General features: G+C 40.9%; 1 protein-coding gene across 1 annotated transcript; it reads right to left on the bottom strand.

Moving 5' to 3' along the window:
- Positions 1–769: 769 nt before the first annotated feature.
- lrrc7 (leucine rich repeat containing 7) lies at positions 770–94,740 on the bottom strand. The gene is made up of 33 exons (XM_085386603.1): positions 94,383–94,740; positions 59,148–59,350; positions 53,029–53,146; positions 52,797–52,875; positions 51,890–51,979; positions 51,408–51,464; positions 50,412–50,475; positions 50,051–50,125; positions 49,789–49,933; positions 47,868–47,940; positions 47,588–47,605; positions 44,415–44,544; positions 41,286–41,401; positions 40,950–41,019; positions 39,138–39,237; positions 38,863–38,987; positions 35,802–36,047; positions 35,402–35,524; positions 34,523–34,634; positions 22,909–23,122; positions 21,248–21,754; positions 20,310–20,534; positions 19,964–20,219; positions 19,506–19,856; positions 19,002–19,244; positions 17,104–17,316; positions 15,723–15,890; positions 13,937–14,056; positions 13,592–13,802; positions 13,154–13,404; positions 10,699–10,791; positions 6,933–7,007; positions 770–4,226 (listed from the first exon to the last, which is right to left on the bottom strand). Exons 1-33 carry the CDS (start codon positions 94,405–94,407, stop codon positions 4,116–4,118), a joined length of 5,007 nt encoding a protein of 1,668 aa, XP_085242729.1. The 5' UTR covers positions 94,408–94,740; the 3' UTR covers positions 770–4,115.
- Between the last annotated feature and the right edge of the window lie 27,156 nt (positions 94,741–121,896).

The raw sequence follows: 121,896 nt of genomic DNA, 5'->3' as shown, positions 1-121,896 counted from the left end.
CGCGATGCGCCAAGCTTTTTCTTCAACGTGGGTTTTGAGCCCCAGAAGAGACACACTGTGAGGCACCTGTCAGAACTCGGCTGACCCTCTGCGATCTACAGCTCAGATAAGTGTCAAGAATAGATGAGATGGATGGATCAAGAGGGATGAAGAGGAGTCAGGCTGTTAGCCTAATGGACAGAGAGACAAAGGAGCATCTGCAGAGATGATGAGAGGCCCTGCTGAGTTTAATCCACAGAGGTAACTGTAATCTCCCACAGACCTGCTGAGGCGATCCTCATCACTGTCTTTTCCTTCACATAATTTATCCATCGGTTCCTTTTCTTTTCCCATTTCACTTTTTCCCATATTCACCTTTCACCAGCTTCTCTGTTCTGTTCAGCTTCTTTCACTGCAGCATTACTTTCATTCCTTATTCTGGCCCCTGCATTTCCCGCATCTGCATTTGAACTCATTTTTTTCCTCACTCCTTTCTCCTGCCTCCCCTTTTCCTTACGCATAAATATGGAAAGAAAAGTGTTGTTTTATTCCTCCACCCTCCTAAAAACAGCTCAGTGCACCAGGAGAAGCCCATATTACCAATAGTGACATTTTTATTATTTGTACAATAGAGACTTTAGTACATTATTCAAAACACTTCTTATATACTGAAAAAATGGTACGTCCCAAAGCCCAAAATGGCTCCAGTATAATCGCTGCACAGCATTTTTTCAATTTTATACATATATTATTTTTTGTAAAAACTGTATCTTAAATAGTATGTACAGATAGCGTCTGCAAAATGCATTCTAAACACATGATATATATTATATATACTTCGGCAATTACATTTCTCCGCATTAATACTCAAACTTAAAACTGGAAGGATTTCAACTTGCATGTGCAAATAAATAAAGAAATAAATAGTTTCTGTTAAATCGTCACTAAAATTTGTCCAACTTATAAACTCGACAGCGTTTCTCTCTTCGGAGGTCAAAGTACTTTTTGTCACACAACAGAAGAAGCAGCATTCAAGTTGGGTAGGTGTAGGTACTGCAGAAAGCATGAGTACATTCACAATCAATATGAGTCATTTTTAAATTGGATTTCATTCACAGCTATGTACAGTGACACCGCCCTCATTTGTTCAGCTCTTTTAGCAGTTTAAACACATAGAAAATGACTGAATTTTTTTTAAATAGTCATATACATATATATAATATATATTTGTATAACACAAATTCACAATTACAGTAGAAATACATTTTATACAGTTTTGGATAGTACATGTGTAGGTCTCCAAGTCATACTGTGCGTACTTCCATCCATAACTTTGTTATAAGTGTCATTATAAAATATCACAATTTTTGAGCAAAGCTAAGGTATATCAATATATTTAGAAAGAATTACCTGAAACATGTAGTAAAAAATAATTATATTATCAAACCTTTTACTCTGTTCTCATCACAATATCTTTGATATTTCAAACTCTGAATAGGGTCGGGGTAGGTACCTGTGGTTAAATCTCCTAACCACATGATTAAACTGTGCCGTGTTGTGTCTCCTATTGACAAAGTGATGGAAATCGTATTTGGAGAGTTGGCACAAAAAGGGTACCTGTCAAGTGAAATCAAAAGGACAGTGAAGGATGGTTCGCTCCGGATGAAACATCAGATGTTATGCAGAACAGAACAAAACTCACTGCCATGAAATGCCTTCAAGACCCATGGTGCATTTACATAAAGACAAAAAGAGACTCTGTATTTTAGTCAGTATATCTTCTCAAGCGTGACTATAAAAGTCAGACTACAGAGCAAAGGCTTTCAATCTCTGTTTTGGTGTTTTGTTTTTTTCCCTCTTTTTGCTTTTTTACATAGAGTCTATTGCTACGGTGGCCCTGAGAGGTCAAATGCACTGCAATTTTAGGAAACTTTGGCAAATGGAATAAGGCTGCAAAAGCTAAAAATCAAACAAAAAAACAAAAAAACCCTCACAAAACACAACGGAAGTGTTTTGGGGACACAATAGCATGACGGAACAGCTGCCGACGTGAGAAGCTAACAGTGATCGGCTAATAGCAAACATATATTTATGTTATTATGCGATTTAAACACACAGTACCTTGCATTTGTTTTCCCCTCACAAGAATCCTCCACTTCGTTTAAGCGTGTGTCGGTGCAACCCTTCGCATGTTTTGGTTCTGTCACATTATTATCTCCCCTAATACACTTCCATTGTGTTCTTCCAAGATTTTTTCTTTCGTGACCTTTTGTAGCATATTTCTGTTTGCAGATGTTTTCTTAAATTGCAGTACTGTTGACCCATCAGGTCCACCGTAACTTTCATTTTCCCTGCTCTTTTAAATAGTTTGAGCATTTACCAGCAAATTCAGCAAGCCTTCCGTGTATGCCGAGTATCAATCAGCACCACCTTTTACAATTCATGTGTAACCGAAAGCACATGTGACACAAATCAGATGTTTCCCCGATTGTCAAAAAAAGAGACGATATCTGATTTATCCTCCTAAAATGAAACCTTGCAGATGCTTGTAGGGGCATTAGTGTCTCACACTGCTTTCCACAGGAAGGCCGAAGGTCAGGAGACTTCAGCAGAGGAGATGCTGAAGCCGGGTCAACGACTATAGAACAGCTTACCGGCTCATTGAAGCCACGTTTTTGATTTTAGTGTGTGCTGGGCCACAAAGAGGTAAAGCTCTGATATTGTTGTAAATACAGCCGAGGAGGCTGCATATGGCACAGATCAACAAGCAGCACTTAGTGCTTTAATACGTCTAGAGTCTTCTAGAGAGTAGAGACAGCCATTTTCTGTTGGCTTCTGGACATCTGTCAGTGTCCAGTGATGTAAAAGCATGCTGTGACTTTATAAACACATCAAAAGGGATGTGACATCACTGCACAACATAAGAAAGGACTTTAAAAAGATGGCACCGTTAATATTAATGGACCAGTTTTATAATGGAAATGATATTCTAAAATGAGGGATGCATTATGCAACATTGCAGAGAATAGATATGTGTAATTTTATGTGTGTATTTGCCTGTTAGTTTATGTGCATGGCAGTGTGTGTAAACATTAGCATGACTTGCTCAATAGATGGCACTGCAGGACAAGTAAGGCTCTGCTGAAAAGCTCAATGGGCCGAGCCTCAGAAATATTGCTTTAGCTCCTTTCAGCACAGCTGTGCAAGCAACAGCTTTTTTTAAGAGAAAAGAAAAAAAAAAACAAGTAGCAGTGATGAACTATGAAAAGTGTTTTCTATACAGATAAAACGGTGATATACTCTTTAGAAAACCATTTGAAGAAACGACCCCTGTATTTCCACAGGAGGGAATTGAGAATATAGTTTATCAACAATAATCATAAGAATCATAAACTTTTAAGAGCTGTCTGCTCAGGCCCCAAGGAGAGTTCTAACAAGCTGAATCTCTATGTATGTACACAAGGCAGAGTCTTAAGTTTCAATTTCTGTACAGTGGAGGCAATAACCTGCAGAACAGAACAAAAAATATATCGGAGGAGTATGAAAATCAAAGACGGTGATAGAAAAAGGACTGAAAAGTGGGGAAAAAGACGGAAGATGCGAAAGAAACAATAAAGCTGTGAAGAACAAGGAAAGCGAACCATGTGCTACACCAAACAAAATACTTTAAATTCACAATGGACGGCAGTGGAGAAAAGAAAGAAAAATATCCCAAAATCTAACTAACCGACAAAAACTACTCAGACTGACCGCTCAGATGGCAGCTTAAATCACAAACCAACCACAAAATCCAAACTGCAGCAGCCCTGTAGGAACTTTAAAGTGTATAGTCCTCTTGCGGTCCGTCCAGCCGTCGATCAGATCAGATCGCTGACCGCCGGTAGACAGAAGAGCCGATATGTTTCCTATGGTACATTTGGCACTGGTATTTGCCTTTGGTCCAGCAATAGGCAAATAAATGTCTGACTGTTCCCTTAAAAATGTTTTAAAAAAACAACAAAAAAAGGGGGGGGAAATGTGGCTCAATTTTCAGTTCCATAAACCTCCAGAGGAGGGCAGGTGGGATGGCGTGGGATGGTGATGAGCAGAGCAGAGAAGCGTTGCTGTATTTGTTTTGTTTGTTTTTAAAAACTATTTTAGCGCGTGCTGCTGTCTCTCAGAACCATCAAGTCCACCGTCCGCGGGAAACTCTTCAGCAGAGAGACGGCTGTCTCGTGCTCCATGTGTAAAAAACTATGTCCATTAGCCTGCAAGGCAAACACGCAGCACAGTCAACAGCATGTGTGTGGGTGCACGTGTGTATAGAGGTATATGTGCTGCGGCTCGTTTAAGTTTCCCATACACATGTCTATGTGTGAGTGTTTTGTGGAAGGATGGAGGGTCACTGCCATCATTATCTCAGTAACACATCACTGTTGGGAAAAAGAGAGAGAAGAGGAGGAGCTACACAGTCATGCTGTAGAGAGAGAGAAAGAGAGAGAGAGAGAAGGGGTAAAGACAAAAAAGGGCTTTCACATGAATTCATCCAGCTACACTGTAAGTCTGTGGAAAGAAGATGAAGGGGGAGGAGAGAGGGAAACATGAAAGGAATGGCACATGGGGGGTGAGGGAGGCTGAGCTATTACCGTAAAGCACTGACGTCTTATTTTGACCTCAATCCATCTCAATAAAATGCGTGTAGCGTGGTGCGAGAGTGCGATTTCTACTGTTGCTGTTTACTGTTTATTGATTCAATTGGACTGCTTTACATGGGAGGCGGATGTTCAATTATTATTTGGCTGATGGGGAAAACATTGCTGCGAGGCACATCAATCCAAATAACTTGTACTTGCGTACTTACATCGTTTTACTCATATTTACTTCAAATGAAACCATGTTAGATTGTGTTCATGGGTAAAAATACATTTTAAAAAAATAACCTAGCTGCAGTGTTCAGCTACTTTCAAATCTAAGGCCTCGGCTGAAGCTATTTTATATTAAGAACAGCTTTCTAATAATGTGAAGACGTAACCCATGGATTTCTACTGATCATTGAAATTGTTTATTCAAGTGGTCGCTAGTCCTAAAACATGGACGTTTATTGACTTAATTAGAAATCATCACAAGCCACTTATATTGTACCTGATATTCAGGCTTTTTCTGACATCCTGCTTCTGGAGTTCAGTAAATAACTGTGGTCAAACAGTGAGTTTTCACTGCTTCACTGGGCGTTATGTAAGGATTAAAATTAAAATTATACGGGAGGAAACTATAAGGACGGGCATTCTCTGGGTCGTCTGGGTTGCAGACCACATAATGTAAAGCAGAATTCATCCAGCGAACATGCAGGAAGCTGACCTTTACAATGTGTAGTAGAGCACAAAGATTATTTATCATCAGATCCTGACCCATCCGCGTGTTAATGAAGTCGCTGTTTATCGCATTCGCAAATGTGTGCATTACTTCTTTTTCTGTGTGAGGCTGAAGATACTCAATTGAATTAAATTTTATTTATATAGCAACAAACCACAACAACGGTTGCCTCAAGGTGCTTTTTACTGCAAGGTTGCACTGAGACATTAATCTAACACACTTCAGATCTGTTTGAGCTCCAGTAGCTGTATTTTGACAGCCCTTTAAATTTGGTTGGTAATGGATGTAAAACCACAGATCAGTAAAAAAAAGAAAAAATAGTTCATTGCAGTCAAACTGCTGGAAGAGCAGACACCCAACACACTTTAATTGTATATCAACCTCTCTGTAGAAATGGGACTAACAAAAGAAACAGTGTTCACTGGAAAAACTAACTTCACAGCCTTTAAAAAGTGTGCATACCCCTCATACTGGGATTCTCCCTACACATTAAGTTTGGCTCATTTCAATTCTGCTCTGTTTCATTAAAACACCAGTTTCAGTGAGGACCAGAAATATTAAACATTCACGGTGAGGACTCAGTGAAGAGCTGCAGGACAAAGTCAAAGCTTTAAACCGTGCGCCTACGCAAATTACACACTTGTTCTGATAACCTCTCCTCTTCCCATTAAACAAATTAACACTTCTAACAGCAACTATCACAGCCACACAGGGTCCAAAATTGACATGCTTCCTTTTGGTGCTAAATTCAGTGCAATTTGCAGAAAACTAAGCTGTACGTCTTAGTAGATCACATTTGTGTGATTCAATACCCTCCTCCCAACATTCTGTGCTCTGATGGCATTTCACAAGTGAACAAAACTAACACTGCACCTTTGTAGGAAATACCAACCAATAGCTATTTAAAGCAAAAAGAGGGTTTTTTTTTCCATTTGTAAAAATCTCCTGTGCCATTTTATTTATTTCCCACGCTTGAAAAACTACAATGGCGAACCTGTATATCTGCAATTACCCTACCTTTATCCTGTGTATAAGATGTCCAGTTCAACTGTTTTACATTTTATGGGATTTAAATGCTCTTTGTAATTTGCTTTAGGATGATCTCCAGTGACAGGTTCAGGTGCCTGTCAGTTTTGTTTATCCGAGTAGATTAGAAGTCAGTTCAGCTGTTTTTATGAGATTACATGTGCTCCATTTGTAACTTTTACTGCAATTTCAGCTTTTCCCATTGTCATTACAGCAATGAATAACAAATGACACATTGCTAAAAGCTACTTAAATCTGACTGTGATCTTTGACTCAAAGGCGCACGGGTGTATGTGGGGGGTGGTGCTTGATATTTTGAGGTGGCACGCACGCACACACACACATACAGGTAGAATATTTAGCAGGAAAGCCTTACACACACACACACACACACACACACACACACACACACACACACACACACACTCTACAGTTAACATAAAGATTCAGTAGGATGACTACACCCTTGCTTTTCACCTCACAGTTTAATAAGAAAAAAGGGTGGGGCTGGGAATGGAAGGGACAAGATGTGGATGTTTGTGATGTCTATGTGATGGCGAGTGAGCGGGTGTTACCTGCAGTATCTTGTCTCCGGGCTGCAGGGCGGAGGCGGCAGGCCCGTCATGCTGTACCCTAGTAACAAAGATACCCTATAAGTCAAAATGATACACCGTTAGGACAACACAGGGACACGATGGTTTAGAATCTTTGCCTTCTCATTCTCAACTCAATATCCAACCCTCCCAATAAATAAATAAATAAATAAATAAATCACTTTTAAATATATGGCCAGTTCATCAAAGCATTCTCTTTGTTCACAATTTGGAGAGGCATGCAAATACTGCATACATATTTTGACACTGAAACTGTTATGTTGTAAGGTGCTTGTGTTTCCTTCAGATTAGCGGCTCTCTTAAAATTTACAAACACTGGGTGATAAAGCCCTCCCGAAGAGACAAAAAAAATTTAGCAGCTCTTTTTAACAATATAGACTTGGCATATATATAAATATATAAATATATACAGTAAATATTTAAAGATTATGGGAAGAAGAGTAGACGTGGGATGGGTTTCTCACTATGGGAAGGAAGTAGGTCGCGGGCAGGGCAGAAGAAAAATTCATCCCCCATATTTTCCCTCAATAACCCAAGGCAGAGATTGTAAAAACACCAACATCTTTTCACCGAGAGCTGAAAGATGTTTTTGGACACAGAAAGTGTAGGACAATGCACCTGTATCGACTCAACACGGTTCAACAGGTTGTGTTGAACACACGGATATATTTGCCATAGAGAGGTGACAAATAGGACGTGTAGTAGTGAGAGTGCAGCAGCACCTACATACTACAGTCTGTGAGAGAGAATGCAAGAACAAACACATATATTGCATGTTAAACAATTCCACAGGGGAAGGGTTAGTTCAGTGACTCCACGTGAAAACAGTGACATTTAGTATACAGTGAGCCTCATGCATGCATATACAGATAAAATAATTTCTTCACCAGGATACAAACTGGTTTCATTTTGCCTGCAAAATGCTGTGTACGACGCCGTTATTTGTGTCCATTCTTTACGGCGTCGGCACCTCGAACGGGTACGACAGCGTGGCCTTTCTGATCTAATATGAAGCTCACTGTACTTTACAAAAAAGTTTAGTAGGGGCTAAAACTGTGTAGCATTAGTCACACCAATTAAACATTTACACACAACAGAGCAGTTGCACACAGAGCTGCAGCATCTTGCAAAATCCTTCCATCTCCAAAAAAAACTTCTACACAATCGGGAACAATATTAGTAATGTTTCACACGGGGATTTTAGACTTTTCCTTTAAACATGTAACATGTGTTTGTATCTCAGCAGCTCAGTGCGCAACAACAGTACATCTAACAACAGAAGGGACAGAAAATTGGATTTTCAAATGTTCCTGACCCAGATTTAACAAAAAGAAAACATAATAAAATCCGTGTTCTGATCCTTAAAACCTTCAGTCTTCTGTTCTTAAACCGACCCTGAGAAGCTCAAAGATCAAAGCCCAGATCCCAATCCGGTCGATACATGAACTAATTCCCTGTCTCTGCTTGCCGAGTCCTAATTAGGCAGACGTAAAACTGGCCCAGTGGCTTAGAGGGCCTCAGTGAGTCCTGTAAGTCCAACATCGAGGCTATTATCATCATTGCTTCTTTTTAGACACCTGTTGATGACTTCTGATAGATTTTTGAAAGAGGAAAAAATTTATCATCAGGTACATGAGAGCGGTACTTAAAGAGGTATATTTTGTAAACTTTCAATTATTTGGAGATCTAGCCTGGAGATTATTCTGTTTCTCTGCAAAAAACAGAGACAGATAAAGCTACATTTTTAAAGAAGGTATTTTTTTCTGTTAGGTAAAGAGTTAAAAGCAAATATAGATTTAATTATTTTGTATAGTTGTGTTATATTTGGTGGTTTTGATACCAATTTCCTACTGTACCATCTGTGATTCACCTGGACATGTGGGCATGTCCCAGACCCATCAAAGCATGAGTGCAAATAACAAGCTGTCCACCAGGGGGAGCCACAGCCCTGTGGAATAGCCACAGCTGTAGTAGGCTCTGGGGATCCAAAACCACAGATGTATAATTTAGTAGTCAAGCTGTTTTCAAACATACAGCCCTTGTTAACTCTTTCACCTTGAGTTCATCTGAAAGCTAACACTGGCTTTAACCAAAATTAGCTGCAAACACATCAGACGACAAACAGATACACTCTCACGAATAGGCCAGAAAAGAGATTCAAAGAATAATCAAAGGCATCTGCTTCTAGTTTGAGTTGAATTTGGTGACAAATTGACGCCCGAGGTGACTACCGCTGATAAAACTCCAAAGCACCCGTTAATGGCTTCCGCTTGATGCCTCTCACGTGTGAATGAAACAACAGCGAGAACAAGGATTCAGAGGAGGATGCTTGTAACAGTTGCGGTTGTATCCCGGCACTGTAACTTTGACAGCAGACAAATATCCTCCATCTGCTCCCTCCATGTGACCCTGTGGGTTAGTTAGATAAAGCAGACATACAGTCTATATAACATGACACAGGGGACATCTAAATCAATATTTCACTTTAGAACATTTCCTTTGAACCATACATGCTGACGACTCAGTGGGAATCACTGCGAATATCCAGCAGATGAGCAGTGACTGACTGACACGTCCACTTTCGCCATTCGCCGGACGCCACAGTATGTATGGTAAAAGCAAGCGTTCGGTTCTAAAGTGAAACGTCACCAAGTGTTCCACAATGCCCACTGCTCCACACTAACTGGATAGATAACGTAACCTTATCTCGTATTCCTCTGACAAAATGTTCATCTGCATTGACTCCATTTTCTGCCCGTGTAACGCGGCATTAATAATGTACAAACTGCAGCTAGTGCAAGACCTATGGATACAAGCAGAGGAGGGAGGATTAAAATAACTGCACGAGTCAGCAACTGTTTCACCAGTTGTCTGCTTCAAAAACTAAAATGATGAACTGACAGTTTCCACATAATCAGTCTACTCCCGACTCGGAAGAAACTTCCCCGTTTGTTGCAAGGGTGCAATGGAAAGCACTCTTTCTGTGTGCTTTCTATTTATAGGGCAGTCGTCTCCTCTGTTGCTCAGAATAACAGTCAGTCAAAATCTGTCATATAACCCTGTCCTTAGATCAAAGTGGTGAACATCTGAAATCACCCACGGTGTCCCAGAACTGAGCAGCTTTCCCAAAATAGCAGTCAGAGCACCACGAGCAGCATCGCTCCTTTAGACTGACTGCAGCAGTGTGTTTCTAGGACAGACTGCCATGTGCAGCAGGCCTTGGGGAGCTGCAACCCCAACAGGCTCTCTGTCCTGGCATACACTGACAGACACTGTCAGACTCAGAAGTAGGAATGATAAGAGAGTTTGGCTTATCTTATATTTGCATGCATGTGGACATAGCTGTTTAAAGTTTGCTGACCAACCAAACAAGGAGCTTTGCCCTGGATGCTGTGCAGGTATTTAGATCACATCAAAACAACCCTAAAATTAAAGTATGTCAGACTCAAGTATCATAATCACTAGTGAGTCTAACAATGCTCAGATTTAGTTTTGGAAACACCCCCAATCACACCTTAGTGTTTCTTTACCAAATTAATAGCACAGCCCTACATGTAACATTATGCACTCAAACACACCCACAGCTAACCACGTTAAGCGGTTGCCCCACAGACAGACAAACAGACAGAGAAAGAAAACACTGCAGTAACAAGCAGCAGTTTCCATGGCAACTCTGAGGTAAAACCGGGGAGGCTGCGATTGGCTGGCAGGCCGGGTCAGGTCGTACCATGTCGGAGGGTTTGAAGGGGTTCCCCTGGCCACTGATGCCACCAGAGATACTGAAACCGAGACCAGGGTTCTTCTCTATTCTCACGCACAGCTACAGAGAGAGGAGGGAGAGATACAGGAAGAAAAGAAAAGAAAAGACAAGACAACAACTGAAAGTGAAATACAAAGTTGTGAAAAATCACCGCACAGACAGACAGTGACCAGACAACATGTGGAAGTGCGCTCGTGTGTGACGGGCAATATGTTTTGGCACCTATGCTGTATTGGAGGTCTTTTATGGAGCAACAGCTGAGGCACTGAGATCTTTGCTTTTTGTTTAGATCTTCAGGTTCCCACCTCAACTGGCACTCTAATCTCATGCTTTGAAATGTCTAATCTAATTTAATCCCATCTCTGTCACTTTTTAAAATGTTTCAGCCCAGGCTGTTGCAGTCAAGTGGCTAAAATTGCATTTAGAAGCATGAGATATCTCAAGATTTCCCCCTTTAGTTGACTGCTGCCTTGTATTGGTCTAATCCAAGAGCAAAGCAAGGTCTGCAGTTTACAGTTTTTACCGAATGCCTAAACACTAACTGTGATTCCTGTAGCACAATTTCTAAAACTAGTCAGACGTATAGCAAAACCACTCACTGAGTGTGCAAAACTAAAAGCACAAAAACTGCTTTGCACTCAGTTTGCAATTTTGTAACACACACTTTGCAAGACTGTAGGCACAATTCACTGCACAACACTCAATTTCCAAATTTCCAACACACTCCTAGCAAAAGTATACACATGTATGGCTATCATTAACACTAATTTGCCAACTGTCTGGCACACTTTCACATGTGAAAACTTTCTTAGATAATTCGTTCACTTTGCAATCAGCCTAAGCACTATAATACAGGTAAGCTGTGTGTGTGGAGTACAATGGTGGGAGCAGAAAGAGTGAGAAGTAGAGGAGGCCGAGGAAGAGGACGTGGAGGTGAAGAAGTAGGATGAAGAGGACGACAAGGACAAGGAGGAGCAAGAGGAAGACGAGGAGGGGGCAGAGGAAGCATGTTCACTGCAGACCACGTAACCCATATAGTCATTATGGCGATTGCAAATAATCCTATACTTGGAAATAAACACTTGTGTTTGTTTTGATGTGTTTGACTAAACACCAGTACTTGAAGTTTGGATCCCTCCATGCTTATGGATCTATGACAGAAGTATGAGCTCAAACTGACATAGCCTACCTTGTGCACAGGGAAGGCAAACGCCAGATGTGTTTTGCATTCATACCATCGGTGTGCAGTTGGCGCATTGTGTGCTTAGTAGATGATGGCTTGTGTGTACTGTTTGATACGGAAACACCATTTTTACAAAGGTGTGAAGAGTTAATCTAGCTGTGTTTGCTTTTGCAAGAGAACTAAAATGTTTGGATAATTGGGTGACAGGTTGTTTTATTTGTGTGTAGAGTTTTGCTAAATTAGCCAATAGTTACATAACATGTGCTTAAGCAATCAGAAAAAACTGTAAAAGTTAATCTTGTACGGGCGGGAAAATTGCAATTTCCCAAATGGCCAGTTGAGGCTGGCTCCAAAAGTGAGTAAATTCCCCATGGATTCCAATGTTGGCCTAGTTTATATCAGAAAAAAAAAACATGTTTACAGCCTGTCAAAAGCTACACATCTAGACTTGGTTTTTGGTTCTGGTCAGCCCATCCAAGTCTGTAAATCTGTAAATTAATATTTCAGCATCTTGTTTTTAATTGTAATTAGCACAAACTAGCAGCCACTAGTAGGTATTTGTATGATATACACATCAAATCTTTGAATAAACCTAGCTAGTCTGTGAGAGAACACTAACTAGTGTTAGCTGATAAGTTAGTGTTCCACCCTTTTGGTTTCATCCAAAGAAAGGTGGCGAAGGATGGCGCCGTAATCGTCAAGCTTCAACACAGAACTCCAAAAAACCACTGTGTGATGCCACAGGGGCAAAGTCTAGCTTTCTTTTTATTAACAGAGTGAGTGCTACTGTGAAAATGTAACTCCGGTAACTATGGTTATATCTGGTATCAATAAATTCTCCTTGCGAAACTGAGCATCTAATCTGAACCCTCCGTGTCCTCCTATTAATGAAACTGATGTAAACAAGCACTAATCACTCTATGAGAGATTAGTTTGCGGGTTAGTTACCAAACAGCGGATCATGGAGATTGAGGGGAACTATTTTTCCAGTAAAGATAGAGCTAAACAAAGCTGAAATTAGTTACTGAGAGGTAACCCTACATGCAGGAGCATATTTATTCCATCAAAGCATTCACATTTACTGCTACGGAAATATCCCTTCCCCTATACTGCATACGTAATAGTAGTATAAGTAATACTGTATATAGTAATATTAGAAGAGCCCATTTTTGAAAAGACCTCCAATATTGCTTTTGGTGTGGTTGGTGCAGGCAGACACATGAACAGACAGACAGATACCTGCTCCTGAAAACCATCCGTGCTCTTCTGGCCTTTAGTCTGCAACAGGCAGCGAGCGCTCTGAGGCCGTGGGTTGGTGTGGGTGGTCATAACGACCTGGTTGCTATGGCCCATGCCCTGGTTGACATGGTACTGAGGATTGGTAGCGGGCTGATGGGAGGTGTGAGAGGTATGGGGGTTGTACTGGGGTTGGTTTCCGGATTGGGACAGGGCCATAGGCAGACCACCGCTGGGGTAGGCCTGTCCAGGGGCTGTATGGAGAAAAACAGGCTGGTAGCATCTAACTCTAAAACAAAGCTTCTAAAATAGATATGTGTACATGCTGTTAATGTGAGGCCCATGGATTACTGCTGCTAATCAAGATTTCTACATTCTTGCTTAAAAAAGTCTCCTTGTGAACATTTATAAATAGAAATAAAATGATTTTATTGCCAATACCCTGGGACATGTTGCCTTGGTACTGTCCCGGCCCCCCAGACGGAACCACTGACAGCTGCATCCCTTGGTTGTATTGGCCTCCTTTGTTCATCATCCCATCGTAGCCCTGCTGACCCACCACACGATGAGGTGTAGTGGCCGAGGAGGAGGAAGAGGAAGTGACGATCATGGTGTTGTGTGATTGATGGGAAGGGTTATGGGAATGGGCGCTCTGTGGAAGGAGAGCGGGAATACATGTAACGTGTGATTAAGAGTAATTGCACAAATAGTTATCTTTATCACTGAGAAGATGCTCAGCATAAAAACAGAGATGAGATGCTTCACTGAGATGTGAACAGGTCTCACCTTTTTTAACAGGTTGTCAGGTGGGACGTCCCTCCTGCCTAGTGAATAGGGAGCCCACTGGTTGCTTCCTGACACCCCCTCCTGGTCATTGTCCAGCACGCCACCCTGCTGAGACGGGGTCTGAAAGAGACAAAGTGGTCATTACTGACAATGAACATTAAACTCTAGCTACCCCAGTCATGTCTTCCTATTATCTCCTGGAGTTTCAGACAGCTCATCTGAGATTCAGTTGGAAGAATGAACAGAGCTGGAACAGATTTTTCTCCTTCGAGATGAAGTCATGTTAGGCGGTGATAAAACCTGTGATATCGTGCTCAACGTGAACAGATTGTTTTTATGATTCCCCCTTTTTCCCAAACCAAAAGCCCCCCTAAAAACCCGCTTAAATGAGAGGAGTTTTTCAGAAAAAACCTTGAAAAATTGTAACACAAAATGCCAATGGAGTCTAAGTAAAATGCCCTTCAAAATAAAAGTAACACATTTCAACAGGCGTTAATTTTACTTAGACTCCATTTCCATTTTGTGTAGCACTTTTCCCCAGTTGTACTACTTTTGCAGACAAATCACCATCTTCCATATAAACTGCTGGCAAACGATGGCAACCTGCAACCTATTTCAACCAGTGACTGGCAGCAACCTCCTACAAATACTCGAGAAGTGACTGCAGAATACACAGTTTTTCTTAGTGACCAACTGGTGGTTGCTAGATTGTCACCATCTGGTCCCCAGGCCTGTGTGACTGAAGCCTAAATGAGCCGTGCCCACATCAAACCACTGAGATATTCACAGAAATAGCGACTGAAACTTTAAAAAGTTTGAAATAGCAATTTGGTCTATTGCCATTTCAGATACTGATGTTTATAGTTTATATTGGGTTTTTTTTGCTGTTGCAAAGAAACAAAGAATGTGTCTTTAAAAAAAGTACTTGTTTTCACCTTCTAAGACATCATCAGCGATGGCTCCAACCCTAACTATAGCCCCCCCCCCCCCCCTTTTTTAAATTTTTTTAAAAAGAGTCAATTCTATCTGTCTCCAAAATATAGAGTAAATATAGACTCATGAGTGCTAGGCTATCACCTAGCACTCATGAGTCAGACCTTAGAGGGTTAAAGTCATTCTGCCCTTCCTCTGGGCCTCTAAACCCGTCCAAAACCGATAATTAATGATTATCAGAAAATCAATGGGCACTACATTCAGAAGATGTCAGCTTCATAAGGCTGATGTGATATTGAAACAATATATTGGTTTATCCCTGGAAAAATAACCTGAGTAGTAATCTGTTTGTTTTCCAGAGTTTAGTGCCACTTCGTGGAGAAATGACAGCGATATTAAAAGCTGGTAACAGCTAAGCTGGCCTAAGATGATTGAAAACGCTGTAAATGAGGAATGCCTAACATGTGTCAGACAAAATTTGACAGACAGACTGTGACTGCTGCAAGAAAGGAAAAACAAGTTTCTGTTTGTTGTTATGGTAAGTGACATATTTCAAGTTTTAAATCCTTTAAAACAAGCCACCACCAGGCTGCCACACTGGGCACTGAATGATTTCAAGTCATGCTGAGAAAAAAAACAAAAAAACCCACGGGATTTTAATGGCTTTCTCCAATTCTTATTGTTGGGTTGTAGACAGGGAACATATAACAGTGACTAAAATAGATTGCATGGTCATTGTTTTGTTTAAATAATAGTTTGTATTAGCAGCGAGAATGTAAAGAGGGAGTAGCTGAAGTTGTCTTTAATCATATACTGTAAGCATCAGTAACATTGTTCTTGGAGGGATACTCACAGCGTTAGCAGACGGAGGTGGAGGTAGTGGCAGCCAGCGGCCAGCAGAGGGCTCATGCTTAGTGTTATTGTAAAGGTTAAAGTTCAAAGTGCTGCTGCGCCCCTGGCCGTGACCCCCGCCCTGACAGAGCATGCCCAGCGTGAGCGTGTTGTGCTTTAGGACACCACTCTGATTGGAGAAGACAACATCACACGACATGGGTGAATGTGGGGAGGGGGGGAGGAGGAGGAAGGGGCGGAGCCAACACAGCGGGCTGTAGCATGGCGACAACACACTGTGAGCTCCACAAACAAACAAACAACAATAACACTGATAATAACAGATACAACAACAGCAACAACAACAAGAGTGCAGAGCTGCTGAAAGCACAGAGAAATGTTAGCTAGTGATCGGTCAATACACACAGAACAGTGCGTCATACAGGCAACAACAGGTGGATCAGTTCATTCCAACATTTGTATGTAAGGCTTTTAGATTAGCTGTCGCGTAACATATCTGACAAACAATTAAACCAAACCTATAACCAAAAGACTTCATTTTTGATGATGCATCAGGCACCGTGTGATGGGTTTGGTGGATCATATTGTTTAGATTCTGCAGGTTTTTATCTTTTTTTCATAACTGCACGCTCCAGACCTCCTCCCTAGCATGTCTGATTGTCCTGTCTGCTGAGGTACTGCTTCTCAGTAATTAGTTTGACATTTTCAAAAATAGGCTCATTCGCTTTCTTGCTGGGAGTTAGATGAAAGGACTGATAGCACTCTCATGTTTGCAGGTAAGTATAAAACTGGAGGCCAAAGAAAGATAGAAATCCAGAAAACACCATTCAACAGCTCAATCCATCCTCAGTGCTCAAAATGTGAGAATTTGATTGGATTACTTTGCCTTTAGACAGTTTAAGCTGCACTTCAAGTCTGTAGCTTTTTATTTATCAATCTAAAGTATAACTGAGCTGTCACGAAAGTATTTTCCTAAATGTTACTCCTTTGCAGTGATACTATTGCACGATCCTTAACATGTGATTGTGCAAAACAAACAAAAAGGTGAAAATACAGTTTTTTTTCAGCGCCATTAAAATCCTAATATGGAGACGATCCTGCTGACTTTTATTTGTTCACAAAAAGAAAGACGATTTGAGGACACGACAAAAGATCAAAATATTTATCACAATACAGAATTTACTGCGCTGTCTGTCGTAGTGAGTTTGTGGTCGGTCAGGCTGACAGAGTGACGGTGTGAAGTGGAAACACATGAAGCCAGACATGAATCTGGTTAACCTTACAACACAGACTTGCACAAATACACACAGGGAGGGCTTCCGAATGCTTTCTATGTGTACGCGTGTTTCTCTCTTACGTGTGTGTGCACTGCACTGACATACCCTGTCCAGTCGTTTCGCCTCTATGTGCCTGAGTAGCTGTTGCCTCCAGTCGGCAGGCATCTTGGCGGTGATGTCTTCAGGTTTCTGGGGTACAACAGGTCTTACTTTGATGGTGTCATCGGGTGGCTTCTCGGGGCAGGTTGCCAGGGTGTAGTCAGGTGGCATCTTCTCTAGCAGGGCGGCCATGGTGGGACGGGCAGACACCGGACGTGCCTGAACACAAGGGAGTTAATATTTAAACATAAAAATGTACAAGGTTCATAATTAACAAGTGTTCATATTGGAACATTTTGTGGATAAAAAGCTAAATGCAAGACGGAGACCAAGTGTCAGTTTATCAAGTGGCAACAAATTAGTGTTTTTTAGGTATTAAATGACATATGTAATGCTATTTATGATGCTTACAGCTTGTTTCACTCCCACAAAGTGGTTTAAGGACTTAAATAAACAACAGACTAGTACCACTGGATGTTCCTCAGAAGGACTAGAACACTTAAACTGCTGTTTTATTCTGCCAACCACTTGCAATCACAAAAGGAAAGACAGTGTTGGTCAGTTGTTTAAATCAGTATCAACCCTACAGCATGTTACTAGTTCTGTGAGTGTGTACAGATAGGTTTTTGTGTCAATTGTTACTTTACGTGTACTAAAAAGCAGGAAGGACTCAAAACTCAATGCAAAACATTTAATGTATAATAGTCTCACTGTTTGCTTTCTTAGTTTAGCATCGATTTGCGATGGACTGGCAACCTATCCAAGGTGTGCCCTGCCCCTCATCCAATTACAGCTGGGACAGCTTCCAGTCCCAGTATGACCCATAAGAAATTATCACTAAAAACACAGTACTTCTGAGACTAATCGCTATCTGCTTTAAAGGTGTCTTTGGGTGTATGTGTGTGTACATGTGTGAGTGGATAAGTGGATCGATGGACAGACGGAATTACTTTGAAAGGTGATCCAACCGGCAGCTGTTATATTTCAGTCTGGATCAATAGGTGGTCTGATCAACTGAGTGATACTGCTGCTGTTTAGCAAAGCTGGAAATATTACTAATAGCGATCAATGTGATTGGGTCACATGGCACATGTGAACGAAGATAACACAACAGCGATGCAAACATTACACCAGCTGCCTAAAGGTGAGGCTCTTTGTGTAACAGCTGGTGTGTTTTCCAACCTTCAGTTTTGAGTGTTGGCTAATGATGGCAGGAAAAAGACAGCGGCCACAAGTGCTCTATGTAAGCCCTTACGTTCATTCCCATGCCCAGCTTCTTCTTGTTGAAAGGTGCCAGATGAAGTGATCTGCACATCTAATCAGTATGCTGCTGGACACTTCACTGTGACTAATTTGGGAAAGTCTAACTTGAGGGAAATCCAGAATAGCCTGAAGGGATTATTTATGGACGAGGGATCGCCTTCAGAGATATGACTGAGGCAAAGGACACCAGTGCTATGCCTCTTAGTTCGCTACTACAAAAACCTGAACCTGAGTACCTATAAGAAAATGGAAGTGAAACAAAGCTATAATTCTGCATCCTCAAAGAGACGACATAAAAGCAGGCATATTAAAAGCAGGGCAGATTATTCTGCTGTGTTTCTGTGTTGTAACTGAATCACTGTGGCTTTTGACTGCTGACCACACAAAACAAGATATTTGAAAATGTCAGGATGGGATTTTGAAAATGGTGATCTGCCCCTGTTATTGTTTTAAGGCATCTTTAAAGAAGGCAAGTGATACTTAAGTGAACAAAAAGAAACTGGCAGATTTGCCTGTAAGGAAAATAACTGTTAGTTAGAGCCATTATGTTATAACTGTAACATGACTCTTTCACTTTAATACTGCCTCTTTTTAAAGGGCTCAGTTAAGTAGAAACATAAACACACAGACAAACAGTGTACCTGAGATGCTCCGTAGGTCTCGGTGCTGTAACTTCTGGCAGACAGGGGACGCCGCTGAGTCAGGCTCTTGGTTGGATAACCAATCATGGGCTTCTTCTGCTCCTGGTAAGTGGGGTAGTCGTCGTCATAACGACCGTTTCTCTTGTTGTGCAGCATCTGACTCTGGTTGTCGGCCATATTACTCATCGCGGAGTGCTCCATGGGAGTGGAGTAGACAGCCCGGCCATAAAGAGGGGGATCCACCTGAGGGTCACAGATGGGAAGTGAGTGGGAGTTTAAAAAAAACAAAAGTATGAGCTTTCATCCTGGCCTCAAATAAATGCATGGGGATGGGGATGACTTTCAAGTAGAGCCTTAACAAAAACTAATTTTGGGTCTTAGGGAATAAATAGTGTTTGAAAGAAACACATTTCTATGATTTACTTTACATTTCAATAAAGTACATGAAAGGGAAAATCACATCCATTTATGGAATATGAGCATTACTTGTTTTGTTGTGCTTACCTGTTGTCTGTACTGAGACTCTTGGAGCGCCTCCTGCTGAGCTTCATGAACCCGTCTGAACAAGGCGAGCTCCGTAGAGCTCACCAGTGAGTCCGCTCTTCTTAGAAATCCTGGTCTGGAGCGCTGACTTGGGATTGGCTGCTGCTGCTGGCTGGGCGGACCATCTTGGTTGATTGGCGACTGGGGGAAAGAAAACATCTCCAAGGGTGGATATGCACGATACCGAGGGCTCACTAGCTCTTTGGGTAGTGTCTTCCCTGGTTGGTTGAGGTACTCCAAAGCCTTCGATGAGTGGTTGACATAATCTGGTGTGTTTGGGAAAGGGGGAGGGACCCGGCGATCCATGGTCACCTGATTGGTAAGAACAGAATTGTTTGTTTAACTTTGTATTGTTTGGTTTCAATCAGATTATTTTAGTTTTATTGTGTATGTCTAAAAACGTAATATATGAGCGCTACCAATGGTTCACAACTCCATCGAACCTGCGGGTTGTAGTTGTGGTCAAAGTGGTAAGCCTTTTGTGGGATGGCAGGTTTTTGGTTCTGTCTCTGGTTTTGGTCGCCAGATCCGTGTCCGGGGTATCCCATCTCCTCATCTAACATGGGGGCAGACTGTGACCGTGACATGTTGGTCTGCTCCATAGAACCGGGGAGCTCTGGACGGTCCAAACTAGTTTGCTGCTCAATGGATGAACTATAGCTGTCCATGGGAATGCTGCAGAGGAACGTGGCATCATTAGAAATCAACTTCAGTAGCTGCAATCGAGCTTGAGCTTTCTTTAAGAAGAATCAGAACAATATCTACCTGTAGACCTTGTAGGAGCCAATGTCAATCTCGTCTATGCTCTGTGACTTCTTAAACTTGGATCTCGTCTCCTTCATCATGGGGGACAGGCGATCTGAGCTTTTACTCATCACCACGGTCACCTTGTTGACCCCGCCTACACTGAGCTGATCCTTCCTGTTTTGCTCCCCCTCATTGTCGTGATATGTCCAGCTGCCGGGCAAAGGCACTGTGCTTTGCTGAAGCCTTGGGGGAAGAAATAATCAAGGATTATGAGTTGATGATAGGGATAAGTGTTTTTCAATTATGAAGCACAGAAACAAGCTGGATTAGAGGAGTGTTACAATAGTAGAAACTGAATTTTTTGACTAATGCAAATTACTTCCACACCATCGGTCAGTTTCTTGTGACGCAGCTGCACCAAAATTTGAGACTAAGGCTACAGCTCACAATTATTAGAAATTAACGCTTTTTTTTAACTTTCTTTGGCATATCAAAATGACCTTGCACTGTCCCCAGAAATACATTTTATAGTAACATAAAACTAAGAAATGAAAACTGAAATGCTTTCACAATCTCAATTTAGTGACACTTTGGTGTTTTTGCATTGCAACAAAACTAAGTTAAGTAAGATAAGATAAGATAAGATAAGATAAGATAAGATAAGATAAGATAAGATAAGATAAGATAGAACTTTATTAATCCCTCGGGTGGGTTCCTCTGGGAAATTCGATAAGTAAGCTGATTTGTTATTTTATTGATGTGGAAATAAAAACAGTCACAGCTGTAAAACTTTCAAATCAACGGCTTTAGTTATAACAGCTCTGATATGTTTATTTACTAAAAAAAAACCAAAGACTGCACTGTAAACAGGATTTGAGACCTGCAAACTCTTGGAATTATTAAGCTTTCCCAATAAAATTATGTATTTCAATTGTAAATGACCGTCAGTCACTTACCTTGGATCCATGTCCTTGCGATCAGGATTGGGGCTGGAAGTAGGTGTAAGGTCCAGCTTGGAAGGAAAAGCGGTTCTGTCCTCCAGGGGGCTCGGGGTCCTGGTCCAATTCTGCCAGGGATTCTGGGAAGGATGTCCGGAGGATTGCGAGTCATTGTCCTGGTTTGGTCGTTGGTTGCCGTGGAAGGGGAGCGTCTGGGTGTCCAATTCCAATGGGACCCCTACAATTCGGTCTTGCCTAAGGAGGGGGCGGCGGCCGTGTGTTGATGAGCTGCGAGGCTTAGAGCCCAGCGGAGGGTTTCCCTGACTGGTGGTTGATGAAGGAGGATCCAGAGAAGACTCCTCTGCATCGAAACCCGTGTTGTCGTAGTGAGGTGCGTCAACCCAGTCAAAAGGCTCACTAAGTGGACGCCGATCCCCACGTTGCTGCAGGGTTCCTGATGGAGGAGTTTCTCTCTGAGACAGCAGGGGCTTGGAGTCAATGGGCTTGGGAAATGACTGGGCAAGTCTACAAAGACAGAAAATATCAATCACTGATTATACTGTGGGAGAAAAACCAAGAAGATCAAAATTGCAAACAGGCGACATGCCACGTGGATGTGTGTTGCACATTCAATCAGAGACAATGAGCTCAGAGGACAGATCAACTTTCTCTCCCTTTCTCTCTGATGTCTGTCACACCCATTAGGCCAGAAACCATGTTTGTGTTAGTTATTGTTTACAAGAGAACACATGCCTTCAAACTCCCTCGCTACTACTTACAGACTGCAAATATCATGTTCCACAAGTAGAAATAAAATACTGCAGTTGTACCTCACTTCAGGGCATGTGGATTAACAGATTTAGTGTCAAACAATACTAAAACCAGCTACCATCCTCCAGGGCCTGCTTAAAACAAGAAGAAACATGGGAAGGACAAGGAGAAGAAAACTAGCATTATTGGACACTATGTTTTGACTGAGCTAAGGAGACACTGTGGTGTCTAACAGAAACAGAAAACATCCGTAAGGTACAGCCAGACAGTCCAATCTGCTAAACCGAAGATTATCGGTGGAGCGAATTTGAACATCTGTGTGTAATATAAACACATATATTGCACATTTCTGTTTTATTCTATGTCTTGCTGTAGATAGCTGATATATCAGTGACAGATATTTTATTGTTACTGCCATCCAGTCTGAGCAATATGATTGAGACTACACTGACAGTGTCGTAAATATGACAGGCAGACTAAGATGACATGTTTTTTTTATAGCTGTAACATTTCTGATTAGAACTCAAAACTGTCCCAAAAAGTTTTCATAACATTTTTATCCCTTTCTAACCAACATCATCAAGTGCACTGCACCTAGACTTAAAACTTCAGGAGACAGCCCAAACCTTTTTATTTGCTTTTCTAATGCACTGGGGCAAAAAAAAAAAAAAAAACTCCTCTGGATAGTAACATGACTGAAGCTCAGACCAGACAGCTTTGAAGCTGAGAGAGAAAATCCTAAAGAGAAGTCTGCAGTGTTCCAGTGAGCCTCTCTGACCTTGACAGAGCAAGCAGGAAGATGGATGTGACAGATTACAGATGGAGAGAAACTGAAGTGGGGTTACAATTGAAATGTACAAGAGATGACGGACAGCGGGAGGGAGGAGTCATGAAACGGGCGTGCGCACCTGTTGGTCCAGTGCGTCTGAGGGGCCTGGTCCTTGCTGGGAGGCGGTAGGGCGGGATTGTGGGGGTGTCCGTGCGACAGCGTGTGTGAGTGCGTATTGCCGGGCGGGTTGGAGGAGCCCGAGGAGCCCTGTGAGGGAGAGTAATCGGAGTAGGTGGCCGATGAGCCGCTGTGGTTCAGACAGTGGAGTTTATCAACCTCTTCATCTGTAGACTCTGGACAGACAGAAGCAGACACACAGCACGTCCTCTTTGTGATCAACATCATTATATTTTTGGATTTTCCATTGAACTTTTGTTCTTCATGTTATTCATTTTCAACTTTTGCTTTCTATTGCATTTTGGTACCAGAAGCTTGCTTCATGTTAGTTTTCTTTCCTTAAATTTCGATTCAGTACAGCATAATCACACTATTTTTGTATTATTGTTAGTTAACTATATTAAACTTATCTTTACTATATTGCTAATTGAAAAAAATGACCAAATGAAGCTCAAAACCAGTTTTGGCAGATATACTTTAAATTGTTTTGGGAGCACTGAGGGTGAGCACTGCGGTATACCGCCAGTACATGTTTTCTGCAACTATATCTATGTCACTCCCATGCTGCACCTTTCTCTGGCCCCTTACATGTACCACCCAATTGCTACAATTACAGATCAGGCTCCACTCCATCAGGTGACCGATTGAGCAGTATCTAATGTCCTCTGGGTCCGACCTATTCTGAGTTTTTGTCCCCCAATTTAATTACCTGGGAATTCAGCCAATGCACTTTAACCTCCTAGGACCTGGCATCCACATATGTGGACATCACATTTTGGGTTGTTTAGAGCAAAATACAAAATGTTGTTCTACAAGGGCCTGATTTCCACTTACGAGGACGTTATACTGCCACTGTTCTATCAAAATTTAAAATGAATATCCTCATATGTGGATCTCAGAAACAAAAATCAGGTAAAAAAAAAAAATCAGGTCATTCTTTGTTTTTATATTCATCAGGACCCAATCAGCCCAAATAGCAAAGAAAAACTGAAAATGCATGGCATGAAAGAGTTCTTATCTTAAGAGATTAATAAGGACTTTGATTGTTTATTCCAACAGAATCACTGCCCCAAACACCTCCCCCCTCCCACACCACCTAAAAATAAATAAAATACCAGCAAAAAGAAAAGCAAACCCTTATAAAGAAGGAAAAATATTACTATTCCAGCCAAACAGCAAAACTTTTAAATGTGGACTATTAAACATCAGGTAACTCTCTTCTATGTCTGTGTCAGTACATGAGTTGATCAAAATATTGATGTATTTTGCTTTACAGTAACCTGGTCACAGCACGATCTTGTACTGACATGTGGTATAGACACAGTTTTTTGCCTGAGAATCCTAATAACATTTCATTTTACAATAATGGACTACAGAGCACCAGAAAAACAATTTCAAAGGACTAGACGTCTTTCTGAAAATGTTCTGATGAGATTGTAAAAAGTGCTCCCTTCATTTTTATCTTCTTCTTTGTTTTACACCATTTTGTCTTTATTTATTCATTCATTCACTTGGTTATTATTAAACTCTGGCTTTTTTCCCACTGTGTGTTCTTTGTCCTGCCTCACTCAACTCACCCCAACCGGTCGTGGCAGGTAGCTGCTTCTCCCTGAGCCTGATTCTGCTGGAGGTTTCCTTTAAAAAGGAAATTTTCCTTCCCACTGTTGCCAAGTGTTAACTTATAGGGGCTTGTCTGATTGTTGGCTTTTCTCTGTATTATTGTAGGGTCTTTACCTTACAATATAAAGCAATTGAAAAGAATTCTTCAATGTAACGTGCCAACACAACGCAGAGCAGCGTCCTAAACTTTACTCCCACAGAGGTTTATTATCTTGTTGTTAGTGTCATACATCCTCACTGCCTGGATGTATGAAACAGGAACAACACTGGGTTTAGTTCCAGCACTGTAGCCAGGCTGACAAACAGTGCTCCTTTGACTTTAACTAGTAAGGACTTCATGAATTTCTTCATAAATAAAATTTTAATCATTAGGGGAAAAAACTTCATAGCCCTCATAGCCGTCCCAAGGACAAATGATTACGTTCACTAATTTTAATAACTGTGGTGATTTATTTCTCTCTCCTATCAATCTTTCTGAAATAATAATAATGCCTTCCTTTAAATCATCATCATGTCTATTACACCCAATTCCTACAAGGCTGTTAAAATAAGACTCACCATTGATTCATTCTTACATTTCAAATACCAATCATTATATTTCTATTAACTAGCTACATACCACGGGTTTTTAAGGTATTTATAATTAAACCACGACTTAAAAACCCTTTACTTGATCCAGGTGTCTAAGCTAATTATAGGCCGATTTCTAATCTTCTTTTTTTTTTTTCAGAAAAATCTTCAAAGAGCAGTTGTAAAATGGCTGGGTCATCATTTGCAGAGGAATGATCTATTCAAGAAGTTTGAGTCAGGATGTAGAGTTCACACTAAAACAGAAACAGCACTAATGATGATTATGAATGACATTCTGCCCTCTGACAGTGGACTCATTTCTGTGTTTGTCCTGTTAGACCCCAGTGTTTACTACAGAGACTAGAATACACTGTTGGTATTAAGGAAAATACACTGTACAGGGAGTGCAGAATTATTAGGCAAATGAGTATTTTGTCCACATCATCCTCTTCATGCATGTTGTCTTACTCCAAGCTGTATAGGCTCGAAAGCCTACTACCAATTAAGCATATTAGGTGATGTGCATCTCTGTAATGAAAAGGGGTGTGGTCTAATGACATCAACACCCTATATCAGGTGTGCATAATTACCGTAATTGTCGGGCTATAAGCCGCTACTTTTTGCACAAGCTTTGAACCCTGCTGCTTTTAGTTGGGTGCGGCTTTTCTATGGATTGTCCATGATTTTTGTCATATTGTAAGACGATTTGCTTTATTTGTTCCGCTGTTGTACGGCACTACGTTGCCTGGCGGAAGGATCGGGGTTCAAGAGTGGTATGTTGGTCACATGTCCGTCCGCCAGGCAACGTAGTGCCGTACGAAGTAGCGCGAAAAGCAAACTTCAAAGTAGCGCTACGCGTTCAGCGGGAGGCGTAGATGATGAGCGGCGATAAACTTGCGAAAAGCAAGTTATGCTCAACTCCACCAGTGGATTCTGACAGCGTGGAAAAGTGTGAAAACATCCACGATCACCAACGGATTTCTAAGGGCTGGACTGATGATGGAGAGGAGGACACCGCCACGGCCCTTCTGAGGGTGTTCGACTCTGACACTGACAACGAGGATTTCTTTGGTTTTGAAAGTGACAACGAAGGAAAGAAGCTGAGAGTGGATGACGAAGCCATCCTGAGCCTGTTCGTTTCCAACACTGGAGAAGAGGACTTTGGTGGTTTTAGTGGGCAGGAAGAAGAGAAAGATGGTGGTGAATGACTGACTTTTCTTCTTGTTAAAGCCGTGTCACTGCACCTGAGCCTAAAAGGTGGTCTGAATCTATTTTTCTGGTGTGCTGTAGGTTATTGTTATGTACTACATTTGTTACTCGTTTATGAAGCACAGTACATGTTATGTTGTGGCAGGGATTTGTCCACCAGGGGGCAACGGTGGTTGGGGAGCTTTCAGTCTGTGGGGGTGCATGCCCCGGTTCTCTTAATAAAGAAGCAACTGTGAGCTAAACATGGTCTCCGTGGTTCCTTGGTCTTAGGATATCACATATGGCGACGAGGGTAAAAGCCAGGTTTTGCTGTGAAGTTACACCGTGCTAAGTGACTTATGAACTGAGGTTGGCAAGTGGTACAGCGCTAGTATCTGTGGGAAGTGGAGCGTAACCCTCGGTGTGGAATAATGGCTACCACTTTGGGCTCGGTGGCACCGTTCGACAGCGAGCTGCAATCCTGGGAGGAATATTGTGAGATTTTGGATTACTTCTTTGTGGCGAATGATATTAAGGAGGAGGAGAAGAAGCGAGCGGTACTGTTGAGTTGCGTGGGCGCACAGACCTATGCCCTGATTAGGAACCTACTCAGTCCGGTCAAGCCAGGGGATCGTTCTTATGCTGAGTTGGTGGGATTGTTGAACAATCATTTTCACCCTAAGCCGAGTGAAATTGTGCAGCGGTGGAAGTTTAACACACGGAATAGAAGGCCGGAGGAAAGTGTGGGCGATTATGTAGCGGAGCTGAGGAAGCTCGCACAGGACTGTAACTTTGGAGACTCCCTGACGGTGATGCTGCGGGATCGTTTAGTATGTGGAATAAGCGACGACAGAATACAGCGCAGATTGTTAGCAGAGGATTCGCTAACATTTGAAAAGGCGCTGAAGTTTGCTCAAGCAATGGAGGCTGCTAACAGAGACATTGTGGATTTGAAGAGCATGACAGAACAGTCGCGATTCACTAAAGGATTAGGAGCCGTGAACAAGATGGAGGACGGCGGCTCGACGTCACAACAGGTTGTCAGGAAGTGCTACAGATGTGGAGGGCTAAATCATGTGGCCAAGGACTGCAGGTTTGTTTCAGAAAAATGCCACAACTGTGGAAAGGTGGGACACATAAAAAGGGTTTGCCGAATGAAAATGGAACAAAAAGGAGGCCGTGGCAGACAAGGTAAACAAGCCCATTTCTTGGAAGAGGAGAATGTGGAGAGTGAGGAAGAAGGAGCTGAAATGCACCACATAAAGGCAAGTATGTATAATGTGCATGAGGAGATTAGCATCCCAAGGGAAGAACCCATCAGACAGAAGCTAAAAGTAAATGGACAGAATGTGACATTTGAAGTAGACACAGGCTGTGGTTACACTATCATGTCGAAGGAGTCATTTAAAAAACTTTTTGAAGGCAGTAAGGCGCCCAAAGTAAGCAAGTGTGGAATCAAACTGAGAACGTATGGAGGCCACAAGGTACCCGTGTGGGGAGCAGCCCAAGTGCAGGTGGAATTCAGAGACAGTAAGAAAACACTGGATGTGGTGGTGGTTGAAGGGGCTGGAACTAGTTTGATGGGTCGGGGATGGATTAAGGCCCTCCAATTAGACTGGCAACCTGTACATAAGATAGAAGGCGGAGATGATGCCTTACAGCGGATACTGGCCAGACATGAAACAGTGTTTAAGGATGAGTTGGGAACGCTGAAGGGGTTTGCAGCAAAGATACATGTAGCCAGTGATGCCAAACCATGCTTCTATAAGCCCCGATCAGTTCCGTTTGCTATGAAAAAGAAAGTGGAGCAGGAACTGGAGAGACTGTTGGAGGAGAAAATCATCCAACCAGTGAAATTCTCAGAGTGGGCCGCACCCATTGTACCCATACTAAAGCCAGACTCCAGCGCCAGAATTTGTGGTGACTACAAACTGACTGTTAACAAGGTGTCGCCTGTAGAACAATACCCCATTCCACGAATGGAGGACATGATAGCGGGGCTGGCGGGAGGAGAAAAATACACCAAGTTAGATATGAGTCACGCATATCAACAGGTTGTACTTGATGAGGAATCTAGAAAGTATGTCACAGTGAACACACACAAGGGTTTGTTTACATACACCAGGTTGCCATTTGGTGTGAGTTCAAGTCCTGCCATTTTTCAGCGCACCATGGAGAGTGTGTTGCAAGGTCTGACTAATGTCGCAGTGTATCTGGATGACATCATCCTGACGGGAAAGAATGACAAAGAACATCTTCAAACACTGGCTGGAGTGCTGCAGCGCTTGGAGGAGGCGGGCCTGCGCTTAAAAAGGAGCAAATGTCAATTCATGGAGAAGGAAGTGACATTTTTAGGACATCGGGTGGATAAGACCGGTTTACATCCAGTGCCGGCAAAAGTGAAAGCAGTGCAGGAGGCGCCACCCCCAAAATCAGTGACAGAGCTCAAAGCTTATTTGGGGTTGTTGAACTTCTATAATAAGTTCTTGCCAAACTTGTCCACACTGTTGGCCCCACTGCACAAGCTTCTGAGAAAGGGGGAACCATGGTGTTGGGGACCAGCACAGGAGAAGGTTTTCGGCAAATCAAAGGAACTGTTGCAGTCAAGCAGTGTATTGGTACACTATGATGAGCAAAAGGATTTAATTCTTTCTTGCGATGCGTCCCCCTATGGAGTGGGAGCAGTACTAGCTCACCGCATGCCAGATGGTCAGGAAAAACCCATTGGGTTTGCATCACGTACCCTGAATGCAGCAGAAAAGAACTACTCACAGCTGGATAAAGAAGGATTGGCTGTGATATTTGGTGTACAGTATTTTCATAAGTACCTGTACGGCAGGAAGTTCATGATTATCACGGATCATAAGCCATTGATAAGTTTGTTCCATGAGTTGAAGGCCGTCCCTCAGATGGCGTCACAGAGGATCATGCGATGGGCAGTGTTATTAAGAGCCTATGAGTATGTCATTAAATACAGAGAAGGCAAAAATAACAGTAATGCTGATGGTCTGAGTCGTCTCCCTCTTCCAGAGAACCTCCCTAAAGAGGTGGCAGCTGAGGACCAAGTGTTGATGGTAGATCAGGACCAGGAGGGCGTGATGACATCTGAGCAGCTGCAAAGATGGACAACCAAAGATCCCATACTCTCCAGAGTGCGTGAGTATGCTATGAGAGGATGGCCCACTATGCAGCATCCTAATTTTCAGCCCTACAGACAGAGACAACAGGAGCTGAGTGTGCAGGATGGGTGTGTGCTGTGGGGGGCGAGGGTGGTGATACCAGAACAAGGTCGACGCCCCCTTTTGGAACAGCTACATCAGTCACACCCAGGAATGAGCCGCATGAAGGGCCTGGCCAGAAGCTACATGTGGTGGCCGCATATGGAGAATGACATTGAAGACAAGGTGAGGTCCTGCAGTACATGTCAAGAACATAGACACAGGCCACAAGAGGCACCGCTACACCCCTGGGAGTGGCCAGAAAAGCCCTGGAGAAGGATACATATCGATTATGCTGGCCCGTTTTTGGGTAAAATGTTCTTAGTAATAGTGGACGCCCACTCCAAATGGTTAGATGTGTATCCAGTTCCATCCGCTACAGCAGCTGCAACCATAGACTGCCTGAGAAATTGTTTCAGCACGCACGGCCTTCCTGAGATGGTGGTCTCAGATAATGCCCAGTGTTTTGTAAGTGCACAAACTAAAGAGTTCATGGCAAAGAACGGAATCACTCACGTCACCTCCGCTCCATATCACCCCGCCTCCAATGGGTTAGCAGAAAGAGCAGTGCAAACGTTCAAAGAACTCATGAAAAAGAGTACTGGAGACACACTGGCAACCAAGTTAAACAGGGCTCTGTTTAGTTACAGAATCACACCACAGTCCACAACAGGGAAGTCTCCCGCTGAGTTGATGATGGGCCGGAAGTTGAGGTGTACTCTTGATCTCATACACCCTGACTTGAAACAAAAAGTGACAGCAAAACAAGATAGCCAAAGACTGTATCATGATAGACATGCCAAGGAGCGCATGTTTGTTATTGGAGACACAGTATATACCAGAAACTATGGCAGAGGACCCAAATGGATACCAGGACTTATACAGGAGATGACGGGGCCTGTTTCCTACTTGGTGATGCTGGGCAATGGGACAGTGGTGAGGCGTCACGTCGATCAGCTGTTTGCCCGCCTGGAGCCGTGCCTGGCAGCAGGAATGCCTGAAGGCCACCCAGACGAGGATGAGAGACACATAGAGGTGCAAGTTACACCAGTGGTGAAGCCACATATGGAGAGTAGTGATTCGCTGGAATCACCTGCCACTGGGTTACGGCGATCGCAAAGGACCAAGAGAAAGCCGGAGCACCTGAGAGACTTTGTGCCGTGATTACGGTGAACTGTTATAGGTTAACCTAAGACTGTTGGACTAAAGGTTCACTATTCCGGAGTGAAATTTCAATAAAGGTTGGGGACGGGGTTGTTGCATTTTTTTTTTATAAAGGTGAAGTTTTTGGTTATGGGTATTTTCTGTAGTGATTAAAACTACAGAGTAGTTCCAGTTTAAGGGGGGAGGAATGTTATGTTGTGGCAGGGATTTGTCCACCAGGGGGCAACGGTGGTTGGGGAGCTTTCAGTCTGTGGGGGTGCATGCCCCGGTTCTCTTAATAAAGAAGCAACTGTGAGCTAAACATGGTCTCCGTGGTTCCTTGGTCTTAGGATATCACAGTACATGTTTCGTACTTGTAATTACCGCTACTTGTACATATACCTAAAAAGTTATGCAAATATAAGATAAGATAACCTTTATTAGTCCCACACGTGGGAAATTTGTTTTGTCACAGCAGGAAGTGGACAGTGCAAAAGTTATGAGGCAAAAATTAGAATACAATAAGAATAAATACAGTACACAACTGTACAGAATAGAATAAAATAAAATACTATATACAGTAGAATAAAATAAAATAAATATACAATAAGATAAAAATAGAATACAAATACTATATACAACTGAGTAAAAATACAACGATGACAGAAAGGATTATTGCACTTAGTATTATTGCATATGTATGGATGTGTGTGCTTGATCAGTTAAAGTCTTTATTATGGAGTCTGACAGCAGTGGGGAGGAAAGACCTGCGAAATCTCTCCGTCCCACACCGTGGGTGCCGCAGTCTCCCACTGAAGGAGCTGCTCATTGCTGTCACAGTCTGCTGCATGGGGTGGGAGATGTTGTCCATCAGGGATGACAGCTTAGCCGCCGTTCTCCTGTCACTCACCACCTCCACTGGGTCCAGAGGGCATCCTAGAACAGAGCTGGCCCTTCGGATCACCCTGTTCAGTCTCTTCCTGTCCCCAGCAGAGATGCTGCCGCCCCAGCAGACCACACCATAAAAGATAGCAGAAGCCACAACAGAGTCATAGAATTTCTTCAGGAGTGGGCCCTCCACTCCAAACGACCTGAGTCTCCGCAGCAGGTACAGCCTGCTCTGCCCTTTCCTGTAGAGGGCGTCTGAGTTATGAGTCCAGTCCAGTCTATTATTCAGATGAACACCAAGGTACCTGTAGCTGTCCACAGCCTCAATGTCCATACCTTGGATGTTCAGTGGTTGCAGTGGAGAATGCTTGTGCCTGCGGAAGTCTACCACCAGTTCCTTGGTTTTACTGGCGTTGATCTGGAGGTAGTTCAGCTGGCACCAGTTCACAAAGTCTTGGGTCAGACCTCTGTACTCCTTGTCGTCCCCATCAGTGATGAGGCCGACTATTGCAGAGTCATCAGAGAACTTCTGCAGGAAGCACTGGGTGGAATTGTGGGAGAAGTCTGCAGTGTAGATGGTGAAGAGGAACGGAGCCAGAACCGTTCCCTGTGGGGCCCCCGTATGTACCCCTAACTTGTTTTTCAAAATATTAATAAAAGTGATGCATCTCCAAACAGCCATCTCTTTCCTGACAATTCGCTTTGTGCATATTCTCTTACATATGATAAGTCACCATTGAAACACCTGCGGCTTTTAGTCAGGTGCGGCTAATGTATGTACAAAACAGGATTTTCCCCTGATTTTAGCTTGTGCGGCTAATATTCAGGTGCGCTTTGTAGTCCGGGAAATACGGTATTAGGCAACGTCCTTTCCTTTGGCAAAATGGGTCAAAAGAAGGACTTGACAGGCTCAGAAAAGTCAAAAACAGCGAGATATCTTGCAGAGGGATGCAGCAGTCTCAAAATTGCAAAGCTTCTGAAGCGTGATCATCGAACAATCAAGCGTTTCATTCAAAATAGTCAACAGGGTCACAAGAAGCGTGTGGAAAAACCAAGGCGCAAAATAACTGCCTATGAACTGAGAAAAGTCAAGCGTGCAGCTGCCAAGATGCCACTTGCCACCAGTTTGGCCATATTTCAGAGCTGCAACATCACTGGAGTGCCCAAAAGCACAAGGTGTGCAATACTCAGAGACATGGCCAAGGTAAGAAAGGCTGAAAGACGTTTTTGAATGTCAGAAATGTATATTTGTGAATGTGGAGATGTTATATTGGTTTTACTGGTAAAAATAAATAATTGAAATGGGTATATATTTGTTTTTTGTTAAGTTGCCTAATAATTATGCACAGTAATAGTCACCTGCACACACAGATATCCCCCTAAAATAGCTAAAACTAACAACAAACTAAAAGCTACTTCCAAAAACATTCAGCTTTGATATTAATGAGTTTTTTGGGTTCATTGGGAACATGGTTGTTGTTCAATAATAACATTATTCCTCAAAATACAACTTGCCTAATAATTCTGCACTCCCTGTAGTGGTTTCTAAAAGCTCTCATTCTCAAAAAGTAGCGTTATCTGGAAGACGCAAATGGAAATACAGCAAAAATGTTGAACATCATTCATTTCACACAGACGAATACATGTTAAGGATGAGAGGGAAAGAGCTAGCTTGTTTAAAAATGTGCTCTGAGGTAAGGATTAGACTCTCCTTCTGTCTTAAAATTCACAGAATTATGGGATATGCGGTCTTCTATGACCGAGACATATTTTGTATTTAAACAGAGCTAAGTAGTGCCCAATGGCCACCAACATTAAAGGAAAGCGTAAAGGCATATCCCAATAATAATGTCATTTTAATAGATATTTAATCATCTTCATTTTTGATGACTTTTGATCTCTTTAGCTGTTAGTTCTGGCATCTCAGGAACAGAAATAATAAAGTTTTCTAATATTTTTCTAATATTTGAATCAACATGCAAACGCACTTTACACTTCTCATCTGTTGCTCAGTTTCAAAGCTCACCTGTGACCTTTTAAACCCCCAAACCTATAAAACAAATCAGAACTACAACCAAATCAAAAAGTGGATCAACGACTTCTTTGAGTCGTTAACCAGAATTGTGTTCAGGGGCCTCTCGAACACTTGACTAGAAAGTGAAGGAATTGCATGCTTCCTTCGTGTTGTCATCAGATTCTTAACCCAGATCTCTGCAGTGTTCTCATTATGCATGTGGACACTATTTAGTCCACAGCACTGACGCAAGACGTGGCCTGGTTATAAAACACGGCTTTTTAAAATCTTTATTTAACTTGGCTGCTGTAACTGAAATCAAGAGCTGCTGTTGGAGAGCTGACCTGGCTGCAGACAGACGTGCACTGTGTAGATACCAACAATCTGAAAACTTCCTGAGTCAAACTTAGTCAAATCTTCACAAAACAAACCAGAAGAAGCTTTTTATTTACTTCGTAAGAGCCTCCACTAAGAACTGATACTCCACTGAGGCAGACAAGCTGTTTGAGCTTTAATCATTTTGCAATAAGCTTTCTTAAGGAGGAGTGGATCATATGATGAAGCTCCGTATTAGTGAAAGCTGTCGATTGTTGCGGAGAGCTGATAATAAACTGTTTCTTTTGGAAAATGCGATTAGACACTCAGTTATTCAGAGTGGAGACAGATTTTTGATAAGGCAGTAAAAAGTGAGCTTTGTTTCTTCTCTGATGAAACCGAAGCCATCAGGGCAAATGATGTAAAAATGGCCAAACATTCACTTTAGAGGTTCGCTATGCACACTCCTCGTCACGCTCCCTCTGCCCTCATCTTACAACATGCCCCAAAGCTCTTTATAAGACCCACATTAAATAACTGCGCAGCCTTGTTGTCGACATGTATGTACATGACTCCGACATGTTCCCTTAAAGCTGTACGTGTATGCTATAATACAGTACCTTTCTTATCCTTCCCCAGCAACACCACCTTTGGTTTGTACATTGGTGGCTCCACCAGGGTGGGCCTCATGTCAGAGATCCGGATGTCGTTCGGAGAGCCGCCCATTGAATCCTGAGGAAGAAGGGGGAAAAAAGCATCAGGCATATACAGTAGAGAAGAAAAGGCAGCTTCTGTGATTTAAAAAATGATTACGAATCTCATGTAGACAATTCGTTTTGCTTGACTGGCATCAAACATACATACATTTGTTAAATAAATACAAACTTTGGTAAGTATTTCAGCAGGTTCTGGAGTTCCTGATCCCCAGTAGGATCATGGAGCGTGCTTTTAACCCTCTGGGGTTTTGATTTCACTGATGCCTCAGATTCTCTTATGTAAGGCCACGTGGAGTCATTATTGTAAGAAACAACCAAGTTCAGTACAGTCTGCACTATTTGAATACAGTTCTGAAAAATAAGATATTATCACCTTGTTAGAGAAAGTAAAAACTGAACTGAAGCACTGATTACGATGTATATACACATATTCCGACAAAGTTTGATGGTTTAGCTCTAAATGCAAACATGACTTTTGTTTGTCTGCAAATCCTCACTGGGGTCCTCACAAAACCCTCACAACACTAAAGGTCAGAGCGTGAGTGAGAGTTAGAGTGACTTCAAAAGATATCATAACTTTCTTACATCTTGAACTTACAGACATATGAGTGATGAAATCTGTGCAGTGTCACACAGCTAGCACTGAATTTTGGATGTGTTCAGTGGTATCTTCTGGATATAAAAGCTATAAAAAGTCCACAAACCAAGTAAAAATACCTAATTAATTTTCTTTACAGTTCTTTTTGGATTGTGTGTGTTTCTGTGAGAGAGTGAGAGACAAACCTCAGAGCTCTCTGTCAAGTCCTCTTTGTCGTTCCTCTTAGGAATATCGATGCCAGAGTTGTGCATTGGTCCCTGATCCATTAGCTGAGTCTGAGAGAAGTCCTGCATCTCTCTGTCTGTCACCTGAAAAACAACTCCATTTTTTGAGTTGTGCACTGATTTGCTTCAAACGGACAAACACAAACATAAGAAAAGCTTTTGTTGTTCTCAGCTGTCTTCTGTTTTAGTGATCAGAGACTTGGATGAACTTACTTCAGGTAAGCTCTTGCCATGTGAGAGCCGTTATCAGATTATCACACACAAGCATGATGTCTGTGTCCTGCGACATTGTTGCTAATAAATACATTTGGGACTAAATGCTTGTTGACCTCCTGTATGTGTCTGTATGTGTAATCTGTACCTCTTTAGGAGGCAGGGGCCACGGTGGTTCATATGGCTCTTTGCTGAGGTGTGTATGTTCCATGTTGGTTCCTGCCGAGGTGGCGGTGCCTGTGCTCAGCTGGTGCTGGTGCCCGTGTCCGGCGTGTACGGCGTGACCGGCGTGTCCGGCATGTACGCTTTTGCCCACAAGACTTTGCACTGACTTAACCATGTTCTTCAGGTCCTCAGGGTAGGGTGTTGGATAGCGTTTTAGGTTTATCTCCACCTACATGACATTTAGGACTATATTTAATAAACAGGGCGTGAAGTAGCAAATTTAAATCTGCCAAGATCAGCATAAAGGCGTTGGTCACAAACAAGTAAACCTGATAAGGGAGCAAGAATAAGCACGACTTATTATCTGAAATCTTGCAAACATAATTCAGCATACAAGTGCACAGTTTTCTGCATGTGTTTCTGTCAGGAAACAGCATTGCAACTTAAATCAAGGAGAGGCAACTGGAGGACAATTGCTTCCAATACTGGGGGGAAATCTACAGTCTGACGAAGCAGCTGATCTCTGAATGAATCCTAGTAGCATATAAACCTGAAATCTGTAACAGCTGACCTGTCACATGTGTAAAAGAACACATAACATCATTTACCTGACCAATGTCTTGTTAAATGCATCATTTTTTATGTGCACTGTGTGATACTGCAGGGATTCATTTATGACATCTGCGTGGTGATAACGTTTTAATTTTAGGGGTAAATTGAATTCTAAGGTGCAAAGTATGCGGATGACCAGAAGCAGTTTTTCTATATCCACATGTGGTGTATAATTATGGAACTGTGTCCAAACATAACAGAGATTATTTTCTTAAGATTTAAAGGGGTGCTAATCCCAGAGTGTCTGACTCAATGTAAAGCATGAACTATATATGTGGAGTATATATAGTTTTATTTATGTATATTGTGTGTGTAGAGTTGTATATAAAATGTCTGATTATATTTTATATCGAGGAACGCTCATTGTAAATTAAATAGCATTGGGGGGATTATACAGTGGCTTGCAAAAGTATTTGGCCCCCTTGAACTTTTACACATTTTGTCACATTACAGCCACAAACATGAATCAGTTTCATTGGAATTCCACATGAAAGACCAACACGAAGTGGTGTACACGTGAGAAGTGGAACGAAAATCATACATGATTCCAAACATTTTTTACAAATAAATAACTGCAAAGTGGGGTGTGAGTAATTATTCAGACCCCTTTGGTCTGAGTGCAGTCAGTTGCCCATAGACATTGCCTGATGAGTGCTAATGACTAAATAGCGTGCACCTGTGTGTAATCTAATCTCAGTACAAATACAGCTGCTCTGTGACGGCCTCAGAGGTTGTCTAAGAGAATATTGGGAGCAACAACACCTTGAAGTCCAAAGAACACACCAGACAGGTCAAGGATAAAGTTATTGAGAAATTTAAAGCAGGCTTGGGCTACAAAAAGATTTCTCAAGCCTTGAACATCCCACGGAGCACTGTTCAAGCGATCATCCAGAAATGGAAGGAGTATGGCACAACTGTAAACCTACCAAGACAAGGCCGTCCACCTAAACTCACAGGCCGAACGAGGAGAGCACTGATCAGAAATGCAGCCAAGAGGCCCATGGTGACTCTGGACGAGCTGCAGAGATCTACAGCTCAGGTGGGGGAATCTGTCCATAGGACAACTATTAGTCGTGCACTGCACAAAGTGGTAAATGGACTGATTCTTATATAGCGCTAAAGCGCTCTATACAACATGCCACATTCACTCAATCACACCCATTCTCACAAGCACTTTACCTATACGTAGTGCTATCTAACTACGTTCACACACATTCATACTCCGATGGATGCATCGGAGAGCAACTTGGGGTTAGTATCTTGCCCAAGGATACTTGACATGCAGACTGGAGGTGCCAAGGATCAAACCACCAACCTTCCGATCAGTAGGTGACCTGCTCTACCTCCTGAGCTACAGCCACCCAAAGTTGGCCTTTATGGAAGAGTGGCATGAAGAAAGCCATTGTTAACAGAAAACCAGAAGAAGTCCCGTTTGCAGTTTGCCACAAGCCATGTGGGGGACACAGCAAACATGTGGAAAAAAACTAACACTGCACATCACTCTGAACGCACCATCCCCACTGTCAAATATGGTGGTGGCAGCATCATGCTCTGGGGGTGCTTCTCTTCAGCAGGGACAGGGAAGCTGGTCAGACTTGATGGGAAGATGGATTGAGCCAAATACAGGGCAATCTTGGAAGAAAACCTCTTGGAGTCTGCAAAAGACTTGAGACTGGGGCGGAGGTTCACCTTCCAGCAGGACAACGACCCTAAACATAAAGCCAGGGCAACAATGGAACGGTTTAAAACAAAACATATCCATGTGTTAGAATGGCCCAGTCAAAGTCCAGATCTAAATGCAATCGAGAATCTGTGGCAAGATCTGAAAACTGCTGTCCATCTAATCTGACTGAGCTGGAGCTGTTTTGCAAAGAAGAATGTGCAAGAATTTCAGTCTCTAGATGTGCAAAGCTGGTAGAGACATACCCTAAAAGACTGGCAGCTGTCATTGCAGCAAAAGGTGGTTCTACAAAGTATTGACTCAGGGGTCTGAATAATTACACACACCCCACTTTGCAGTTATTTATTTGTAAAAAATGTTTGGAATCATGTATGATTTTCGTTCCACTTCTCACGTGTACACCACTTTATGTTGGTCTTTCACGTGGAATTCCAATAAAATTGATTCATGTTTGTGGCTGTAATGTGACAAAATGTGGAAAAGTTCAAGGGGGCCAAATACTTTTGCAAGCCACTGTATGTACTTTCTTTTCTGTTTTCTATGTTTATAGTTGTTACTTTAATATTAATATTTGTATATTCAAAATAAATCAGTCACTCAATCAGTCAACTAATGCTTTACTTGTAAAATGTCATATTAATCTTAATATTAGAGGTGCTCCAATAGCAAAAACAAAGATAAACAGACACCCTACTCATCTCATACGACCCCCCCTCCCCCCACCTCCCACCCCAAAACAGATATAGCTGACCTTGACCTTCCCAGAGTTGTCTTCCTCTTCTTTCTTGTCCTCAAAATCGAAGGCCACAGTCATCCTCTGTTGTCTCTGCTCCTCCCACAGCGTAGGATTAAAGCTGTCGCTGTCCGACTGATAATCTGCACACACACCATAAATTAACAGCCGAGGGTTTAAAATTATAGTCAGGTAATCTTTACCTGCGTTACGCGCGCGCACACACACACACACACACACACACACACACACACACACACACACACACACACACACACAAAAGGAGTTCGTACCCTCATCGTGTCGCGGCTGCTGGGGAAACATGTAGTTGGTCAAAACCTTCTGTTTGGTTTCTGGGTGGGCTTCTGTCTGCAGTGGGATCAGAGCCTTGGACTGCAAACACACACACACACACACACACACACACACACACACACACACACACACACACACACACACACACACACACACACACACACACACACACAAACACACACAGAGTATTGTTGTAGGAACTTTTACTGATGACATCTATTCCATTATGTCTAATTTTAACCTGCACCTACCCCTTTTCCTAAAAACAAAGATTTCTGCCTGCTGCTCATTTAAATTGCTCACACAATCAGCTGCAGCAGAGCTCGACTTCAAACGAAACCTGCCGAGTGCTAATGCAAATCACTTGGGAAGGATTTGCGAATCAATTTTCCCAACAGGGAAAATAAATGTTTCATTGCATTCAGATTACAAATATCACAACACATCCTAATTAAAACTGCACCAAGACATTATAGTTTACATTTTCTATTTTCGGATACAATGCTAGTAAACTTTTCTGTCTTCCTCGCAAACTTTAATGCGGACCGAATTCCCATGACGTCAGAGTCACCACTTGTAATGCATCAAACAGCATGAGCGAATATGAGTTTCATTACTGAGGCAGAATATGCCGACATAAGTGGTGATATTAGATGTAAATGTGTGAACGCTCTGCCATTAAACAAATTGCATTTGAATTTTAAATTTGCTTTCCTCTTCAGCAGGTAAATAACGCTCCGAGCTTCTTGGGACTCATGATTTCGTTTAATGGCTTTGATTGAACTTAAAAATAAAAATGCAAATGTCTCAAAGAGCTGAAGAACAGTTTGGCTGCTTTTTCTGAATGACAGCTAAAACTGCATCCTCTCTGTGGACTCTGTGCTGTATATAGCGCATTCATCGCAGAGAGAATCAAATTCAGAGGGCCCATAAAATGATTCATTGCTATGTAGCATCTGTCTTATCACTGAGAAGGTTAACATGCAGCAAACTCTCACTGAAAGCACAAAATCAAGTAATTATCAGTTCATTGTAGTGTCTTTAAAAAACAAAACAAAGGAGAGAATAGTGAGAAAATGAACAGGAGCTGACATAAAATATTTAGCATGTGTATTTTTCATCATTATCACCCTGTTGTGAATAAATCTCCCTATTTTATTGATTTATCTTTGCCACACCGTTTTGATAAAAAGCCATTAGAAATGAAACGTGACACTAATTGATAATTAACAATAAAAACCTTCCAGTGACAGGCAAGTAAAAAGGACCTGTTAGTGACTCATCTCCATATTTATACTCTCGAGCTCTGCCAGAGTTACTTTGCATCATCAAAGTGAAGAGTAATCCTTATTTGAACCTCGGTGCAGGCCCTTTCAGCTCCTTTGCCCATTCTTTTTAAAACAACTCTCTTTACTGACTGGTTAAACTGAGCAGCAGCCGTGAACAGCAGGTGAGATGAGCCTCTGTGCTCTGAGATGACCATGTTGGGGACATGTACTGTCTGACATTACACAGAGCCACGAGTAGAAGAGGTGGCTCATGGGCGGTACTTGAACATATGTTGACCTTATGTTAAATATGGGAACTCAGATATGTGATAGAAACTAAGGAAAGGATAAAGAGGTTGAAAGTCTATCAGAGAAACACAATTTTATAAAACATGCCATATCATAGTTGTGGTAATTTAATTACAATGTCGATTTCGTTGTGTGTTTGTGCTGCACATTTGTTAGCACACATTTGTTAGCTACGTGCTCTCTTGGAGAGCGTGGGCAGAGAGAAAGAGATACCTGATTGTCAGAGAGCCACAGAGCTGCCAGGTCCTTCAGCTTAGTGAAGGTAAACGGTAGATTCTTTAACCTAATCGAGAGAGACACACAGAGAGGGGGGGAGAGAGGGAAGGTGAGAAAGAAAAAAAAACAGAGATGTTTCATCACCCACGCACTGTACAGACCGCAGAGCATATAACCATAGCAACACACTCAGCCATTCCCATGGAAACAGTAGACCGAACCGAAACGACCATTGAAAAAGTTTGCGCTCGTGTGTGCATTGTATCTATTCACTACTGAGTCATAAAGGAGCTTGGTCTCTGCGTGTGTGTATGTGTGTGTGCGTGGGTGTACCTGTTGTCGCTGAGGTTAAGGACTCGCAGTTTGGTCATCTGTCCGATCTCATCAGGAAGAAACTCCAGTTTATTGGACCGCAGTGACATGACGGTCACGTTCTTGCAGTTACCGATCTGAAACACACAGAGACACAGACAGTCAGATTACATTAGATAAACATCGCATAGTGAGCAAGATCCACAGCATCACAATTAACCTATATTACACTGGACATCTTCAGACTGATGAGTGTTAAATTACAGATAGTATAAGACTTTTGTGCATCTTTGTAAGGTGCGTTTGATAATGTTCAATACCTTACGTTTACAAAATGTAATAATGTTGTTTTTAAAGTGACCATAATTTTTGTTTTCCATTCAAACATGTAATATATTTAATGCATCCAGATTTATCATCTTCTCTTTCAATAATGGGCTTCAGCCAACCTAAGCTAGTAATACCTAGCATCATAATAACTTCGAAAAAGAACATCTGCAACATGGCTGACATCTGTCATCACACTTTGAACCAGATAAAACAAACAAAAAAAACACTTTCCAAAAGGTTGACTGCTAAAATAATGATTAAGAAAAACAGAATGAAATTAGGTACAAATCATTACTAAATCATAACAGAAATTGGGACAAGGACAAGAATTTAATGCTCATTTTCAACTAAATGGGAGAAAAACATTGATAAAAAGTTGGGACATGGGAACAAAAGCATGGAAAAGTGTCACTCCTGGAGTGGATCCAAATACAGGGAGTGCAGAATTATTAGGCAAGTTGTATTTTTGAGGAATAATGTTATTATTGAACAACAACCATGTTCTCAATGAACCCAAAAAACTCATTAATATCAAAGCTGAATGTTTTTGGAAGTAGTTTTTAGTTTGTTGTTAGTTTTAGCTATTTTAGGGGGATATCTGTGTGTGCAGGTGACTATTACTGTGCATAATTATTAGGCAACTTAACAAAAAACAAATATATACCCATTTCAATTATTTATTTTTACCAGTGAAACCAATATAACATCTCCACATTCACAAATATACATTTCTGACATTCAAAAACAAAACAAAAACAAATCAGCGACCAGTATAGCCACCTTTCTTTGCAAGGACACTCAAAAGCCTGCCATCCATGGATTCTGTCAGTGTTTTGATCTGTTCACCATCAACATTGCGTGCAGCAGAAACCACAGCCTCCCAGACACTGTTCAGAGAGGTGTACTGTTTTCCCTCCTTGTAAATCTCACATTTGATGATGGACCACAGGTTCTCAATGGGGTTCAGATCAGGTGAACAAGGAGGCCATGTCATTAGTTTTTCTTCTTTTATACCCTTTCTTGCCAGCCACGCTGTGGAGTACTTGGACGCGTGTGATGGAGCATTGTCCTGCATGAAAATCATGTTTTTCTTGAAGGATGCAGACTTCTTCCTGTACCACTGCTTGAAGAAGGTGTCTTCCAGAAACTGGCAGTAGGACTGGGAGTTGAGCTTGACTCCATCCTCAACCCGAAAAGGCCCCACAAGCTCATCTTTGATGATACCAGCCCAAACCAGTACTCCACCTCCACCTTGCTGGCGTCTGAGTCGGACTGGAGCTCTCTGCCCTTTACCAATCCAGCCACGGGCCCATCCATCTGGCCCATCAAGACTCACTCTCATTTCATCAGTCCATAAAACCTTAGAAAAACCAGTCTTGAGATATTTCTTGGCCCAGTCTTGACGTTTCAGCTTGTGTGTCTTGTTCAGTGATGGTCGTCTTTCAGCCTTTCTTACCTTGGCCATGTCTCTGAGTATTGCACACCTTGTGCTTTTGGGCACTCCAGTGATGTTGCAGCTCTGAAATATGGCCAAACTGGTGGCAAGTGGCATCTTGGCAGCTGCACGCTTGACTTTTCTCAGTTCATGGGCAGTTATTTTGCGCCTTGGTTTTTCCACACGCTTCTTGCGACCCTGTTGACTATTTTGAATGAAACGCTTGATTGTTCGATGATCACGCTTCAGAAGCTTTGCAATTTTGAGACTGCTGCATCCCTCTGCAAGATATCTCACTATTTTTGACTTTTCTGAGCCTGTCAAGTCCTTCTTTTGACCCATTTTGCCAAAGGAAAGGACGTTGCCTAATAATTATGCACACCTGATATAGGGTGTTGATGTCATTAGACCACACCCCTTCTCATTACAGAGATGCACATCACCTAATATGCTTAATTGGTAGTAGGCTTTCGAGCCTATACAGCTTGGAGTAAGACAACATGCATGAAGAGGATGATGTGGACAAAATACTCATTTGCCTAATAATTCTGCACTCCCTGTACAGTACAGTGAAGGCTAAGTAGTTTAACAAGACGTTTTAATAACTGACCACAAAAAGGAACAGCAATGATCTAAAAACCCCAAATGCAAGTGAAATCAATCAACAACAGGTGAAGACAATTACAGCAAAGCTGGCAATCTCAAAGGAAGGAAAAACAAATGGAAACTAGAATAAGAACAACAAAAAACAAACCTTCAAAGTAAAACAGGAAGTAACCAAAAGACAAAAGGCACTAACAGGAAGTTGAAACACAAGAAGGAAGAGACAGGAAACACTGAGGGAACTGAAACTACTATTATTAATTATGATCAAGACATGAACCAAAACACAAGGACACAAAAACCCAGGACCATGACAAAAAGTTCTTCAATGTAAAGAAACACCAAGGGGAACGTCATTAGTGGGAGCTAATTAGGTTAATTAGGAAGATGGTTAGGAGGAAAACGAGTGGCCCAGATTGGCTTTAAGAATTATGGACAGGGAGGGGTTCAACAGCTTCATAATAACATCTTGCAAAGTAAAATTACAAAGAATTTGAGGAGATGATCATCTAACGCACATAATCTCATTAAAAGATTAAGAGAAACCAGAAAATATCACTGGGTAGAAATTGCTTCACAGGCTTACAGAGACTTCAGTAAGTCACTGCCAGCGGACACAGTTTGTTGCTGAGAAGTCTGCCATGTTAAAAAAGTAACCGTGTGCACTCGTGCACATAATACATGCTGTATCAAAAAGATTCATCTGATTTCAAAAGGCTTTTTTTTTTCAAGTAATGGACATAGAAGTGCAAAGATTTCAAGATGTGTCTTCATCTCCATACCTCGCGGGGCAGCTCTGAGAGGAAGTTCTCATCGGCAGCGAAGGTTCTCAGGCTGTGCAGGTAGCCGATGGTGGGAGGCAGCGACTCCAACTCATTACAACTACAGTCCAACTCCTCCAGTAGAGACAGACTGAGTGGAAGGAACAAAGGCAGGAAGGAAGAGGCAGAGAGAGCATGACAGAGATAGAAAGGAAATCATTCTGCAGGCAACACAATCTCTTCTGTAACATTAAATTACTCAGACATGAAAGAATAAGAATTGCAGTATTCGTTATTCCTACAGCTGTCAACACATCATGTGATAAGACTGAAACAAGGAATGAATGGATGGGGGGTGGGGAGTACTGTATATGTATCCAAAGCCTGATATATATTTTTTGTTTGAGCAATAGAGTACTATTGTTGTCCAACACACACATCATTAAATGAGCCTCATCATTTAACTTGGTGACACGTCAGCCTCACACACTATCACCATAAATTAAAAGTGTATTAAAATAGTGTGTTACCTCACTTAAATGAACATTTGTACAGAAGGTATATCTCTGAGGCATTTACACACAAAATGTTTTCAAAGTTTTTTGCTTAGGTTTGTGCTGGAGTAAGCTCCACAGACATGTTTACCTAGTTTCAGACTTTTCATGGGATTTGTTGACAGCAACAAACACGACGACTGTCAGCTGCCACATCTTTAAACGTGTTATGATGAAAAGGAAAATTTGCACCAGTTAATAAGTGGCGAGTGTTGAGAGAGAGGGAAAAGATCAACACATTGAAGAATCCATCCATCAATCAATAAATGACTTAATATGAATTTGGCCTCATTTGATGGCCACCCATCTCATCCCCTTTGGGTATCTTAAAATTCTTCAACCTGGATCTCAATTTCTCCACTCCACTCAGTTATACAGCAAGATCCACAGAAGGCCCACTACAGGACACTATGACCGCCCCCTTTGACTGCCATCATTGTCCTAGCATCACGCTAACAGCAGGCTAATGCTAATGAGACAACAATTTTACATTAATGTACTGTCACTGTTAACATTGCATTAGTCTGCTATTATTATTCCCGATAGACCGGACCATCTGGGCCACCATACGGTCTGACAGGAAGGAAAAGGATAGGAGAGGAGACAAGAGGAGAAAAGAGGAAAGGACTTTCACACCCCACATTTAACTTCAAGTTTCTTTCATTTAGCGTTGCTTGTGTTCCCAATCACAAGATTATAATCCTCCTTTTCCAAGGACAAAAAAAGAAAAAAAAAACTCAGTTCCCTCTGGTTTAAATACTCAAGATGCACATTCATAGAAGCATTAGTCATGAGCAAACAAGTTAAGATACGTAGTAAATATATAAAAGGATACACTCACCAATCACTTTATTGCGTATACCTGTCCAACTGCTTGTTAACGCAAATATTGCAGTTACTATGCAAATATAATCAGTGCATTTTGGCATATAGACATAGTCAAAACGCACTGCTGCCCAAACCGAGCATCAGAATGGGGAAGAGAGGTGATTTATGGAATTTGAAAATGGCGTGGTTATTGGTGCAGGACAGAAACTTTAGAAACTGCTGATCTACAGGGGTTTTCCCAAGCAACCATCACTAGGGTTGACAAAAATCATCCAAATTCAAGGAAATATCCAGCAAGTGGCAGTTCTCTTGGTGAAAATGCCTTATTGATGTCGGTGGTCAGAGGAGAATGGCTGGGCTGCTCCGAGCTGATAGGAAGGAGTCAAATAACCACTCAGTACAACCAAGGTATGAAGGGCAGATGGGCTATAGAAGCAGAAGACAACACTGAGTTCCCCTTCTGTCCACAATTTACACGAGCTCACCATAGTTGAAGACTGGAAAAACATTGCCTGGTCTGGGGAATATTTTAATGATAATGTCAGAATAAAATTCCACTTTGTTTTGTATCAACAGTTCAGTGCTGTAGGTGTAATGATTTTTAGGATATATTCTTGACACACTTTGGTAAACATGAAGCTGTCTGTTACTAATCTCTGATGAATGTTTCCAGCAACTTGTTGAATCTTTACCAAATGTGAAGGCAGTCAAAAGGGGACTCAACTAGCAAGGTGTACCTAATAAAGTGACCAGTGAGTGTACACTGCCATGATGGCACCTTTCTTATGTCTAATGTAGCAGAGGCTTTAAACATTTTAAGACTTTAATAAGCAAAACAATAACAGTAGTAGTACCAGCAGCAGTATTCATTCTATTTATTTATGTTCTATGTGGATTCGACACATATCCAGTAAAGTCTATATGCAGTATTTATTCTACATGGAAACTGAAACATTGGGAAGGGATCACATTCATCATTAGTAAGAAACACTTTAAAAACTAAAGGTAAGAAAAGGACCTTTTAAGGGGAATTAATGGATCTACAGCACTACTTATTGAAGCTAAAACCTGGGACCTGTCCAGGAAGACAAAATGTTTCCAGTGCGCTCAGATACAAATCTTGCAAAAGTGTAATGATAATGTTAAACATGGCATCTGCACATGTTTATGCATAAAGCCACATGGAAAAAAGTATCGATTTAACGTGTAAAAACAAACAAACAAACCAAAAAACCCAACAGAATCAAATTATTCCCATCCAAACTGATGTAGTTTAATATCACTCGAATTTTGGGCCATTTTGGACTGCATTCGTCAACAATTTACCAGCTCATAACTTCTAACTAATCTCTAAATATAGAGAGAGAGATGAAAGAAAAGCACTTTAAGTGGAATTAAAAAAAAAAAAGAAAACAAAAATCTTCTGCCTAATTTAATAAATGCTCATATTTTCCCAAAACAAATAATGGAATTACTGCCACCAAATCTGGACTGTGATGGATAATAATGAGAATGTAATCACATTACTGTAATCATTTTTACATGCAATCATTTCCATCTGAACGCTGCAGATTTTTACTGGTATGCTACTTTTTCAGTGAGAGTCTTACTCAAACGTTACGTCCAAATGTCCCAACAAGAAGAAAATGCAAAGTCGTGTTTATGTTTGCATGTAATTCATGTATTAATGTGAAGATGTTTCCCACATGGACAGCATGTGGCAGCAAGCAGGAATTCTTGTATCTGTAACACAGCTGAACATTTGTCTGTCTCTGAACACACCCCCGGATCCAGGAGGCTAATGTTACTCACCCTTGCTTGGGCTTCGGACTAACGCCGCGGCAATGCAGCAAATACAACACACAGAACCCCCCCCCCCAGTCATCAGCCAGCATAACAACACAGCAGCTAACAGCAATAAACAAGGAAAACAACAACCCACCAACGATACATGTCACCTTTCGAGATCATCTAAAATGACAGCAGGTTCTGCTGAAGGAGCTTTTAAAGTTTTTTGAAGAAAAAAAAGTATACACTATAAAAGTATAGATGTGTATTTGGCTTTGATGGAGTGTGTGTGCATTTTTCTTACCTCCCAATGGTGTTAGGCAGTGAGGTTAGCTGGTTGTCATCTACCTTTAGTGTTGTCAGCTTCTTTAACATTCCTGCAAACACACACACATGCAAAATTACTCTGTTCCTAGAGCAGGGGCCTCAAACCTGTGGCTCAGGTGCTGCAGTACATTCATCTCCACTTGCTCCCTGTGGCTGTTAGAAAAAGAAGATAGATGAATATGGAAATAAACAGCAGTTTAAAAAAACGTATGAGTGTCTCTGGACTGTGGGAGGATTTCAGAGTATCTGCAGAGAACCAAGACACAACCATGACATACAAACTCCACACAGAAACACCTCAACCGTTGGTGTAAAGTGACTCTTTACACCAGGGGTAGGCGACTCCAGGCCTCGAGTGCCGGTGTCCAAATGTCAAATGATTAGTTCATTACCAGGCCTCTGGAGAACTTCGAGACATGTTGAGGAGGTCATTTAGCAATTTGGATCAGTTGTGTTGGATCAAGGACACATCTAAAACCTGCAGGACACTGGCACTCGAGGCCTGGAGTTGCCACCCCTGCTTTACGTTATCTACAGACTGTGAAAAGCTGACCAAGAATCCTGGCTACACATGAAAAACAGCCAAGCAATGCCACAATCAAAAACAACTGGGGTTTAATGTTTCCAGCGTTTCTTATCGTAACTGCAAATATCTCTGAAAACAATGACCAATTTACTGAACAGTTTCTGATGCTTAGGTTGCAGGTAAACAAGGCACTATTTAGCTCCAAATTCTCTTTCAGCAAACCTCTTGGCAATGAATGGAAAAACACCCCAGTCAGCACAGTCACACACACCTAGGAATTCAAACTACAGCACAGTGATAATGTGTGGCATTTATTAGTAGTATCAATATGCTTGCAATATTGTGTTAATATAGGGATGGCAATGTCAATATTTTATTAAATAAAATAAAAATACTCTGGGAATACTATGAACAAGAGGGCTCATCGCATGCACCACCATCATGAGATTTTCCAGATTTCCCTAAATCAGCTCTACCGAACTGAAATCAGCTGATTGTAGCTCAAACGCACAGGAAGACAAAACATGTTTGTTTGAGGCTTTTTTTCTTTCTATCCGCCTGAAGCTTAGATAAGTGAAGAACCTTTGTCACGACAGTAACAATATAATCATATTTGTATTGTAATTACTGAATGTAATAAACTACAGCAATACTGAAAAATGTAATGTGATTAACACGTTACCCCCAACAGTGGCCTTACGGTAGGGTTTGGGAGGTTTTCGTGTCGGTATGCTTGACAATCTCATTTTATGGCAAAAAAATAACTAAAGTGAGATAACTTTAGTCTTGTTGACAAAGTTTAACTCTGATGACAGTTGAAACAATATGATAAATTGAGGTATGGTTTTGCAATACTTGGCATATTGTACAATGTTACTATAGTATCAAAGTATTGATATAATATATTATGGGGTGCCTAGTGATTCCCACCTCTAACAGCCAGCTACCCTCAGTGCTGCTGGTGACTTTTCTGCCTTTTGCCTGTGGCAATAACGCTGTGTGGATAATCATCGCTGAATAAAAATATGCTAAAATATCCAATATTTTATTTAAATATGTGCTGCTGCCCTACTGGTATATACTTAAAATGAAGCTAACAAATTTCCATTTGCTTTCATTTCTTTTAAAGTCATTAGGCTACCCAGAGTCTTTGTTTATGTTTGGAAAATGACAGAATTTAGGCTAGCTGTTTCTCTCTGTTTTCAGCATTTATGCTACTTAGCTAACAATGTTAGCTTTACTTGTCAAATCTTAAATTGGCCTCCACAAAAGCACAACAGAATGACCAGTTTGGTAAAAGTATAAAGTAGGTAACATTTTCTGAATGACTCATAGTGTTTTTGTGTGCGTTTGCGTGTCCATATGTGTATACCTATAGAGTCAGGAAGGTGCTGCAGCATGTTAGAGGATAGCAGCAGGTCTTCCAAAGCCTCGCAGCCCGAAATGTCCGCGTCCAATGTCTCGATACGATTCTTAGCCAAGTCCAAGTACCGCAACTGACGAAGCTTCCCTATTGACTATTGTGCGGGGAGAAAAGAACAGAGTAAAGACGAATAAGCAGAAATCGGAAAAAAGCATAGACATGTTCAACTGTATATGCTCACATGAAGCTTTTTGTCCCAACTTCTGCTCACCCCTGGTATAGTCTGCAGAGAGTTATTATCAAGCCATAGCTCCTTCAGATTGTGGATCTGTTCCAACACCTCCGGCTGACATGCGCAAAGAAAAACCGACATTTTCACTGAACACACGCTATAAATTATACATTTAGACTTCGCATTTATATTGAGACTACTAATTATGTACAGGTGCAGCCTTTCTTTTCTGCAGTTCATACAGATAACACTTTTGGTTGTGTTACTTTATTGTTTAGTAGCTTAAACATACTGCATGCACAGCACTGTATAGTTCAACCTTTTATGTTTCTGCTTCTCTTAATTTTCCATGTCCACATTTGCTAATTTCATTTCTAAAACATGCGTTAGCTGGTCTCACCACTTCAGAAAATTCATTGCTACCCAGATCCAGCCTCTCGAGCTGTGTCAGTCTGTGGATGGACCTGAGAGGAAAGAATCCACTGATTAGTACAGGTTTGACATTTTGTACATAAATTTAAAATTGTACGCACCGAAGACCTCACAGCACACATTTACAATTTTAAATACTTCATCTGAATTTGGACACAGTGAATTCTTACGCTGTGACTTCTGACAAACTTACTCCGTTTGTTAGAAGTTTTGAGCCCATGCAAACCCCTGTACTGCGGTGACTTTAGCATGTAGCATACGTATACAGCAGAATTTACTGTTTAGCACAGGCAGAGAACATTTGGCAAGTTTTTCATAGGCACAACCCACATATTGAACTATGCTCTTTAACCCACAGATGCATTTTCCTTACAAATGTGGATCCTTTAAAGGGGAAACTAGCAGGCTTTCCAGTCATATAAGATATATTTCCAAGACGCATTTTTACAACAAAGACATAATCAACTGAACACAAATTTCATTAGCTTTTGTGATTAAGTTTAGCAATTGCATTGGTAGAGTAACTGGCATTAATATTACCACTTTTCACAAGACACTGTTACTGAAATCACTGTTAATCTGCAAGTGCTGTACAAGGTTATTGAGTCTAGAAGCAGTTTGTAGTGGAGCTGTCCTCTGTGGTGATGGTGAGGATAAAGTCAGCTACATAACATTAAACCGCAAACATTTAAAACAGTTATGAGTGACACACTGATGTTATATCAGGCTTCGTCAGTATTTGAAAACAGCTGCAGAGATAAATACAGTTTTTATCCGGGGATCTGGAAATGCAATCGCACACTCAGGAACACATGAGACTAAATGTTTCTCTCGCTCTCTCGCTCTCACACACACACACACACACACACACACACACACACACACACACACACACACACACACACACACACACACACACACACACACACACACACTCAAAAACACATATGGCAGTTTGCCTCACTTTGGCATTGTTTTCAGGTGGTTCTCCCTCAGCTCCAGGATCCGTAGTTTGGAGAGTCTGAAAAGCCAGAAGGCACATGAAACTTAATTCAATGCAATAACAATCTATCGACTGCAACAGCTAATGCTTGGGAAGTTACATCAGGTCAAATAAGAGAAACAAGCCCCGTTTAATTTGGTACAAAACAGTGCCAAACCCATTTTGACACTGAAAGCATTACATATGATCAACACCCACTGGTATTCATCCATTCAGAGAATACCTGCAACATATAGATTTTCATATGCTCTAGCAAACAGTAGCACACTATGACCTGCATAAAATGCTAAAATGTATAGTGATGAGGTAAAGATGGATAACTGGTTAACTGGAAACAAATTCATTAGCAAACTGTGAAGGCTAATGAACCTGTATGTGCACAAAAATAGAGACTCTGTTCACCAAAGTACTTAATCACAAGCTATCAGAAACAGTCAGTTTACCTCCCAAAGTTAGCAGGCAGATACTCCAGGAAGGCATCGTTTAAAAAGAGCTGGGTCAGATTCAGGAGCTGCGTAAAACCATCTGGGAGTCTGGGAAAGAAAGACAGAAAGAAATTGTGCAAAACAAGAAAGATGAAAAAGGTGTGCGTCCTTGAACGGCCTCAGTGGAACAAGACACGGACAAAGTTCCCAAAACAACCCCTGCAGAAACAGCTAGCTGCTGTTAGCCTGCGGATGACTCATCTGCTGCGTGCACACGCTCCCTCACACACACACAGTGACACACACACACACACAAAGCATGGGAAACCTGCAGGATACTGTGTGGTTGACTCTAGTTTTGCTTCGTGGCATTAACACACCAATAAGAAAACAGCAATTACAAGTGTAACACCTGATGCTCAAAGTATAATGATAAACAACACCAGCGCTCTACTGAAATACTTACATCTTCTTCTGCAGGCCAATACTGGTTCTACGGGATATGAATACAAGAGCATGGCTGTACAGGGTTTATGGATGCAGCCAATTATTATAAAATATTCAGCCTCTCTGGTGCTACATAAATATGAATATGTAAAAGCAGGGTGACCTGTAAAAGTGTGAAACGCTGCAATCAAACAAACTTGAACCACGCTTTCCTTTCTTCAACTGAAATTTGCTTCCTAAATATAACCAAGCCAAAGTGAACGTCTTAGAGATGTTTGTTCTTATGATGATGCAGTCAGCGTTTTCACCGTGGTTGTTATCCAGAGGCTGCGTGCTTGGAGTAATTAGATGCACAATGTTCAATTTTTCAACCTAGCTTGTAAACATTAAGGTTGACAGCCATCAAACCAGAGACTGAAGTAATGTGTAACAGGTTCAGCTGTGCAGTAATGTGCAGAGTGTACAGTTTGTGTCTTACTTGGTGATGGGGTTGACACTGGCTTCCACCACAGACAAGCCTTTACAGCATTTTATATTGTCTGGAAACTCCTGGATTCCTGTTTGACAGGAAGAGAGTCATACATGATGTTTAGTTTCACAAAAGTCTGGACCACCTGGTTTTGTTTCTTCTTCTTCGTTGTGAAGTTTCGGTATTGCAATTATGAGGTTTCGTCCTGTTATTTTAAACCAGGGTTGTTTAGGCTGGATACCGTTTTTACTGATGTCTAGCTCTTTCAGGTTCACCAGGCTGGCGATGGTGGTGGGCAGGTTGGACAGGTCGTTATCTGGCATGCTCAGCTTCTTCAAGGCCTGGCAGTTGAAGAGTTGCTGTGGGAACACAAAGAGGGACGATAAAGGAATTATGATCTTGGCAGGGTGTAGAACGTCACCTGGAGGCATGAGGCACTTAATGTTTTTCAAAAAGCTAGGCCACTTTAGCAGCACTTGTCTATTAATAATGCAAATGTAATGTCTTCCCACAGGACAAAACACATTATAGATTGAAAGGAAAAGACATCTAGACAAATGTGCTCCTAAACAGAAAAATTATGCTAATAAGAAAATATATACAAAAATGAAAGAATTTGGGGGTATGTAAATGCGATAAATGCTCTAGGAATTCAGAAATACCCATGTAAAAAATATAACAAAGCAAATGGTCAAAACTAAAAGGTGATTCTTGTATACCAGATTCTAAATGAGCAGCAACACAATGGTTAAGAAAAAACGTAACTAGATAGTAAAACAGCTTCACTCAATCTTCACTCCCTGCATTTTAACAAAACTTTCAATCACTCTTGCTGCCTGCTAGAATCAATAACGGCTGCATTTAACATCCAGAGATAAGGCCAGAGTTTTAGGCCAAATAGTGAAGTATATGGGCTCAGCAAGCGTATTACTCTCAATGACCAAGCTAAGCTAACCTTGACAGTTTTTCTACAGACTCACTATGGTATGAAGCCAAAAGGTGTTTCTCTTCATAAATGTATCTGATTATTATATAGCAACAATAAGGCAGCTGATAATAAGCCAGTAGAGCAATAATATTTCAAGTTTTAGCTAATATCAATTTAAAAAATAAACATTGTGCTAGCTACAGTAGCTGGGTTATAATCCTCTTGCTTGCCAATATGGCTATTTTTATATGAATGTCATCAAAGTGGGAATATTTTCATTGCTTAAATATAACAATAGTAAAGCAACTGCAATATTAGCGGTTTTGGTTGCTAATTAAAAGCTATTATATCCTCCCGAGACCTAAGGAAACAAATATCTTTCAATGTCCTGCCTATTTGGAGCTAAAAGAGGCCACCTGAACACATGAGATATCATTGGAAAGGCCACAATGTCCTCTTCTGAGCGCAACATCACTTATTAGGGTAACTCAAATACATCAAAAGATATAGACCAAAAACAAATGTCTATTAAAGAAGACATAAAAGAATGGGCTGGTTTTCAGGAAGATATGCTAACAGCTATTGTCAAGATAAAATGACAAATTTGCATACCCTGAATTAATGTAGTGTCATATACAATACAGTCTCTCTAAACTTCTTCCCAAACTTATAGAAGAATTGAACATTGAATGTTCTTAGTGTAGTACTTGCACTTTTAGTTTTATGCAACATGACCCTCATGAATATACAATAATTAGCCACACCAAAAAAACCCAATAGCATACAAAGTGGATTAAACTAATAATCTTATTATTTTGCAATGGCTTTTTGGAAACGTGGGTCCCTGGTCCCAAAAGGTTGATTCTGTTCATCTGGACAAAGCGTTTTCAATGCAAGAAATGTTTCGTCACTCATCCATGTGACTTTTTCACTCTAAGCTGATTGCAGGTTTCCCCAGTCTTATAAACAGTACATTGCACAATAACTGTGAGGTCAGATCATTAATATGTAATGTAACATAATGTAATGTAATGTGTATGTGTTAGTCCCCATAGGGAAATAGTTCCTCTGCATTTAACCCATTCACCCAGTGAAGCAGTGGGCAGCCACCAATGCAGCGCCCGGGGAACAGTGTGTAGGGACGGTACCTTGCTCAGGGGTACCTCAGGGTAGCAGTTCAGTGGAGTTGAACCCCCGACCTTCCGATCATGGGGCCACCACTCTACCTACTGAGTAGGGTTGCCAACTCCCTGAAAAATAAATAAGGGACACCTCGTGGCCAGGGCTGGGCAACCCAGTTGTCTTCACCCTTCCCAGTGTGGTAGCTCTTTTTTTGTGTGTGAAATTATTTTTTAACCATTTGACTTGAACTTGATTTAAGCAGATGCATATTCTTTGTGATATGACCATATGTGAAACAAATGATCATTTAGCCATTTATTTTTAGCTCAAAATGACAACATTAACACAGTAAAACAGGTCTCTTTCTTAAACAGAAGCCTGTCATGCTTAACTTTTGAGAATATAAGTAAATCTTTCTTTAAAATAACTCTCTCCTGCTTAACTTAAAATTATATAAATTAATAGAAAGCAATAGAACAAAAATATTCTTGTAACAGTGCACATATAGTGCATTTAGTACAATTGGCTTCAGCTGAGGTATTATTTCAGCTTTTCTAATGCTAATCAGCTGCTCCTGTTTGTAAACCCGCTTGTTCCCATGATTACGCATCTTAACTCATCATCATTATTCATCTATGTATTACTTTTATGTATTAGTCATCTATTTGTTGTAATCATCTATTCTTGCAGTTGTTTATTACACAAAATAAATTATATTATTACACTTCTGGCCACATAGCGCTGATATTCACTGCACATGCCCATATTAACCTTAACCAGAGGGTTTAAAAAAACAAACCAGTGTTTACATACCATATCTGCTTCTGCCATGCCTGGTGGACAAGAAATTGGTTAAGGGTTGCCCGAGCTTTCACGCCCCTCGTGTTCTTCATGTGCCCACCATTAGAAGCATGCCTATGGAAAAAGTGCGCCGGCACACAGTGCAGTGCGCTTTATAGTGCACTTTTCCAGCCAGGTGTTTTCCTTTTCCCATTCCTCCCTGTACTTTTGCAGCCTTTTTTTTCTTTCTCTGAGCGAACAAACATTGCTGCTCTAATGCTGGGCTCACACTGTGCGATTTTTGGCCCATTTTGAGCCGATTTTTGAGTCGTGCGACCGATTTGGTGATCGGCCCGATTTTGGCCTTCATCGTGCGTCGTGTAGTATACGTGGGGTAACGAGAAGCGATTAACACCTCACGACCAGCTCCCGATCATCAATCGCTCGTGAGGGTGTCACCACAGGCGCTCACATTGCTCACGCGCAAACACATAAACGTCGGTGAAAAAGATGGAGCAGCACGGCTGTGCAGCGTGTGATCTGGACACAAGCGATGGAGGCACAACTTGTAGAACTTTGGAAAGCTCATCCGAGCCTTTTCGATGTGGCATCACAAAATTATCACGACCATAACAACCGTGAAAATAGTTGGATTTACACTGTTGCTCAATCACAGCTGCCTTATTAATGTTTTTCATTAGCAATTTAGCAAAGTTGATGGCGGTGTGCGTGTCTGTGTGAGTGAAAGACAGACAGAGAGAGAGAGCGACAGATTTTCTGTTATAACCATCATTTTATGGAGGCACAGTGTGCTGTCCGAGACTTGCACCGCAGTGTCGGCGTTTGTTTCCCTGTTGGCCGGTATTTTCTTCGTAAGCGACCTTTCCTCGACCAATGAGATAAGCGATAATCTGACTTGTCATACTCGAATTGTCATAAGTGTGCTGTCAGCGCATTGGTCACAAAGCAGGAGAGGGGCTGGGAATTATGTTTTCAAACAAAGTGTTAATTCCATTAAAAGTTATAGACTACTTTTGATTCTCACTGTATTACGGGATAAAGTGCGTCCCTTATTAGCTCAATACGGGACGTGTACTTTTGTTTCTAAATACGGGACGATTCCGTTTTTTAAGGGACGGTTGGCAACCCTACTACTGAGCTATCCCTGCCCTTGCAGGGATGCAAATTCTCATGACCATTGATGGACAACCACTGATCAAAGACTATTGATCATTGATCAGTACTCATGGCCATTGATCAGTGAGATCAATGGCCATGAGTACCATTCACAGAGAGTTGAGGAATGGCTGCAATCACAGCATGTAAGATGGCAAAAATGTACCCTCAGGCCCCCTCCTCGATTCAGAGATAGTCTTTCCCTTTTCACGTAAATGGCCTCCTTGACGCCCCGTTCAAACCAGTGTTCCTCCCTGTCCAGGATGTGTGCATCCTCATCATTGAAAGAGTGTCCACTGGCCTGTAGTTGTAAATAATAATAATAATAATAATAATGGATACTTTATTGATCCCCATGGGGAAATTACTTGTTTTTCTCTGCATTTGACCCATTCACTCAGTGAAGCAGTGGGCAGCCCACTAAGCAGGCGCCCGGGGAGCAGTGTGTGGGGACGGTACCTTGCTCAGGGGTACCTCAGGGTAGCCGTTAAGTGGATTCGAACCGCCGACCTTCCGATCATGGGGCGACCACTTTACCTACTGAGCTATCCCTGCCCCAAATAGACTGCAGAGTCCTGACCTGACGAGTTTGGTCTTCTGTGTTGTGCCATCCGCTTTGCCAGAGGTTGTTTGGTTTCCCTGATGTATAAATCCTGGCAGTCCTCCTGGCACTTAACAGCGTACACTATGTTACTCTGTTTGTGTCAGGGGACCCAATCCTTGGGGTGGACCAATTTTTGGTTCAGCGTTTTTTGGGGTGTAAAAGCCACAGAGACACGGTGTTTAGAAAAAATGCGTCTCAACTGCTCCGATACTCCTGACACATATGGGTCACTAAGGGTTTTCGCTTAGGCAGCAGTTGTCCTTCTCTTCTGGATCAGCTGGAACTTTCTATAGGTGCCTTCCCAGCTTTGACAAAAGTCCAGCTGGGATAACCACATTTACTCAGGACCTTCTTGATGTGATGTGTTCTATGCTACTTTAAAAAGTACTAGCTAGCTGTAGTATATTGTTGCAAAACCCTCAAAACATTTGAAGAGGCAGCAGCCTCTTTCCTGCAGATCAATGTGCAAGTTTTTGGGCTGTGGGAGGTACCTAGAAAGAAACTACGGCAGCACGGGCTCCACACAGAAATAACCCTGACCACATCTAAAACCACTTCTTGCTACGTAGTGAAAGTGCTAACAACTGCACTGTTCCCAGATCCAAACTTGATTAAAGATCTGGGCTTATTCAGGATCCAAAGACTCTGCTGCCATCACTTGTAGACCAACGTCAAGTGACACATCTATGGTTTCCTTGTCCATGCCCAGACATACCAAAGCTACTTTGGAGGCATGTTGGGGGAAGAACTGACCCAATCTTAAGCAGGTGATTTTAATTCTGAAGATCATATATATTTTTGTTATTTTATTGACCAGGCAATATGTCACCTTCATTAATTCTAGGACATTCTCTTCAGTAAAAAGTACAGCACATAAGCCACAGCATATATATTCTAAAATGGACAGATCTGCTCTGAGTGGAGAGGTCACAGCAGGCCACTGTAACAGAGCCTTCTAAACACTCACACACATGTAGAAGCTGCCCAACTCACTCACATTGGAGCCAGAGACTTAATATGCATTGCTGGCACAGACATACATTGTCAAGACTGAGCAGAATGTTTTTGTGCAAGTTAAATGTGAGGTCGCACATCTCATCTCATACATCCTTATTAGACTGTCTCCATTCATGCTGGCTATATTTAGAAATCTAATTCAACATCTTTGTCATTTAAACCAGGCCAGGATATCCATAAAATGTGACGGCCCTTTAATAAGCAGCACCTGTAATTCTCCTTGAAATTTTAGAAGGGCGTTCTGCATCAGCAGTCCCCACGTGGGCTGCTTCTGTGCAGCTCCCAGTGTGAACTCATGGATATTAATGTATAAATATTGCCCAGTAAGGGTATCGCCACAAAATAGTGAGAGGGCATTTTAAGTTAGCATCAGTGTTTCACATCCGAAATCCAAATTCGAAAAAATCATAAACAAAGCAACATGACTAATGGTCAGCATTGCATACACAACTGTACAAAAAAGGTGCAGAACTAGCTCAATAAACCTGAGTGGGTGAAGTGAAAAGGCAGTTTGTGATCCCTAATTGTTACTCAGGGTACCAGTGGATGAACAGCTATTAATTGTGAATTTGATCAACTGTCAGAAAAAGCAGATTTTAGTTTAGTAGTAGAAGCTTAATAGTAGAAGAAGAAATTTTAAAAAAGGCATAAGGATTAGTAAACCCCCCAAAAGAGGTCAATAAAAGGAAGAAGAGCTATATCAGGAAAAAATTAACATATGACTCAGGGGTACCTTGGGTAATTCCTCAATCTGGTTGGCATCTAGGTAGAGCTCCTCCAGAGTTCTCTCAAAGCTGAAGATTTCCTTGGGGACCTGCTGCAGGCTGCAGTGGGAGTAGTCCAACACTGAGATCACTTCCTCTTCACCACGGAAACAACGGCACGGCACCAGCCGGCCAATCAGCTTCCGTTTAGTGGTCATTTCCAGACACTGCACTGAAATGGTGAGAAAAGGAGAGAACAGACATGATGTTAGAGGCCTTTAAGGTTCAGCAGCTCGTGATTTTAACAGGTTTGTTGTACCTGTTTCTTATTAATTATATTATTTTTAAATTGTAGATATTCTATATGTAATTTAAACTGTTTTCTCTTTGTTTTAGATTTGTAGAACTTTGGCCAACACTGTTGGATGTAAAGTGCGTTATAAATAAAGATGCTATGCTATGCTACCTGATGGAGTTCTTCTGTGTAGAACCTTGTCAGTCTGATAGCATCATTAACAGTATATGGGCAGATTAGCGTACTAAAAGACAGGCTCTGATATAAGAAACTAGTTATACAAAGTGTTTCGATAGTGAAAAAATCGTGAGTGGGGTTTTCTATAAAACGTGGGAAACAAATTCTAAAAACTACGTGATAAAAAATGTGAGTTGCATTCATTCACAGTGACAGATTTTGCATCTTTTGATGAGTAATGAAATAAATAAATGCACAAAGAAACATTTTCACAATCCACCTACTGCAAAATTATTCATGCTGTGCAGAAGGAAAAAATGTGCCTATTTGAATCTCAAAGTGCAAAAAACAATGTGTTAAACACAGTGGGATCAGATATAGGAGCTTTTCATTGTACAAATATCACCTACATGCCTTGCATAGACAGGAGGACTGTTCATCTTATGCATAGTGAGCCCTCCACAGCCTTGCAGAGGATGAGAAACCAGTGGTGACCAAATGGTTTGCTGAGTCACGTTAGTGTGTCTTGGGATTTTGTAGCAATCATGCATTATTACTGCAATATAATTTTTAATGAATTACTGACTTGTTCTATCTGTAGGCACTCTGTAGGTCCTCATAAATACAGAAGCAAGCTGTCAAAAGTAATCAAGCCTGCTCAGACTTGATCCCACCAAATGGTGGTAATTTATACAGTGTGACACATCAAAGCCCCAATTCATGACAAGAAGAATGACAAAATATGTGACAAAAAAATTTGATCACTTCCTACAACTAACAACACTTTGATCCCCACCAATAACCACCTGAGGAAAAGCGAGAACAGTATCAGCAGAAACTACTAAGCTTCAATAGCTTCAGTCAAGTCTGGGGTGACAAGAGTTCCTCTGTCCAAATTCATCATCAAGCTTAGTTAGCTAACAGTAACAAGCATGAAAAGAAACTAGCATTCCTTTGAGGCTGAAACCAAAAACGTTTGATGGACTGTGTGAAAGTCTCATAAATGGTGTGGCAAGTCCATATTGGTGTTTTTTGCTACAGAAAAAATAATGCAAGTGTACCAGATGATAACAGATGCTGCAAATACACATAGCACCCTCATCTGACCATGGAAAGAAGGGAAGATATCAACTGATAAAGAGAGAGGGGTGAGCAACCTTTACTTTCAACAGAGTAATTTCTGAAATGTTTGCCCTTCTCAACCTTCAAATCAATGCAAAGCCAGTGAAGGGCATTAGACACTAGAGGTGGGAATCACCATACATCCCACGATACGATATTATCACAATACTTAACGCACGATACGATATTATTGCAATTTTTTAAAATATTTTGCGATATTCAGATTCTGTACATAAAGGTAAACTTTATCAATATTCATTTTATCTAATAACAAAGTCTCGCAGTTTGTATTACAGTCTAGTCCAACTTAACTGAATGCAACCATCTGGTACAATTATAGCTATTCTGAACTATGCAATTTATGAAAACTATGCAGCCCATTCAGCAACTGAAGAATTTGAAAGTAAATTAAAACAAAATATAATTTTACATTACATAAAAAAGTTTTAAACTTAATTAAAATAAAACATGTCTTAAATTAAAATAAGTAAACTGTCATGTTTATTGCTGCCAAAAAAAAAGTTAAACACATTTGGACAGTGAAGGAATGTCAGGATTCTTGCTCAGAAAAAGGAGCTGATCAACATGCTCTGAAGTCAGAGCACAAAAACTTTTTTTGCAACAAAATATCGATTTCTGCTGTCCCTGTATTGATACATTATTAGCAAACAAAATATCACGATACTACACAGTATCGATTTTTCCCCCCACCTCTATTAGACACTAGCTTAGGCTTCAAATGCTGTAGTTCAATTTAATTCAGTTTAATTTATACAGTGACAAATCACAACAACAGCGCTTCATAATGTAAGGTAGACCCTACAGTAATAAATACAGAGAAAACTCCAACAATCATATGACACCCTAAGAGCAAGCACTTTGGTGACAGTGGGACGGAAAAACTCCCTTTTAACAGGAAGAAGCCTCCAGCAGAACCAGGCTCAGGGAGGGGCGGGGCCATCTGCAGTGACCGATTGGGGTGAGAGAAGGAAGACAGGATAAAGTCATGCTGTGGAAGAGAGCCAGAGAATAATAACTATGATTCAGTGCAGAGAGGTCTATTAACACATAGTGAGTTAGAAAGGTGACTAAAGAGGAAATACTCAATGCATCATGGGATTCCCCAAGCAGTCTACACCTACTGCAGCATAACTAAGAGAGTTATGCTGCATTAGTTATGCTGGGCTTAAGGGCCTAATCCTAAAGGTAGAGATAGGGTCTTCCAGACACAGGATGTGTGTGGTATGGTTCATGGTTTTTCTATAAAAATACTGGACACAAAACATTATTTTTACTTGTGAAAACATAAACAATATCAGATTTTGTTATCTATTCATAATTTGGTTAGTGGTTTACAACATTAATAATAAGATAAGATAATCTTGATGTCCAAAATTAGTGAGCTGATCCTTTTAAATCTAAACCATAGTTCAAAATCAGCATACAAAGTATTTTAATCTGCACGTACCAAATCGTTCTGTTGGCTCGAGCCTCTCTGTGTGGTGTCAAGTTTGAACGTTCTCCTCATCCTGACTCTTAATTGAGTTTGTGTAAATGTGAGTGTGGCTGACTGACAACCCTGTGAGAGACAAAAACAAAGTAGTCTACCAAAAAATATAAACGCGGTGATCTAAAATTGCTGAATGATTATTTGAGCTGTTTTCTTACACTGAATTTGAATGAACTACTGCTGTACTCAGATTTGAGTCCATGGTCAAGTACAGGAATCAGTGCCCACATCCTTTTGAAATAGACCGACTCTGAGCCAGATCAGACATGGACACTGCTAAAGGTTTGCTCTTACAGTAAAATTAAACTAATGTGGGTATTGACACTAAGTGTCCCCGTCCAACCAAACCAAAACTGCAGGTGAAGTCGTATTATAAGTGACTTTAGAGAACGATATCATTTACACTAGCACCACATTTTTGTGAAGTGAGACATATTAACTTCACGTAAACTTTGACATTTTTGCATAGATTAAGGAATGTGGATTTTCCTGCTGTGGATAGGAGAAAAAAACTGCACCAATGTAAAAGGCCATGTGTACGGTGGCCCTGTGAGTTCAAATGCACTGAAACTGCAGCAAATAGAAAAAGGCTGCAAAAACAACAGAAGAACAGAAAAAATAATGCAGTAAAAGTTCACAAAGAAGAACGAGAGAAGTGTTTTGGGGAGACAAAACAGAAAACGGCTAAAAGCAAACAAATGTTTACAATATTATATGAATTATGTGATTAAATGGTAAATGGCCTGTATTTATATAGCGCTTTTCTAGTCCCTAAGGACCCCAAAGCGCTTTACATATCCAGTCATCCACCCATTCACGCACACATTCACACACTGGTGATGGCAAGCTACAATGTAGCCACAGCCACCCTGGGGCGCACTGACAGAGGAGAGGCTGCTGGACACTGGCGCCACCGGGCCCTCTGACCACCACCAGTAGGTAACGGGTGAAGTGTCTTGCCCAAGGACACAACGACCGAGACTGTCCAAGCCGGGGTTCGAACCGGCAACCTTCCGATTACAAGGCAAACGCCCAGCTCTTGAGCCACGATCGCCCACATTACCTTGCATCTTTTTCTGAATCCTTTTCAAGTATGTCTCAGTAAATTCTTTTACATGTTTTGGTTTCTGTCACTTCCACAACTTTTCCATCTTACCTAAAAATCCATCAGCTGTGTTTTGTGAGTTTTGTTTTTTTTCCCCTTCCATTCTGTTTTTTTCAACTTTTATTCAGACCTTTATGTTTTGTTTTTGTTTTGTGTTTTAATTCAACCGTGTTGAACAGCCACTGTACATATTGGATACGTGAAGATTGTTCCAAGGCAGAGAAAAATGTGAAATTATACTTTAGGTCACAGGTGTTGAAGGACCCACATTAGTTTAAAAGCTTCACATGACTGTCAGGCAGATGTAAAACTCACATGGCAGATGGGTATCAGAGTGATCCCCCGCCAACCAGCAGTTACCCAGTTCACAGCAGGCTGAGGCTCGGCTCGCTTTGTCTCACACACACACACACACACACACACACACACACACACACACACGGTCTTTTCAAACAACAAGCCAGAGCCATATAATTAGACCGAATCCTTTGTAATTCTGCGACAACATCGCTCCATTACACAACTCCATTTAAAAAGCTTGTGGCTGAATGGCATAAGTAGGCTAACCATGGTTATTAAAGTCCTTGAGTGAGGACTCATCATTCAGCTTTATCATTGCAAACCCACTCGCTCGCTGCGCTCAACCTATTGACAAATAAAGACATTTTAACGCCAGCCCTTTCAAACGGAACAAAGAGCGAGTTTTCAGTGATTGGACTTCAATTTCCTGCTTGATCTTCAACTGCCATCGAGCACAACAGCAACTGGATGCGATGAGAAGCTGCAGAGCGGCATGAAAAGAAAGAGATGAGGAAACTAAAGAGAGAACGTGAAAATAAGAAGGTGTAGAGAGCAGTGAGAGGAACACCAGGAGGCTCAGAGATAAGACCTGCAGCTTTATCTGGCTATAAACACACACATGTCCAGCACAGTGAGACCAGATGAATTCAGACGATAGAGAGAGTAATCTTGAACATTGCGAGTACACTGTGTTATCTGTTCTAGCTTTTTGCAAGCCACTGAAATCAGATAAAAAGGTCGCAGATCCTGCAGGACTGTTTATCTAAAAGGACTGGACCATTAAAATCAATGCATCCTTATCCACAGTCATGCTCAGTGCAGGTGTAATGAGGCCAGCTGACATTTACTGTTTGCCTATTCTATGTGTAAACCCGGCAGTCAGTGCTTCTCACGATGCTGTTTGGCGGCGGCTTGTCTGTGTATTATTTTTTACCGCAGATACTCGGCCACTTCAGTAGTTACACCTGCCTTAATTATTTGTGAAATAGATTCAATAAAATGCTTGAAACATTCCTCAAAGATCTTTGTCCATGTTGATATGATAGCATGTCATATTTGCTGCAGATTTATCAGCTGCACATGCACAGTGTGAATATGCTGTTACACCACATCCAAAACGTGCTCTACTGGATTAAAATCAGGGCCATCGGAGGCCATTTGAGCCTAAACTGGGCTTTGTGACATGGCATGTTAGCTTGCCGGAAGAATCCATTAGAAGTTGGCTACACTGTGGTTGTAAAGAGATGGACATGGTCAGCAACAATACTCAGGTAGGTTGTGGTGTTTAAACAAGGCTCAGTTGGCACTAATGGGCCCAAAGTACAACGAAAAAATATCTTCCACACTATTACACCACTATCATCCTGAAATATCGATACAAGGCCAGATGGATCCATGCTTTCCTGCTTTGCAGTTTCTGAAATGTACCGAGAACTTTCCCACATTCAATGTCACTAAAATTACTTTTCTTCCCACATTCAACATTTCTGAATGCAAGCAGTTGCTGCCATGTGACTGGCTAATTTGTGTTAATTAGGTGTACCTAATAAAGTGGCTGGAGAGTGTAGTTTTAAAGCAAATAGCGTGGATGCTATTAAGAAAGTGTAAGAAGTTTTAACCTAATGTTTTCTTATATATTTTTTAAATATATAACTAACTACGTCACTTTGGAGACTTTGAAGAAATTGATGTGTTAATTACACTACTGTGACATAAACTGTATAATCAATATAATCATGATGTACACTGCATATTATGGAATATTAATGCTATATCTCTTCTAGATATGAGAACTGTAAACCATGCTAACATCAGATGTCTACCTTTTATTGAAAGTATTACAGTGCAGTACTGCGCGGCACTATTCAGTTCAATTCAATTCAGTTTTACTTATAGTGCTAAATCACAACAACTGCTTTAAGGTGCTTTATATTGTAAGGTAAAGATCCTATAACAATACAAAGAAAACAAGAAAACCCAAGCAATAATATGATCCCCTTTGAGCATGCACTTTGGCGACAGTGGGGAGGAAAACCTTCCTTTAAACAGGAAAAACACCTCTGCAGGAAGCAGGCTCAGGGAGGGGCAGCAACCTGTCAGACTGGTTGGGGTAAGGGGAGGAAAACAAGTTAAAGACATGCTGAAAAGAGCCAGAGATGAATAATAACTACTGATTAAATGCAGAGTGGTGTATAAACATATAGCGAGTGAAAAAGAAACACTGATGGGAAGCCCCAAGCAGCCCAGACCTATTGCAGTGTAACTAAGGGAGGATTCAGGGTCACCTGATCCAACCCTAACTACCAAATAAACTACCAAAAAGACTCTCTATCAAATATATTAAAGAAAACACATACAGATGTATTGCTTTGCTTTTTTTCATAGCTACACAACTACACTGATGTGATCCATATTTCCTGATTTCTAAGAAAGGGCCTGACTTGGAAACAATGTGCCCTCTGGTCATCTGCTTTATAATTAAGTTCCCCAATCAAACCACAACCATTTTGGCTGGGACTTAACATTGCTGTCCCAACAGCATTTTCTCAGAAACATTTAATGTTAACAGTATCCGGGCCTGGAGCAAACTACACCACAGGTCAATACATCCTGCTGCTCTTTACAATCTTTATTAGATTCTCTGCAATATAAAGATGCCTAAACAAAGAGGTAACACACTACATGTGTCCACGCTCAGCTTGCTAGAACATCAGCTTGCTAGTGTGGCTGTCTGAGCACAGGCGGCAGAAGTCAGCTGACACACTCCATCGTGGTTACACAGCACTAAGGATCTTCTCAGTGGCTGAGTAAGAAGGCAGGCGGACTGCTTGTTGGGCTTAAAAATACATAATTAGCAAACATGCAAAATCAGTTTCAGTGTCTACAGCATCCTCGAATCATTAAGCCAGATGGCCCAGTATTATGTTCCAAAGAAACCAGTAACACTAACCACAGGTGACGTGACCCACAAATCAGAGTTTGTTAAAACTCATTTTCCATCTATAACGTGCCTTTTTTGACTCTGGAGGTTTTTGGCTTTAGTTATCATTATTCATTGTGTGTGTGTGTGTGTGTGTGTGTGTGTGTGTGTGTGTGTGTGTGTGTGTGTGTGTGTGTGTGTGTGTGTGTGATCCATCACACATAAGCAAAAACATTTGTTTTCCTGACTGAGGTGACTTTGAGTAATTACAGAACTCACTAAAAGGAGCACAGAAAAAAAAACTTTTGTCTTGAAAACATGTGCAAAATATGAGCTCGCCGTCTGCTAAGAAATCTGTTTCTATAAGCTACTGATAGTGCAGCTGCCTGCTCTGCCCTCACGGTTATGGATGTAACAGCTTAATTTACAAAGAGAGAGTAGACTAAAAATAACAGCTTTTTGTCAACGGAGCGGAGAGGGAACGAGAGAGAGGAGCTGATGTCGCCCAGGCAAGTATTAACAACAGCAGGGTGACAAATAGCAAATATGGGTGTGGGTGTGTGTCTGTTGGAGGGGGAGGGGGGGGGGGGGGGGGTTACGTGGGCAGCAGTGAGAGACTTTTGTGGGCAGTCACCTTCATGACACAGACACCTGCACAGACTGATTATCTGAAGTTCATGAGGAAAAGAAGAGGGCGCTGTGCTGCCACTGTTCACAACAGATATCACACCAAAAGACAAATAACAAGGATGAAGACTGCTCTGTGTGACCCATATATCAATATAACAGTGCAAAGGACTTGGCCACGTGGCCATTCATGGATGCAGTGAAATATTTTAGTCATCGTTAGGTTTTGTCTTTATTTCTAACACACTGATCACCTCTGCTAGAGTGAATGTAAAGGGGGTGCCGAAGTGTGTCCAGTCCTGCCCAGACATCCAGATAGCATGCAGCACAAAAAAGAAAAAAAAAGAAATACAATTTGGATGGGAGTCAGAATGAGCCAGTACCAATAGGATGAAACAAGGAAGTGAGCGTGGTTGGCTGTGTTGGCTCTTGCTGCTGCTATGGAAACAGCATGACGGAGCAGACTGACTCTGCAGAGGCAATGCTTCGTGTGCAAGTGCAAGCCCCCCCCCCACACACACACACATTTAAATAGCTTTGGTAATCATCATAATAATTATGACATAAAACAGAAAACAAAGATGTAGTGAGAAGGTTTACAAGAACTGCTACTGTAACATACACCCGCCCACATGTGCACACGCACAGACTTAAGCACCTCCACACATGTACACTTTTACACACCAGCAGCGGGTGAAAAAGAAGAAGACTGTGATGAAGAAGTATTAACGCCACACTGCACGCTGTTAAAAATACTCGAGAGAGAGCCAAAAATCCAACTCAGGAGAAAGTAAAAATGCAGCAGTATTGGTAAAAATGTGCAGACTTCATTATGTGAAAAGGTCCTTACAGTTTATCAAGGGCTATAGTTAGTGCTGGATCAGATGACCTTGTATCCTCCCTTAGTTATGCTGCTATAAGCCTAGGCTGCTGAGGGCTTCCCATGATGCACTGAGTGTTTCTTTTCTTCATTCACCTCTTTATACTCTCTGTGTGTTTAATACTCTGCTCTGCATTTAATTATTAGTTGTTATTAATCTCTGGCTCTCTTTCACAGTGTGTCTTTTGTCCTGCCTCCCTCCCTTCACCGTCAATGCCCACACTGAAATGATCAGGTGTTTGTTAATAAAAAAAGACAATTGTTTTTCTGCTAAATATACTGTACTGACTGACCAGGATTTTCCATCAATATTTTTTTTTTTCATCCCTGACGGCACGAGCACGTTCCAAGATGACAGATGACAGAATTCACTGGCTCAGGGATCACCAGAGACCTGACCTTAGACCCACTGAGAATCTTCTGGATGTGCTGCAGAAGACTTTAGCAGTCTGACTGCCTCATCATGGTTACAAGATCTTGTTGAAAAAATATTTAAATACACTTTGTAAATATCTCGAAACAATTCCTCAGTGAGTGTGTAGTGCCTATAAAACTAAAGGCAGTCCCAGAAAATATTAGAGTGTGGGACTTTTTGTTTTTTGGCTGTGCAGTGTACATATACAGTAAGCACTGGGAACACACCAAGCAATGTAAGAAATATTTCTTCACATACCTACTTTTGACCCCCCTTTATTGTCTACTAATAAGTCAAAACAAACCATCTTTAACGTTGGTCCCAACTACTGAATTGCAGGACACTTTGCTGAAATGTCACACAAAACTCAACTGCACTGTCTGAGCTGGTAAAAATATTTCCTTTTAAAATTATATAGTTTCATAAAATGTTCAAGCAAACTCTGCTTTAGCTCGGCAGTCCCCCAGAGTTAAGTTTTTACCACAGCTAGCGAGCGATCGGCAGTTCTCCTGAATTTCCCCTCGAGCGGTCGCTTTCCTCCTCCCTCTGCTCTTCATTCAAGCTTGTGTGTTTGTGAATATCTGTGCATGTCCTCCAGCAGCTCAAGAGGGTGAATTCCCCTAGGGGTGCCATGACAGCCATCGCTTCACGTGCAGCCTCACTGTCGCCACGGTAACCGCTGCCATAGAGACCGTCTCCCAGGAGCTGGGTGTATTTTTACTCATTCTCCTGCTCTCTCTGTCTCTCTCTTCTGTGTCATAAAACAGAACATGCTGCACTCGGTGGGCGAGCGCTCCACATTCTGCGACGCTTAATGTAGACTCAGATATGTCAGACACTTTTATAGCACCTGAATAAGAGCCCGAGAACAGCTCCATGCCACCGCTTCGCGTTTCCTTTTCTGTTTCTCGCAAAAGGCGGGAGAGCTGCGCTCTGTGGATATCGCCCCAGGGTTTCTGCACTCGCTCACAACAGTCGCACGCTATCGCGGACGAGCACATGTGAAACACACACACACATACAAATCAGTGACACAAACAGTCATGCATGCTGACTCATTTACTTGTGTCAGTGACGGTGAGAGGACACGGAAGATCCTGTTTCACATCCCAGTGCTCCACATTGTCAAGCAAATCCCTGAGTGTGAGTGTGTGTGTGCATGTGGGAGGCAGTTAGTTATCTAGCGGCCAAGAACAGCTTGTTCTGCCACTTTCTGTGTTTTGTTGGGTTGTTGTTTTTTTTTTTTACATTTACTAAACATTAAATAAGCACTTTGGGCAGTTACCTGTACTACCACCACATGAAAATACTCACACACACACATGCAGATTTCAATTGTGCTTGAGTCTCTGATCATCAGAGAACATCATTTTAAGATGTTCTTTTTGAAAAGTCCTATAGAAATGTGCTGTCATCCCACATACGTACACTGGAATAGTGAAAAGTTATATAAGTCTGAGGCACAGGTTTATCATTGGAAGACTGATTTTGATAGTAGATATTAAGCTTTTTAGACAAATCCACAGTCTGGGATAACAAGGCATCTGGCTGCAAAAAAGGCTTGAAAGAGAGTCGTCATAAAAAAGTGAGTCTGAACGATGCGTCATCACTGAGTGGATTTTGCCTCCGCTTGCTTTTGTGGAACTTTGGTGCACAATCAAACCGTTCACCCTTCAGCGTGGCCGGACAACCAGCACTGAATGAGGCATTAACCAGTAGAAGGAGCAGGCTACCCGTATCAGCTGCTGCTTGACTGTCAGACTGTCCTGTGCTGCTCCACAACCTTTAACATTTCAACACACAAATAAACTTTGCAGTGATGACAAACGCCCCGATCTTCTGATATTTTCTTACATATTAAAATGTGGGGAAACTCACTCGTGATGTTGTCTGTTGCACAATGTCTTCTCATCATATCAGACCCCCCCAAACAATTTGTTTGGTTATTTACTGCATAAGTTCATGTAGGAAAAATATAATGAAAAAAATGTAAAGAGACTGATCGATAAGTACCGGATGAATATTATAAATAGCAAGCCAGCAAAGTCTGGAAGAATAATCTGATGGAAAAAAACCCCCAGAAAAAAACTGGGGTATTTTCTCTGTTGGCAATAATCACAAAACATAAGTATCACAGAAAATATATCAAATTAGAAACAATTTCTTGTCGTCTGCTACTTCAAAGGTTAAGATCTGGTTAAGCTTCGGTAGCTTGACTTAACCAGATATCCCACACAACGTTCAGGGCTGCTTTCAAAGTTAATGTTAAAGACCTTAAAAGGCATTAAAGACAGCGGATAGGCTGATCCATGATATGTATCTGAGCAATTAAAAAAAATGTGTTATCTTGTTTTGGAATAGAAAAACCGTACGACTGATATAGAAAAAATGAAGGACTTTATTGCTCTTTTTTGGCATCACAGGTCAAAGCTGTTTGTCTAAAGTTACAAAGTCATACCTGTTAGGAATAAAATGATTAAGTAAAGCTGTTTTTTGTGATTATTATATACTCATTGTCTTTGCGCTCATTAAGAGTTGGCACTCTGTGTAAATAGGGTCAAAAGGATCAATTCAGTGCGTTCATTGAGGCTGACATGTTGAGCTGCAGAGGGATTTTGCAAACATGCTTACACACCATAACTAGTTAAAGTCAGGGTGAAATTTTTCTGGTCCAAGAGAGTCTGAACAGATTGTCCCGGACTTGGATAATAAGTAGAAAACAACAGGCTAAGAATTGCTAGCTGATTTTAATGCAGCAAGGTTAGGCTAGGGAGGTGTCTTTTTCCAGGAAAGGAGCAGATGCAGACGAGGTCAGACGGGAGGCAGAAGGACCGCCATGTCATTTCCCATGATAATTCTTGTTTTTGTTGTGGTATAAAACTATATTGCCAGCTTATTATGCCATCCTTTTTGTGAAGCAGACCGCTGGTTCACATTGAGGTCCAGCGCGCTGTAACTTGTAATTTCAACTGCTGAAACGAATTCAGTGTTTTAAATGGTAGTCATTATCCTGTACTTCCTTAAAGAAAGAAAATGCAAATCTTTAACATTTTATTTGATTTTAGATGATGCATAATAGCTCACATGAGAGGCGAGAAGCAGGTGAAGGAGATGAGACAGGAGCTCTTTTAAATTAGACCCTAAGTCTCGAGTATTGCCGTTCGTTTGTGTGTTTCTTCGTTTTTTTGACATTCTGAATGTGTGACATCCTGGTTTTTATGTTAATGGCCGACATCGACATACAGGAGTGATGTAGGATTTTTAAGACAGATGCTGATATTCTGATATAATTCCCAATTTTAGTCTTTTTTCTTTAGATACAAAAACTCAAAAAGATTTCCCTAAAATGTGTTACATTTGTTTATTTATTTGTTTACGTTTGTCCTTCCAAACAGGTGCATTGCCAACAATGAAACTGAGAGTGCCCTCTTGTGGACGAATTATGCAACATCAACACACCGCCATCTCTTCTTTACAGTTTTAAGATTTATTTACTGGCTATTATAAATTTGAAAAAATATCAGTCTGCTAATACACTGATCAGTGGCTAAAAGGTCAGAATTACCTCTGGTTACCTCTGGAAGTTTTATAATGCTCATAAGAATTAAAGTCTCACTTAATTTAGTGAGACGTTAATTAATTAATTTAATTATGAATTCATCTTTCATAAGCGTAGACAAAACAGTGGTAATATTTATTGAAGATCACTAATAACAGGGTTTACTGAATAGTTAGTAGCTTTTTTTGGAGATCACATTTAATTTAATTGTCTATTTTAGTTAGGCGCAGTGTGAAGGTTTTGTAAATTTCTGAAGTTGTGTGGGTTAGTTTTATTCCCGCCTCATATTTCCCTACCTTTAGGTTGATTTAAGTGAAAAAACAGATACAAATAAAATATTTTACCTCACTTTTCCCCCAAACCATCCCCAGTTCTCACCGTTTCATTCCATCCCGTCGCTCCCATCCCTAAAAAGCCTTGCTGTCAGGGAAACATTTATCTGTGCTCTAACAAATGGTTTGCATTTTTCTGAAGAGGACAAAGCCTCGAGGAATCACAACACGGTCTTGATGAATCACAGTCTGGGCGTTTTCACACTCTCAGCCAGTCCAATCTGCCTGCCACTGTGGATCCAGGTGGCACGTCTGTAAAACCCAACGACCCTTGCATCACTCACACTAAAAATAACAATCAGCTGACACAACAAAGCCGAGAACAGCTGACAATTCACCTGCACCCGAAATGTGACAATCAATTATGCTCAGATGCATGAATGAACAAATATACAAACGCGCCAAATGAGTCAAAGCGTTGTTACCGAAACCACAGAGTGACCTGAAAAAGATGTTTATGACTCTCACTGTGTACACAGAAAAACTTTAGGACGTGACTGCCTTCAGTGACAAGTACCCACAAATGACAGACTGAAAGTTAGACAGACAAACAGTGGGATTTATAAATAGTTTGCAATAAAGACAGATAAACAAGCAGCCAGACAGAAAAGGGCTGCGTGACAGGTAGTCAGGGAGAATCATGCTGTCAGATATGAACGTATCCGAGCTACTGCAGGGATTCTATCATGTACACTGTTTTCATATGGCGGCTAATAGATCTTTTTATTAATTAGCTGCTCAACAGGAATGCTTGGCAATTTTAAAAAGTCAGCCAAGAATAGCACATGACTCTGTTAGTTTGGGGCAATATATGCGATGCATCCTGGCCTGCAGCAAACCCTGGTGGCAACTATTGACATTTTATCGACAGCATCGGCGTCGAAGAGAAGTGTGCTCGTGTTTCCACAGCCTTTTCTCTCATAAATTTGCTTCTGCAAGATTCCAAATAAATAAATACATAAATAAAATAAAGGGAAGTCTTTAATTTTTTAAATCATGACTTCTCAAGAAGACTAAAGAAGTTTATTATCATTCCTTATGGTGTTACCCAGCCTGAAAGGAAATACTGTTCCTCACCAGCCTCTACAGTGCAATAAGCAATACAGTTTAAAAAGAATAAGTTTAAAAAAGAGCAGCAAAAAAAGGCATAAATAGCATAAAATTCTAATGACCCTTTTTCAAATGAAACCTTTAATTTATCAAGATCTGATGTGTCATTTAAGGTATCCTTCATTTTTGAGCTATATAAAAAAAGCGCTCAAATTGGTAGGCTTAAGCACATGAAATACCTCGTAACGAGTTTCATTATCATCTGTGGCTCACAAGGTAGAGACGGTTGCCAAGTAATCAAAGGGTCAGTGGGTTGATACTAAGCTCCCCGGTCCATATGCCAAAGTGTGGCCGTGGGCAACTGAAAGTAGGGCTGAGCGATCAAACTATTAAAATCATTATTGTGAAACACATTTCTTCAATAGAAATATGGCTTCTGTGAACTTTATATTTCTATTAAGAGTTCATTGACAGAAAACATGAAAGGCCAAATGATAATGACAATAGCACTACTAACTATGATATTTTTATTGATATTGACTGATATAAAAAAATTACTTTTTTTTATCACCAAAGCCTAGAAAGAGCTTAAAGGGGATGTGAGTGGTTTGTCAAAGGTAAATGTGGTTTGTTGTAAAACAGGCTTTGAGCACTAATTTACTGAAGGAAAATGATATTTAAGTACCAGTTTAGTTCTCATTAATATGGATAATATCTGGTCATAAAAGTCATGAACCCGTTTACTGGGCATTCTAGAAAAACTGAGAAAAACTATGAACACTACTTCAAAAGCTGTCAGTCTTTTATAGCTCAAAACTGACAGGAAACTACAGCAAGATTTAAACTGACGTTGGTGTACAGTAATAGACAATCTGAAGAATAACTTTATCCATAGTCCTGTCCACAATTCTCATCCACAACAGTTACCACCATGGCTGCAAGGCTTTGCAGAGGGAAGACCGGATGTTGCCAATGCTAGCTCAATAAAATGAAATACATTGGGAATACTATGAACAAGAGAGCTCATCTTATGCACCAAAATCCTGAAATAGTGTTAGCTGAGCAAGCTTACATTACATTTATTCAACTGAAAAACCATCCAACATTGGACACACTTGGTATCAAAAAGCTAACTCAGAGCACGCTAATGGATCAGTCAAATGATAAAAAGTAGGACATCTGTGCTGGCTGCCTGTTAATTGCCTTGACTTGCCTTGAAGCGACTGTTGTTGTGATTTGGCGCTATATAAATGAAATTGAATTGAATTGAATTGAACTTCTGCCATTCTGCACCAGATTGCAATGTGCTGTGACTGATTGATTGCAATCGCCTTCCGAACAACTTGTGATTGGAAGGCGATTGCACAGATCCCCTGAAAGGAGGCAACCTTTCTGCAAACAGTTGCAGTCTGACTTAACTGCAATCACTCTCACAGAAGGTGCTATTTTATTAATGAGTGCAGACAGATTGTTGCCAGCACTCTGCCATCAGTATGAATGAGTCTGTCAATGAGCACAATCCGAGGAAACTGGTTGCTAGCTGGTTGCTTTCTGATAATTTTCCTATAGAAAAGGCTTCAGAGCCCAAAAGTAACAGATATGAGATTTTCACCGATTTACTTAATAGATGACAATCCACAACATTTCTCTGAGACAGGGAAATTCCATCATTTTTCACTATTCAACATAATAAAGATGATCAGCTTACTAGTTGTAGGTGCTTATTAGTTACAAGAAAATGGACTTCTCGTCTAAAGATCCAAAGTCAGACTTGAAAACAGCTTGTTGGAAAGTGCAAAGTGATATCCTGATCAACAGAGAGACAGCTGGCTGTTCTCAAACATTACCAGACCAACTTATTTGGTTTTTCATTTCAAGGCTTCGCTCGTCCAACTGTTCTTCAGTAGCCTATATGTGAAGCTCACAGAGGAAAGGCTTCACATGAGCCTCTCCTCTCCTTCTGTCATCTCTCACTGTCTCTCCCTCTTTTCCAGGCCACTCTTTTCTTTTTTTTCCATCTCTTTTCTTCCAGAGTTATGCTCAGTGGCCCAGTTCTTTCTGCCTGAGATGCCCCAGCGCATCTCCTCGCTCTATCTTCCTTTTTTCCCCCTTTCATTCTCTCGGTGTCTCAGCGCTTTTCCTCAATCTGTCTCCAGGTTTAACTTTTTCTCTTTCTCCTCCTCCATCGCTTCCTCTATCAAGAGACAAGCAGGGGAGCCATCTTAAAACCCAGGCACAGCACTTTTTGTTTCTTCTATACAGGAGCAGCTCGATCTAAAACCATTTTTGAATTCCAGAAGGCAATTTAATGGGAAGGCAAACTTATCATCCTGTGTTTGAGCAGTAAAAAACCTCCTCCTGTCTTCATTAGGAAAAGAGGAAAGCATCTGTGCTATTTTTCAAAATTAAAGTTTGTCTTTCCACATAAACCCAATGCAGAACTTCACCTCAGCACAAGCCAATTTCTGCTGAATATGATCACATTTTCCCAAAGATTTTGGATTTGTTTTGTATTTCACAATGACCTGTTTAGCATGTAAAAGCTACACTCCTAACACATTAAAAGCACTGAGGTTACTTTGACTGTGTACAGTCTTAAATAAAGACTTTGCAGCTCATTATGGCTGACCTACATATGTTCTGTTAACAGGACAAGTAAAAAAACCGATTAAAACCTCTAAATAAAAGCACAAATATTTTTATTTTAAACTATAAACTTAGAAGACTACCCATTTAGTCTTTTTTTTACTGACCGGCCAGGAACAGAATCACCTGTTCTCGGCCCGGACCACTGAGCGATCGACTTTCCACACGTGTGATTGTAAGGCAGTCCATTTTAGCATGTGCAACTTGAGCAGAGTGGGAAATAGTCGTGCACACACTTCAATCCACACACACTGTTAGCATGGAACCTGTTCATTCTGAGTGAAGACACAAAGTTCACCAAGGTTAACCGTGGGGGCACCAACACGAAAACGTTTGTGACAATAATCCAGAGCTCAGAGCCAACCACAAGCCAGCAGCCTCAGTATGAGCAAAGGACCAAAGTGTCCCGTTATTTTAAGTTATAAACACAGTGGAAAATGATGCAAGTACCTGACAGTTGCTTTAATATACATCTGATGCCTTTACTCATGTTTAGTAAATTCATATATGTCAGGTAAGGGTGACTTAGTTATGGTTACCACTTTCCAGCAGCACTTTATTTTCAGCTGTTTCAGTGAGAGTAAATCCTGTGACTTAGTGCAGTTTGGGAGAAGAATTGTAAAGTTTAATCATTTCTTTCAGTGTCTTTAATTGAAGAAGTAATGATTTTTGTTTGTATGTGCTGTCAGTTATAGTTCTGGGAAAGAAAAATAGAATTGGCAGGTTAGACTTACAACCCCCCCCCCCCCCCCCCCTCAGAAATCAGCCAATAAAGCTGAAATCTCTTGTAAGAGATGCTTCTTTTACCACTAATTAACTTCAACACACAAAGCCCTGATGACCCATTAGCCATTGGGTTTTGGGCGTCAGAGGGTTTAACAAGTCAAAGCTGGTCAGCACTAGATCACAAATGGAGCCTGCATCTCTCTTTGTTACTTCAGCGCACATGTGATGGTCACTAGTTTGACCTTCTGCTTTTTTCTAACTGTGATAAATGGTTAAAGCACAAACTGACAAAAATAGCTGCTCTCACTCAACTCGTTTCAAATGTTCCTCGATCTTACATCATGTGGAAAAAAAGGATATGAAACATACACCACATACTTCTGGAGCGTGTGTGTATCTTTAGGATTGATAAGAAAAGTTAAACAAAATTATGAACTGTTGATTTACTGTATACATTTTGGACTTCTGGGCTGAAAACATGGACTCAGACTGCCAGTAAGAGTCTGTGTGTGTGTGTCTCCATGTTATTTAGTTATTTATTAGAGGTCACCTTGCCATGCTGGTGTCCCAGCAACTCGTCCAATGCTCAGAGCCAGAAAGACAGAGACACACACACACACACACACACACACACACACACACACACACACACACACACACACACACACACACACACACACACACACACACACACACAGGCATACGGATGTCTATGATAACAGCGCCATGTCTTCAAAACTGTTGACCTAGAAGCTCGGAGCTATTCATAGATCATAGAACAGAGTGACACTTGTTACTCAAAGTTTCAGGGTAATTTGATTCTGCAGACTAAATAGGAACGCAAAATGCACCAGTTCAAGTAGAGTACAATCTGATCCAGTGATTTATTACGGGGGTTTACTTTTTTACATTTTGGAGTACATAGTTTGACTTTTTCAGACCTCTAAAATATTCAGACAATCTGAGAAGGTCTATAAAACGGCAACTTTGCAAACGTGTGCAAACGGGAACACAGGGCTGGCATGTCATCGTGTAAAAGGCGGTTGCGGCATGTTACGACAACCAGCTGAACGCGTACACGTGTAGAGACTCAGAGAAAGCATCACCCACTTTAAACTCATATCTATAACCACTTGGGAAATAGAAGTCTAATATTCACTCTTCTTTTTGTTTGCCCTCTGGTCTCCACCAATGCCTAACAGAGTTATCTGACTGTTAAGCAGGTCACACGCACCACTTTATCGACCTGCTCAGTAGCACGCCGTGGGTTTATCAGAATCATTTTCTTTCTAATGCAGCTGCCTGAAGAGAATGGTAATGATGCTGAAAAGTAGTTGAGAGTGAACCAGAACAATAGAGTCACTGGCCCTAAAAATAAAGCAGTGAGCTGAGAGATGCTCAATAAAAAATTCCAGCTATTCAACAGTGTTATTTTTCCTCGATTACATTGCTGAGCCCCATTGTGTGACGTGGTTTCCACTTTTGGCTCCCTGCTATGTGATGAATACAGATCCAACAGTCCCGACTGCAAGAGAACAGTTCACCTTCACCTGAAAAAGTCTCCATGAACACACTGTGAGACCTGCTGCTATCTGGAATAACCTCTCCATCTTTCTGTCATCCCTCCCTCTTTCTCGCTCTCTCTCACTCTGGCCGGGAGTCAATCTCTCTTTTTTACTGCCAGCTGATAGCTGTGCATGACTGTCTGGATCTCTATTCATGCGTTCACTCCATCTATCACCTGCTGCTGCCTCTGTCACTCCTCTATCCTCCCCTCATCTTGTTTTCCTCTCCTCTCTAGATGAAAAAGAAAGATTAGACGCCACGGCTTTTTTATCTGCGCGTTGGTATCTTCCAGCTTACATGCTCTTTCAGCAGTGAGATCTGCTTTACTATTTTCCTCAAGGTCACACTAATGCTGATGCACACTGTGACCTGCAGGGTTCAAACCTATGAGCGTCTCTTTCCCCCGAACCCTGCCCGCATTTGCAGGGTTTGCTCATCCTGCATGACAGCTTCCATTTGCATAAACACCCTTTAGTAAGTTTTATCCCTAAAGCTTTCCTTAACAGTCCATGGAAATTGCACATTGAGCTGTTGCTATGGTAACTGGGGACTCAATTGCCCAAAATTACCATAAAACACTAATTACAAAAACCATGGCTAAGAGCACCATTTTGACAAGCTTTATGCAACACTGCTGAGCTAGTCCCTCAGGTGGGGAAAATAAACTGGGAAAGGAAGTTATTTCAGTATGTTTGACATGTTCTAATTCTTTGAACACGCTGCATCTGAGTGTAGGTGTGAAGTATGTCAGGTAAAAAGCTGTTGAGTGCTTCTAAGACTGTGGAAAATATAGAAACACCCACCATAACGCCACCCAACTAGAGTAATCAAACTCTGCTGGGCACTGGAAACAATCCAGACTTAGGGCACTGGCACATTGACTCTGTGACTACATCCGTCTTATATTCAGTTTGTGTATCTGACAAATCTTTGCCACCACTTGATTCATTTCAACCAATCTCTCTTCTACGGGTGTAAAAGATTTATGCAATTCAATTTTATGCATACCTTAGTTTATGTAGTCAATATCAGCATGCTTTGGAGACATTCACAACTACTGAAATTGGAAAACATCCCATTGAATTTGTTTCACAAACTATTTACACGTTTAATCTGCCAAAAATACATCAAGGAAAACATTTCAGTGCTGCTTAAACTTCCTCGGAGACGGCTAAAACAACATAAACAGCATAAAATGAAAAATCCAAACCTCTTTTATAATAACTCTGGTTCTGAATTTGCTGGTAAAGACACACAGACAGAAAGTGAAACAAAACACGGCCAAAATGTACCAATCAAAAAAGCACATCGATATATTCTGGAGCATTGTATTGTTGCATTTGATGAATGGAAACAGTGACACGTTTCCTGGAGTGATCACCACAAACGCGCAGGTTCACATAACTGCATTCTTCAACTGTGTGCGACCGGTGAATGTTTAATTTAAATAAAGCATTATAAAGTAGAAGTATAGAAATTACCAAACAGCTTTTCTAGTATATTTTATGCTGCCAGCTCCCTCAACATTTGCCAGTTATTAACATCTGCCCAGCCTGGAGGTCACTGCAAACTCTCGGTACCTCAGCAGAGCTGGCAATATCATCAAGGACCACTCTCACCCCAGCAACCAACTGTTTGAACTATTACCGTCAGGCCGACGGTACAGGTCACATAAAACCAGGACAAACAGATTCAGGGATAGCTTCTTTCCCAGAGCTATCACCGTAGTAAATAAGCACAAAAACAATTGAACCTATTCCATACCGTCACTGTCATTATATTATGCTGCTATTCATACTGTCATTATATTAATGCTGCTATCCTGTATATATTGTACATACTATTGTTTGAGTACTTACGATTGTTTTTTTTGTACTTTTTATATTTTACATTTATATTTATTATTGAAACTTGCACCAAGGGAGTGGCACTCCAATTTCGTTGTACTCTGTACAATGACAATAAAGGCTATTCTATTCTATTCTATTCTATTCTATTCTATTCTATTCTATTATTGTACATAACAGTTAGCTTATGTCAAGGTAATATGGGATGTTGGCATACGCCCCCTTAAAAAAGTTCATATAAGGTTTAAATTACACACTACAAATACACTCAACAACACATCTGTTCAACTGCACGTTTCTGCAAATATCTAATCACTCGATCACAAGACGACCTGCTGTTCAAACTGAGCATCAGAATAGGGAAGAAAGGTGATTTCAGTGCCTTTGAACGTTGCAGGGTTGTTCGTGGAGCAGACTGGCTGGTCTGAGTATTTCAGAAATTGTTTATTTGCTGGGAATTTTCCCACACAAGGATCTCTAAGATTTGTTGGGAATGATGTGAAAAAGTGAAAATATCCAGTGGGTAAAAACGCCTTGTTGACGATACAAGTCTGAGAGAAAAGGGCAGCCTGACAGGAAGTCAGCAGCATATCTGAACACAAAACAAAAAAGTGGGCCAGAACGATCCAGAACAGCACTCTGGCACCTTCACTCAATGATTCATTAAATCTGATAGGCAGGTTAATGCATGTTACTACTGAATGAGTTCATTTTTCATGTGCTGCAGCCTGGTATTGCCTCCAGAGACAGCATGCTTAGAAATAAGGAAAAATAATGCGACTTCCCAAAGTCTGCTTCCAGCTCCAAACACATCTCTTTTTCCTTCTCATTTCCTTCTCGCTAAACAGATTAATGTTTTTTAAGCACCAGACAATTTTCAAATGCAGCTTTTCAAACAACTCACAAATATCATCAAACACACAAACTTTTTTCTGCGCAGTTTGTCCCTGTATTACATAGTAACAAAAACCCTCAATGCGAAACACTGAGAGGTGGTGAAAGCTGTAAGACAAAGAGGGCAGGAGCAGAAGAAATTTGACAAATTTTGATTTTATATGTAATGTCCTGATTCATTTTAGTTTTCAAATGTGCTGCTGGATTTAGTTTTTTGTGAAACATCTAGCAAAACAAACTGAAGTGCACTACTTTTGTGTCTCTTAAACATAGCATGAATGTACCAGGCAGTTTAGTGCAGGCTACACTGCACAGTTTGTAGTATTGAGATAAAGTTTGCAGTGATGAACTAAGCTGGACTGGTTACATCTAGGTCGCATCAAGGGTAGCAGACACCAATTTATATTTGAGGTGCTGATTCGATTACCTCTCTAAATTCTACTGTTTATACCCTTAGAAATCATACATACAGCTGGTCAAACATCTGCTTATATTATGTTCACTTGGGTAAATCCACAAAGAGAAGTGATATCACAGTAGTAATAGTATTGATGCTCACAAAATAAATTATTCTGTGACTTATTTCTAAGGATTCATGCTCAAGGATCAAGGATTCAGTGCACGGATCTTCTCATGACTACTTCCAGCAGGGTAACATGCCATGTCACAAACCTAAAATCCTCTCAAAAGTTTACGCTTACGATATTCAAAAGGACATGCAGCTAACCATGTCCATGTCAATATGAACTAAAAATCTCTGAGGAAAGTTTCAGGCACCTTCTTGAATCTACACCTCAAAGAATTAAGGCAGTCCTCAAGGAAAAAGAGAGTCTAACCCAGTAATAACAACCTGTACCTAATAAAGTGTCTGACTGAGGGTATGTGGTGCTTTAGCACAGCCTGTTGCACAGCAGAATAAATGCAGACACCTTCTCTGTCTGGACAGAAAGAGACAAGAGGAGAACAGTGAGAGCGGGAAGCAAGCTCTGTGAGAACACGCTGATGTTAAGCCCACGAGTCACGACACAAAGTTGCTGCAGAAAACGCTTTAACGCGGTGCCGCTGCTGTGGCGATGTGGGCATCACAAGGCAAATTCAGGCCAGACAGTCAAGGTCGAGGCGCTTCACTCCCACGTCCGCGAGCCCATCAAACCTCACCGTCACGATTCGCAGAGCTCCGAAAGCACATTCGCACAAATAATACATCACTGTTGTAGAGCAGCGTTTCATAAATAAACTAAGGAGGAGTGAAGCGACACTTTTTGTTGCTGCAGTATTTTTTTATTTTTTTTTACTTTAACTCAAAGCATTCACACTTAAGTTGTTAGTGGATAATAAAAGGAATGATACATCACTGCCAGAAACACACTCTGTATTTGCTCGTCACTCCTCACACTCATATATCTAATGCATCAGGATCCGAAGGCCGGCCGATTAAAGGAAGTAACACGTCCACATATTTCTGCGCAAACATATAAAGTAATTGTAAGCACTTTTTATTCATGAAAAAGTTTAATTTCAAGTCATCATTTTTATGTTGCTTTGTAAATCTTGGCAGACACTGCGCAGATTTGGCTCAAATTTTACTCCTGAATTGATTACGTCTGCTGCTGGGTCGGTTGTTGTTTCCTGTGCAGTTTGGGGGGCAGTCAGCTGGATAGTTGGCATGTGGGAAATTTTGACTTTCCTGCAGTTTGAGCTGTTTTAATATCTTATTTCCCATATGGTGCTCCTTATGGATGCTTTTGTGCTATTTTCAAAGCCTGTCCTGTCACCATATGAGAGGCAGCAAGATTTCCCGTCACCATCTAAAATCTTTGCTCTGAATGTAATTAGAACGAAGAGTATGAAGTAATAAAGAGCTTAAATCCTGCTGAAATTGTTATAAAGCAAACCTATAGACCCCACAAGAAGTCTGGGACTTCCTGTGAGCCACATGTCCTAATGTAATCTGTGCTTTACAGAGATAAAGAGACAGTCAACATGAGGAGAGAGAGGATGAAGGAAGAAATCTATGTAGTGAACGCCGCAAGATTAGTTTTTACCCATCAGCTCAAAGGCTGATGGGTATTGTTGTCATACTGCCGGGTGGGCAGGTGGCGCGGACACAGATCGAGAAGACCTAGGAGTTGAATCTCAGTAACCTTGACATCAAGGTCAAATTTAGAGGTCAAGTTTTCTGTTTGGAGCACGACTGCCAAAAACGTTCACCAGCCACACTGCAACTGGTCGGGGAACACGCATTTCTCTGTTTGCGATGGGTGGTTGCCAGATGGTGGCTAGGAGATCTCTACGCTTGTGTGACTGGGGCCTTGATAATAAGGACCGCATCGGCATCTTAACTAACCTTGGCAATGTTTGCTTTTTAAAGGGCTGCAGCTGACCCTCAGTGTCACACGACAGCACGTTTACCTGGTAAATGTTTGCGCGGACACTTGTAAGTCACATAAGAAGGGGCAGGAAAGCTAATGCTAGCTGTTGCTCAGTGTGAGTGGCTCTTGTGTTGTGCAGCACATGATGACCAGCTTAGTGTGCCTCCTTGCTCTGCCCATGACACAGCCAAAGTAAGGTTTGATGAGAGTGACCACAAGTCATTTGTAGTTGTCATGCCAGAAACTCCAAAATGGCAACATTTGCCACCCTTGACTCCTTTGCTTTTTTCTCGAAGAACACAGGTCGAGTTGTTCACACAGCAGATCTGTACACTGTTTCAGACAAAACTCAATTCTAATTGAACAATCAGTCCTTTGATCAACCGCTCAAGATCAATCGAGAATAAATGCCATCACTGCAGTTGTTTTAATAGTGAAAATGGTCAATGTGAAAGATTTTCTGAACAGGAAATCAAATGGTGACATGACGTGAAAATTCACAGTCAGCAGTTCCCTCTCTCTCTATCACACACATACACTGATACACACACATGTGATTTATATAATCGCATGGATGGCTAAATTGCTGGTAAAGTGCAGTCTCCCCTCAGTCACGTGGAGTGGAGCAGTCTATTAACATTCTCCACATATCAGTGCTTACAGTGACTCTGAGGACATTGTTCAAATGTAAAGAATAATTGCTGTCAAACAAAACAACTGTACCACACTTCATCTGGGAGATGAGCTCATTAACGGGCAAAACTGTTAAATAATGAGTTTTTAAAATACAGCTTGCTAAGAGAAAATAAGGCAATGATTTCTGCAATAATGATACTGCAGTAATTAATGTCAGGCATGCTTGTGTGTAATTTTAAAAAAAGAGGTGTTTTGCTCGTAATGTTTTCATGCAAAGCTAGAGAGAAATCTGGTCAGTGTGTTTACATAACTGTGATTTCAAAGTCCTTTCTGCTAGTGTATAAAGTGCATATCTAATCAATTGCAATGCAAACTGGAAAACTTGTACTTTTAATTCAGTACATTTATATTCCAAGTTTCTGAAGAGTTTGCGATTCAGAGTTATGATGCAAAATATAATCAAGAAACAATTATCTGAGCTCCTGCTGAGTTTCTAAGTTTGCTCACTTGCAAAGAAACAAAGAATCTCTCACTTTTATGATAGCTTCATTTTAATAGATAGAGACAGAAAACCCAGAATAAAAACACATAACATAAAAGTTATGAATTGATTTGCATATCATTGAGTGAAATAAGTATTTGATCCTCTAAAAGTCAGCTGCCATTCTTGCTCTCACAGATTGGCCTTGTGCCCATGGAGCACATAGATTACAATCAGTCAGTCAACCAATCAATCACTCAATCAATCAATCAGTTTCCATCCTCTGGGCAACCATGGGCAAGACCAGAGAGCTGTCATCAAGGACAAGACTGTAGACGTGCACCAGGCTGGAATGGGCTACACAACCATCAGCAAGACGCTTGGGGGGAAGATTTTTCGGAAATGAAAGAAATAATAAACGACCATCTAAGATCACACCTCATGGGTACAATCATGAGAAAGGTGGTAGATCAGCCCAAAACTACATGGGATGAGGCTGTTAATGATCTGAAGGCCGTTGGGACCACAGTCACCAAGATCATTGATAGCACACTACGTTGTAATGGGCAGCAACAGCACCAATCTTGCAGCACCAGCAATGTACCTCTACCTAAGGAGGCACATTTTAAGACCTGTCTACTGCAGAAATAACCAACATTGTATTTTATTATCCTTCTGAGCTTGTGACTGTAAAGCATTTTAGAACTCATCAATGAATATAAGGTAGAAAAACCTTCCTCCACAGTCTTAAAGGAAGTGGCATCAAGCTATGGCACCACTTCGGCATCTGATCCTTGTACGTATGATTTGTAATGTAAATCTGGCCAGAGAACTGTACCATCAATTACAGTGAAACCAACATAATAAAAGTTGCTCTTGAACACATTTTATATATTAAACTTCAGGGATTCCTTTTATTCTTTGATTGCCAACAAAGAACTCTTGAGTACTGATGGCATTGCCGAATCCTTATTTCTGAGCGCTCCTCTCCAAAAACTCTTCTATTCCTCCAGTTCCTCTATTACCTTATATGCGAACGAACATTGAGTCGATCCAACATACACTGCTCTGCTATTCATAAATGCACCTAACCTGTAGCTCAAAATAGTCTCCAGAGAGCAGCATTTGCCAAAGACTGGTGTGAAATGGAACTGGTACTTGATCTAAAATGAAAAAGAAAAACGTCAGTTGCCTCCTAAACATATAAACATGGAGAGGTGATGGTTACAGAGAAACAGCTGTCCTATGGAAATGATAAAATGCCTAAGTGTGCCAAACCCAAGCGAACACCGAGACACGCCATCTCACAGTCTCTTCCTGTCTGATAGCCATGACAGCTGAGCTGAGACAGACAGAGCGGGACAGTAGACAGATGCTGTCGACTTAGGGAGATTACTCCATCGCCCGTCCATCCTCCTTCCTGCCCATTTGTCTGTCTGCACTCTGTTCTGCTGCTTTCCAAAACTTTCTCCAGAGACTTTTTCACAAATTGTTTTCCAATTACGCCGGAGTAATGCAGACAGTTAAAGATGCTACTACCTCTAATTACAAAATAATTGCAGTTATGGATTTTCCACCGTACCCATGTCAGATTCTGTTCTGCTTTTATTTTCATCTTGGCTGCGCTTATTTTTGCTAAACAGAAACAGCCATCACTAAAAGATTGTAAATGTTGCGAGTCTGAAACAGATGAAAGGATTTTAAAGACTATGATAGAGGCCTTAGGGTTGCTCTTGGTCTGTTTCGTACTTAAATTCAAACAAAGTGGCATTCTAAAAGTCGCCCTGGCAGAGCTCTTGCCCCATTAAGAGGAGACTGGGTTGCCTATGGCAACACGTGGACAAACCAGCACAAGGTCAAAAAGACCTGCCTCATCCCTCAATCTCTTGGGAGGTACCCACACAATACACTGTCCCCTCCAGCAATTACTACATCACTTGAGACTTGGCACATGTTTTGGAAGAGTTAAAAATGTCATCCTTACCATAAGTAGTACTCACTTTTCATATAATCTAAAATAGATTAGCTGACAGCTAAGATGCAAAGTGCTTTCTATGCACTCTATTAAAACCAGGACCAAACCGACAAACCAATACTCGCTCATTCACCCAACCTGCTTCCATCATCTTCAACTATTCCTCCCTAATTTAGTCTCTTGTACTCGGGTGGATGACCTACCAGCTGTTTTCGAATAAATTTGGACTTTTTAACAAAACAAGAAAAAGTTTGTGATTTTATATTTTTCAGTGACCTAATTTGTCAGATCCAGTACTGAGAGACAGCGGACTGGGAGTTAGAATAAGCCAGCTACTATTAATGTAAGGTAATGATGTATGACCAGAGAGAGATACTGGAGGTCAAAAAAGGAAGCGACTCAAAGGATCCCAAATAGAAATCTACGAGACAATTCTGAAATGCAAAAGAAGGCAGCTGTCCTGCTGCTGCCCCCGAAGAGGCAATTAAACAGGAAACATCGTAGCCATTAATTCAGTCAGGCTGACATTTCCTGTATTCATAAGGTGAAATAGTATGGCGTTTCTGAAGTGCCCTCATGGGAGGAGCAGAACTGGTACTGGACCGAACAAAGCCACGATGTTAGAAATTGTGTGCATTCATAGCAGAAGGATTTGAACCATTCCTCTTCTTTTTCTGGCACTTTTTTAAAAGCACTTTTTAAATCACATTTGACTGGTGATTTTACACCAGTTTTGTATCCGTGTGACTGTGGAAATGAATGTTGATGCTCTCATCTGAGCTAAACATCCAATTTAGAAAAAATAAAATCCAGTTTATCAGCCATGCTACTGCTGTTTTATCAGCAAAGGAAGTTCACGAGCTCTGCAGATCTTTGTAAAAGAGATCATCTCCTGCTTTCTAACGTGGAAAGCATGAGAGGCTCTGCAAAATGTTTGGGTTGCAATTCTGTGCTGGTGCTTAATGAGCGTTAACTTTAACATATTTTCCAGTGACCAAACACTATATACTATACAGACCACTTGTGTTTAGTTAAGACCAAGAAAATTAGTCCAAAGCTGACTACAGATTCTCAGCTTTAAGTACCGCAGCTGCCAATAAGGATTTTAACATTTTCCATTACAGGTTACTGATGGATTTTTCCTCAGTTTAAAATTGTATTTTTCACACCAAGTTGTAGATTCACATAAAATCTTGTCATCTCTCTAGCTTCTAAAGGTGTGGAAATTTGAGGAACTCGTAAAAAAAGCTGTTTTACTATGAAGGCATTTCCCATCATCCCATCAACATGGAGCAAAGTAAAACTGCACACACACAAACACAGGTACACACACAAACACAGCAGGTTGTACAGAGTGACATACTGGTCAAGTGTGAAAGACTTCCACACTTCCATTATCCACGCTTACACACACTGTGCGTACTGTAACGTGTGAATCAGCTTGCTGCCAGCCTGCCAGGTTGTTTAGCAACTGCACGGTTACCTATGGTGGGGGTTTTTTACCTGTTCATTTCCACTCAATACCCCACTACCATTGTGTCCTCATCTAAAAAGCCGTTCCTTGTTTTTGTAGAACTGTGCTGTGGCACCTGTGTGCCTGCACCACTGTCCTACTTTCCGCACCCCTGAAAAGATCCATTATCTCAGAACAGACTTCTTGGCCTGACTTCCTCTTTGTCAATGACAAGCCATCTTCTTTAGTGTTCTTGTAGCTGTCACATTAGATCAGGGGAGACTACGGTTGTGACAAAGAAATACCAGAAGCTTCTCGACCTGCCCTGTCAGTGTTTCCAAAAAAAGATGCTCCTGGTGCACCGCAGCTGTGGATCTTAAAGTGAAGCCCGAGGACACGTATGACACTGCTACAACAGGCATTCTGCAGTTTGGAATATTATTTCAGCAGCCACGGAGACGTAATAATAAGGACGATTACAGCAGGGATCTGGTTGTGCTTCCTGTAACATGCTTGCACAGCACAGCAGAAATAACACAGTGCGTGTCTGATTTCTTGTGTATTACTTAGTTTGAAACACTGGATACTTTGTAGCAATGAATTTGCCAAACTAGCAACTCACCGTGAAGACACAGCTTGACTCTGCTCAATTCAAACTCTGTCGCTGGCCTGTTGCAACAGCTGAGTTAGAGTAGCTCTGCTCTGTAGCTCTGACATGTATAAAACAACTTATATGGCAGTGTACCTGTGATAAGTACAAGACAACGTATTGATAACTCACCTCATATTAGATGACATGACCAGTTATTTGGTCTATAGACTGAAATTTATTGTAAAAAATGTACAAGTTTCCTTTGCAAATGTCTTGTTTTATCTACACAACAGTCACAATCCAAAGACATTCAATTTCCAGTGACATTAAAAAAATAAATTGTTGCATTTAAGAAGCCTGAACCAGGATAAATATTTTCAAGGAATTGTTTTGGTCAATTCTTTAGTGTTCAATGTTTTTAAAAAAAATACTAATGAAGAGGAACTCCAGTGGGAAAAAAAATACTAATATTAACAGCAAATGTAATGTCCCTGTTATACTGTGAAGGAGCCACAATCTCTAACTTGAGCCAAATTATTATGTCACCCTCAAGAGAACAATGTGAATGATGCAACCATGGCAACACTGCCACGGAGACTAGAGAAGGGACGGAACGGATGCTCCCTGAACAAATCTGTACTCACATTTTTAAAAAAGACTGAAATCACATTAAACCAGAGAAATGAACAACAAGACTGAGATAAATTTATCCTCTGTGAGACCAGTTTGGAACGGACTCATACAGCCTGTGTGAACCTACAGTACAGTACGTGCCGTGACGAAGAGGATAATGTTTCTGTCTCTTCCTCCTCCCTCCCCCTTCTACTCTACTCCTCGCTCTGCTCCTCTGAGCTCCTCTAAAATCCTGCAAGGGTTTCCTAGTGTAAGCTAATATGGTTTTAAGAAGCATAGAAAAAAATGGTCTCATTTGTCTTTTGGGCTTACACATGGCTGCTTAAGCCACATGCCATCCAAAAATCTTACATGAACACTTACATGAAAAAAAATATAAAAATGTTTTCTGATACTTGTTAAAACATTCCATTTCTTGACCAGGGTTGACTTTAGTTGCCCAGTTTTAGACTCTGGTTTTCTCTTGATTACATTTACCCAAACCTTGTTGTCAGCACTTTTAGGTAGGAAATATTTTCCTTCAAACAAACTACACCTGTCAAACATAGGAAGTGCAAGTACTCCACTAGCTCAGCCAAAGGGGATGCTATTAATGTCTAATGGACACATGGATGGTTCCTTCTGCAGGGTGAAATGTTGGCGAGTGTCATTATTAAGTAACCAGGTAAAGCTTTTTGGGAAGAGATATTGTTGCTATGCTTTCAAAATGTATTTACTTATCTTTGAAGCTTTGATCAACACAATGAAAGTGTTATGTCATGCTCCAATAAATGAAAGTTAAGCAACTTCCACCATCTTGGCACACTGAAAACAAACTTAATGTATGAGCGGCGACTCTTACTGTGAAGTCTTTCTGACTCTGACGAAAATTACAAAATGAACTTTATTTATTATTTACTATAACACAAAACAAGTCACTGAGCCCTTAAACTTATCACAAAAGTATTTACTGAGGTCAGATGCAAGGGCTGACTTGCCACACACTTCTATAGGACCCAAAGGCTTTTTGCAATCACAGCTGTCAGTCACCGGTAGCCTTTAAAACGAGCGCTGGTGTAAGCCTCGTCTAAGCTGACTTCACTTTTCCGACCCAGAATGTATCTTGTATACTGCCTATAGGTATCAAGCAAATTATCTGCTAGAGCCTGACCGATTTAGGATTTTACAGTCTGATATTTGGTGATTTAAAACTATGGTATTTAAGTATATGTTTTGTTTTGGACACACGAACCATAGGCATTTCCCTGACATTTGTTATATGGAGTTCTTTATTTACTTGTTTACACTTGGTCCGACTGTTCGGATCAGCTGGTTGTCCTGTTTGTGGCATTCCAAATACATGTTGCCAACAGGGAAGTTCTAGAGTGCTCTTTTTTCACTTTTTGACCGTTATTACTTCATACACATAGATCAGCAAATAGTTCGTCAGATGGTATCGACCTGCCAATAAATCAATTGGGCTCCATTAGCCCAAACATAACTCAGAAGGGTAGCCAGTTTTATCTAACAAAGCCTGTCTGAGCTTCAGGAAGTTGGCTATCAGGTAAAGCTACGGCTGACATAAGCAGGGCATTAGATACATGGCGGTATTGCTTTGTTTTTAGAAGACGTTTTATCTTCTAGCTAATATTAGCTAATGCTAGCATCACTGCTAACACAGATGAACTGCAAACTACCTTACAAAGCAAAATAAAGTCTTAAGTGGATAACAGTGGATTTGTGCTGTGTAGTTAAGTTACAGCTAGATAGATGAATGTATCTTGCTTGCTAATCTTAGCACTAGAAAAATTATATCTCATCTCAATGGCTAGCTTGGCAAATATCCTTCACCACCCAATGTAAATTATATTACAATGATACTGTTAGATCTATATCAAACAGTATTGCTTTAGACACCTGTAAATCATTTAATGGAACAAAGTAAAAATATACAACAAAAATTTCCTTTCAACAATACTAGCAAACATGTGTGCTCAGCCAGCTAGCCATAACATGATTGTTTATGAAATTACCTTAATAAATATATTATGAACATAGTTCGAGGTTAATCTTGCTAATTAAGCTCTGATAATTATTGCAATGCTATTACAGACCATCGACCCATCGATCCAGCCATCCATGGATAGCAGTACGGCTTTTACATTTAACCACTGCCTTGACATATTTTTCATATTTTGGCAACCACATAACCATTTTCTCTGTTTCAAACTAGCCTCTCCATGCTTTTCAGTGGTATCGCTACATCTGAAAACACCAGAATATCGCAATCAGAGCATTACAGTCTTCATCATCATCATCCTTCATGATATTACAATTCATCCTCATCATTGTAGCACACACTGCAGATGTACTGGTATCTCTGTCCCCCTTCCCTCACTGGGTCTCTCTCCCTTGGCCCATCACCATGACGATGGGAGCCGGTTCCATGGATACAGTCACTAGGCAACCAGCAGCATCAGGAGCAGCAGCAAGAAACAGCAGCAAGAAACAGCAGTGTCCTGTCAGAGCTAAAGTGGAGCAGCAGTAGAACACTGAGCCACTCATCCTTCTTTATCTGTATGCAAGTTTTCTCTTTGAAGAGGAAATGTTAATGCATTTATCATTTCTTAGATCTGAAGCCTCGGTACTAGGCATGCTTAATTTAGACTGACAAAATGAGTACATCTATAGATGGGTTTAAATGTAAGTAATACGGAAAACTGATGATGACAAGATTGCAGTTACCTGAATATTATTTATTTCACCATCACTAAGTGCTCGTATGTAAAACCTTCTTCTGTCTTTAGTATTTCTCATAAACGGGAACCACCAAATGCCAAAGACAAGGGATTAAGTACCAACCATAAAGTATATTAATAAATAATTAGGGTTTTCAGTATAAATGAGATGGCTATTTATTTCGACAACTGACAGATTATTCATTTGCTCAGCTATAACAGACAGGCATAAAAACACAGATTTGCCCAAGCAATAGTCTAAAAACCAAAAAGCTGTTTCAATAAGATGATGAAAAACAGCAAATTCTCACACTGAGAAGGTGGAATTGGATAATGTTTGGCCATTTTAATTGAAAATATTACTCTATAGAAACCAAGCAATAATCAAAAGATCCACTTATTAAGTTGCTGACTATTGACCATCTTGCACTGGTATCACACTGTGCATTCTTAAAATAATCATTACCCATGGGTCAAACTGCAACCATCTTTGAACTTGATTTTCATGACTGCTGCTTACTTGTAAACTATCACGACGGCATCTTGTAGGGTTATGACACCAATTCTTGAAAAACCTTGTCCACAGATAGGCACATAAACACCTGCAGAAGTACTCAAAATGGTAGTTCCTGCTATGGTAGATGTAGCCAGGACCATATTTTTGTGCGCTACAGATACAGACTCACAAGGTGAAACAATATCGACTAAGCTGTGGCAGCTGCTAAATACTGGACTAATCCAGCTGTTGCTAACAGCTGGCAGATCATCATTCAAAGGAGAAAACAAATTCCACAAAGAGGGAAACAGTGAAAACTACTGCAAGTGTTCTGTTATCTATTCATGAGATAATTTAGGAAATGTGTGAGCAGCAATGTGCAAATGCAAGAAGGGGTTATACATGTAACCACACCAGAGATTCATCAATGTGTGAGTTTTATTATAACAGATCAACTGCTGTGAACTACTTCATGAAGTGTTTGCAAGGTCAGTTTTTTATTATTATTTGAAAAAAAATATCAGTTTTACAACCATCTGTCAGTAACTGAGTCCTGTGAATTGTTCCCTTGAAAATTATTGATCAGTCCAGTGGTTTGTGTTCGAAAGTCTCAGTGAATGTTTGGTTTGAAAAGTAATCTTCAACATACAGGCGTTAAATACAATCCATGGCTATAAGGTACTTGATTAGATTCCATTACTGGTACACATTTCTACCTGACAACCTCTCAAAAATCCCTTTATAGTCCCTAAAAAATCTACATGGTATTCTATATCTCATGTATCCTGAAGATGTGGCAGATCACTCTCCATGTCTGGAGAATTACACATGCAGCATGTAAGCTGTTGTGATCAGTGTGCCCAAAGAAAGAAACCAGTGCTGAACACATAATAGTGTTTTTTTGCAAAATGACACCAAAATGAGCAGCGACTTCAAAGCCCTGTCGAAAAAGAGTGTATAAATAGAACCGTCTTAGGAGCAACAAAGACAGAGGAGCTTTAAAATATGTTGCAGTTGAGATTGGAATTAAATATTCTCTTTGATTTTAAAAAGGAAAAAAGGCTCTTTTTGTTGGTTTACAGCCCTGTAAGTCACATACATACACACACAGAAGAGACATGGACAACAAATTAGAGCTTGTATCTGTAAAAATTATGATCCAGTTAATAAAAAGCCATAACCTTCTACAGGTGCATAACTGCAGCCATAAACCATTTAGGCAGATGGTTAATAAGCCTTTGTCATTACAGGCTCACAACAAGCATGACAAACCGATCCAGCTAAATAATGGTGCAGATAGTCTAATAAGCACAGCATACCTCAAGGTGGTGGATTTAACAGGTGTGAATGTGGTGCATTATATGAAAGCATGACGTTATAATGGCAACAGGGCTGGGGGCTACATGTCAAGACAAGAGGGTATGTGACACTGCATCATATATTATCCCCCCACACACCCCACCTCTCCCTGATCCTGCAGTCATGGTTGTTTCATTAGCTCATCTCGGAGCTTCAAAGGCCCTGGGTGGGGGGTGTCTATGAAAGGATGAAGGGGCTTAATTTGTGCATACATTTAAGCGCCAAATTATTAAATACGGTGTACAGTGCCACTGTTCAGATGCTCAGTAGCAAAGCTCACCAAATTCTGAAAAATGCCATTCAAGTTGTCACGTGATGTCAGCCCAAGAAAAATGTATGGTCGTGACAAAACATGAGGGAAAACCATCAAATGTCCCTCCTGTGGACATTTACAGGATATTTTAATATTTATTTAAGTTATTTTTTTTCTGTTTTTTATCCAGTAAAATCTGACTTCAGCTGCAGTCTTTGCTAACCCCAGATTAATGTGGTTATTCATTAAGGGAACTCCATCATTAGCACAGACTTAACATGAAATGGGCTACGGCAGCAGGTATGTGTCTGTCACTGTCGCCTTACGTTGTAAAGTAGAGTAGTTATCCATCTGGCAGGCTGCTGGTGACGGATCCGGTTAAGAAAGAAAAAAATCACTCAGCTCGCCCCTTTGGAAACCGCAGCACCGGACGGGATCAGTCTACCGGGACAAACCGAACCGGTGTGAAACCAGGACAGGTACCCGCGCTATCAGCCGCATCTTTAGTGCCCCCGAAGCCAGAAGACGGAGGAGATGAGCGCATCAACCGGGGCAGTGTGATTCATCTCAGGGTCAGGTTTAAATCCAACTCGGTTACACGCGCGCAGACTACACACTGCTTTCAGTCACATCCCCTTCGGTCCATTTAGAAAATAAGAAGCAGGCGCGCAATGTTACAACACAGATTCCGTGACCAACGGAGGGGAGCGGCGTGCTTCTCCTTCTTCTTCTCCGGTACCGTAAAGCACGCTGCAGGAAAAAACACATTCAGCACGAGCATCCCCTCCCATACGTCCCTCGTAGAGAGAGAGAGAGAAAGAGAGAGGAGGGGGAGGAAAGATGGATGAAGATGGAACGAGGACGCGTGGATGTGCGTGCCTGTGTGCGGTAATCGCGCACGGGTGAGAGTTTGTGAGAGCAAAGAGGAGAAGTCGTCTTTTATCTCATTGTGCAGGTGCGCGTGCACGTGCACGTGAAGTCGAGGCTGTCTCTGAGACTGTTGCCATGCTGCCTCCATCTTTTCCTATGAGGTTTTTTTTTTTTCTATTTTGGTGCGCAAAAATAGCCCGGTTTCGATTAGAGATAATATTCAATGAAAAGGTTTATTTTAAACAAACGCCACGCTCTTATAAGGCAATGTCTTTTAACGGATGATATGATGTAATAATGTCTTATTAACTATTAAGAAATTATCTTTTAACTCTATAGTTCCGCTACAAGCTACAACCAATTATGAGTTGCCACGTTGTTAAAAGATTCTTATTAACAATTATTAACTTAATTATAAGGGTCCTGCAAATAAGCCTGGACTAAAATCCACTAATCACCAACTTGTAGTATTTATAACTGGATTTGATGGCATATTAGAGAATGATAAACCAAGAAAGCCCTTTATTGAAGTTAATACGAACAGACTAGTAATCCATCAGTCCTTATATTTATAAATGACTTATCCATTGTGCTTTATACTGTAACTATTCGCATTCCAAACAAGCGTCTCTTTTTCTTTAAATTACGTATGACAAGTCACCAGCAATATCAGTATCTGAACCCACCCTGCTAAACACACACTAATCTTTGGCCTCTGTGATAAATGTGTCCCTCCTCCTCCTGACCATCATTTTAGCATCCAAAGTGAAATGTGAATCCGAAAGGCAACGGTGCCACGTTGTCATTGAATCTTAACCTATTCTCGCTTGCTCATTATTTAATTTCACAGCACAACTGTTGGTAATGATGCCTATCTCCACACTGACTGGCCTATAGTGGCATGACACAAGACACACAAACATCAAAGACGAGCCGCACATGTGATGCAGTGGTGGAAGCAGCCGGGGACCCTGCTGGCATTGTGGACGACATGATGGATGCTAAGTGAGCAGCCTTACCCAGAGCTCAGTGTGGTGCAAACTGCTGCTTACATTCAGTAGTCATCTGAGTGGGCTGCTGTTTTGAGGCTTCTAAGTCTAATCAGTTCATTCACAGGCAGCACGAGCCAATTCAATACTATTTGTTTATTTCAATTTCACTCAGCAGAGCTTAAATCCACTTTACAGAAATGCCCACTTTCTTCAGTCTTGGCAACACAAGTACAAACAGGTTGGCAGTGAAGTAATAGCTAAACTTCCTGTACGTACGCCTGTGTCTCAGCTCAGAGTTTCACTCTGAAGTGTAATCTGTTGCCTGCGGTTTTACACCTCAGCTGCACGTTTCATGCGGATTAGCAAAGATGAGCATCGTCATTTTCCAAAATCCTCGATTAAATCAACACTTTACATTTCTGCAAATCATTCCACACAGAGAGGCACTGGTTTGAGATCTGAGAAGCAGGACTGTGGCAGGAACATCAGGACAAATTAGCCTAAGGAGGGTGACAGCAGCTGTCCCTGCCTTATTTCTACTGCCCATAACGGCATAGTGAGGCTGCTCAGAGGCCAGCATGACACAGTGCATTGGCAGTAGGCAGCTTTAGGTGTGCAACTGTGTGAGTGCGTTATGTGTGTTACTGCAGAAGAGCACTCATACCTGCAGATCTGCTCTACAGGAAGTCAAATCCATGAATAAAATAGGATTCGATAATCAAATACAACAGATTAGACCCATTTTAATGCTGTAAAATAAATAAGATTAGACATTGGGTGTTAGACTGTTTTAATAGCATTTCAGTATACTTCTTCCCAATCATCCGAATGCTAAGAGTTTCTTTCCAAAACAGCAGCGACAGTCAGGATGTGTTTTCGATCAATTTAAACACTGTGTGAAATAAATTATATTGTAGGTCTGGACTGCTTGTGTGGGAGGTCATGACAACATGATAACAAGTACCATTAGAGTAGTACAATTAGAGTAATTATGTTGGCCCCTGGAAAAAATTAGATATAGGTACAGTAAATCTTGTGGCTCCCCGTGAAGACTTAAACCGACCTGTGACTTTGCAGCTCTGCTTTATTCTATTGTACTCAAGTCTACTGTAACAGTGACATAGTATCCTTATGCCATCTGTACCAGTAGGCAGTGCCAGGATGAAGCTCCCGTTAAACCCAGATGGCAGCACTGGGATTCTCCAAGATCGACTGAGTTTGACAACAGTCTGCGAGAAACCAGGAAGCCAGCCAGCCCGTCACCCTGTCACTCAGCTAGTCATCTTCTTCTGTCTAGCCCTTCTTTTTTCCTTTCCCACTACACATCCACTTTAACTCCATGTCAGTCCTTTAAGTATTTGGTTAAATAGCTTAAAATGTTCAGGGTCTAAAAAAAAAAAATTCAGCTGGGACTGCATTTTGTTGCCTGGCAACAACAGATACCAAATATAGAGGCTTTTTAGATAATTTTGTTTTCAAAAGAGGACATCCTACAATAAAGAAGTCTACTTTTAGAACACGGATGACAGCACAAATGGAAAAACATTTTAAAAACACAGTACAGTCTACTGCTGAAAGGATGGTGAGCAGCTCCTCTTTTGAGACTCAAGCCACTGATTATGTACTCGTGCAGCTGAAGAAATAAAAATAAAGTGAAAATGTTATTTTTATTCTCCATTATTTAATACAACATGGTCAACTTTGAGGTATTATATACTCCTTACAAGTGAAACATTGCAAAATATTTACTGTTTCCTTTTGATGACTATGGCTTATAGGGGCGACTGCGGCTCAGGGGGTTGGGAATCGCATCTGTAACCGGAAGGTCGCCAGTTCGATCCCTGGGCTCTCTGTCCTGGTCGTTGTGTCCTTGGGCAAGACACTTTACCCTACTTGCCTACTGGTGATGGCCAGAGGGGCCGATGGCGCGATATGGCAGCCTCGCTTCTGTCAGTCTGCCCCAGGGCAGCTGTGGCTACAACTGTAGCTTGCCTCCACTGTTGTATGAATGTGAGAGTGAATGAATAGTGGTATTGTAAAGCGCTTTGGGTGCCTTGAAAAGCGCTATATAAATCCAATCCATTATTATTATAGCTCATGAAAGTCACACACATACATCAGAAAAGTACTTTTGTTTATAAACGCAGTACTTTACCGTGAATTACTATATCGGTGCATGGTGGCATAGAGGTGATCAACTTGTGGCAATGTGGAGGTGTTATTTAAGCCCAGGCTGCTTTGATAGCCACCTTCAACTCATTTCTTTTAGGTCAAGGTCACTCGAGGGCAATATCTGTCTGCTGATAGTAATATCATGGTCAGCAAACCCTTTGGTCGTAATGTTGGTGCTGTGGGGAGGTGTTGCGTCCTGCTGGAAAAGCAAAATCGTCACCTCCATAACGTTTTGTCAGCAGATGGAAGCATGAAGTGCACTAAAATCTCCCAGTAGCTGGGTAGCTTTGGACCAACCACCACCAAAACCAGAACCCCAAAACATCAGAGGCCCCTGAACCTTCACACTGGACCTTAAACACCTTGGAGTCTATGCCTCTCCACGCTTGGTCCATACTCTTAGACATTCATTTCCAATGAAGTTTCCCATTTTCAATTTCCAAATGAAATATAAAATTTAGTTTTATGTGAATAAATGACTTTGAACCACTGAGTAACAATCCTGTTCTTGTGCCTTTTCCCAGATAGATGCTTCTGACGGTGTTTGTGACTCAGGCCTGGCTTGATATCAGGAATCTGACCGTTGTACAGTAGCACCTTTCCTGAGGCCCCACGTTTGTTGTGGCCCCCCAGGCCTTAGTCCACTCCTTCTGAAGCTCTCCCAAGTTCTTCAATCGACTTTCCTTGACAATACTCTCAAAGCTTTGGTTATCTTTGTTGCTTGAGCACCTGTTACTACGAGGACGCTGTTCCCATCAACATTCCAGCAATATGCTTCCATACAGCACTCTGCAAACAGCCAGCCTTTGCAGGAATGACCTCCTGTGGCTTACTCTCAGAAGGGAGGAGGGTGTTAAAGATTGTCATGGCAACTGTCAAGTCAGCAGTCTTCCCCACAATTGTTGCATGAGATATACAGTATCTCTCGTATGTTTGCTTCTCAAGGTAAAAGCTTAACACACTAGCTTTGCATTGCCTTTAAAACACAGAGATAAGCAACGGTCAGTTTTTGGCCTATTGACTGTCAGAACCTAAATGCATCACTACTACAAGTACAAGTACAATAGCCTTGTTTCACATCTGGAACCACATCTGGGGTCACATCTGAATCACTGCATAATCTGAAATTGATAACAGTTCAAATAGATTGGACAAATATAATAAAAACAGAAATAGAGGCAATCAATCAGACCTTACTGGGTACGGTTTCATTTTAAATTTCTACATCTATAAAATGATATAACAACTCTAACATTTCTTTACTCTATAAAGGAAATCAGGTATGGATACATAACCAATTACAAAAGCAAATGAACAAAGCAAACTAAAAAAGCTCCAGATGAAAAATGGATAATGCAAAATGTGTACATGCACTGACTGTACAGTATGTGCAGCCTGCTGCAGTTGCTTTTTTAGTTTGCTTTATTTTTCCATTTATTTCATCTGTGTGTTTCTTTTTTATTTCTTTTTTTTTCTCAGTTATTGCTTGTGATCATTGTGAGCTGTTACATCCTGGAAATGATTTGGGGGTTTTTCCCTTAAAAAAAACACGTTAATACTTGCTCCAGACAAAAGAGACTAGAAAGATGGAGACACAAGCTCCATTTCTTCATAGCGAATGGGAGCGCTGGAGAGGAGTGAAGATCACTGCTTAAAAGTCCAGTTGTCAATAGGAACATCAAGATCATACTGATTAGCTGCCAGACAGCAATAATATCTCAAATGTGCTGTGCTGACCATCTCTGCAAAACAAGGTGAGAAGGGTTTTAAAACCACCCAAAGTTGTTCAAGGCATGTGCCCATCAGCTGGGTATCAAGTATCTCTTTAACCTCACATCTGTCCCTGTGTTTTAACACAAAGGGACAGATGTGAGCACTTCCTTAACACTTCCTTCCTTCCTTCCTTCCTTGCTGTGAAGAAGAATAATGTGCAGTAAAACAGAGAAGTTAGAGGAGGCTATGTCCAGTAAGTATGTGGCACCATGTTGAGGATGTTTGAGTTTATGGTGGTCACAAGAAAACAAATTGGCCTACTGAGGTAAAACCTGAGGATGAATGACATCAATCACACAAATGGGGGTAGATCTTGACAGTCTGCATCATAAAAAAGGACATTATCAAGACTTTTGGATGTATATAGCGTCCAGTTAAGACCTCACACAGTCACATAGACCAGCTGGCGGCCTTCTGGCAACCTCCGGTCACTAGAGGAAAATTGGGATTCCCCACCATTTGGTAGTGGTTGCTGGCTTTAACCAAGTGAAATCAGTCACAAAGAGATGCATCAGAAATGTCCTTCTGATTGCTTCGGTCACGGGGAAATTATTGCTGCAACCACCAAATTTCAAAACGCACACTTTTCCCTAGCAACCTGTGAGTCCCTAGTAACCTGGGTCACTGTTACTAGGGTTACTAGAGGAGTCGCCAGGCGTGCATGCATGGAGATCTAGCAATCAGTTTCACAGTGAGTGCCAGCAACCTTCAGCAACTGCTGACCATCCAGTCAGGGAATACACATTTTTCCGGTGGTTACCAGATGGTCACAGACTGGCGGCTAAGCTAGTCAAGCAGTTCCAGCCAAAAGGTGGATAAATAAACCACTTAACTTCAGATACTTCATACAAGGAAGTCCTTCCTATAGGCATCCATTTATATAATTTGTCTTGTTAACAGTTTTTTTATTTTTACTTTATGTCAGCCCGACTTTCTAAAACAGGAGAAAAAAAAAAAGAGTGCATGAACGTCTCTGTAGTTTGCAAATACAAGAAGAGTATCCTTCAGTTGGAGACAAAATGTTTTAAAACTGTAAAAGATAAAACATTGTAGTCAAAAACCTGAAGTGGCATCTCTGGATATATATTTTTACTGTAACATTTAAAAGTCATTTTAGACCCAAGTTTTCACAAGGGGTTATTTGGAAAGGTTACAGAAAGCTTGCTTTCAAATAACTCAGAGGAAATGTCAGTTTTAAAGAAAATAAATGAGAGATGCTGCATTTTGTACCCAGTGTAATACTTTGGTGGGCCAAACTCAGTATGAGAGCCAATTTCTGCACACAGGTCCTATTTCAGGCACTTTGGATTCAACTGATTTTGCCCACAGGGGTTATTTTGGGGCACCCTGGTTTAGAAAGCCACACACGCATCTGCTATAAACATACATCACAAAGCTGTACATTTAGATAGCTTGCCTATTTTTTGGCACTAGATTGCAGCTCCTTAAACACCTTGAGTTTATTCTAAGAGTGCTATCCACAAATAATACAATAGTGCCCATAATAACACAATGGCAGGATTCCCAGCTCTGTTGATACAGTAGATTTATCAGTGGTGTCCAAACTCTGGCTCTAATGAATTACACAAAGTGGACATGGATTTCTTATTGCAGCGCTGGGTCATATCTACAAAACTGTGGACTATTACATCTTTCTAAGGATCAGTTTGTGCCTTGAGAGTACCAGTTATCTTACTTTAAAGTCACAGTTTTGAGTCAAGGTGACAGTAGGTGTTCTAAATATGACAGTAAATTCCTGGCAACTGGAAGCTGGGAATTTACTGTTAAACTGCTCACAGCATTATTACTGCATTTTCATTTACATCATGGTTACATTTTCTTATTCACCAGGCCTATAGACCTGTATTTTCATTTATACCGTTACTACTTATTAATGTTTTCATTTTCCACATTGTTACTTTTTGTCATTTACAATATTATTATTGTATTTTAAATGTATAGTATTACAGTATGAGTACTGTTTTTCAGTTACAAAGTAACATTATGGTTTTCTGATGCAATTACAGCAAAGAAAAATTAAAGTTATGAACTTATTTTGCCACTTTGCCTTTTACAATACTGTATTATGTGTATGGTGTATACATAATACAGTATCTTATTATATGTCCACATCACAATACTGCTTAAATGAGTAAAAATCAGTTACGGTGCAGGTTTAGATTCATGGTAAGCAAAGCATACTATTTGTTTTTTTAACATAATTTATGATGGCTGAGATTAGGATTGTGGGTAATAATAGTCTTGGTAAATGTAGTGATATAAACATGTGCGCCTCAATGGATAACCATTAAGCTAATTGTACTATTAGAACCATATTCATAAGCAACTTGAGAAAATGAGTTTGTTCAACATGCAAAAACATAACTGCATCCCAGAGAGACAATATGAGCATGTGATGGGACCCTGCAGGTAGCAGGATGCCATGCTGTGAACGAACAGCCTCGCGCCGAGCCAGCGAGAAGACTTGGGTCATTAAATCGCTGAAGCCTCCACAGTTGCTTCCTGTTAAGACAGTCGCTAAGTTAATGTTGCCAAGCAACACAAATACAGTGAGAGCCAGAAGGGAGATATTTAACCAAATTCACTGGAAAAAAAAGGGAAAAAAAGAGACTTTGGGTGACATTGTGAGGTTTGGATTTCAGAGAAATTGTAATTGAGGATATCTGGGTCAGATACATCATTTCTAGGACTAAGCCCAAGCACGGGCAGAAGTCTCCAGCAGCAGGAGACAAATCTAGTCCCTTCTTAAAAATGTTATGCCCCATAGATAAATATATATTCCGTACTACTAAACACAAACAGATATCTAATACTGTAATAATACTACATACATTGCTGTCACTCAAATTCTAAAGCAAACATATGATAAGAAGAGGTCTGCCTTAGCCCCACACCTGTAAATCTGCATTTGTCCCTCACTCAACTACACTTTGGAAGGCTAGTCCATGACTGAACCTGAAATGACCAGGTCTATATCTCTGCTTTTTGCAGGAACCAAATTGTGGTGCATAAAGCAATTTTTAATAATGGAAGGGGAGACTTACCAAAGTTATTACCAGTGTTGGGACTAATGCGTTATTAAGTAACGCGTTACAGTAACTACGTTATTATTGTGGTAACGAGCACGGTAACTAGTTATTATGCCAAAATCAGGAACGCGTTACTCATTACTGGGATTTAGATAGGGTCGTTACTCGTTACTTCGTGTGGTGGCTATCGCGGAGCTTCCACAGATTCAGTAACATTAGCAAGTGGTGGAGGCCAGCAGGTGGATGAAGGAAAAGGGAGGCAGAAGGAAAAGAGACCCGAGGCGGCCGCCGGTCCAAGTGTGAACTGAACTTCAGGTAAGAAGTTATGACCTGCAGTCTCTCTGGGTCAGATATAAACCAAGTTTAGGTGGAGTTTATTTTCGTTATTCTGACTTTTTCCGTACTGCGTGCTAGCTAGCATGACGGAGTTTCTATACAGCTGGGTGGGTGCTATGAAGTTAATGATGTTGAACTTTATTTTGTTCATAAGTTATTAGAGTTGCCAACCGTCCCGTCTGGTATTCAGAGAAAATATTAAGCGTTTCTTCTTGAGGTGAAAAGGAACAGTTTGTCCCGTAATCCAGCTACAATGAAAAAGACACAAAGCTGGAGTTATTCTGTGTCTTTGCTGCACAGCTGCCTCTTCTTCTTTCATTCTCCCCCCTCCCTCTCCCGTTTCTACTTCAATCATGAAAACTGATCAATGATCAGCTGATCGTCTCTCGTGTTTGTTTATCGCCCACTTTGCGCCGAAAGAGGAAACCAGCGGATGTCGCGCTAAACAACAGCAGCACGTTTAAGCTTGATCAGCTATTGTTAGAGTTTATTTAATATTAATTTCTAGTATCAGCTGATGTTTGCTGGAGCCACAGCTGTAAACCTGCTGGTCATGATATGGTTTGGTTATCTGGTGAGAGGGAAACATGAAGATGAAACCAGGAGATGTCCTTACTGAATCATCAGAGCTGAACAGGTGATGGAGAAACAGGTTTACCTTTTAGGTGACATGAATGAGTTGAAGGGAAGTTATGAACTGTTTCTGAGAGACAAATAACCCCAGGATCCTTTTTTAGGTAGCTGACAGCTGGTAACTGTGCAGGGGCGGATCTAGCAAAGTGTTGCCAGGGGGCCAGGTAGGGCATTAACAGGGAAAGGGGGGCACAAAGAAATACTTTTCTTTCTTATTCTCATTTAAAATGTCTAGCTTTTAAAAAATAATTATCTGAATCTTACAACAAACGATTGATAGATTGATGCATATATACCATCAAAACAGTGTACATCACTGTCACAACAGTGTTTATTTTCATTCAAAGGCTTTATGATTTTTCCTATAATGGTGGGCCGGTCTCTAGTCAAAACGCCCGGTTTCTATGGAAACACTGTTTTATCAATCACAGTTTTTTTTCTCTGCTGCCTTGTGCACAGTGCCCATTTCTGTCTCTATTGTAAGCCTTAAGATCTGTTAGGTATTACGTGTGGGATGAGACCAAGTTTTAGTCTGTTCCCACTGAGATGACTAATTGATTGGCTGGCTGACCAGCAGGCTGAACGACTCACTAACAGTGGAGAGAGACGGAGAAGACGGGGGAATACACAGGATTATAGGACGGGCAGGAGAAGCAGAAAATAGTTTGTGGTGTTGTACAGTTGTATAGGGCTTACATTGACTGACTGTGACAGTTTGCAAGAAAGAAGGTTGAACGACATGTGACGTGCTGTGCAGATTAGACGTCCTTGCAAGAATCAGTGCTCGGCAGCCTGCAGAGCATCCACAAACGCCAGCTTTAACCTTTCACATGTAGAACTGCTTATTTTCTTGTTTGTTATTTATCCTCCAAAAAGCCACATCTCTTTAATGTCCTTTCACTCTGCCTGGTTTTCTGAATCTTAGAGTACACTCAGTCTCTCTCTACTGCATTATGCCATATATGGCATTTTGTGAATGGGTGTTGCTAGGTAACTGCAGTGCAGTAAAGCGTGGCAACTTGATTCTTGTGTTTAGGATGATTAAGGTTTAAAACAAGTGTTTTAAGTAGTGGAACTACAGAGGTACCTAGAAGAATTATGAATATAGGAGCCATGTGAGTTTAACTTTTCTTGACTACAAGGACTCTTCAGTATTGAACTCAAAATTGCGTTTGCTGGCTTGTTGTCATTTAGTTCTGCGGGTAGCCTTCAAGCTGACATTCATCTCATCCGCCTCTTCACTGCAAAGGTCATGGAAAGTGAGCAGCGATTAGCCAGAGCAGTGCTGTGGAAATAAACTCTCCAGATTGTTCAAGTTTGAAAGCTCCTGCGGTCCGATATCAGAGACTCTGAATCCTCTGGGAGCAGCTTTGACACCTGACAGAACAGTATAAGGAAAAATGGTGCACTGCTTGCAACCAACATGTGGAACAGCTGAGCGCACACTGACGGATGAGAGCATCCGAGTCTGCAGTCTCCACCTCCTCATGCTGGATGGCGACAGAGGATGGCAGCTCCAGTCGTTCCAACACTGAGCTGCAGGTGGGTGCAGTAACTCGGTTCCAGATCTGTACTCCTCTTCACTGATCCTCTCATGGGTGGCTGTAATATTCTTTTCAAGCTTGCTTTTTTTTTAGACAGGGACCACATGCAGGAAATTCTGCAGTTCTTCAGGTCGGAGCTATGTAGCCAGATCTTTATTTTTACTTTATGCAATTAAAGGAAAAAAGTGCTAAATAAAAGCAAATAAAAGTGCATGATAACTGTTTTTAAGTATAAATGAGGAAGGAGTTTTTAGGTTCAGTCTTTCTTAGACACATCCATCTACCCCAACCAAATCCCTGCCCACTAAAACCATCTTGCAGGACTTAAATTTACTGATCTTGCATTGAAATTTGTGTCTCACTGGCAAGGTGGTCAAGCATTGGCCTTGACAGTTTGCATATGACTGGAGAGCGTTAGCAGTTAGCCAACTGCCCTGTGTTGTCAGAAAATGTTCAAGTAATAATGCATCACTTTCTATTGTATTTTGATTGGAGGGAAGATTTAAAATTGGGCTTGCCCCATAGGATTATCTGGTTTCTAAGTGAGCCACAGCGCTCTTGGTAATAGCTGCTCTGCACAATCAGCAACTTTTGTGGCTCTAAAATGATGCCAAAGCAACACTTCCTGAAAATACAGATCCTCAACTGAGGCTTGAAGCAGAAGCAGAGGCAATATAAGAGAAAGACTTGGCACTCAAAGGATCCTGAAGTGAAATACATGGGAGAATTCTGCAACAGTGGAAGAAAAAAATTCAGCAAATCTTTTAAGCATTTCTGATTAGACTGGAAAGTGATTCTTTATATATATCTTTTTCTGTAGCGCTGGTGCCTTTTGGAGCATTTTCAATGCAATTACATGACAAATGATGTGGCTTGCTGTGAAGTAATGTCCTAACATCCTGTCAAAGAAGTCTTTGCTCCATTGTCAATGAGTTAAATTCAAGAGTTTTATTTGTAAGTCATTTAGTACTAAAAAGTAATTGAGTTTGTGTAATGAACCCATTCAGTCCATTGTTAGAGCTTGCTAATCAAACTCACAAGTGTTGCAAGTTTTAACTGATAATTAAGCACTCCAACCTGTCCAAATATACTGAACTCATGGTTAAAAAGGGATAGTCCTATAGATTGTATATTAAAGATGGACATAACCACAGTTATAACACCCATTTATTAGTGAAGTCCTGTTTTTAAGCCTCATGCTAAGCAGTTTTCCTGTCACCATTATTGAAACCAGAAATCACAAACATGGGGTGGAGCTGACTGTAGCACTGAGGGTTACTGCACAGTCACATACTGTCAGTCACATAGTACGGTATATCCAACACTAATGACCATCTTGGTGTTTTGAAAACAGATGTGATGAGCAAGCCTGATACACACTGCTTTTCAAATTATTTGATTTGATTTGATATACCTTTATTAGTCCCACAAGGGGAAATTTCATAATGCAAAGGATATATGTTACTGACTTTCCTATATATTCAATTCAAATGACAGTCAGTGTACTTTTCAAGTCATCAACTGCACAATTCAAATTTTATTGAACAAACCTCCCATTGATAGCTGTGGTTTTGCACAAATAAAAAAACCCCTCAAAATGCACTGAGTTTTAAAACATTTTATTGGTTGTAATGAACTAAAAATGGTCATCCATCCATCCATCCATCCATCCATCCATCCATCCATCCATCAGGACCATCCAGGGTTGCACAGCCTTCCTCAGCTTGAAAATTACTCTTGATGTATTTCCGGGCCTACTGGAACCATTCCTGCTTGTGAGTATAGGTTAGATGGTGGCCGAATGGTAGGTTCATGCACAACTGCAAGCCTCTGGAGCATCCTACAGCTTGAGGTTTTCGGTACTACCAGCAGCTTCAATTACCTGCTTGCTGCTTTGTAATGGCATTTTAGCAGCTGTTCTGTGAATCTGATGAATTTGTCTGGCAGAAACCTTCATCTCTATGCCTTAGTCTGCACGAACCCGTATGTGCTCTGACTCAGCCACAAGTTTCTTCATAGTACAATGATCACGTTTAAGTTTTCATATAATACCTAATGTTTTCAGACCTCTTCCAAGGTATTACACTATTCATCACATATCTGCAGCACAGACCCTTTTACTTTACCATATTACTTGAAACCTGTGGCATGCTTAATGATGTGGAACATCCTTCTTAACTAGTTTTCATTTTATTGGACTCATCCCCTTCCAAACTAATTATGACAGCTGTCTGAGATTGATATCAGTGATCCACAGAGCCGAGAGACATGAGTTTAACTGAACACAAAAACATTTATGACACTAAAATCTTATTTGCATAGTAATTTGGAACGCTTTCTAACTCGTAACAATGCCCATATTTTAGATCATGTACATTATGCTTAACTCAGTAACATCTGAAGCCAGAGCCCACAAATTCATCCAGAAAGCAGGGACTTGCCTCCTGTGGGCTACTAGGTGTTTACCCAGCTTCATCCATCTTTTCATTACAGTCTACAGGGAGTGCAGAATTATTAGGCAAGTTGTATTTTTGAGGAATAATGTTATTATTGAACAACAACCATGTTCTCAATGAACCCAAAAACCCATTAATATCAAAGCTGAATGTTTTTGGAAGTAGTTTTTAGTTTGTTTTTAGTTTTAGCTATTTTAGGGGGATATCTGTGTGTGCAGGTGACTATTACTGTGCATAATTATTAGGCAACTTAACAAAAAACAAATATATACCCATTTCAATTATTTATTTTTACCAGTGAAACCAATATAACATCTCCACATTCACAAATATACATTTCTGACATCCAAAAACAAAACAAAAACAAATCAGCGACCAATATAGCCACCTTTCTTTGCAAGGACACTCAAAAGCCTGCCATCCATGGATTCTGTCAGTGTTTTGATCTGTTCACCATCAACATTGCGTGCAGCAGCAACCACAGCCTCCCAGACACTGTTCAGAGAGGTGTACTGTTTTCCCTCCTTGTAAATCTCACATTTGATGATGGACCACAGGTTCTCAATGGGGTTCAGATCAGGTGAACAAGGAGGCCATGTCATTAGTTTGTCTTCTTTTATACCCTTTCTTGCCAGCCACGCTGTGGAGTACTTGGACGCGTGTGATGGAGCATTGTCCTGCATGAAAATCATGTTTTTCTTGAAGGATGCAGACTTCTTCCTGTACCGCTGCTTGAAGAAGGTGTCTTCCAGAAACTGGCAGTAGGACTGGGAGTTGAGCTTGACTCCATCCTCAACCCGAAAAGGCCCCACAAGCTCATCTTTGATGATACCAGCCCAAACCAGTGATGTTGCAGCTTGACTTTTCTCAGTTCATGGGCAGTTAATTTGCGCCTTGGTTTTTCCACACGATTCTTGCAACCCTGTTGCCTATTTTGAATGAAACGCTTGATTGTTCGATGATCACGCTTCAGAAGCTTTGCAATTTTGAGACTGCTGCATCCCTCTGCAAGATATCTCACTATTTTTGACCTTTCTGAGCCTGTCAAGTCCTTCTTTTGACCCATTTTGCCAAAGGAAAGGAAGTTGCTTAATAATTATGCACACCTGATATGGTGTTGATGTCATTAGACCACACCCCTTCTTATTACAGAGTTGCACATCACCTAATATGCTTAATTGGTAGTAGGCTTTCGAGCCTATACAGCTTGGAGTAAGACAACATGCATTAAGAGGATGATGTGGACAAAATACTCATTTGCCTAATAATTCTGCACTCCCTGTATGTATGGATTACTAATTCACATGACCATCTACTTTGTTCATGTCATCGTAGGCTTTGTCACTCAAATATGAGCGTATTTATCACATAACTATAATATTTTGCCTTTTGCCTCTCTGGCATTTTTACTGCAATCCAGCATGTCATCATTCACTAGTGTAATTGCCATTTTCTAGTCTGAGAAACATGTCACACCTGTTTGACTTTCAGAGTCAGCCAGCTGTCCAGCGAATGGACAGGGTCCTGATGGACTGTGGTTAATGACAGACACGATCACAGTCAAAGATCAGGAACTCATCCTGTCATTGTAGTCTGCTCTTGTTTCATAGTCACCGTTTCTTCACTAATTTCCTTGTTTTCCTGTTATCTGTTTTGTGATTTTTTTTGCACTTTTTCCATTGTGTTTTTTTCACATTGTCAGCACAGAGCAAACAGAGTTAGATACAACAGAGAGAAGGAGGCCCACAGATGTAAGCCTTCAAGCTGAAGCAAATCTGTCTGTGTGTGCTAACAATGTTAGGTTAATTGGACTTTTGTCAAAAAATGTCTCTTGCACTGACCAGATTCAGTTAAAGGGATTTGTTGTAAACAGAAGAGAAGCTCTTTTCCGTATGTCTACATGTTTCTGGGATACTTCACCTTTGTTATGTTTGTCTTTCTGCTGGTACCTCTGCTATTCCTCTCCCTTCTGTATGTTTAATGTGTACACCAAAAAACAGAGTCACATTAGCGCTGGATAGATAGCTAGATGGACGATGAATTTCTGGATTTGTTTCTCCTCCTCGCACTTTATCTCACACTTTCTGCCTCTCACTCTCTCCATGCCTCCTCTCCTTCTCACTTGCGTCAGCATTCTGCCTGCTGATGAATATATGAATGAGATTAAAACAGTGACACACACACACACACACACACACACACACACACACACACACACACACACACACACACACACACACACACAAATACATACTCTTTTCCCTCGCCAGCACATAGGTTCCTCCACACAGGGGCATAAGCATTTCACCGTTTAGACATTTTTTTCTGGTATGAGTCTCTTAAAGCCTCCATCGCTGTAGTTATTTTAGTTTACAATGACCTTAAACTGACAGCATTTATTTTAAGAAACATGCCGAGCGAAAGCCATTTAATGATGATGCAGCCTTCCACTCAGGAGACACAAGTGCTGTACTTTGATTTGTCACTTTAAATCAGCTCAGAGCAACTACAGCATGAAGTAAATGCTGCAGCTAACAAGCACTTTTTACAGTTTTTCTTTTTCTTTTTTAACGAGAATCTATCCTCCCGTGTTTACAATCAAGGTGGGGTGGTCTTGCTGCATGGAAAGCACACATTAGTTATGTGTATCATAAACTGTTTGTCAGACCCAAGAGGTATAAGTCGCTCTTAACTCCAGGACTCAGAGGGACAGATGAAGGATTAGAAACAAAGCTGGGGGATGGATAGAAGTAACAGATGAAAGCTTCAGGAGAAGTTCCAAAAAAAAGAAAGAGTAGGGAACTGCTGCGAGGCAAAAATGGATGAAGTGCAGGCCTTAAAGTTGGCCCACCCTCCTTTTGTATCTTTCGCATTGCTTGTCTTTCTTTTCTTCCTCAGTCTTTCTCTCACTTCACCATAGGCTCTCTGTTTCTATGGCGACCATTCCTGCCATCACAGAGGAAGGAAAAGATACCTGAGGATAGGAAGCGAAGACAGCTGAGGAGCAAACAAACAGATGAAGACGGATGGATGAATGCATTGAGTTCTAGACTTCAGACTGTGATAATAATAATACAACAATAATACAATGTGCTGACCAGATCAAAACAGGATAGCTGGAGATGAAAGGAAATGAGCACATTTGCTTTCTTCCGAGAGTTAAATGACAAGATAGACTTCAAGTCAGTCTAATAAATATCAGTAACATTAGTTTAAAAGGGTCACAGGCTACCATTTCATGAGGTAACAGGACGGATTTATTGGCCAGATATAATGACAAAACTTTTTGACTTTTATTAATAAATAAATTAATAAAATTCCTTTACTAAACCACAAATCTTAATAATTTAACAACTCCCTGTGTACCTATATAAGCTTATGTAACCATGCAACAGCTAACGCAAGCACTACACTGTCTCTACACAAGAGGTTCCTTTGAGCCTCTCTTTTTTTTTAAGTTGTTCTCACGCATGTCTAGTAGAACAGACACACTCCTACTTAAATCAATACAACTGTCTATCCCGTCTCTAAGTCTGACGTCCATTAGCCGCTTGCAGGTCCAAACTCCTCTTCAGGTCCAAAGTCAAATGAACACTGCAGCATCACTGAGAGTTAAAATCTAAATTCTTTCATCTTTAATAAAATGATCAGCGTTGCTGCTCTACCAGGGGTAACACTTAAGTTTAACATCCAGGCATCCATGAAAACAGAATTCATGAAATTTAACGGAGTTAGAAGTTAGCAGCGTGTTAGCTCGCTAGTTTCCACCTAAACATAATATAGCATGTTCAGACTGAGGGATTTCTGAAAAATTCAAACGTACAGCTCTGCTATCACTTCCAACATAAATGAAGACAGAAAACTAAACAGCAGTGACTTTTGTAGGGTTACTGAAGTTGGGCTAGCTGGTATATAATGATGTGCTACGTGATCGATAGCGACACAGCTATGTTAACATAACATAAACACAGTGAAGCTGGAGGATGAACGCTAACTTTTTTCAGCTTGATAAAAGTTAACGTGAGGGTTCCCGATGGTTAGAGACAAATGCAATCGCATGGCAGGATGCTGTAAACTGACCAAGCTTCAGTCAGGAGAACAACTGAGATAATCCATCCACAATATGAGGTTAGTATTTAATATACTGCTGCTGCATGGGGTGGGCTTTAGTTACATTGTAAGGTTTTAAAAATGAGCTTTAAAACATGCTGTTGATGAATAGTTGTAATAAAAACCGAGAGAGGCTGACAGTGATCACTGCCTTTTCTAGGGGCTTGTTCAGATAAAACAGAACAAGACACAAAGCATTAAAAACCCGGATAAAACCCATGACAAAATTATTTCATCATAAATAACTCAGTTGTGGTTTTTAAACCACAGGTGAAATATTACGGACAAGAAAGATAACCAAGGACTCCTAATCATCCTAACACTGATAAAGCAGCAGCATACCATCATTTCTACTAAAAGAACAATGTTGGGGTCATATCAGAAATTGAATTGGCTCAACAGACACAAAGTATGTGCTCCTTTGCCACGAATGATTAACAACACTGAGTGCAATTTTTGTTAATGCATCATAATTTGCTAATTTATGGCATACTGTAATATTTTGCAGAACCCTTAGCAATAGCTCCAGGAGTTCTGGGACTACTTTGAGAACAACTGGTCCAGCTTAATCTAAAAAATCTCAGAAAAAAGTGACAAAGTGGTTTGAAAAATACCTGTGGGGATAAACGACCCTGTGTTGTTGAAATGCCGTTTAATAAAAAGAGTCTGGACCGTCAGGAGACATGTACATTAAATTAGCTATCTTTATTTTATGGCTATTTTCTTTGACTTCTTGCAAACTGATGTTAAAATAACTTTAGCAAACTAAGTGATTATCGTTGATATTCTACATTTTAAGTCACTGGCAGGACTCTATGTTTTTTCTTCACTGATGCTCATAAAACTCTCTAAAAATGAATCTGGCCAAACTCCCAAATATATGTGGACCAAAAAAGAAAAACTTCCAGCAGGGAGCTTTCCAAATGGCTCCAACTCCCCACACTTTAGCCAAAGAGGGAATTCCCCAAATGATCCATGTTTAGAAGGTAGCCGTGATTGCTTTTCACTCTCTCACTCTAATTTATACTCCAGGACATCTCTACAGCTGATTATTTATTCACCTGCATAGCTCTCTTTTTAGTCCATCCCTGCAAGTGTTTTCTAATGTTACTCAGCAGCAACAATATGTTAATGTGATAATGCTCAGGCTAAGTGCATGATCACATTATCTTAATCATAGTGTGATAACAGTGGCTACGCCTTAAGCATGTTCTTGCCTCAGTCGAATCACGGCCATATGAGTTGTGCTGCTGTAAGTGCTGCCATTTAACACACATGAACACCTGCAGTGTTTCATGTCACTGCGCTGTGCAATTAACCTGTGTCGCTTTAAGGAAAGAGTGATATATGTATCCTCATATTACGTGGAGTGACGCATGCAAGTTAGTAAAGGCCGGCGACACTGCGTCACACACACACACACACACACACACACACACACACACACACACACACACACACACACACACACACACACACACACACAACGTGCCTCATTCTCTTCACGTGATACAGCAAACACATCCTGCCAATTTGGCAGTCTATTTAAGCTGCAACTTTTCCCATCTCACCCTCTGATGTGTCAGCGCTGCTGCGGCCCTGCATCGCTGCCAAGTGGCAACCTCAAGTGCAGAAAAATTAAGCCAGGCATCAGAAGTTGCAGTTCATATAGCAGCCACTTGAGGGTGGCTCAAAAAATGTTTGGTTTTTTTTCATATAGAATCACATATTAAATGTGAGACTATGCAACAAAACCTAGTATGAAAAACACATTGCTCTCTTAAGGCAATTTCCCCCTTCATACAACAGTTGTACTTTTTTGGGGGGATACTGGACGAGTGGATATCTATCTCATGACCACATGTTTGAACCACTGAACGGGGACATCTCCAAAGTACTGAGGCCTTTTGGAGTACTTTTTATGGAGTGTGAGGTTCAGCCTATCCAAGATGATTTTTGTATCTTAGTAGCCTTAGAACTTAGAACTCCATCCTCTTTTCCAAATATGGCCACTTCTAACTCCAAAAAAAAAGAAAAGAAAAACAATATAGTATATGCCACCAATAGAGCCTTAAAATGCAGAGCCCAAAACCAATAGGTGAAGTCATAGTTTATATATACAGTATTGCCTTCAACCCTCTAATCCAGGGGTGTCAAAGTCCAGGCCTCGAGGGCCGGTGTCCTGCAGGTTTTAGATATCAACCCTGGGCCAACACACCTGAATCAAATGATTAGTTCATTACCAGGCTTCTGGAGAACTTCAAGACATGTTGAGGAGGTAATTTAACCATTCAAATCAGCCTTGTTGGATCAAGGACACATCTAAAACCTGCAGGACAACGGCCCTCGAGGCCTGGAGTTTGAGACCCCTGACCCTAAGCAGTGGTAGGTAAGTCCAGGCCTCGAGGGCCGGTGTCTTGCAGGTTTTAGATGTGTCCTTGATCCAACACAGCTGATTCAAATGGTGCTTTTGGAACTTTGATGCAAAATTATGCTGCTGCGATAAATCAATCAATTCAAATGTGAGCTTCCTAAAATGTTTAAATGAATTTATTCTAAATTAAACAGCCCTTTAACATCACACACTGCAAAAAATCTATTAAGGATAGCCATCATAATGATGAGTAACCTCTCATACTCACATCTTTATGAGCTTTAAAATAATGAAGCAAATCATGACTTGTCTTTTCAGAGCAGCTCATCTGTTGGCACACACAGGCCCATGCACAGTATTTTTTTTGTTGTTGCTATATTCGAAGCAGTCAGTCATGAATCGCGCTATCACATCAAATTATTTTGTGCCTCTGCAGCAGATTGAGCGCGATTTGCCGATTGTTACTTTACAGCTTGATTGACGTTGCATTCAGCAACACTCTTTCTGTCTCGGAGAAACTCTAAATTGCTTTCTTAAGTGAGATCAAGAAAGGATTTTCTCATTCGGATATTCCTGTAATGTGGCCCCAGGAGTGAGTCACGCAGGAGTTGTTCACAAAAGCCATTAACTCAGTTCAGTTCAGCTCAGCCTGAAGATTCAGTCTCACGGGATTCATTTGCAACTGCTTCAATAACTGTGGACTTGCCCAACTGTTCTCTGTTGCGCTACCATCCAAATTATGGCATGTGTTGCAAATAAAGGGAGCCATTTTAAATCGCAGATTAAAAAAATACAAACAGGAGTCCTGCTAAGATCATTTTGCATACACACACCTTCATATTAAGCCTCGAAACAGTCTAATCTAAATTATTAACATTTTTGCATGTGTATCATGGTACACGAAGTACACCCTTCTCTCTGTATTAATTACAGCTCCCTCATGTCAGTGAGTCCCCCACTGAGTCTGTTGAGGACTCAGCAAGAAAAAACGTAGTTCTCAAGGGATAACACAGGAGTGTGTTTGTGTACACTTTTGAACCCACCCCCAAAAAACAGCCACTGATGCAGTTAATTATATCATAGCCTGCAGATGTAGCAGGCTGGTTAAAGCATAGTTGATATAAAGGTTATTTACACACCTTTAATCGCACTCCTCTCTGCAGGATTTCGCTTCTTGCTCTTTGAATGTTATTTGAGTGATGACTCAAACATTTCTTGAGAATCACATTATGTTGGAAAATCCTTTTGAGAGTGAAATAAGCTAAAAAGAGAAGGTTTTCTTTAGCAACTACTTCTCTCAATTAAGCTTATTGAATTTAGGGCAATGACGGCCTTTGAGGAAGCACCTGGCAACACTGGGAAGGAAAAACTCTCTTTTAACAGGAAGAAACCTCCAGCCGGGAGGAGATAGAGATCTAATGAGATGTGGTTACTACACCACCTCAGTGACTCCAAGACTATCAAGGTAGCAGGGAATAACTAATAAAGTTCAAACTAGAGCAGGGCGATATGGCCAAAAATATTTATCACGATATATATTTGAAAATTTGCGATAACGATATAACCGACGATATAATTGATGCGAGACAAAATACAACTCCACAACATTACTAGCGCAAAAAGACAACCTTCCATTTATTTTCACTTAAACAAGAAGCTGGTTTTTATGTACATTAAAGCTTTATAAAAATGTAACAGTGCAAATGCAAATTCCTTGCTGAAAGTTTAACCAAAAGGCATTTCCAGTAGAAATGGGCTGACATATCCTGAGCATAACCATGTATAATATCCACTGAAGTTAAAAAGAGGTGCTTTGCAACATTAAACTGCAGTGTGCAGTACGTATTTTTCGCACCATAAGGTGCACGGGATTATAAGGCACATTAAGCGAAACAAAGCAGTCAGATAAATCAAACTTTATTAAACTCATTCTTCTTGCTTCCTCCACTTCTGTACCATTGATTCATTAATGTTGAATTCTCTGGCAGCTGCTCTATTCCCATGTTGTTGCAGTATATTAATGACTAACCTCGTATTGTGGATGGATTATCTCAGTTGTTCTCCTGACTGAAGTTTGGTCCGTTTACAGTATCCTGCCATGCGATTGCATTTGTCTCTAACCATGAAGAACCTTCACGTTAACTTTTATAAGTGGAAAAGTGTTAGTGTTCGTCCTCCAGCTTCACTGTTTATGTTATGCTAACATAGCTGTGTCGCTAGCGATCACGTAGCACATCATTATATACCAGCTAGCCCAACTTCAGTAACCCTACAAACGTCACTGCTGTTTAGTTTCCTGTCTTCATTTATGTTGGAAGTGATAGCAGAGCTGTACGTTTGATTTTTTTCAGAAATCTCTCCGTCAGAACATGCTATATCATGCTTAGGTAACTAGCGAAACTAGCGAGCTAACTTCCGCTAGCTTCCTGCTAACTTCTAACTCCGTTAAATGTAATAACTTTTGTTTTCATGGATGCCTGGAAGTTAAACTTTATAGTTACACCTGGTAAAGCAGCAATGCTGATCGTTTTATTAAAGATGAAAGAATTTGGACAGTTTTTAACTCTAAGTGATGCTGCAGTGTTGTTTGACCTGAAGTATACGGAGTTTAGGACCCAGATTACTCCCAGATTTAAGAGCGTCTTAGTCCGACAAATATGACAATAACAACGGCCGCTTGCATGTTCTGCAAAAAAATGTGCTTTGTTGTGTATCTGACGGACAAACACCAAACCAGTTCCACATCACTGAAGTTGCACCATTTTTACAAACCAATTCTGGTTCATCTGTTTCACTCAACAATCGGCCATGTGCGTATGAAAACAAAGGCACTGCGCATGCGTGTTTTACTCCCATTCTATCGCGATATTTCATTTTCCTATCGTTGCCTAACATTATACCGGTATTACCGTGAACGGTATAATATGGCCCAGCCCTAGTTCAAACCAAGAAATATATTCGAGTTTGCATGAAAAAATGGCTTCAGACAGTCAAGAGACTGCCTTCATGGGCATTGCCATCAAGTCATATGTGGATTTAACATGTATGCACATTCATATCTCAGAGCTTAGATGGCATTTGTAATGACTGCCATGTAGCTCTAAATACAACACATATAGTCACTGTTAAAGGAAAGTGTGCATTCTTTAAATTTTAAGGCTTTATATAACAGGACATAATCTAATCTGGTCCTTAGCGGGTCTTAAAATTAGGTAAATGAAACCTTGGCTGAACTACCAATCCTGCCATATTACACTATGCCATTATGTATTGAATAAAAGCAAACCCAAGATATTGCACTAGTGTGTATGAAAAGTAAGTACAGCCTTACTGCCTTACTCTTCTTCCATGGGAAGGTGATGATAATCAAAAGGACTTGATTATTGATCAGCAGCAAGTGTGAGCACCTTATTAAAAATAAGTTATGGCAGTTTGCTTGTCTGGAGCATTGAGTGTGTGTTTAACCCATTTCCAAGGAGGAAAGACATAAGCAATTAATGCAATTGTTGGTTACTGATATTCCCAGAAATTCACACCTAACCATGAAATGCTCAGAGAACCTGAAACCCCCCCCCCCCCAAACTGCATCTTTACAGGGACTTTACAGGGCTCAGTCAGCATGTTAAAAGTTAACAGTCATTATGGTACCATTATAAAAGCACTGAACAGGTATGGCTTGTTTGGAAGCATTGCCAGGAGAAAGCCTCTTCTTTTGCAAAGTTGCATCAGAGCAAACCACAAATACTTCTGGAACAAGGCATTTCGGAAAGACAGAAACAAAGTTTGGCGATGAAAAGCAAACACTGCATATCAGCACAAACACTTAATACCAATTGTCACGGTGGTGATGATTTAGGCTAATTTTGCAGCCACAAGTTCCGGGCACCTTGCACTCACTGATTTGAACATGAACTCATCTTTACACCAAAGTACTCTCGAGTCAAATATGAGGCCAGCTAAAGCTTGGCCAAACTTGGATCATGAAACAGGACAATGATCCCAAGCACAGCAGCATATCTAAAACAGAATGGCTGAAAAAACAAAAGAATTTAGGTGATACAACGGTCCAGTTAAAGCCCGGACCTCAACCTGATTGAAATATTGTGGAAAACCGTGCACAAATAACTGCCCCCCTTTGGTTTTGTGTTAATTTTTCTTTTACATTTAGCATTTTTAACACTTGCCTGACACTCACTGCCCTGTCCACTCCCCCATTGCAGTCAATTTATCTATTTATTTATTTTGTAAAGGGCTATGTTGCCATTTTGAGAAGTAAAATCAATCTGTGTCATTTGAAGAGTGAGATGCGAAGCCTGATGCCACTCAGTCAATGCATTAATCTGCTGAAACTTTGGTAAGCCTGATATAGCTGGTGAAACATTAATCTGACTTAAGCACACATTCTTGTATTTGGCTTTTGTCCATCAACAAATTGTAAAAGTTCCAGAAACTCCAAACTGACCTTTTTACATTTCTCTTTGTGTGCAGATTAAACATGTGGCTGACATCTCCAAAACCGCAATGAGCACCTAGATCAGGATTGATAGATGGGTCTGAGATGCCATCTAGTGATTCTGATAGGACCACCCCAGTAAAACTACACCCTCCATTTCTTGATTCAGTGAACAGGGATTAGTAGGCAGGGTTCCCATGGCAACACCAGATGGACAGAAAATACAGAGCGAGGGAGTGACAGAGACGAGAAGAAGAAGAAGAGAAAGGAAAGTCACAGGGAGAAAAACACAATGAAACTTCAACTTTAGGTTGGCCCTTGTACAGCCACACAAACACCCACTGAGAAATACACACACACACACAGAACCAAGGGTGGTATCATGACACAAAGGTCACATTTTAATGGTTTACTCTGTTTTTAATATGTTGTTGGAAGCCAGGAATCCATTAAGCTGCACCAATTCCGATTGTTTAACTGAGGCTTATTTAGCTATCTAAGCAATTTGCTCCAATCCAATGAATATCAGAAGGACTCGAGGAGAAGAAGTGTGAATGAATCACTCGTTCAGAGAACTGATGACTGAAAGGTCTGTTCATCAGATGTGTAACATAATCCAGATATTTTGTTTGATATTATTAAAATGGCAGCTGTCGTGTCATTGAAATGAAGGTCTAAATTTGGAGAATTATAAATTCTTTACGTTTTAGTGTAAACCCAATAAGGGTTACGTGCAAAACATATATGTCACCTATTGTGTTGTTTGTTAACAACAACAGCAAAAAAAGTATACTTTACAACTTTAAGTACACTCATTAGTTTTATTGTGTTTCATTGTTCCTTAAATTAATACAGTTTTTGCAGTTTTGCTTTAACTGCTCAGGGATTACAACTATTTTTACCCAAGTGCTCCATTTTTAAATTTAGAGGAAGTTATTGGACATCATTTTAAAAAAAGGAATTATTTTTGTAACAAGAAGTCTAGAAGCCATGGACATCACCAAATGCTGTTTCCTCCCTTTTAGACTTGTTGTCAAGACCGCCTAAACCAAGACTAAGACAATACCAAGACCAGAGGGTATCGAGACCAAGACAAGACCGAGACCAAGACAAGACCGAGACCAAGACGAGACCAAGACAGACCGAGTCAAGACCAAGACCAAGACAAAAAAGTCTTTAAACTGCAGCCTCACCCTCTCTGTTTTTCACATAATGATATTATCCTATATCCTCGCATGTGATTGGCCACAATATGGAGGGATTGGAGCATAGATGAGCCACTGTGTGAGAGCTGAGCAGCGAAAGGAAATGAAGTGAGGAGTTGACTCTTCTGATTCACTACAAAGCACTCTCTAAGCACAGCTCTTAGAGCTGATGCTTTTGCGCATGACACATTATCGAACGTTACGTTGTGTGTCATGGATACTGTTGACTCCAAATCTCCCGACGACTATATCGATCTGAGACAGCAAGACCTAAACAAGACCGAGGGATCCGAGACCAAGACAAGACCAAGACCACGTAAAAGTGGTCTTGAGACCCGGTCTCGAGACATCCAACTCTACTCCCTTTAGATACTCTGCTAGGCCTTCACTGCAGCTACCTTCAGTTGCTGCTTCTTTGTAGGTCTTTCTGCATTTAGTTTTATCTTCAGTAACCGGAAGGTGTTTTATCTCATTTCTTTTCATCCGAGAAACTTGTGTTGGACTATGAAGTGCAAGTGTATTAAGTTTTGAAGCATATGGCTGAATATGAGCAAAGGGTACAGCCCTGTGCACTTTAATGTTCATCCTACTACTTCTATCACCATCATCAATTAAAATCTAGTGGCCTGTTTCCACTGGCAGGCATACATGCCTGTGTCATAACATTGCCTCCATGAAATTTGACAGATGATGTGGTATGCTTCAGATCATGTTTCTTCCTTTTTCTGTACTTTTATCTTCCCATCTTTCTGGTACAAACTTTATCTTTCTTTCATTAGTCTAGAAATTTTTGAAAAGCTGGGCAGCCTTGCTTTAGATGTTTTCTGGCAAAGTGTAGTCTGGCCTACATGTTCTTGAGTGTAACCAGTGGTTTGCACTTTCCTGTAAACCCTCTGAATGTGTATTCATAAAGGCATTCTTGATTATAGACCTTAATAATGATATGCCTCCAACTTGACTTGGCTGGAAGTTGCTGTACATCATGGTCTTTGTTTAAAAGTTCTGATGACAATACAATGGCTCATGTGACAAAACAAATGCCATCCACCGGCTGCTTCTCTTTTAGAGTTGCCCAAGCAACCTGTGTGCTCCTCCTCTCCGACCAGTCCGACCCAATCAAGGACAAAGATGAAAAGCTGCTGCACTGACAAATGCAATTCCTACCTGTTCTATGGGCCAATGATGTTTCAGGTGCCGCTGCAAGAGGTGTTGGTCTGTCTATCAGTCTCCCTGGATATTAGTGGTGGGTGGAGCTTATATCCCCGGGTGATGGCCTGTGGTTGGTCAGCTTCATCTCTGCTTCCTTATAACTCCACCCACTGGGCCTCCACAAGGCTTTTCGGGTACCACACTCTGCTGAACATGTTTGTGTTTGTCGTTCTGTTGAGCTGTTTCTCAGTTTTTGTTAAGCTCCCCGTCTGTCCGTCTGTCAGAGCTGATTCTTCTTGTGTCGTCTTCATACAGTTTTCCTATGTGAACAGAAAAAAAGAAAATGGTTTTTGAAGTGAAGTAGCTAATTGTTCATACCTCTACACCTGCCAAATGCAACCTCCGGGGGCAGTGTTGGGCAACACAACAATTTTAATGTCATGGTCATATGTTCCACTACAGCTCATATTGGCCCATAAAGCGTAGATGACCCCTTATTCTGACCCACACAAACACAAACGATCAGAGGACCAACAGGAAATCAGCTTGCTTATTGAATTTAAGTCTATAATAAACATGCTCTCCACAGACCACAGCAATGCTCATGCTCTATGGGCACACAAATAAGAGGATCCTGGCTGAAACATGACAGTCATGCTCTAATTAATTCAAAAAGTTTGGGGAATCAACAAATACAAATGTTATTTTCTTTAAAGTTTAACT

The sequence above is a fragment of the Rhamphochromis longiceps genome, linkage group LG17 (assembly GCF_057381845.1).
Source record: "Rhamphochromis longiceps isolate RC_006_pf linkage group LG17, R_longiceps_female_GT1.1, whole genome shotgun sequence".
Taxonomy (NCBI): domain Eukaryota; kingdom Metazoa; phylum Chordata; class Actinopteri; order Cichliformes; family Cichlidae; genus Rhamphochromis; species Rhamphochromis longiceps.
Note: the sequence above shows the minus strand (reverse complement) of the source record. Positions and strands in the feature narration are given on the sequence as shown.

What these genes read in the sequence shown, in the direction of transcription:
- lrrc7 (XM_085386603.1), bottom strand. Translation starts at nt 94,407, where the DNA reads ATGGATAACTACTCTACTTTACAAC. An exon ending in AGATTGAGGAATTACCCAAG is followed by an intron (nt 53,147 to 59,147) that starts GTACCCCTGAGT and finishes GTGTTCCCACAG; the next exon opens with CAACTCTTCAACTGCCAGGC. An exon ending in ACTTGACAGAGAGCTCTGAG is followed by an intron (nt 34,635 to 35,401) that starts GTTTGTCTCTCA and finishes CTTCTTCCTCAG; the next exon opens with GATTCAATGGGCGGCTCTCC.